This window comes from Neolamprologus multifasciatus, chromosome 17 (genome assembly GCF_963576455.1).
Source record: "Neolamprologus multifasciatus chromosome 17, fNeoMul1.2, whole genome shotgun sequence".
Taxonomy (NCBI): domain Eukaryota; kingdom Metazoa; phylum Chordata; class Actinopteri; order Cichliformes; family Cichlidae; genus Neolamprologus; species Neolamprologus multifasciatus.
In genome coordinates, this window is record NC_140455.1 from 8,534,874 (window position 1) to 8,656,769 (window position 121,896).

At 39.9% G+C, this 121,896-nt stretch overlaps 9 protein-coding genes across 16 annotated transcripts; 4 read left to right on the forward strand and 5 right to left on the reverse strand.

Moving 5' to 3' along the window:
- Positions 1–32,131: 32,131 nt before the first annotated feature.
- Positions 32,132–46,692, reverse strand: cp (ceruloplasmin). Its single transcript, XM_085137809.1, has 24 exons — positions 46,363–46,692; positions 44,503–44,747; positions 44,199–44,411; positions 43,766–43,939; positions 43,539–43,630; positions 42,264–42,426; positions 42,032–42,170; positions 41,803–41,942; positions 41,251–41,391; positions 41,120–41,164; positions 40,817–41,031; positions 40,110–40,260; positions 39,747–39,959; positions 37,788–37,992; positions 37,105–37,244; positions 36,799–36,927; positions 36,169–36,275; positions 36,030–36,085; positions 35,857–35,928; positions 34,306–34,397; positions 34,061–34,200; positions 33,921–33,977; positions 32,453–32,558; positions 32,132–32,365 (listed from the first exon to the last, which is right to left on the reverse strand). The coding sequence occupies exons 1-24, from the start codon at positions 46,521–46,523 to the stop codon at positions 32,340–32,342; spliced, it is 3,222 nt and encodes a 1,073-aa protein (XP_084993935.1). The 5' UTR covers positions 46,524–46,692; the 3' UTR covers positions 32,132–32,339.
- Positions 46,693–47,559: 867 nt separating this feature from the next.
- tm4sf1 (transmembrane 4 L six family member 1) lies at positions 47,560–54,617 on the reverse strand. The gene is made up of 4 exons (XM_085137818.1): positions 53,997–54,617; positions 51,006–51,074; positions 50,327–50,469; positions 47,560–48,712 (listed from the first exon to the last, which is right to left on the reverse strand). Exons 1-4 carry the CDS (start codon positions 54,174–54,176, stop codon positions 48,514–48,516), a joined length of 591 nt encoding a protein of 196 aa, XP_084993944.1. The 5' UTR covers positions 54,177–54,617; the 3' UTR covers positions 47,560–48,513.
- A 343-nt stretch (positions 54,618–54,960) lies between these two features.
- On the reverse strand, positions 54,961–67,318 carry LOC146498898 (uncharacterized). 4 transcript variants are annotated; one of them, XR_014870175.1, is made up of 13 exons: positions 67,101–67,318; positions 65,491–65,644; positions 65,260–65,413; positions 64,426–64,632; positions 63,018–63,170; positions 62,846–62,936; positions 61,600–61,771; positions 60,550–60,706; positions 59,786–59,968; positions 59,372–59,456; positions 59,019–59,114; positions 58,766–58,899; positions 57,775–57,879 (listed from the first exon to the last, which is right to left on the reverse strand). XR_014870175.1 is itself a non-coding variant. In XM_085137810.1 (12 exons), the coding sequence occupies exons 1-12, from the start codon at positions 67,198–67,200 to the stop codon at positions 57,734–57,736; spliced, it is 1,698 nt and encodes a 565-aa protein (XP_084993936.1). In that variant the 5' UTR covers positions 67,201–67,318; the 3' UTR covers positions 54,961–57,733. The 4 variants fall into 4 exon arrangements, 3 of the variants coding, with proteins under 3 accessions (XP_084993936.1, XP_084993937.1, XP_084993938.1); XM_085137810.1 differs by lacking the exon at positions 58,766–58,899 and having other exon boundaries at positions 54,961–57,879; XM_085137811.1 differs by lacking the exon at positions 58,766–58,899 and having other exon boundaries at positions 54,961–57,879; positions 66,843–67,308.
- Positions 67,319–68,898: 1,580 nt separating this feature from the next.
- On the forward strand, positions 68,899–74,905 carry tm4sf4 (transmembrane 4 L six family member 4). 3 transcript variants are annotated; one of them, XM_085137814.1, is made up of 6 exons: positions 68,907–69,006; positions 69,229–69,443; positions 70,450–70,539; positions 71,615–71,763; positions 72,285–72,465; positions 72,790–74,905. In XM_085137814.1, exons 2-6 carry the CDS (start codon positions 69,273–69,275, stop codon positions 72,802–72,804), a joined length of 606 nt encoding a protein of 201 aa, XP_084993940.1. In that variant the 5' UTR covers positions 68,907–69,006; positions 69,229–69,272; the 3' UTR covers positions 72,805–74,905. The 3 variants fall into 3 exon arrangements, with proteins under 3 accessions (XP_084993939.1, XP_084993940.1, XP_084993941.1); XM_085137815.1 differs by having other exon boundaries at positions 68,910–68,994; XM_085137813.1 differs by having other exon boundaries at positions 68,899–69,443.
- Positions 74,906–75,411: 506 nt separating this feature from the next.
- Positions 75,412–77,829, forward strand: LOC146498900 (uncharacterized). The gene is made up of 2 exons (XM_085137242.1): positions 75,412–76,356; positions 76,454–77,829. The coding sequence occupies exons 1-2, from the start codon at positions 76,030–76,032 to the stop codon at positions 77,561–77,563; spliced, it is 1,437 nt and encodes a 478-aa protein (XP_084993368.1). The 5' UTR covers positions 75,412–76,029; the 3' UTR covers positions 77,564–77,829.
- Positions 77,830–78,800: 971 nt separating this feature from the next.
- Positions 78,801–82,427, forward strand: LOC146498901 (transmembrane protein 69-like). Its single transcript, XM_085137803.1, has 3 exons — positions 78,801–78,943; positions 79,481–79,525; positions 79,610–82,427. The coding sequence occupies exons 2-3, from the start codon at positions 79,481–79,483 to the stop codon at positions 80,390–80,392; spliced, it is 828 nt and encodes a 275-aa protein (XP_084993929.1). The 5' UTR covers positions 78,801–78,943; the 3' UTR covers positions 80,393–82,427.
- LOC146498902 (mitochondrial adenyl nucleotide antiporter SLC25A24-like) lies at positions 79,824–94,825 on the reverse strand. 2 transcript variants are annotated; one of them, XM_085137798.1, is made up of 10 exons: positions 94,068–94,825; positions 91,955–92,081; positions 91,779–91,866; positions 90,476–90,587; positions 86,148–86,306; positions 85,133–85,285; positions 84,870–84,977; positions 84,208–84,375; positions 83,878–84,028; positions 79,824–82,682 (listed from the first exon to the last, which is right to left on the reverse strand). In XM_085137798.1, exons 1-10 carry the CDS (start codon positions 94,245–94,247, stop codon positions 82,501–82,503), a joined length of 1,428 nt encoding a protein of 475 aa, XP_084993924.1. In that variant the 5' UTR covers positions 94,248–94,825; the 3' UTR covers positions 79,824–82,500. The 2 variants fall into 2 exon arrangements, with proteins under 2 accessions (XP_084993924.1, XP_084993925.1); XM_085137799.1 differs by having other exon boundaries at positions 92,181–94,200.
- Positions 94,826–95,993: 1,168 nt separating this feature from the next.
- eeig2b (EEIG family member 2b) lies at positions 95,994–116,469 on the forward strand. 2 transcript variants are annotated; one of them, XM_085137802.1, is made up of 11 exons: positions 95,994–96,295; positions 101,603–101,723; positions 103,133–103,162; positions 103,602–103,718; positions 104,078–104,124; positions 104,752–104,846; positions 108,639–108,737; positions 109,664–109,892; positions 111,270–111,406; positions 111,969–112,038; positions 113,773–116,469. In XM_085137802.1, the coding sequence occupies exons 1-11, from the start codon at positions 96,150–96,152 to the stop codon at positions 113,813–113,815; spliced, it is 1,134 nt and encodes a 377-aa protein (XP_084993928.1). In that variant the 5' UTR covers positions 95,994–96,149; the 3' UTR covers positions 113,816–116,469. The 2 variants fall into 2 exon arrangements, with proteins under 2 accessions (XP_084993928.1, XP_084993927.1); XM_085137801.1 differs by having other exon boundaries at positions 95,995–96,295; positions 108,636–108,737.
- A 57-nt stretch (positions 116,470–116,526) lies between these two features.
- Positions 116,527–121,617, reverse strand: henmt1 (HEN methyltransferase 1). Its single transcript, XM_085137800.1, has 9 exons — positions 121,484–121,617; positions 121,119–121,231; positions 120,069–120,203; positions 119,754–119,936; positions 119,461–119,647; positions 118,489–118,651; positions 118,289–118,373; positions 118,044–118,201; positions 116,527–116,703 (listed from the first exon to the last, which is right to left on the reverse strand). Exons 1-9 carry the CDS (start codon positions 121,565–121,567, stop codon positions 116,594–116,596), a joined length of 1,218 nt encoding a protein of 405 aa, XP_084993926.1. The 5' UTR covers positions 121,568–121,617; the 3' UTR covers positions 116,527–116,593.
- Positions 121,618–121,896: the final 279 nt, after the last annotated feature.

The window sequence follows — 121,896 nt, forward strand, 5'->3', positions numbered from 1 at the left end:
GGGGATGTTACGTGCCAAGAGGTGTGGCTTTGCTTTTGTGTTCTATTTATCTTTCAGGTGTCAAGCCTCCACCTATTGGCCAGTTCGAAGTTGATTGGCATGTGTCTATTGGCTGGTCTGGGCCCAGTTGGCCAATCACACACCGAGGATCACTACAAATGAGCAGCTCCCTGGCCAGCTGGTGGCTGCTGGCTTCTGCTATGACAAACATTTGCGAACAGGCTTCTTTGTATTATGTGTGGTGGGAGGTTGGACAGGTAAGCTGGGGTACCCTATACACTGATTGCAGGCGTTAAACTGTTAGACACACTAGGGTATGCGGTTGATGCCACTTTTGTATGTTTTCACTGACCTTTTGTCAAGCAGCTAGGTAGGCCTTTTGTTTTGCATTTCTGTTTTAGTTATGCCCTGGGAGCTCTCGACCTCTTTTTGTTTTATTACTTTCTTTGATTTGGCTCAACCGCCCAGTCCTCCTCCCCCACCTTTTTTCTTATAGAGTCCAATAAATCCTGCCTGATTCTTAACTGTCCTGTTGTCCTCCTCCTTCATTGATTGTGGTTGTCCGGTGTTGCTGTCTCCTTCCTGCCTTTGCCACCACCGTGGTGGGGGGGACGTAACAGGGGATAATAGAAATGATCTGGTCCTCACAGGTTTTTAGATCAATCCAAACTGGCATATGTCTTAAAGTAAAGGGTAATATGTTATTTAATATAACATAGTATACCTTTTCATATCAAAACTTCTTTCAGGTATTTAATTGTCAATTATGATCATAATACATCAAAATATATTTTTAGCAGTGATTTTATATGTGTTTGGCATTAAATCATGACATAACATCATACATCAACATTAATATCATTTTAAAGTCAGCTATGCAGTAACATATTACATATTATTACAATTAGCACTGATAGCACACACTGCAGGAAGGCAGCTGCTGATGAGCTAGGTAGTGTATATCCTACACAAGACAAACATAACATAGCATCTGCATGGCACTCCGCACAGGTCACTCTTGAAATGGACAATTTTGATGTCAGTGACATTAACACCAGGATAAATAAATTATAATATAACGAAAAGGATACATAACTGACTTGTACCCGTGCTAATCTGACAACAGTGACCTGATTTTGTTACAATAATCATGTCATAAATATACATTCTTTTACCAAAAGTATTCACTCAGCCATTCAAATCACTGAATTCAGCCGTTCTAATCACCTCCCCGGCCACATGTGTAAAAAATTAAGATTAGGCACGGAGACTGCTTCTACAAACATTTGTGAAAGAATGGGTCACTCTCAGGTGCTCAGTGAACTTTAGGGTGGTACCGTGATAAGATGCCACCTGTGTAACCAGTCCAGTCATTGAGTTTGTGTGTACGGTGAGTGGATGCTGAGGCAACTGCAGAGTTGCTACACACCTCCAAACATCATGTGGCGTTCAGATTAGCTCAAGAACAGTGTGCAGAGAGCTTCATGGAAAGAGTTTCCATGGCTGAGCAGCTCCATCAAAGCCTTACATCACCAAGTGCAATGCAAAATGTTGGATGCAATGTGTAAAGCAAGACATTTTGGACAATTTCATACTCCCAACTTTGTGGGAACAGTTTGGGGATCGCCCCTTACTGTTCCAACATGACTGTACATCAGTGCACAAAGCACAGTCAATAAAGACCTCAACCAGAACACCTTTGTGATGAATTAGAGCAGAGACTGTGAGCCAGGCCTTCTCATCCAACATCAGTGTCTGACCTCACAAATGCACTTCTGAAAGAATGGTCCAAAATTCCCATGAACACACTCCTAAAGCTTGTGGAAAACATCCCCAGAACAGGTCAAGCTGTTACAGCTGACATCATATTAAACCCTATGAATTAAGAATAGGACGTCACTCCATTTCATATACATGTGAAGTAAATACTTTTGACAATATAATGCATGTTCTTAAAAATCTGTGTTTTTTTTTTTCTTTTTTATTTCATACCAAAGTAGCGCAAGAAACTCTACATTACATAATTTAACAATGAGTACTGCTCTGGCCTCCCATTGTCTGGTGACATGTTTTAGAAACAGCTTAAGAGCCTTGAAAAACAGTTATTGTTGTAGCAGCTTTTAGCCTGCACAGACACCACTGAGAAAAAACTCACTCTTGTGCTCTAATCCTGAAATGGTGGCAGTCCTGTGCATGTCCATAGATCAGTACATGCAGTCAGCTCTGCCTGTGTTTTAGACACAAAGAGAGGAACTAATCCCCTTTATCATGTACTTGAGTTAGATGAGGTAGAAAGATCAGTTGATGCACAGCCAAGGAAACTGGAAACATTGTTCTAAGAGCACTTAACAACTTCAGCTACCACTTAGACAGAAGGCTTTATTGTCTCACTGTCCTGTATGGTTTTAGATACAAAACAGTCCAAATTTAAAGTCTCCATTGCTGTAACATCATCTTCTTGGTTTTGCATTACCTGTTACATCAGTTGTAGCTGGTAGAGCTGTGTCACTAATTTAGATGTAACATTCAGTTTTACTGGAGATGCACTTTGAAGTAAATGATCAGCATGCTATAGCCCCATTAGGTTTGTCTGATGGTAACTGAAAACATCTTAAGGTAGTGTGGTGAGATTTATTTTTTTCCATGCTTCTCCTTCTTCTGGTATGCCAGCTTTTCTTTTTATTTCAAACCTTTTCTCTTAGATTCAGTGGCCTTGGGATCACACCTTTGCTTTTTGGTGGTGTTCACATTGATGTCATCGACTTGCATTGGAGCAGTTTGCAGCAGACAGTGAAGTGGCTGAGATGAAAATGGCCACTTCCAAGACTCTGGCCATTGTTGTTAAAGGGTGGATTGCACACTGTTTCTCTCCCCGGTTTTGTTCATAATTACACTGATGTTTGTGAGAACAGCTTCCAGATAAGGGAAGAGAATGAATGGATGGATGGATGGATGGATGGAAAGTTGGAAGTTCTACAATGAAAGCATAATCTAAAATCTACAATTTTGAATAAAATACATTTGCTATTCAAATTGTATCATTTAGGCATTAACATTTTTAAAAGGCATAAAATTCTGTCCCATGACTACTAATATCAATGTCAAATACAAACAGCAAAATGTTTTTTGGCAGCAAAACACAACACATCCTACAGATCCTGGGGACCATGACGAAAAGGTTAGTGGCATGCAGTATTAGTACATAAACACACTGGGAGTGAAACAACAGAAGTGTAGAAGAAGTGCTGGGCACATCATGGCATATCCAGTCACCCAGAAACTTAAACCTATAACTACATAACTGCAAGTTAGTAGAGTTTCTTCTTCTACTCCCAGACGTGAGATAGAAAGAGAGGGAGGGAAGAAGACATGTAGGGAGGGGGATAGGGAGAGGAAAAATAGGTGTGAAGGCGGGGGGGGGGCAAGGAGAGAGATTAAAGATGAAGATAAAGATGGAGAAGATAAGACAAGATACCTTTATTGGGAAATTTCATGTTAAGGCTGCCGACCAATTGCACGCAATGGCGGCGCCATCTTACCCTCCGACCATACATACATTGCACAAAAACATCACATGGGGAAGACAGGTCAGAGAGGTATAACGATGGAAAATGCACAACATGAGGAAGGATAAGGAGAAAAAAAAACTCCCCCCAGACTGAGCTCCAACAGGGAGATCAGTTTGAGAACAGAAAAAAAAGGAGGAAGATATTAAGAAAATCAGGTAGCAAGCAAGTGGCAGGAAAAAAGAAAGTAAAACCGGAAGCAACAGAGCAACAAATCTATTTGGGATTCTCCTTGATGAAGCAATGGCAGGTCGTCCCTGAAGCTGATGACCTGCTTACACCTTGCTGCTCTGAATTTCCATTGTTCTGAAAGAGGAGACCATCCACTTCCTCTTTCATTTCATTTTTTCTTTAAATTTTTATCATCTTTTTCTCTTTGTGCTTCATCTTTTTCATTTTTCTGTTGTGAATATAGCAGAGACATAATTGAGTCTCAATGTACTGCTCCCCATTCACCACTGTTTATTCACAAAGTATAGTGCATATCTTAATCACATAAATAAGCTTAATTCTTAAGTTAAGGGATATTAATCATTTACATGGATTTACATGGATTTTCAATTAACTATTAATAGAGCCTAAACTATTAGTTTGTACTTGATGTAGCATTTTTTAACTATTTATGTCTGTGTTCAGAAATTGCTTACTAATGTAAGTAATACAGGAGTATGTAGGAGTACATATAAATACAAGACAGACACACACATACACACATCAATCAATCAATCAATCAAGGCTTTATTCGCCACGTGCAGGACATCACAACACAGACATCACATGGGGATACAGGTCTGAGATCGGTACCGTTACAGAAAAAAAAACCCACTGAAATATACACTACAATGGGAAAGTACAAGAGGAAAAAAGAGACCTCTACTCATGCTGGGCTCCTGGGAGCAGTAGCGGTTTTAGATACGGGCAACACGGGCGGTTGCCCGGGGTGGCATCGTGGTGGGGGGCGGCATCACGGGCATCGGCAAAAAAAAAAAATACTTGTACCCATGCTGCCCCGACGTCAGCCAGCGCATATTGGGAATGGCATAGGCACCAATCTGTTTTCTATCGCCCATTTTCTGTGAGTAAGGGCACTCTTCATTTGCGAGGTGCACCTGCTGCTTGCGGTACAGGGAGGAGAGGGCGGGGTGGCGGGGGATTTTCTGACTGCCTGGAGCAGCATCTAATAACCAACTCGCAAAATAAAACAAAATAAAAACAAATCAACAAACACGAAAACACCAGACATCATGATACAGACTTATAATTTGCACCGATGTTTTTTCGAAATTCTATACATGAAAAGTGAGCGCGAGAGCCCTCAGTGCGCCTGCTTGACGAACAACAAATATAAGAAGAGTAAGAAAATAAATATACACTTTAGGACTAGGGGTAAAGGGATCAATAACATCAATAACAACAAATTTACAGTTTGATGATTTAAAGTCTCACACACAACCCGTCAAAAGGGGAGGGGGGCCCTGCTGCTTCCAAATAGAGCACATTTCATTTATAATGTTGTAAATTTAAGCCCATTATGTATTCATGATTTGAATCCTGGGTTGTGCGAAATCTCAGAAATGCACCCTAGACAAAGTGAATCTGTGAACTAAGGTGTAGGTCTATTAGATCATGTTGTGGTGATCCTCGGGTTGAGGGAATTGTGTTCATACTGGAGTGCAAAATTAAAACCAATGGAAGATGGACAAGAAAAGTTCAAAGCCATCAGGTGGGAGGGAGTGTTCGCCCAGGGCGCCAAACAGGCTAGGACCGCCACTGCCTGGGAGGACAGCATGAGAACAGGAAACAAAAAAAACTCCTCTGCACAAAAACGCACATAAATGTCCACAGCACAACATTATGTAACACGTGACAAGCCACAGGGTGGGGTGGGGGGTGAGGAGTAATCCGAAGCAAACACAGCAGCCATCCTGCACAGCACTACCATTCCAGCACGGGCTCAGACCTGCCATGTTCCCAGGAGGGAACAAGCATCGAAGGCGTTTGGAAAGGGAAGGGGGATGAGTGTGTGCATATCAGTGTATATGTATGCGTGTGCGTGTCCAGAGTTCAGCTGAGACAATTCAATTCAATTCAATTCAATTTTATTTATATAGCGCCAAATCACAACAAACGTCGCCTCAAGGCGCTTCATAGATACAGAGAAAAGTGTCCTTCACCCTGCCAGGCTAAGTAAACAGTCTTCCAGCCAACCCAGGTGGCCTTGCATGGAATGGAAAGGAACAGACTAAACGCAGTCGCTATCAGGGTGTTTTTGTTCGGCTCCAGCCTTGAGACCACAGCTTGTGCCGAAAGGGTATCCGCATGAAGTGATGGTGCTTTTAACTTTTTACTTTAGTGTGAACAACTCATATGAATGTCAAAGCTGTTCTAACAGTCCAACACTGGTCTCTCAATCTCCCGTTGGAGAGCCGTGAGCTTCTCCATGATGTTATCAAACTTGCGCTCCGTGATGTTGTCAATCTTGTGCGCAAAGAGCCGATTCTGAGAACTTACGACCACAGTGAGCCTCCCCAAGATGTAATCCAGTCTGCACTCAGAGATCTTATTCTGAGTATTCACGGCAGCCGTAAGCTTCTCCAAGATCTTATCCGTGCTGCACTCAAATGGTAAATGGACTGGTTCTTATATAGCGCTTTTCTACTCTTTCTGAGCACTCAAAGCGCTGTACACAACTTGTACATTCACCCATTCGCACAAGCACATTTTTCTAAGTGCTATCTCTACGTAACATTCACACACACATTCATACTCCGATGGATGCATCGGAGAGCAATTTGGGGTTAGTATCTTGCCCAAGGATATTTGGCATGCAGACTGGGGAAGCCAGGGATCGAACCACCAACCTTCCGATCAGTAGATGACCTGCTCTACCACCTGAGCTACAGCCACTCAATGAGCCCATTTTGAGAAACTGCCTCGTCCCATCGTTTCAATCCCAGCGGGCAGCCTTGTGGGGGTTTGAACAGCCGGTTCCGCTTCCTTAATTCTTCGATAAGTCAGGGCCAAGCCAGCTCCGATCAGGAAGAACCCTGTTAATAATAATAATAATAATAATAATGGATTGCACTTACATAGCACTTTTTGGGACCCCTCAAAGCACTTTACAATACCGCTATTCATTCTCTCTCACATTCATACACTGGTGAAGGCAAGCTGCAGTTGTAGCCACAGCTGCCCTGGGGCAGACTGACAGAGGCGAGGCTGCCATATCGCGCCATCGGCCCCTCTGGGCATCACCAGTAGGTGGTATGTGAAGCGTCTTGCCCAAGGACACAACGACCGAGACTGTCCGAGCCGGGGCTCGAACCGGCAACCTGCCGATTACAAGACGGACACCCAACTCTTGAGCCACGATCGCCCTGTTATCATGGTTCCGAATAGGTAGATATCTTCAGCACTCAGGCTCACCCGAGCCCAAAAAGGGGTGTCAATTGCCAGTGACCAGTTGATCAAATCCATAATTCCTCTTTTAGGTTTTAGAGAACAGACTGTGAGAGTGTTCCAGGGAAAAGTAATACAAAAAACACGAGACTAGACAAGGACATAAGAGGCTAAGCAGGGAAGCTAAGGGAGAGGAGGAGAGGAGAAAAGTGCGACCGCCTTCGTCAAGACCAAGAGCAAGTTTGATTTCTATTGATTTGTTATTGATTTTTACCTTTCCAATTTAGAAGCAGAAGACCAAACAAACACACGGATACCAAAACAAGCTAAATCCAGTGAATAATTTTGCATATTAGTTTTGTTTCTAATTCAGTTCCCACTATGTGGATACGATATATCTCTCTATTGAGTTTTTCCTTTCCAGTCACCTTTCTCACTCACTATGTGTTAACAGACCTCTCTGTATTGAATCATATCTGTTATTAATCTCTGTCTCTCTTCCACAGCATGTCTTTTATCCTGTCTTCCTTCTCTCACCCCAACCGGTCGCAGCAGATGGCCGCCCCTCCCTGAGCCTGGTTCTGCCGGAGGTTTCTTCCTGTTAAAAGGGAGTTTTTCCTTCCCACTGTCGCCAAAGTGCTTGCTCATAGGGGGTCATATGATTGTTGGGCTTTTCTCTGTATCTATGAAGCGCCTTGAGGCGACATTTGTTGTGATTTGGCGCTATATAAATAAAATTGAATTGAATTGAATTGAATAATCCACACTTTATTTTAATTAAAGATCTGCATGAATGTGAGTCAAGTTACCACTGACATTTGTTTTAAATCATGACCATAATTTGCTTTCACAAATCGTCATAGAGTCAAAACTATTTATTCAGCTACTAACATGCATCTCTATTAAGATAGGGGGTTGGGAAACGTATCTGTAACCGGAAGGTCGCCGGTTCGATCCCCGGGCTCTCTGTCCTGGTCGTTGTGTCCTTGGGCAAGACACTTCACCTACCGCCTACTGGTGTTGGCCAGAGGGGCCGATGGCGCGATATGGCGGCCGATGGCGCGATATGGCGGCCTCGCTTCTGTCAGTCTGCCCCAGGGCAGCTGTGGCTACAACCGTAACTTGTCTTCACCAGTGTGTGAATGTGAGAGTGAATGAATAATGGCATTGTAAAGCGCTTTGGGTGCCTTGAAAAGCGCTATATAAATCCAATCCATTATTATTATTATTGTTTGTGACTGCAAACAACTGAAGTGCAGAGCTCTGCTCTCTGCTAGTTTGATGTTGATGGGAGCTAGTGATGTGCGGATCGATCGTGAAATATTGATTCCTCCGATACCAGCCATTTATGTTCTAGAATCGATTCTCATATTAAAATATCGATATTTTAGTAATTTAGGGTAAATTTGTAGTTTATCATTAACAGGTACACAGTGGAAAGATCAGTATCGTCGATACCACCCCAAATTTTACTTGGTATCAGATCGGAAATGAAATCAGTGGTATCGCACATCACTAATGGGAGCCAATCTGAAGCAGCCTTGAAAAAGTTCAGCATCTGAATAAATTCCCAAAGAGGTGAAGCAGCTTCTTTCGACTGCTGCTCTGTTCAGCAAACGTTCTGTGCTTCATATGCTGTCTCCAGCTGTGGTCCTCATTTCTGAAATACAGAACAGCACTAAATATGTTTGCTCATTTTTATTGGTGTAGCAGGTCTTAATTAAAATGTGGATGTTAATAACACTTTAAAATCAGTTTTACAATTAGCATCTGTTTGTTTAACTCAAATACCTTGCATAAGATTGATGTTTTGTTGGTTTTAATCCAGTTTCATATTTACCAAATGGAGCCAAATCAATTTTATTGTTACTGCTTTTTTTCCTGATTAGATTGGTGTGTAAATATCAGCAGCTGAATGTTAAAGGCAGCAGCAAAAAGCAAACTGTTCAAGTTGGAGCAAGTCAAAAATTTTAAACTTTCAAACTTTTCTCCTAAATAAATCCTTATTTGGATACAAGCAGTGATTCACAGGAGGTCACATACATTATCCTCATGTAGGGAACACATCCAAAGGTGTTTTCCCAGACTGTGGGAAAAGCTAGCCCAATATGTCCAAAATATGTAGTTTGTTAAAAGTCTCTAATGCATATAAACTGCAAATAAAGAAATTAATCATTTTCTCTTGACTCCTCATCCAGTGAATCTCTTGACTGTGCAGGGAAAAGCCTCACTTATTGTAACGACACACACCTAGTTTTACCTCATGATTATTTTGTTGTTTGGCCCCCTGAAGACAGTAAAAAGAAAAAAAAATCCAAAACAAACACAAAGAAAGACATGAAAACTTTGCCAAAAGACCACTGGCACCAGCATCAGTGAGGCACTCTTCTATGAGGAGAGCCAAAACAAATGGATACCTGAGATCATTTGTTCCCTCAGCTGTTGAGTATCTAGCTGAGTGCTTCTACAACTCATTTCAGCTTTTATTGTAACAGTATCTAATTTATGTTATGTAATATATTAGCATTTCTGGGGTTGGGGGTTTATTATTAATTTAGCATGTTGTGTTGACTGCTGTTTGCAAATTAAATTGCCCCTTCATTAAAATAAAGATTATCTGGTCCAATAATCTGTAAGGGATCTTCAGATCCTTGAAATGCTTCACCTAGTGCTTCTAATAGGAGCACATGAGCTGAATAGCAATGTCACATGTTTGTATTTTCTGTTTAAAAGTTAAAAAGTTTTTGAGGTTTGAGACGGGTCGAAGCAAAACATGCAGAGAATAGTAAAGTGGTTGCTCTGCATTACAAAGAACAAAAAGTGTCTGGTCTGTAAATGTTTGATCACTTCATTTTAATTCTCTCTGCATCCAGGGCAAAGGTGCCAATTTTCCCTGATATTCTGGCTGGGTGAGTGACAGCACATGGCTGTGCTGACTTAATGACAGTGATCCAGCAGAGTCGCCATGTTTAACATCAACAAAAACCAGCATCTATAGTGTTATGTAGTGTTATAGTAATAGTTTAGCGTTAGTGTTATGTTAAAGCAGAGCTTAAAAAACAAAAAGATGTATAATCGTCGATATACTCACGACCCGTTTCAATGCAGTATATTAAATAATGTATAAAGCAACCTTTGTCAATTATGTCCAACAGCCACTGTGTTCAGCAACATTAATGTCATGGCATTAATATGTTAATATGTTAACCTGTGGTTTAAGAAGCACTGCATGAGAGAAATGTTTGTTGCAGTGTTGTGTTTCAAAATGAAACTCTAATGACTGCCCAGATAAAAAAAGAGAACAAAAGCAAATTGAGAGCTTCACGGATCAATTTAACTTCTCTATTATTCCCTGCGTTCCTCTACTATAGATTTTTTGTGACATGAGATCAGCTTTTTGTAAAAAGGATGAGAGCTTGTTAATGAAAGAAAAGCCACAAGGGCTGAACCAAGGACAGCGGGGAAGGTTGTAATTTCCAAAAGGGGAGTTTTCTCTCACAGAATTGCTGCTTACCAACAAATCACAAAGGAAAGTTGCACATTTATATGGAGTCTGGGGAAAATACAATTCTAGCTGTCTGCCTCTGTCAAAGTAATGTTTACAGCTTAAAGGGTTTAAATGAATGGTTTCAACATAAAGTAAAATTATTTGTGTCATTGTTGCATGGATTAGGATTGGGTTGGGGACATTTAAACTTGAATCAAAGCCATTTCCATTGTACAGTGAAGCTTAGGTTGCTGTTTGCCTGTTGTAAATCTTTGGATGACACCAGTCTCCATTGTATTCTCTTGGCTTCAGATGAATGAAGCAACCTGGGAGTTTTTCCTAAGAAATACTGCAGGTTTGCTCTTTGTTTGTCACAAAGAGCTGAAGATGGAAAAAATAGAAATCCCATATATTTGAGGCATTTTCTCATACATGGTTTATTTCTGTGCTTTAATTTTATCTTTTTAGAAGCAATCATCACATATTTCCACTGACTTTTACAGTTTATACCTAAGTGTACCAGCAGTGTCACTTGTATGTGCCTTTTTTATCTGAATATCTTGTGGCATTTTGCAGGGAGTGGTCAAACACCAAAATGAGAGCTGTGTGTGGCTCATGAGACAGTCTAAAGCTTTGGAAAGGTTCAGTTCAGAACAAATGGAAACTTGGTGTAAACAGCTGATAGGGAACAAGTGAGGCAGAGTAAACACAAGTGCTATTGTATCATGGCTTACTGTACCACATACACTGAAAAAAAGCCATGTTGGATTTACTTGATTCAATAGTGGACACTGGTTGCACACAAATGTTTTGCTTTGGCAGAAACTTAAACAAATGAGTTAAATCAACACAACTTTTTCATAGTCAATAAACCTGTGCATTTTGTGTTCATAAAACGTGATTGAAACATGTTCAGATGAAGTAAGTTGAGCTCTTGGAATATTTTAATCCTTCACAATTTTGTCATTTTATTTCAACACTATTCAATAACTTTTACCCCAATACAACTTGGTCACTTAAATACTACATGTTGTCTTCATATTACATATGACATGTTCAACAAAGTCTAGATCCTGGTTATCATAAAAATTGAACAGGTCTACAACCACTACCATCCTCCTATCTTTATCCTGGTTGCAGGGGGGCTGGAAAATAACCCTGAAGTGATAGGTTACGAGGCAGGGTACACCCTGGACAGCTCACCAGTCTATCACATAGAAACAAACAACCATGCGCACTTACATTCACGGGTAATTTAGAATCACCAGTTAACCCTAACTCGAATAACTGCATGACTTTTAACTATGAGAGGAAACCAGAATACCCAGAGAGAAACCACTGCAAACTAGCCATAATGTGGATTTGAACCCAGGACCTTCTTACTGTGTAGCAACAGCACCACCAATCTAGGAAACACGGGAAAGCTATGATTTCCTGTATTTGTTTTTGTCCTTGACAGGTTAATCCACAATAAACAGCAATAGCGTTCATGTGGTGTGTGTGTGTAGTTGTCTGCCTCTTATAACTCCAGTGATTTTCCTGCAGTTTGAAATCTTGTGCGATCTTGTGAATTTCATGAGTTCACTAACCACTCTTACTAGACTGTATCATGTCATCTCAACAAGAACAAATTAAGTTGTTGAATTTTGTACAGATCCTTCATGATTTAATTACGTTCATAGAAACATGAAATTATTGTGTTCAAATTACAAGTTAGACTTTTTTAATGTAACAACCACCCAATTTACTTTTTTCGGTATACCAAAAAAAGTAGAGGTGGCTGCTTGACTTGACTGAGATGGATGCCTTCCTCAAACCACGATCCAAAGAGCGCGAGACTGAAACCCGTGCAGTGTCGCGGGATTTAACATTGCTATATTATTGACTTACTTCACTTGAACATGATATGAACAATTTAATCTAGCATATCATGTAGTTTCTACACTATATAGTTACACTTAACTTTAAAGCATGAGGCACTTTCGTTAAATACATGCAAGATGCTTACGTAAAGAGCTGGCCAGTCCCTTTTTTTTCAGTGCAACAATATTAGTCATATAATCAATTTAAAAGACCTCAGAGGCACGAACAGTGCACACACAGAGAAGAGGCCCAGTTTAATGACACAAAGCGGTGGATGATGCCTAGTAGACTGTCAGTCAGTGGCCACTCTCCTTCAATTGGAAGAGTTATGAAAAAAATTTGCCCATAGAGGACAAAACTGTTCTATTCAAACCTCTAAGTTTGAAATACACAGAGTATATTGCCAAAAGTATTCACTTACCCATCCAGATCATTGATCATTTTAGGTATTCCAATCACTTTTGTGCCTACAGTTGTATAAAACAAGCCTCTAGGCATGCAGACTACCTCTACAAACATTAGGAGGAGCTCAGTGAATCATCCCATGATAGGATGTCACCTGCGCAACAAGACCATTTGTGAGATGTTCTCACTACTAAATATTCCACAGTCAGCTGTTACTGGTAATAAAACAAAGTGGAAGAAACTTGGAACGACAGAAAGTAAGCCACAAAGTGGCAGGGCACCTAAAATCACAGAGCAGGGTCAGCGGATGCTAAGGGAGAGGTCACCAACTTTCTGCAGTGTCACTGCAGACCTCCAAACTTCAAGTGGCCTTCAAGAACAGTGTGTAGAGCACAGGAGAGGAGAATATTTTATCTTACATGTGGTTGTCCTGCTGTGGCGAACCTTCCTACCGCTGTTACCAGCCAGACTAGTTCAACTACCATGTAAGCGTCACCTCCAGCAATATAAGCTCTCTGTGGTGCATTCTGCTAAACCCAGATGCTCCCAATTCATAAATAAGCCCGACTGAAATAACTCTTGCTTCTGACTCCAGGCTTGAGTCCTCATTTCTCAACATTATCACTGTATGTCATCACATCATCCACTTCTGCAGACAAATATGAAAATCTATATTCATGTACTGTATCTCATGTGAATTACAAAAAAAGGGAAAATAGTCTTATACTTAATTTGTACTGACACAGTTTAGGTTTAAGAGTAATGAAGCAGGGATTTTATGTCTACCTGAACTTAATACAATGTCGTCACTCTGCTGATATAAGGAGGTTGAGACACAAATGTACAATTTCTGATTGAAACGGGTCATTCGTGCACTCCCAAAGTCTGCCCTTCAATCCACTTGATGTTCATTTTTTAAGCTTATTATTCATTAAATCCTTCTTTTAATACTTTCCATGTCATTCACTGGTTTGAAAGAATAAAACCTTCAGCACAGCTTGAAGAAAAGACTTTGTGACTTTACGCTGCCTGCAGCAATGAGTTCATAATTACTTTGAGGGAGGCTGAAAGGTCGTCACTGAATCAGAGTGACCATTGCTCGAGACATTGTCTGAAATTATTGGAGGGCTGAATAGATACAAGGTAATGCTGAAGTTAATACCGAGATATTGAATAGGCAATTTCACGAAACTGATCGCCACAACGGAACCAAGTGTATTTAAAACTGTACGAGTGTGCTGCACACGTACTATTTAAAAGGAAAACTGAAACATGAAACAGACAGCAGTCTGACAGCAGTAGATGCTTGTATCTCCAGGGGGTCTTAATCTGTGTTTTTATTGAATGTTGTCACTGAAAAATTTGAGTCTTGAGAATCAAAGTCCTCAGATACTCCAACACATTGTTTCAAGAATTTGACAGCAGCGAACAAACCCAAGGTCGTTCAATCACAACAACACAAGGTAGGATTTTTTTCTTTTTCTTTGTCATCAAGAGGCTTGACTACAGAGAATAGACATGTCAGCACGCAAATATGTCCTTGGCTAAACTCCATTCAGACTGTCTTTTTTTTTTTTTTTTGACAGGATGGCCAGCTGGCACTAAAAACGAAAAGAAAGGAAAAAACAAGCTTTGAAATTCCAGCTGGACTTTCTTTCCCCAGACATTTCTTTGGCCCTTTCTTTTTATGCGGTGCTACTCTAACTGTGGATAACAAGGATTCAATTCTAAAGGGAAAAATGCTTTAATCAATATTTGTGTACCTTTAAGATGTGGTCTCTTGGTAACAATCTGGCACCGACTACAAAGGAAAAAAAACCCTCATCTCTCCAATGTATGTATGTGTTGTTACAAGTGCTGATCTTATCTTTATCTAAAATTAAATCTTTTAATTACCCTGTTTTGAGTATGTGTGCACCGATCTGCTTAATAATCCGAAACATTTCTTCTGGAGAGAGAAATTACAAAATAGATATTCTGCTTTCAGATAATTTTTAATCAGCTTTCAATGAATGCTCCTCAAGGCTCCACATGCACTCTACACTTTACCTGGGTTCATCACATGGCCAGAGTATTGAACGGCAACACAATACACTAAGTGTATACACTAAATGCAGAACCAAAAGACACCCAGAGAAGGTTTTGTAGTCTTTGTTGAAATGATTACAGCAGGGAACTGAGCGAAAGGTAAGTACGAGGAGGTTAGATTTGGCCTGTTACCACTTGAGAGAGGGAACTATCTGGCAGAGGCTAGATGGATCACCTGGTCCTCATTTAGTGGCGTTAATGATGACAATCAGCAACAGTGTCAGCCTGAGGAGTGGGAAAAGAACTCTGCTCACTAAAGAGGAGAATATCTGCAGGAAGTTTAATTAGAAGAAAGGAGAAACTAGACCAACCATCACCCCAATGACATAACCCTCATATCTTTATGTTCATCAAATTTATAGAAATAATTTATAAAAACGTGCAAACATACATGGAGATACAGTATATAAGACATTAACAGAGTTTCAGGGTTAGTACGGGTGCTTGAAAGCCTTGAAAATACTTGGATTTTAATATTGTCTTTTCAAGGTTTGAAAAGTTCTTGAGTTTCAGATGTGATGCTTAAAACTGCTTGAAATTGTAATTGTACTTTATTCACAACAAATTACTATCTGATACTGCTGTGGAAGTTTTCCATTTAAATAAAGCCTGCAGACGAGCGGTAGCTAACATTCTTTAATCAAAACACACAAAGAACAGAAAACCAAGCTTGTGGAGAGCCTGCATGACCGCGGGGAAGACGGTCAGCAGAGTCTCCCTGAGCCTAGCATGGCTCTCAGTTAAATACCTTCTTCAGGAACAAAAGGCAGTACACAGCTGTTTCACACCTTAAGGTTCTCACTCCCTTGCTACCGCCCAGAGTCCTCGAAGAGACAAAAGATTCTTCCTGTGGAGCTGTCTGCTTCCCCCCAACTTCCTTACTAGACCCCCACCATTTGTCTTACTGTATGAGTGTGAAACATGCTTAAAAATCCAGTGGCACCAAGGCATCATACAATAAAATAATGTGATTAATACATAAGTAAAATAAATTCCTATACAATCCAAATAAAAATCATGGATAAGACAAAGACCAAATTCATGAGTAGACACCTGAAAAGTCTGCAAAAAGGATTTGCACTTTTTCACAATGGTGGAGTTTCCACTCTTGATTCATATGATGTTACAGTTTATTATTATTTTGCTAGCTAGCAAACTTGCGGGATACATTATTGAAATGCACTGAGTGTGATGCAATACAGCAGCGCTAGTATAGCAGTTAGTTATGGCATGGTAATTTATAGAATATGCTGTGTACTTAGCTAACATTACTTAGCAGTTGCAGTAATGTGAGTTACTTCCCTTCCCTTCCCCTACATACTTAGCCAACTTCAGGCTTTCTAAGTAAAGGGTAAAATTGAAGTTGTCACCAAGTAAACAGAATACTGTTTATATTTTTGTGTATTGCTGCAGCTTTTTCGACTATTAACTTGGCGCCTTTGGCAACACCTTAGGGGTAATATGACTGATCCATATGGTCACAAAGAAAAGCTGAGACAACAGACAAATATCTATGCGTTTTTGTATACAGTGGGGCAAAAAAGTATTTAGTCAGCCACCGATTGTGCAAGTTCCCCCACTTAAAATGATGACAGAGATCAGTAATTTGCACCAGAGGTACACTTCAACTGTGAGAGACAGAATGTGAAAAAAAAATTCATGAATTCACATGGTAGGATTTGTAAAGAATTTATTCGTAAATCAGGGTGGAAAATAAGTATTTGGTCACCTCAAACAAGGAAAATCCCTGGCTCTCACAGACCTGTAACGTCTTCTGTAAGAAGCTTTTCTGTCCCCCCACTCGTTACCTGTATGAATGGCACCTGTTTGACCTCATCATCTGTATAAAAGACACCTGTCCACAGCCTCAACCAGTCAGACTCCAAACTCCGCCATGGCCAAGACCAAAGAGCTTTCGAAGGACACCAGGAAAAGAATTGTAGACCTGCACCAGACTGGGAAGAGTGAATCTACAATAGGCAAGCAGCTTGGTGTGAAAAAATCAACTGTGGGAGCAATCATCAGAAAATGGAAGACATACAAGACCACTGATAATCTCCCTCGATCTGGGGCTCCACGCAAGATCTCATCCCGTGGGGTCAAAATGATCATGAGAACGGTGAGCAAAGATCCCAGAACCACACGGGGGGACCTGGTGAATGACCTGCAGAGAGCTGGGACCAAAGTAACAAAGGTCACCATCAGTAACACACTACAACGGCAGGGAATCAAATCCCGCAGTGCCAGACGTGTTCCGCTGCTGAAGCCAGTGCATGTCCAGGCCCGTCTGAAGTTTGCCAGAGAGCACATGGATGATACAGCAGAGGATTGGGAGAATGTCATGTGGTCAGATGAAACCAAAGTAGAACTTTTTGGTATAAACTCAACTCGTCGTGTTTGGAGGAAGAAGAATACTGAGTTGCATCCCAAGAACACCATACCTACTGTGAAGCATGGGGGTGGAAACATCATGCTATGGGGCTGTTTTTCTGCCAAGGGGACAGGACGACTGATCCGTGTTAAGGACAGAATGAATGGGGCCAAGTATCGTGAGATTTTGAGCCAAAACCTCTTTCCATCAGTGAGAACTTTGAAGATGAAACGAGGCTGGGTCTTCCAACATGACAATGATCCAAAACACACCGCCCGGGCAACAAAGGAGTGGCTCCGTAAGAAGCATTTGAAAGTCCTGGAGTGGCCTAGCCAGTCTCCAGACCTCAACCCCATAGAAAATCTGTGGCGGGAGTTGAAAGTCCGTGTTGCTTGGCGACAGCCCCAAAACATCACTGCTCTTGAGAAGATCTGCATGGAGGAATGGGCCAAAATACCAGCTACTGTGTGTGCAAACCTGGTAAAGACCTATAGTAAACGTTTGACCTCTGTTATTGCCAACAAAGGTTATGTTACAAAGTATTGAGTTGTATTTTTGTTATTGACCAAATACTTATTTTCCACCCTGATTTACGAATAAATTCTTTACAAATCCTACCATGTGAATTCATGGATTTTTTTTTTCACATTCTGTCTCTCACAGTTGAAGTGTACCTCTGGTGCAAATTACTCACCTCTGTCATCATTTTAAGTGGGGGAACTTGCACAATCGGTGGCTGACTAAATACTTTTTTGCCCCACTGTATGAATGGTTCCTATTTTGAGGCTGCCTGTGTATTTAAGGGAGATAAACAATGCATTATAACTGTATATAACAATATCACAGATGATAGATTAAATAAACAGCTTTTAGACAGATGCTTTTGCATTCTTAAAGTTTTATGTGTTGAATTGAACTGGCTATGTCATCTGTTCAAAGCCTCCATTCCTCTATTCTCCATTCCTGTCTTACTGTACATGATGCATTTAGGACAAATACTTTAAAGGCCATAATTTAGGACTTAAACAATAATACAGACAGCAACACAGTTAAACATCTTACTGATGGTTTTATAGGGAATTAATTTTGCAGCATTTTGTGTCACGTTTTCTATGTTTTTAACCAAAGGTGAAAAGGTACATTTAAGTCAATCTAAGATAATTTGTTTAAAAATTTTACATTGTCTTATTGAGGTGATGCAAAGTGAAGCATATATTGTGTTTTTTGGCAATGTGCTGGAAAAGCTTGAAAATGGATCTTGAACGTGCTTAAAAAGTGCTTGAATTTGACCCTGAAAATGGTGTATGAACTGTTGAGTTTATAAAACTCTAATGAACTTGAAAGTCTATGTATGGTATTACCACATTTATCTATCAAGACAGTCTGAACGCTCTTAGTCAAGCTTTCTTGTCATTTCTTTAAGTAGTCTTCAGGAATAGTTCTCCAGGTTTCTTGAAGGACAAATCTCTTTGGATGTTTGCTGCCGTTTATTGTCTTCTCCTTCAAGTTGATCCCACGTTGCTTCAATAATGTCCACATTCTGGGGAGGCCAGTCAGTGAGTGATAGTGTCCCACTGTGTCTTTTTCTAATCAGGTATGCTTTTGTTGCAAGTATGTTTAGCACCATTAATGAACCAGTCTTAATTTCATTGACCAATAATTATCACCATAGTGTTTGATTCTGATTAAAACAAGATGAAAACACACCAGGACAGAAACTATGATGAAAAGCATTTACCCTTTCATCAGCTAATAAAACAAGATGAAAATGTTCTGGAGACAAGATCCAATCAGAACTAGTTAAGTTGTGTAGAAAGGCGGAACGAGTTTGGAAGTGATCCAATCAAAAGTAATTGCCTTCTTGAGTAAGGTTAGATGTGCACATTTGATCTGCTGCTAACAAACAGTGTGGGAGGCAGGGGAGCTTCCATGCTCCCTCTTTCTCATGAAAACATGACAAAAAGTCAGGAAGAGAAGAGCAGACATATGGACACACTCCGCATTTGATGTGAAGGAAAATAAAGTGCTTTGTAAACTCAAAACTCGGTACAAACATAAGAAGCTTTTACACTTTATATCTATGACTGCTAAATCAACTTAAGGTGTAGTCTATGATAATCTTATTTAGTCAAGTAAAGCTAAACTTAGATGCCTAAATTATGACTAAAACTAAGTGAAATATTAGGCACAAGACCATGACTGAAACTGAATCTGAATTTTCTGCCAGATTTAACACTGCAGTGAGCAGCAGATGTGTTAACTGAAGATCCAGATTCATCTCAGGTCCTGTGTCACATCTCTTTTTCCTATTTTGTAAAGATTTTCAGACTTGTCTGTTTTTTAAGCCTGCGACTTCTTCTTTTGTCCTCCACTGCACACCATGTCAAGATTTGTCAGGTTCTCATCTAATACCTCTATTTGAGTCACCTTGCTGTTGAAAAAGACTATTTTATGCCTTTTAAACTGTGTTGTGTTTGTTATTTTTTTAAAGACTGAGTGAAATAAATTGGAAGAAATATTGTGATTTTGTTAAAGGCTAATAACAAAGTCCCTTAAGTTTATTAAGGTCGTCTGTTTTGTGTAACACTGGTTCATCCTTTGAGTTGGATGCCTTTGTTGTGGTTGAATAATTCACAGGGCGGTGTTAAGTGGCTCAAGAAACAACTGTTCACTTGAGAAAATCTCAGTTTCTACTTGTGACTTTCCAATTTTCAAGTACTACACTAATGCAGTGTTTGAATTAATCTTTCTAAACCTGAAGCAGAAAGCAAAGGTCAGACTGCTTGTTGCCCAAAAAAGTATGATGATGAACTATCATGGTCTTTAGATCTGCAGTCGAAAAGTGAGTTTTACTCTCACCAATAACCAGGTTAGCCAAGTAATAAAAAGACTTGCTGTTCCTGAATGTTTCTGAACACCAAAGCAGTCTTCAATGTTGTCATGAAATACCAGCAGGAGAGGTTCTGCAGGAAAGTTACCATCCATTGTTTGGAATCTCACATCCTAGGAACACAAAAACAGAAAAAACGCCACTTTATCTGACCCATATGGTTGTTTTTGCTTTAGATAAAGTGGCATTTTTGTGTTACCTGCTATTAACAAACACTCCAGGACAAAATGTCTGGAAAACGTACACAAACTTGTATTACCAGAGCTATTTTCTTTTATTATTTTTACTATTTCATCATCAAATGTGTGTTAATTCTGCCTCTTTATTCACTTAATATGCATGTATCTCACGATGCATGAAATCTGCATTATAAATTAATCACTGTGTAGTTAACTTCATTTATTGTAGGCTCTGGCCTTTAAATCTCTGGCCCTCTTCCACAGCATGTCTTTTATCCTGTCTTCTTTCTCTCTCCCCAACCATGGGAGATGGCCCTGCCCCTCCCTGAGCCTGGTTCTGCCGGAGGTTTCTTCCCGTTAAAAGGGAGTTTTTCCTTCCCACTGTCGCCAAAGTGTTTGCTCCTAGGGGGTCATATGATTGTTGGGTTTTTCTCTGATTGTTGGATTTTTCTCTGTATTGTAGGGTCTCCCTTACAATATAATGCACCTTGAGGCGACTGTCGTTGGAATTTGGCGCTGTATAAATAAAACTGAATTGAACTGAATTGAATTTGGAAACAGTGACCAGAACCTTTACTAGTCAGTCTGAATCTGGTTTAAAATGGTGAATGGTCTTCTTTTAAAAGCCATTGTAAAACTTTCATCAATTAATTAATGTTTCCACTAGGAGCTATTTCTTCTGATTTGAGGTTTAAAATATGTCTAAACAGTCCATCAGGCATCAAGATTAATATTAGGATTGAATTGTTTGGTTCAAATTATTTTTGGTTGATTTGATTGAGACATCATTGTTTAAAATATGCACATTTGTTTTTAAAAGCTTTTAGAAGCAAATTTTGACTTACATTTTTTATTTGCTTGTGAAATGTTTGTGCTAAGACAACCACACAATTTACCCTCCAGCTACACAATCAAATCCCGACATTTAAATGTATACATTTATAAATTGAATCCAGGCAGATTGTATGATGATATACACCTACCAGCCACTTCATTAGAACCAGCTGCTCAACTGCTCATCGCTAGAAATGTCTAATTAGCCAGTCACTTTGCAGCATTTATGCACGTAGGCATAGTCAAGAAATCCCTTGTGAAATTGAGCGTCAGAATGGGAAAGAAAAGTGGTTTAAGTGACTTTGAATGTGGCATGGCTATTAATGCCAGACAGGCTGGTCTGAGTATTTCAGATACAGCAATTTTGCCACAGGACCATATCTAGGGTTTACAGAGAATGGTAAAAAATAAATAAATAAATAAATAAAAGGAAATATTTGGTGAGTGTCAGTTCTCTGGGCAAAAATGCCTTGTTAAGCCAGAGGTCAAAGGACCTGATGGGAACGGAACAGAAATAAAACAGATTCTTTGCAACCAACATTTGCAGAAGAGCATCTCTCAACACACAACGCAGCAAATTTCAAAGGAGAACTGCCACAGCAACAAAAGACCACACCAAGTGCAAATCCTGTTATTAAGAACAAGAAACTGAAACTATCTTTCAACTATACCACGATCTGTGTAGACTTGTAGTCAAGACCGCCTAAACCAAGACCAAGACAATACCAAGACCAGGGGGTATCAAGACCAAGACCAAGACAGACCGAGTCAAGACCAAGACAAAGTCGAGACGAGACCAAGACAAAAAAGTCTTTAAACTGCAGCCAGATGCTGCTTTGTTTACGGGTGTCAGGCATATTTATGTGTTTTTGCGATGCACTTTCACAGCCCTCCTCACCGCTGTCTACTGTCTCACTCACTTACTGAGAGGACAGACTCACGCTCCACTTGACTGTCGTGTCTCTCAACCTCTCTGTTTTTCACATAATGATATTATCCTGTATCCTCGCATGTGATTGGCCACAATATGGAGGGATTGGAGCATAGTTGAGCCACTGTGTGAGAGCTGAGCAGCGAAAGGAAATTAAGTGAGGAGTCGACTCTTCTGATTCACTACAAAGCACTCTCTAAGCACAGCATGACACATTATCGAACGTTACGTTGTGTGTCATGGATACTGTTCACTCCAAATCTCCCGACCACTATGTTGATCTCAGACAGCAAGACCGAGACAGCAAAACCAAGACAAGACCAAGACCAAAGTTCGTCGAGACCAAGACAAGACCAAGACCACAAAAAAGTGGTCTTGAGACCGGTCTCGAGACAGCCAAGGATGTGCCAAGAATTAAGGCAGTTCCAAAAGTAAACAAAAGATCCACGTGGTACTAGCAAAGTGCACCTAATAATGTGTCCAGTAAGTGTATGTATTAGTAGGAACTATTTAGAATGTGACCAGATTTAGACATTTAAATGTCGCTGATGTTTAAATGATCTATAAAACATTATTCAGCGACATTGTGAGAGTGTTTGAGATCATCAGCAGTGTCCTCACAACCAAAGACTGACAAAACACAAATGGAGTCAATACTGTGTGATTGCAGTTTGCTGGAGAGGTCACAATTAGTCATTGGAACTCTGCATACTGGGATCGATTCTCCACAAACTTGTTTTTGGTGGCGCGGGCATTACAAAATAAAACAGTAACCAGACAGCACTTAAAAAAGAGAAATGACATTTATTATATTATAGAAATAAAACTTCTGGAAGTGGAAAATATATGCAATGGAGAAATTCTAGAAGCATCTCAAAATGAATAGAGTTATTGAGTAAATCTTACTCAAGGAGTATTATTTCCGCATACGTTTGGATGAATAGCGTAAATCTGTTTTAAAAAGAAGAGGCACTCTGTCTGAGGTTATTTGATTTTATACACATTTTAATGATGAACTTAATGTCAAGTGAAGGGGAGCACTGAACATGTTTGTTCAGAGCTTCATACTGACGAAGACGCCACATAATGCCCAACAACAAACGCATTTACACAAACAGAGCAGAGGCTCAGACACAGAGGAATGGCTAAGTGGAAGGACAGATTCAGGCCAAATCTCGAGCCTCTAGACAGATACATGTGGGATTAGGGCGATTATGCTTTTGAATGGTGGAGGGATTTTACTGCTGACTGCTGGTGTGTGGTTTTACTTTTGGACTATCCAGATTTATACCTGTCCTGGGGGGGATTTTCTTTCGCTGACAGCTGGCTTGTTTGGTGTTTTGCCTCCTCATGGCAAAGCAAAGAATTAATGTGATGTGTTTCATTGGTTTTGTTCAATGAGAGAGCCACAAAGATGTTGTCCCCCTGATATCTGCCATGCTCTGTTTCAGCAGAAGTGATGCAAGTGCCAAGCTTCTTCCAGTCTGGCTGCAGAATGCGATACATTGTCATGCTCTATGACTCAAACAAAAACTCTCTTTCTTCTACAGCAAGAAGATTTGTACATAAATGATCATCATTCTTTCATTGTTTAAATGCTCAGTCTGTGGTACATTTAATATGTGTTCAGAGCCGCACTGTAATACTACCACACCTGCCCTCTGGTAAATCTCTCGGCTTCAAGCTTATTGGAGTTTTTGGTGATTTATTTTTACTTTAAATCATTAATATTCATGACTAAAATGGCAATAAATAAATACAAGAAGCACTCTGCAACCTCTGCAAAGGCAGCTGACTCTCTGAATATTTAGTTTCAAGGGAATTATAATGTATTTCATATATATTTATTTTGGTTTCTTCATTTTTAACATATATTATGAAGTTTGTACTGCAGTTAAAATCAGATAAGGATAGTATGACATGTTTATTTTAGAAGTACATAATGAATAATAGCTACTGAATTAAGAACATCTGGACATGAATAACCTGATCTTATCATTTCTAACTAACCTTAGCTCATTGTCTTTCTCTTTCACTTTGTTTATAACACATTTTGGGGTCAACTTCAAAGAAAGACAGATGTGAAATGTAAAAGTGAGGTCAGGCAAACTGTGATGTGATTTTTGAATCTCCATATACCAGTATCATGTCCTAAACGTGTCCAATACAAACAAAGGTAGAAGAATTTTAAGATAAAACAATGTTTATGAAAATTTGACCTTTTCTGACTATATATCATTCCCTGTATGCGCGTTTGTTGTCAGTACAAACAACGGCATTAAGAACCAGCATTTCAAACTCCTCTATATAACATTATTATCACATTGACATTCAGATCAATCTACTGACCTTGAAGAAGAGGTCAGAGGTGACATCTGACTTGATATTTTAAAATCTTAATACAGTGCTTTCTATATGTTGACAATACACACCATACTTGTAAGAATCATAGTTTAAGTTTTAAGGCTTTTTTGTCAATTTTCAACCAGTTAAGCAGACCTTCAACAGATGGAAGCCAAATTTGATAACGTTTTATCAGAATATATTTAAAACTTTTCAAGCTATTGTATTTTCAGACACAACAACATATTAATAAAGCACATGCAAATACTTTTATGATCCAGACGAAGGCCACAAACTGAAACTGGTCAAGCTAATTGGTTATAAAGCCGTCATTTATACTTTGAGTGTCACAGCAGCTTCAGCAGTTTTAGATGCATGTAAATGCTACCAAAGACATTACCTGTTTGCCGGAGGTAATAAAAAATACATATGCAAATAAAAAACTGTGATCATTGTCCTCTGGTTGGTACCAAAAACTCATAGCAATGTATTTCATGCAAAAGTTTTTACAACAAAAATATATTCTCTCAAGTGAAATAACCAAACTTCATCCATCCGCATCTGCTCATTTTGTGGTCTCCTTCATAGCAGGTGAAGCTCAGTAGATTCCTTGACCACTTGTGCAAATTGAAGCTTTTCAGAAATCCACCTATGGTGTTTTGAACTACCAGTCACAACCCTACAGCGCCCAATCCTCCCACCTTTATTCATCCAAACTGACTTGCATATCTTACAGATGACATCTCCATCTAGATTTAATAACTACCCGCTGCTCCCTGCAGTGTGAAGGTTCACACTGATACACCCTTCCATAAACATCTGCTTTCTTTAGTTCTTACTTCGGTCTTACTCTCAGCATGCTGGTGAGCTCACACTGAGCCAATCAGAATAAGCGTGAGCATGTAAGAAGCCTCCTCACCACACATCACTAACCAGTTTAGCTCTTTTATATGGGATTAATGCTCGTCTCCATGCTCCTTTTAACGCCTCTGCAGTTATCAAATCATTAATTAAGCTCATGTTGAATCTGCTCAGAGAGCCTGGTGAGGGAGAGATATGACTGCAGGCAACACCAGCCTTCTGCTTCTAACATGCTGATGTCGCAGGTGATTAGTCCTGATAGGTCCTCTGTCCAGCTGTAGCCAGAACAACCATTTAGTATCCATCTTTAGTAGTGAGAAGCTAGAAGCTGGCAGAAGAAAACATTTTGTTTCATTCAGTTTTTATTTGGATTATTTTTTTATGGATCTCTTTACTATAGTGAAGAACAATCATAAGCATTTCATATGTTTCAAAGAATTTTATTGATAGTTAAATCAAAGTTATGAAAAGAATATTTACAGTGTTGATCCTTCTTCTTCTTCTTACATTCTGCAGTTCTCTGTGACATGATGGATATCAGAACTTTGGGCCAAATCCAGACTAATGAGGATCCATTCTTGCATTATTAGTTCTCCAAGCTGATCAAAATTCACAGGATCCCATTTTATCTTTTTTATCTAGTTATCTAGTGAGACAAGGGGCTCCATCAAACTGGAAAACTAGCACCAAATTCTTTGTTTTGCATGAGATGCAACTCTGCAGAGAGACCAGGGAAGCTCCACTGTTGGCTCAACGTTTTGCATATTGTCCCAAATGGTCAAAAGGAGGCATCAACAGAGAAAGTCATTTTGATTCAGTCTTCTGCTGTCCGGTCCTTGTACAGAATTTCAGTCTGTTGTTTCTTTGGTGCCCTTTTTTTTCACCTCATCATACATGTTGATGCACTCACAATTACTGTGAATGTTGCCCAACTTCCGCAACACTGATAACACTTCCAATGACTATTTACATTGTAGTTTCTCACTGAAGGCATCAAAACTAAGACTGAACACATATGGAATTATTTAGTATACAGAAAAATGTGAAATAACTCAAAACATGTTTCATATTTTAGGTTCTTCAAAATAGCCACTCTTTGCTTTGATTACTGCTTTGCACACTCTTGGCATTCTCTCAATAAGCTTCATGAGGTTGTCACCTGAAATGGTTTTCCAACAGTCTTGAAGGAGTTCCCAGAGATGCTGAGCACTTGTTGGTCCTTTGGCCTTCACTCTGCGGTCCATCTCATCCCAGACCATCTCGATTGGGGTTAGGTCAGGTGACTGTGGAGGCCAGGCCATCTGACGCAGCACTCCATCACCCTCCTTCTTGGTCAAATAGCGCTTATATAGCCTGGAGGCTAAATGCAAACTGGACGGGATGCATGTCGCTGCAGGATGCTTTTGGAGCCATGCTGGTTCAATGTGCCTTCAACTTTGAATAAATCCCCAACAGTGACACCAGCAAAGCACCCCCACACCATCACACCTCCTCCTCCATGCTTCATGGTGGGAACCAGGCATGTAGAGACCATCTGTTCACCTTTTCTGCATCACACAAAGACACAGCGGGTGGACCAAAAATCTCAGATTTGGACTCATCAGACCAAAGTACAGATTTCCACTGGTCTAATGTCCATTCCTTGTGTTTCTTGGCCCAAACAAATCTCTTCTGCTTGTTCCTTTTCCTTAGTCTTGGTTTCTTAGCAGCTATTTGACCATAAAGGCCTGATCCGGACAGTCTCCTCTGAACAGTTGATGTAGAGATATGTCTGCTACTGGAACACTGTGTGGCATTAATCTAGGCTCTAATGTGAGGTGCTGTTAAATTGTGATTTCTGAGGCTGGTGAATTAGCAGCAGAGGTGATCCAGTGTTGTCCTAGCAGTTGATCATTCTTGCAACTGCACTTGGGGACACATTCAAAGACTGACTCACCTTCAGTTCCTAAAGTAATGATGGACTGTTGTTTGTTTTTACTTGGCTGGTTCTTGCCATAATATGAATTCTAACAACTGTCAAATAGGACTGTCAGCTGTGTACACAACTGATGGTTCCAACCCCATTAAGAAGGCAAGAAATTCCACAAATGAACCCTGACAAGGCACACCTGTGAAGTGAAAACCATTTCAGGTGACTACGTCATGAAGCTCACTGAGAGAAGGCCAAGGGTTTGCAGCGCGGTCAAAAAAGCAAAGGTCAGCATCATTGAGGAATCTAAAATATAAGACACACTTAGAGTTATTTATCAATATTTTCTTTGCTACATAATTCCATATATCTTGCTTCATATGTAGAAAGTAATAAAAATAACAAAAAAAACTTTGGGGTTTAATACTGTTTGCCTGTAGGTGAACTGAAAGCATTTGTAACCCTAATTTGAATGTTTGCAGTATGAAAGTTTATTGTTATTGCAAAATCTCTCTGCAAATTCTCCTGTTCACAGAATGAATTAATTACTGACATGCATCTGAGCCTAGGCAATCTGCTTTGCAAGCTGTTTTTTTTTTTCTTTTTTGTTTTTTAATTTTGTCTTCACCTCTTGCTACCTTTAAATATTTTTTAGTCAAACAAAGAACTTGTTAACTGATGGGAACTGGTTTGAACTTTAACTACTGCTACTACAATTTTGCAGCCTTTTTACTATTATGTTGGTTCTGACCAAGAAGTATTAAAAGCATATTAAAAATGACTGGAGTTTTTTTGAGTAGGTGCTAAAAATGCTGCGATAAGCACAACCAGATAGGTCTGGTGTGTCCTGAAATGATCACTGAACAGAAACTTTACGCAAACAAAACGCAAACAAAAATACATCTAATGGAAATTAATGACAAACAAAAAAGTCCAGCAAACACTGGAAGAATCCATCCAAACACAATCCAAAAATAACTGCAAGGAGGAGTTAGATGGCGAGGAATGGGAGTAAAATCAGGTGGGTAACGAGACAATCTATTAAAGACAGAGGGACACAATACTGAGGTTGTGGTTGAACCGTCTATATTGCTAGGAATGATCTGAATCAAGTGAAGAGACCCATAAATGCCTGCTTGGCTGGTCAAATTCTTTAAAAAACTAAGCAAAAGTGCTTCTGTGATTCATTTTAACTACTTCCTTCAGAAGAGGATCCACTGAATCATCCTTCATGAGAGGACAGGAGGTGATGCCCTCCCACAGTTGAAAGTGGTGCACGTTTACAAAACCAAGTGACCAATGCACCTGTCGAGTGATGCAGATCACCATGTAAAATTAACGCTGCGTTTTCCGTTTCAGGCCGTAGCTCAATAATATGCAGATACATTTTGGGCATTCAACAATTTGTCAAACAGGCGATCCGTGAACGTTGCGCTACTTCATTAAAATCTGCTTGTCATGAACTTGGTAAAGTGGGTAACAAAGTGCCCTACAATGAAGTTAATTATCCATATTAAGCCAGTCAAAGTGAAGAGTAGACTGTAGTGTAACTTAGCTCGCCACATTTAGGATTTTAGGAATAGTGATCAGTTTTACTTAATTTTTGAATTCCCTAACCAGTTTACTTCACTCTCATGACTGGTAAGCTATAATCTTTTTCAAACTTTGCTAATGAAACAATATATTTGAGAGGTCCGTATTTATATAGCCACTATAAACAAACTAGATCAGAATACACCGGTGTCTTAAGGACACTGTTGAGTCAACATTTCATAACACACCTGCACATCAAGGCAATGTGTCAAACACGCTCAAAGGGAAACACAATCTCTACTAATACTTAATAAAAACCCAACACCATGATGCCAAGGATGAAGCTGCTGCTGCGACATTAACACGTCTGATTTTGTTGGTTTGCCGTCTGATGCTCAGCATTAAATTAGCCGCATCAGTGAGGACAGCTGTGACAGCTTCAGCCAGCTTCGGCAGCAGGGACAGATCCATAGCTTAGAGTGATGTGTGTCAGGTAAGGTTTCACAAGCTGAATGTGTCAGTGCTTTTACTACATCATTGAGATTCAGTACAGGTTTAGATCAGAGCTGGCATTATTGGCCACATTTCATGGTCTGAATCTTTTCAATTCCATTTCCTTCCCAGCTAATGGGGGACTGCAGGTGGCTGCTTAGACACTGATCTGCACTCAGTAAGGCAGCGTCTGCGTGTGTGTGTCTGTGTGTCTTTGTGTGTGAGCATGCTTGCGTGTGTGGCATATACATTTCTGGTTTGTGCCAGTTGTGTGAATGTGATAGGTAATCTTCACAATCTCAGATCCCCTCAACAATAAAAGTGCAAAATCAGAGAACAATTGGCCCCTCACATGCCTGTCAAAACATATATTTACTTTTAAAATGTGTTTGAGGGTCCTACAGGAGTTTGGGATACTGAAAGCAACTCATCTCATTTTGTGTTTAAAGAATACCGAGCTGTATTCTCAAGCACATTTTTTTTCTTTGCACCATATGGTCTCCAAGAATTCTGGAGAAATTTTATAGGAGCTGTTGGATCCCTTCTGTGTGGTGTGTTTCAGATGAGCAGCGATTGAAGCTTTGAATTTCTCATCAGTACCTGTGGATTTACTGCTGCTAGCGGAGCCAGCCACCCTAAAGGTGCCACTGTGGGACACTGCCAGGCTCAAAAGGTCGCGTTTCCATCACAGAATCCCCGTGAGCTGCAGCAGTGACATCAGCTGGAAGAAAAGTGGAACCTGGGTTTCAGAAGAAGAAATTTGAACTATAATACTATACAGCACAGTGACATCTGCATTAAACAGCCTACATTTCCCATGGTTCTCATGTAAATTTAATGCAGGAAATAAGAAGAGATGTATATTAAATGTACAAGTTTACAGAAAACGAGACCTCACACTAGGTAAAACAGACAAACGCGTCTGGGACGTCTGAGTTGCTTTACACTAATTTGTGTCTTCAGCTCTGCAGGAATTCCTACATTCATTAAAGTGGCAATCCTGCCACCTAATGGTGGCCCAGACTGAGCCCTCACTGAAGTATTGCAATGGACTGGCATTTATGTAGTGCTTTCCAGTCTTACTGGTTACTCCAAATGCTTTCTAGTACAACCACATGACTGGCTGTGACACATGTCACAAATGACTGGCTGTGTTTCACAGCAAGAAATTTAAATAAGTTTTTAAAAAGTTATTTATTCTATGTGCTTTAAGAACTTTATCTCAATTGCACACCTATGCCCACAGACATAACCCTTAAGACCCGTTTTTGTTTGTTTTTATTGTTTGTTTGTTTTCATTCACTGCTGACATGCTTACAGCTGACATTCATTGTACTTTATCACATAAAGTATGATAAAGAGAATACAGTGCCTAATTAAAAAGCGTAACCGGGAGAGAACAGTGCAAAAGTTGCAAACGTTGTTTATATTTTAAGATTATTTAGAGATCTTAGATTGTGAAATTCACTTTCCCACTAATGTTTTTGCTTTATTTGCTAAAAAATAAACTGTAGCATAAATGAACCACATGAATGAGATGTGACATCTTAGACAATTACTTAACCAATTTTTGGATCATAATCATTAATAAAGCATGATTGTATGACACATGAACATACATGTAAAACTCCCAGTATGTCTACTTAGACTGATGTTTAAATGTGGATGTTTGCATGAGTCTAACTTAAGAAGTTTTAACGGTTAACGATTTTTAACATCTGTAGAAGAAATTAGCTTCTAGAAATTTTAACCTGAAAATTGGATAAAAAACCAGACCTGGGCACCGGTTTAGCTCAGCGTGCCGAGTGGGTACCCACATGCCATATAGCTGAGTCCGACCCACAGTCCTTTGCTGCATGTCTTCTCTCTCTGCGCCTGCTTTTCTGTCATTTCTTTACTAAATGTATCTAATAAAGCTGAAAAAGACCACATAAAAAGAAAAACCAGACCTATGGTCAGTAATTAGTAAGTAATGATTGTTGTAAAACAAAAAAGTTCCTGCAGTTTCTTTGAAACATTAACTTTTCAGAGAAGGAAACCCAGTGACCTATAATCTACACAGAGGTTTACCACAAAGACTGAATAACTGTGATGGCTCACCACTGAGCGTATACTGTGGGTTTTGCAGCACGGCCTTGCTGAGCTGTTTAATATACCGCTTGGTGAGTCCCTCCATTGTCTAGTCTGGGTGACCCATTCCTTCTGCACAGGAGCATTTTGTAGCCGGTTGCCTCAGTCTGCCACAACTGCATAGCCTCAGAACCAAAATCAAACCACTTGTTCATTGTTTTCTAATATGAGAGTTTATTTCCTTCTTCAAAGTATTTGATTGTGTCAAAACTGTCTGATTGTTCACTGTTTCTTGAGAAAACTTAAATGAAGACACATTTAATATCAGATGTTCTGCACACAAACATGCACAGTCACTCAAAACATAATAATATGCAAGGACTAAAATCTGGACATTTTCAATTCTTTTTAAAAATAGATTTTTGTTGATTATTTCATAGGATCATATAGTATATTTACTGCCCTCAAAATGCATGCAAATAATAGGTCTGATTTCAGCACACAATTTACACGGATCGCTCCGCATTTTCTTAACTTATAAATACCAGCAGCACCACACAGCATGCAGGGAAACAAATCATTTACTCATGTGGCACAGCACCATAACTGAACCTGACCCTCCGCCTCCTCAGCTTTTTTTTCTACATCCCTTTAATCCAAGTTTCCTCTTTTGTGAATTTCATGAATTAATATTTACTGTGTGATAATCTCATCAAATCAGAAAGTTTTTTTTGTCAAACACAATTACCAAATCATATACTTAAAAAGGAAAGACTCCACACACACACACACACACAAACAGACAATCTTGACAACTGTGACTGATGGCTCCATAAATGTGAACTGTAAGGCCACAGTGTCCCCTGCTACTGATACTGAAACCCAAACACAGTAACTTTGATTTTAAATTAATTTTTTAATTATTATTTATTTCACTACAGTCTGGCAGTCTTTAGAAAAGTTACTGAGCAAAAATGATTATAAAAAAGACATTTTATTATACAATAACTGTTGGTAATGTTTGATTCCATGTTAAGTTTCTGCTATGCATCATTAACGGAGACATTTAGTAAACTAAGGCACTGACATCGTCCTTTTACTCGTCTCTCGCTTTTCCTTCAGCCAAAGATTCCACTCTTCTTTGCTGTCAAAGATAAACAAACAAGTTATCACCAACACAGCATCCTCATTTTTATTTGCCTGAATTTTTCTTCTCAGACTGGTTCCTTACGTTTTTCAATAACAGTGTACATGGCTTCCATGCCAGCTTTAATGTGGTCTGTGACGTGACAGTGGAGCAGCCAGGTACCAGGATACTGAGGACGCATCTTTACTGTCTGAAAAGAAAGTAGATAGAAAATCACATGACTCAATAGCTGCACAATTAAAGTTCAATTTCCTAATTCTGTTGGATAAATTGCTTAGACTTTGTGTTTTAAGGTGGTTGTCATGGTTCTGGGTGCTTTTGACCCAGTTTTTTGTGTCTCTTGTGTTTTTATGACTTGTTGTGTGATGGTTTATTATTCTCAGAATAACCTCAGGATTACCACCATGTTTACCGTTGTACATTTAGGCTCCCCTCATGTCTTTGCCCCCTATCTGTGTTTGTGCTTATGTGTGTTGTGTCTTGTTTCTCCTCCTTGTGGTTTATCCATGTTTCCCCGGTCCAACATGTCTCTCGTCTGCCTATTCTTCACTCCTGTGTCATGTTCCCCCAGTTTCCTGTTTTATTGTGTAGGTCTTGTGTTTCCATGTTTCACATATCTGGTTTTGCTTCCCCGTTGCCTTGTCTAATTAGCTTCAGCTGTGTTTCCATCCTGTGTGCCATTTCCTTGTTACCTTGTGTGTATATTTAGTGCATGGTTTGCTCTGTGTCTGCATATCAAACCTGTTTGTCATTCCCAGTGTTTCATCTGCCATGTTCCCTGTTGTTAGGTTCTGTTCCCTGTGTTATTATTTGTAGCTTCACCCGGTTTAGGTTTAGTTTGCTTCTCTCGGTTTCCCTGAGCTTTTGTTTCTTTAGTGGTTCATCAGCCAAAATAAAGGCTCGTTTTCTGTTTAATTATTCCCCTGCATCTGTGTCTGCATTTGGGTCCACACCTCTCATCTTCCACGTGACAGTGGTCAAATTAAAGGAATGCTAATTATATACAAATGTACCATAAATGAAGTTTCACGACTATTTTATGAATGTCTCTCCTGCCACCTGTACTTTTCAAACACTGTGAAAAAATTCAAAAGTTTATTAAATTATTTCTGTAAATCTTACAATTTATTCACAATCACATTTCTTTTCATTTTTATTTCATAATGTTAGAAGACTAAATTTAATGGTAAGGTGCATAATGATTGTGATTTTGAGTTTACATTACTCGTGTAATTGTTTATTTTTTCTTCTTCTTCTTTCAGCTTTGACAGAGTGCATCATCTGCCTTCATCTCATGAACTTCTTCTTTTCCTCCTGCTCTGCAAGTGTCCGAAACATTTCAGTCGTGTCTCTCTAACTTTCACTCATCTCCGCCCACTCCTCCCTGCTTGCACTCTCTTCATAACCTCTCTTCTCTCTTCCTTTGGATGGTTGACCACATGCAATTAAAGTCATCCACCTTCATGCTAGTGTTAAAGTGAATCACACCAGACCTTAACGTCAAAGAGGAAAGACTCAGCTCTTAAAAGAAGCCATTCCTTTGAAATCTCACCTGAAAGGTGGCTGGAAACAGCTCATACACATCAGCACGGTGAGCACCTCCACCCAGCTGCAGAGAAAAGAGCATTTGTGAACTGAGTTTATATACTGTGTGATTGTGTGAGAAGGTATTTTTGAATCATTTCTATATACCTTATATTCCACACTATGGCCATGCCAGTGTGCTGTGTGTATGTCCACTTCATTGCCCATTCCCATTAGGTACCAGTACACCTTATCACCCACCTCCATGTTCAGACCATTCAGGTTAGCATACACATATCCATTGATGGCTGCACACAAACATGCACACATTTTAAGAAATTTATTTTTTTTTATGTGTAGATGAAAAAACAAAAAAGTTCAAAAATCCTTTTGTACGTGTCTGCTTGTCTCACCGTGCATTTTGTTGCTCTCTATAAAGTCTTCCTGATCCTTTAAGTTTGGGCGAGGGTTCCTGATCTGCGCTCTGATGTTTTCATCCAGATACCTGTAGTTTAAGCAGCAGTCATAAATATACAGCCCTTCCTGTTTCAGGCGGCGCTGCAGGAAAATTCAGCTAAGCATCATATCCTGCTGTCCTGGTCCTCAGAGTGGATCTCTGCTTCTGTTTTAGAATTCTGTTTGCGTATTTAGTGTTGGATCGCTGTTTTTATTTGCTCTTTTGTGACTGAGGCTCTGGTTTTTCTTTAATAATGGATTGCATTTATATGGGCACCCAAAGTGCTTTACAATTCCACTATTCATTCACTCTCACATTCACACACTAGTGCAGGAAAACCACAGTTGTAGCCACGGCTGCTCTAGGGCAGACTGACAGAAGCGAGGCTGTCATATCGCGCCATCGGCCCCTCTGGCCAACACCAGTAGGCGGTAAGGTACAGTGTCTTGCTCAGGGACACAACGACCAGGACAGAGAGAGCTGGGGGTTTGAACCGGCAACCTTCCAGTTACAGATGAGCTTCCCAACCACATGAACTATGGTCGCCCCATTACCTTGTGATTTTCTAGGAGTGGATTTCATTCTTTTTGTTTTTTGGGGTTTGGTTCATGAATTTGCAGTTGTAGTCACTGTCCTCCTGAGGACTGTCCTACAAAGTGAGATTAATGGCTTAGTGAGTGTTGAGTTTAAAGTTCTGTTTCATAAAAAATAAATAACTAATAATTACTTATCATACTGATATACTTCTTATGATTACTTATTAACAAACAAACAGAGGCTCAATCGGTGATAAAATAGTTAACTTGAATTAAAATGTTTATTTTACAGCTCTGTGCAGGTTAAAGTTTTTTTTTCTTTAAAGGTTGATGTTTTTTCTGCACAATCAATCTCCATAAATTTGTGATTTATTGTAATGTTATTTTTTTGTTCAGCATTTTATCACCTGATAACATCTCTAGTTATCAGAAGGGGACACTCATGGGAATCGTTTTGTGTGGACTCCTTTGAGAAGTCACATGACTTGTGAAACGCCCCTTTAAATGTGAGTGCATACAGAGCCTGAAGTGGAAATCACTGCTTAACAGGGTAAGCTGATGACCACCATCATAATACTTGTTATCTCTTAGTGGAATTTTAGGTTTTGTCGAGCCAGCTAAGGCAAAAAAAAAAAGGCTGTATTAACCTTTGTTCTGTTGATTCATGTGTCAGTCTTCACGTGTTTCAGTTATGGTGTTCATGTCCCATTCTACTTTTGTAGTTACCTTGCTTTGTGTTTTACTTTGAAGTGTCTTCTCCTGATTGATGTCACCTGTCTCTCATAACTCAGCTGCGTCCATTCCATCTGATTTACCCTCAGTGAGTTTGCAAGCATGTGAATTTAAGGAGGATTATGTAATTTTGAATTGGAATTAAGAAATTGGGTTGGATCCTTTTACTTCAAATTTGTGTCATTTTAGCATGTATTGCCTGCTGAATAGAGAAAGCAGAAGTTTCAAAGGCTACTTACCAACTCTCATTCTCGTCAAAAACCAGGAAAAGCAGTGCAAACTCTTCCACTTCCTTCTTCAGTCCTAAAGTCCTGGAAGACGCAAAGATTTTATCATACTTTATTATGTGGTACTGCATAAACAGAATGTGTGCTGTGCTGTACATCAAGCAGGTGAACATGTAGATACTCACCTGCCCCAACTACGGCGGCAGACGACTAATGGACCAATCAGTCCGCTGTAAAGGTCCTGGAGGGGCAGGGGACAACATGTAAGTCTGTGGGTACTTGTTATTGCCTGTGCTGTGTTTGATCTTGCCTACATCATCGTACCTTTGCAACATCAACAGTAGAGTAGTACGCTGACACAGAGCACTCCTCTTGCTCTGTTGTTGGTCCAGTGTTCTTGTTGACATACCAGTAGTAGGTGTGAATTTCACCTGAGAAACACATTGTAGTTTTTAGTGTTTTGGACACCATTTATACATTAAGAACGTGGCATAATCCATTAGAGAAAAGAAGAGTAGATGGAATATGGTAAATGGACTGGTTCTTATATAGCGCTTTTCTACTCTTCTGAGCACTCAAAGCGCTTTACACAACTTGTGCATTCACCCATTCACACAAGCACATTTCTCTAGGTGCTTTCTAGATAACATTCACACACATTCATACTCCGATGGATGCATCGGAGAGCAATTTGGGGTTAGTATCTTGCCCAAGGATATTTGGCATGCAGACTAGGGGAAGCCAGGAATCGAACCACCAACCTTCCGATCAGTAGATGACCTGCTCTACCACCTGAGCTACAGCCACCCCAGAATACTGTATGCCCTTTCTGTGTTCTCAAAAAAACACATTTATTCTGCTGAAGTCATAAAAAAGTTCCACAGTGACTGAAATTGTTTATTGATTGTGTCCTTTTGTTCCATCCGCTTCTATTATTTCTAGTCATTTCTGTACCTGGTTGGGTTTGGTGGACGCTGGGGTTTTCTGTTTTGACTCCGTGTGCATGAATAGAATATGGTCTGGTTGCCATGTTCTTGAAAACCACCTTAACTTTGTCTCCAACATTAGCGTGAATCATTGGACCTAAAGAGAAGGCAAATGTTTTAAGTACCAACTGGAGCTTAAGATGTTACATCATGTGTTATTTACAATCAGTGGTTTTTACTGCACCAACAATGTATTCTCGTCAGAGCTTCAAAAACTTTATGGCAAAATATGAATTTGTACAGTATGTGTCAGTGGTCTCTTCGATGTACTCACCCATAATGCCGAGGTGCTCCATATCAGCGGTTCTTTCGACCTGTTTGGTAAACTTGTCACTGGTGAACTGTCGGTAGACGACCTTCTTGTAACGAGAGCCTATGAATCCACCCTGCTTGTCCAGAAAGATGGGGGCAGGACTGCAGCGAGAGAGTCACCAACACATTTTGATTTACTAAAACAGCTGCAGTTCCACTATAACAAGTTTTCACTGTTATATAAGAGGCAACCAAAGGCAACTCGATTTGCCAGCATTACTATTTAATTCTTTCTCAGCACTCCTACCACAATCTACGACAGTTTCATATCCTAAAAATAGTATAGTGCTCTGCTATACACAGAATAAACTTTATAATATAATACTGACATCTGTTTGGTTGGTCACTGTTATTTTTGTGTTCCTATTGTAATGTCCAAAAACAGTTTATTACCATAAAAGGCATTAAGAAACTCAGTCTGCATGTTTAGAATAATGAGCATTCTCATGTAACAATGGGACACTTTTTTCCCTAAACTTTACTAAATTTGTTATATTGGTTTCTGTGATGTTTCATAAACTTCATAATGTAAATACATAATGTATACTGTATAAAGGTATACGCACAAGAGTTACATATATGTGCTGCTGGTATACTGTATTTGTTTCTACGGCTGCTCGCAGGCTCGTGCCCTACAGCTGATACCTCTCCATGCCGCGGAACATCTCGACCTCCCAGGTGCGGTTTGGAGCGTAGTCCCAGTCTATTTCCATGGCAGCGATGTAGTAGGTTTTTGAATGTAACATCATCTCACTCTGACGATGAAGTATGCTGCACTTCTCTACCGTGTAGTTGGCCCTCATCCCATTACGGTAATGGTTGACTGTAGCAGACACCACCTCAAACTGACCTAAAACACATACACGCACGCAGATACAGTAACACACAATGTGACTGTTGGATTTACATTGAACACAAATGTGCTCTTTTGACTATATTCTCTGGTTTTGTTGTTTTGTCCAAATGTTGTTGTTTTTTAACACTTAAACCACTTTTTTTTTACCTTCCTAGCTCAGTCTGCAATGCACCAAATCATGACACTTGTCCTTTTTTTGGAATTAGCTCTCAAGTCTTCTCACTCAACACTTCTTGAAGATTTAATGGCCAAGGTCATAGTAAGGGTAATTGTATTTCATGTTTACTTTTCCATTCTGAAATCATTCCCATTTACTGAACTATCCAACAAAACAAATGATGAACAGTCTGCGATGCCTTAAAAATATGTAACATTTCAACAGTACCTTTTTAGCTTTTGTGCACTGAGTCAGTCTAAGAACTGCAACCTACTGTCACAAATCAATGTGTGCATGTTTGTGTGCAGCCATCAATGTGTATGCTAATCTGTCACAAATCAAAGAAATGCACCAGCATAGCTCCCTGACTTAAGCACATTTCCTCAGGGTAATGTCTTTGAGTAAGAAGGCTGTAAATGTAAATTCAGCAATGATTCAGACTTCTGTATCAGAGTGACTCATGCTGATGGATGTTAAGATTCCTAATCATGCTTCGGTAGGAAACCTACTTATATTCATGGCATGATGCACACATAGTAATATGTTACGTTGTAAACTGTTTGCATTTGCTTGGGAAAAGAGAGAACCTCAGTAGAACTGGGGGTTAAATTGCATGAAGGTCATTCGACTGATTTTTAGTTTTAGTCTTGTTTTCCAAATTAATGTAAGACTATTAGCAACAGCCAACTAGACCAACCCAGTGATGTCACATTCTTTACTCGGACAAAACGGCGCTACACATGCTCTAGAAACTGTAACTTCAAGCACTTATTTATTAAACCCAGCTTCACAGACATGGCACTACTCCATGGGATAAATTAACCTTAATACATTTAGTGTTTCATGTCCACTTCAATGGTTCTTACAACCGCTGTCATGGCAACTTCAATTCAGTTTTATTTATATAGCGCCAAATCACAACAACCATCCCCTCAAGGTGCTTTATATTGTAAGGCAGACCCTACAATAATGCGTACAGAGAAAAACCCAACAATCAGATGGCCTCGTATGAGCAAGAACTTTGGCAACAGTGGGAAAGAAAAACTCCCTTTTAACAGGAAGAACGCTCCAGCAGAACCAGGCTCACTGAGGGGCGGCCATCTGCCACAACGCGTTGGGGTGAGAGAAGGAAGACAGACAAACAGTTCTTTAAGGTGACATTAAGGTAAAAGTACAAATTTCTTCTGCACTGTTGTGGAGTTTCCACATCTTTCAAAAAGTATCCAGTGAATCTTTGATTGGACCAGTTCTGGCCCACAGGGTGCATCTTTGACATCACCCATCTAGGTAAATCCATGCGTCTGCTAGGTCAGACCAGCAGATAGTCGGACATTTTTAATTAAGTTTAATCTGTTTTGTTGTGATGCCATTCTGTTTAAAATAAAAGAGAGAATAGTGTCAATCATTTTCAAATGATTAATGTAAGTTTCCTATTGGCAGCTGCTGTAGCTGCCAATAAATCAATTCAACCCATTTACCTCTATATTTCATTTGAACTTGAACTTTGGGCTTTTAATGTTTTTGTATGCATGGGCCACACCTAAAGTGTAACTAAACAGAACAACATAAATAAGGGTTCAAAGCTCCATACCCATGCTGTCCGGCTCCATAGTGACAGTGTGTGAGATGTGAGGGAATACGCTGATGGTGTCCCGTCTGTTCTGCTCATAGATGAAACGGTTGCCCTGGAAGTAAAGACTGATGATGTCTGTCTCTGACCCCAGTCCTGACAGGTGCCATGATACTTTATCGCCCTTACACATGGTCAGCCCTGGGAGATTGTTATACACGAACCCATTGATGGCTAAAAAGAAATACACAGAAATATTACTCACAGAGATTAGGTAAGTTACGGTGAATTGCTGAGCCAGTAAAGGACATTAGTTGATAATAGTAACTGTCCCCAATTTAACTATTACATGGTGACTAAAATGAAACTTCACACTGTACCCACCATGCATTTTGTTGCTCTCGATGAAGCCCTCATCCTCCTTGTTGACAGTGTTGGGAGCAGTAGTGAAAGTCCTAATGTTGTCATCGAGATACCAGCTCAGGTTCTCATCAAATACAGTGGCCATGAGGTGAAACTCTTTATTATAGTTTTTCTGCATGAAAAGAGAGAGAGGTGAAGAGGTGATGTGTCAGATTTTGGTTCATTAATCCAGGAAGGCCACAAAACATTGGGGTTTTTTTTTTCTTTTCTGTGATGTTAGAGTGGGACTGAACACTCAGGTTAGGAAGAGATTTTCCAGCCTGGAGACAGGAGCTGTGGATATTAGATGACTAAAACCAAAAGCACATTTTATTGATCTTAAGGCGATCCACCTCTTGGATGCCACTGTCAGGAATATCAGAATGTCAGGAAGATTCATTCTGTTTGTTATGAGAAACTGCAACATTTTTTCAGTCTAACACAAGACACTTGTTTCAGGCCAGCAGAACAAGTCCTGTTTCATCAATATTTTCTGTATAATTTACTGATAATTCTATTTGAATTTTTTTTTAAAAATTTACATGTCCACTGCACAGCCTGGTGTGAATCATTTTATTCCAAATATATCTACCTTCATAATACCAAATTCAGGAGGATGTAACTTGCTCTGTAACCTGAACCACACAATATGTTGACTTGCTGGGGTTTTTTTTTGACTTTCCTCTCACCTGTACTCCCTTCTTCAGCGATTTAGGTCGACAAATGAGAAGTGGCCCCGCCAGTCCAGAGCTGGTATCTTTAACAGGGTCCACAGCAGAGTAGTACAGATAGGTCAGACAGTCAGCCTCCCCTTCTACGGGTCCAGCACCTACAGGCACCATCCACTCATAGATGTGCACCATCCCAGGTCTGACCAGAGCAGCAGGGGGAGGAGTCACCACCCCTACGCACGCAAATGGAGAATTCTCATTAGCAATAATAACAGCATCAACAAAATGCTAAATGATACCCAACTGCAGACTTCCACTTACTTGGCAGCTTCTTCAGCTCCCGCAGTTTCTTATCTGTATAAGACTCTGAAGAGAGGAAAAGAAGAAGAGTTCAGATGGATGAAACAGATATTAACACTGATAGCATTACTTATGAATGTACATGCATTAACCTTCCAACTCATTGTGATACAGTGTGCCATCCTGTTCCACGCTGTACTGTACACCATGAGGTTGTATTGTGTAAGGCCGACTGGCTTTGTTCTTGAACACCACCCTGATAGTGTCTTTCTCTTCAGCCTTCAACACAGGACCTGGAAACATTAACGTGCAACGTGCATAAGATGCTGTTAGGGTGCAATATAGTTTTTAATAATAACAGCTCATAAAATTAGAGGGATTATCAACATGGTTTAAGACACTAAACCAAATGAGTTTGTTCAAATAGGAGTCATGGCAGTTTTTGGAAATGTTCCACAACTTTGCTGTGCTTTTGAATTGCAATAACTATATTTCTGACAAGCAATTCATTCAAAAAACCTGTAATTAACTGAGGCAGTTATGGTTTTGTTAGCGTTTGTGCGCTTGTGTCATTCTGTCTGCAAACGCAATAGATTGAAAGGTATTGTAACGATGGTTAAATGTTATTTTACAGTGACAGGTTGACACTGTTGTTATTTCTTTAATAACATCAAACTTTCCAAAACCTCTCAAGCTTGAATTACCCAGAATTCCAAGGTGCTGTTCCTCTGGGCTGCGGAGCATCTTTGTCATGAAGGTGTTGTCAGTGTACTCCACATAGCGAACCTTCTTATAGCGGCTTCCAATGCGGTTTCGACCTCGGGTTACAAACGTTTCTGCCGCACTGCTCACACAAAAGCAAAGTTCAAATTAAGAAAGATCTCTACAGACCAGCGGTCCTCTACATTCCTGACAGTTTGTACAGTAACTAACCCATCTGTAGGCACTGTAGGAGCATAGTCCCAAACTTCTTCTTCAGCGGCAATGAAGTACTGTCGCTGCTCTCCATGAGGCCGGGGCTTGTGGACATTGGGGAAACACTTCTTTATCTCAAACAAAGCTTGCATCCCAGCTAGACAAAAGCACAAAAAAAAACAATGCTGAATACATTATTAATCTGTGTGCAGAAATGTATCCTTCCCTGAATTGTAATTCATAATCTCACCCATCAGATGGTCATTGACACTACATGCCAGCAGCCAGTGTCCCGGGTTGTCAGCTACCATTTCAGCTGTGGTGCTCAAAGCAGGAAAAAGACTGATTGTGTCTGTATGATGGTTCATAGTGGTCAGGATCTGACCGTGGAAATGAACTGAATGCATGTCCACCTGTAGATAAATAATAATTAAATAATGTTACACAAGGAGGTGAATGTACTAGAAATCCTTTTTGCAATTCTGAAACTTATAATAATAATAATGAAAGCAATCTGTAACACAGAAAGTAACACATGCTCACATTTTTATTAAACTTGAACCTTATCTGATTAAAGACTATCAGTAGAAAACTTCTGCAACAGTCTCAGCAACGCAAACTTAAATCCTTAAAAAAGCTGAACCTTTGAAAGCACTCGGTTGGAACAACCGCTGTGAGACTGACTGTGTCTCATGGTTTAGTTAGCAACAATTAGGATAATGCCCACAGCCCCTTCTGTCTTTGAAAAACTGTCTCCTGAGAGTTGAAAGTAGGTGGAAGAGAGCCTGGAGAGGTGGCGAGAAGAGGAATGTCAGCAGAAACATGTGTGTTAATGAGAGTGAGGCAGGTGGAAAGGTGAGCATGCAAGGAGTAGAGGGAGGGAAGATGGACAAGTTTAATTAAATACCTTGAGCCAACCATCCAAAACAACAGACAGCACACAAGAAAGGTGAAGAAGAGAGTGTAGACAGGGTGGAGTGTGCTTGGAGATGAGTGTCAGGGTGATTTGTGACAGAAGGATAGCAGCAAGAGTGAAAGGGAAGGTTTCCAAGATAGTAGTGAGACCTGCTGTGATGGATGGTTTGGAGACTGTGGCACTAATGAAAAGACAGGAGGCCAAGCTGGAGGTGTTGAGATTTTTGTTGGGAGTGGCCAGAATGGACCGTATTAGAAATGAGTTCATCAGAAGGACAGCTCAGGTTAAGCTGTTTGGAGGCAAAGTTCAAGAGACAAGATGGAGATATTATGGACATGTGCAGAGGAAGGAAAGGCAGGAGAGAAAGAGGAAGACAACAGAGAAGATTCATGTATAAAGTGAAAGAGGAGGGTCAGTGTGAACAGGGTGAGATAGAGGCAAATGATCCACTTTGGAACCCCCTAAAAGAACCAACCTGTTCTTCTAAATGTTTGTAAACATTACAAATTGAACTAATTGTTTGGATTAAATGCTCAGTTGAATATTTTGAAAATATTCTCTGTAACAGTAATATTAAGAATAGAGATGTGATAATATAACATAGATTACCTCATTGCCTAATGCAAACAAATGCCACTGGATCTTGTTGCCTTGGCACATGCTCAGTCCACGAAGATTACCATACAGCAAACCATTAATACCTGTAATACATAGCGAGGGTAAAATGGTGCAGGGATGCAAATGCAAGCTTGCTGGTGATATGCTAATTGTTAGCATGATATGTTAATTGGGATAAATAAAGTCTTTCTGATTCTGATTCTGATGCTTCCTCTCACCATGCATCTTGTTGCTCTCAATGAAGTCCTCGTCCTCCTTCAGGTTTCTGGCAGGATTTGTGATGTATGTCCTGATGTTTTCATCCAGGTACCAGCTGAAGTTCTCATCTGACACCATGAACAGCAGAGCATACTGGTAGTCTGCTGAACTATCGCCGTGTAAGTCCAGAGTTCCTGCAGAGGAGAGGACATTTAGAAAGACAGGCAGTGCTTTCCAAAACAAAAGAAAATGGGGATGAAAAATAGATATAAATATAAAAATAAACAAGTTTTTAAAAACTGTCTATTGTGTTCTATTATGAATCTATAATGTAAACATAGTTACATAATGTTAACAAGAGAAAAAGGTAGAATGTTTGGCTCTGAAAGACACTGGACTATAAATAAAATATATTAAAGTTGTACTTAAGTAAATTTAGTGGAGTAAATGTACCTCTCTTACAGACGATGAGGGGCCCTATCAGCCCTGAGTTGATGTCTTTTGGCGGGCGGACGTGGGAATGGTAGAATCTGGTCATGCAGTTGCTGTCATGTGATGTTGGGCTGTGGGATTCTGCGAGGGTCCACTCATAGGTCACTGTTTGACCAGGAGCTACCGAATCATCTCGCTTCAGCTCTGGACCCGTGCCATCAGGATAGAGGGCTCCTGAGGAGTGAACCCACAAACACAGTCACATATTGCATGTGTTAACCTTTCTTCTCCACTCTAGTAGTACATCCGTTTGCGCATTTCTCACCCTCGTTGCCTTTAGTATAGTTCAGACCATGTGGGTGGGCGCTGTAAGGTCTGGACGCTGTGTTCTTCAGGTGGACAATCAGTGTGTCACCCTCCTCAGCCATCAACAGAGGTCCGAGGTAACCCAGCCATTCCGCCTTTGTCAACTCCGTCCTGTAGGTGGCGTCGCTGTACTGCTTATAAACAGCCTTCTTGTAGGTTGAGCCGATACGCTGCGGACCGCTCTTTAAAAAGACGGAGGCTTCTCTGTTGAGGGATTCAGGCAGAGATGCATGAGAGTGGTTTTGTGTATGTGTCCTTATGTAAGTTAAAACACGTAAAGCTTCTAGAGAGACTGAGTGTCTCTAACACTTTTTTTTTCCACAAATGACATCATGGGTCAGATTTACTAAAAGGTTGAGGTCCCAATGGCAAAAACGCGCAGCGTCTTTCTTCCTGAAATAGCACAGCAAATGAGATAAGAGAGGGGAAGCTGGAAAAGAATCTATATGTTTGATATATGCTTATGCTTTGATATATATGAATAAAATAAAATATATGATGTAACCGGCAGGTTGAGACTGGAGCGCGATTTATCCAAGAGAAAGGCTGCACTTTGGCGAAACCTTCCCAAATACACCGAAATCTGTAATAAGATATATGATGTGTAGAAGAACATAAAACATAAAACACAGCTGAGTGCTAATGATGATACTGTTACTAAGTGCTCAACTGCGTAACTGTGCGCATCGAGTAACGAGACCGTTCTCACTCCCACAGCGTAACGTACCAACGTGTCGGGAATGAGAACGCGTAACACCGTTACGCGCGCTGTGTGAGGCTGTGCGTAGAGATGCATATGAAAAGCCTGCTATGTAGGCTATTGCAAGATGTAGACATTAATCCAACACACTTATACATTCCCCGACAGACATTTCAATATGTGATATAACAGCGGTGACATAGAGAAGTAAAGAAAGACAGAAAAAAATACAGAGTGACTGTCGAGGAAAGGCATGCAGAGACCTTGTATTGGGTAAAAATGTCAGACTTCAAACTTATCTGCTCACTATAAAAAGTAACTTGGCTACCAGTAAAACAACGGATACATCTCTTTTGTATACGTGTGAAGTTCAGATCAGCTCGATTCTCATCATTTCGTAACAAGCCCAGTAGGTTTTCATAGAGGAGCACAACTGAGATTCTGCTACAGGAATAAGAAAGGGTTACAGGACAGAATAAAAATTTTCACACTGCTCTAACAGCTCCGAGCCTTCCTCTCGCGCCAAACGAGTAACACTTAATGAATCAAGTTTGCATGATTCGTTTAAATATTAAATAAAGAAAAACTCCTACAAATACACGTGCAAAAGGCCAGCTGCAAAAGCACCGGGCAAAGTTTACGCTCCACCTCAATAATAAATAATAAGTATTTTTTTATCACCAAAAACTGATTTTATGCTGATAAGTCTGGTCCTGTGACTACAAGATGAAGCACGTGTACGAACACTGTGATGGTACACGTGTAAATAACCAATAACCCATGACAGTGATTCAGCATGAGCAACACCAGGATACCAAATTATCCAAGAAGTACATTTATAAATATATAGTTGCCATTTTTTCATCACAGTGTCTTCATATTAACTTATATATTTGTCATATGCAGTGCAATACGTTCAGTAGGCTATAACGGTGCTCTTATATTAGTATCTGCAGCCCATAAGTGATCATATCATTCCTGTTTGTCAATTGCTGTTGAAGCAAATATTAACATGTCGTGTTGGGGAGGGGGGGGGGGTAATTGTACCCATTTTGATTCTTTATTTCATATTGATTTATGACTCTGTGATAAAATGGAAAATGTATCGTGCGCACTTACTCATCGTCCTGGATTGAGCGGTTTTGGATGATGTTCATCCCAGTTGGAGCATAGTTCCACGACACCTCCTCTATCTTTAGAAAGTACTCTCGTCTCATCCCAGAAACACATGTTACCACACAAAACAACAGCAAAACAGCCCTTAAATCCAGCCTCAGCATTTTTGTCCAAAATAAAAGCTGACAGTGGTGATGATGATAATGATGACTCTTAGTTTTATTTGAATTATTATTAATACTCTCGCAGAACTTGAAGATAAAGACCCACGGCGCAGAGAATCAAAAGTCTTGGATGTTTGTCAACCAGTGTGTCTCAGCGACGTTTAAAGCTCTGTGTCTTTATACTGCGTCAGATGACTCGAAGGCTGAGGTCAGCCAAGCAGGACAGAGAGGTCACTGACCATCAGACTGCCAGGTGTTCGATCAGCAGGCGAGACTTGCATAAGAACACAAACAGTTTTGTTCTCGTAAATCCAAACACCAAGAGATTAGGCTTAACCTTCATCATTTGCTCCCCTGTAGAGTTTCGCTACAGCTCAAAATAAAGTTTTTAAAAATCAACATCGTTCGTTTAAGAATCTAAAGATTCTTATCTGTGTTATCAGTGTTTTTCTGTTCAGCAAAAAAAAATCCAGCGGCGTTATATTTGGCCAATTACGTAAAAGTGGACTTTTGAGTAAATGTTTGATTTTAAATGCAAGAGGTTAAATGTTGAAAACGACCTTGTGTCACAACCAGATTCATTTCACTGAGCCAATAAAAATGTCTCTGTGTTTGGATTCATTACTTGTGCGTTTACTTTGCTAAAAGTCAGTTTATGATAATTAATTAATACTATTCCTAATTTATCTTGGTGTAAAGGTTCTCGGAACAAGGAGAAAACGGTCGCTGTGCACACAGTTTAGGGAGGGGACACTGCTAAAAAATGAGCACCAATTTGCATGGCTCTCAGGGTTAAAGGCAACAATTACTCAATCTGATAAATATCAGTATCAGTCAACTCTGGAAACTGTAGTACTCAGTACTCACTAGTATTGATTACAACACACAACAGGAGCTGCACACAAAAAAATCCATATTTTGACCTCAAAGACATGATTGCATTTGCGTCTGGGATATTTCCCCTCTACAGAAGCAACAGTTTGATTTTTTGTTTTGTTTTTGTTTGTAAAATAATAAAACTCTGGATGCATACATATAAAACAGAAATTGTTCGTTTTTATTCAAGGCAGCACAAACAAACCATACATTATAAAAATATGCCACTAAAATATATATGTGTGTGTGTGTGTGTATATATATATATATAATGTTTGTTAACACTGGACTAGCATCTGAGAAACATTAAAACAACAATTTACAACAAAGTATACTGAAAATTAAAATAGATGCAAAAACATACACGCACGCACACACACTCATGCACAAAAAGAAAATCGGCTTGTGTTGCATGTGTGATCCAACACACTGCAAGTCCTGGGACCACAAAAATAAAACTAGACATAAAGGGCACATCACTGTGCTTCATTTTAGCCAAGACGGCACATTCAAAGACTAAAATCATGGCAACACGCACTGTTTCTTGCAAAAACACCATTAACCAGGGAAAGGAAATACCCAAAAGAAGGTAATGTTCACATTATCAAACAATATCAGGCAGTTGATTTGATACTGATTGCTCTGTTATTAACGTAGTTCTCTTCAGGCCTTAAAAATGTTAACACAGCTGTGTAGCATACAACATAAAATAACAGTGAAGAAACTGAGCACGCCTGTGCACCACGTTTGACAGACTTTACTTCAGCAAACCTAATACTCCCATCCTCTCTTACTATCTGTACATGTTGGCTTGCTATGCCTGCTTTTAAAGTAAGTTACAATGTCCTACTTATGGAATAAAAAAAAGTCATACAGAGCTACATTGTTGCAGACACATATCTTGGCACCACTGGTGACTTTGACTGAACTTGAAAATAAACTTGATTACAAATCTAACCTGGCTGACTGGAGATGTGGTGCTGTAATCAAACACACACACGCACACACACGTTGCAGTGAGGTTATGTGTGGAGACTTCCTTTTGTGCTTGTGTCCATTACTGTAATGTACATGTACGCTATGGTTGTATCTGCATGCATCTGTGCAGGTGAATCTAAGCATTAAGACTGTACTCCTGCTTGTAGCAGCAGGGCCGGCAGACAGCGTTGACTAGGCCATTTCCCAGCTGTAGGAGACAGATGATGAACTCCAGCACTGCCAGGCCCAGTAAGACACACAGCAGAGTGATGTTCCACTCTATGATGTTAACCGGCTGAAGGCACCGTGTCCACGTTTCTGGCTGCAGAAGATACCTGGGACAGAGAGTAAGTGAGATTATCAAAGAGCAAGTCACAAACTGGTGAAGGCATAACTGATCCAGAAAATTAGAGCAAGTGCTGTTGCGCTACATTCTCTCCAGAAAGGCAGCAAAGACTCAAATGCAGAAATCACCCCAACCTGATCATGGCAGATGGCTGCCCCTCCCTGAGCCTGGTTCTGCCTGACTTTTTCCTTCCTACTGTTGCGTATTTTTCTTAGGTGCCGTATCTTCCGCACTATAAGGCACACTTAAAATCCTTTAATTTAATTCTAGTTTTCACCTAAACACAATATACCATGTTCTGACTGAAATTTAAACGACCAGTGAGCAGCAGGCTATAGTATGGAGTGACATATCAGTGTCCAATGTAGGGGTTTATGTGCAAGTAAACCATCAACACTAACACAAATACAAGAAAACTGCCTCTGAATAGCTGTCCATTATGGATGACAGGGTTAAGCACTTTAAGGAGACTATTGTTGTGATTTGGTGCTACATAAATAAAACTGAAGCGAACTGATAGATGGAGCAGACAAAATGTGATGAGTTGATTCAAAGTGTTAAATTAAAAGCTTTCCTACTCTAATTTTAAAGATGAGGCCTTAAGGGAGGACAGTGCAAGTGAGGGAGGTCACTTGTAGACTGAAGAATCATAATAAACTAGCAAAAGCTTTAAGAGTGGTCAACTCAACAATCTGGTGCTTTTTTTAGAATAAATGAATGCACAAATCATTTCAGCCTGAAAGGCCACAGACAATAACTAAAGTGTATGTTACAATTATTGACAACATTATTTATACTCCAGAAAAACATAAACTTTGCAACATCTAACCAATATCTTAATATATAGAAATATAGGGTTTACAGCCATGTGCAATCCGCTGGTTATAGAGCAAATATGCCAGACTATACCAGTAAATGGCTATACTCTCTGCTCAGCTTCAGCTAAATGCTGCAAAACTAATCGAACAGCACAAATGCACAGTGCAAATTTTCTCAAGATAATCAAACAGGATATTCTTCAACGGTCAAGTTAACTGATCTCATCCCAGCATGCTTTTCAGTTAATGGAGAAAAACGTGAAGGCAGAGACCCACAACTGAAGGTGACTGATCTTCTGTATTTTAATTACCTGATAATACATAGTAATAATGCGTAAATAATAATGCATGTGATATAATCTCTTTTCACAGTTTCTGTGTAAAAGCATGCTTTTAATAATCGTTCTTTTATTAATCTGTGTTGCAGCATTATAAGTTAGAGTTACAACTTTTTCAGCTGTACTAGAAAGCTCAGTAAAAATACAGTTGGTTTTCTGTTTGTTTTGTTTTTATACAGGTATTTATATTAAAAATTACCTTTGTATTCAAAATACTGATAATCTTTCAGAAGACGTAAGAGAGCTGAAATAATAAACTGAATACGAAAGTGAAAAGCACGAAAGACTGCACAAGTCATTTCAAAATCTTACCTGAATTCTTACTTTATGACATTTTATAGACAACATTAACTGATAACGAAACGATTGTTACACAACAGCGCACAAAACACGCACCTATGCAGGCATCTACATCTTCATACACAAAGCGCTAGGATGTATCCTTACCTGCCCTTTTGGTCTGCAAAGGGGTACGACCATCCATACGAGGTGAAGCATTGGGGGCCCTGCAGGAGTGCATACCCTGATACGATGAAACAGTAGGCAGACCCCACCAGACCGACCACAGCTGCCAACACTGACCCACACATCTACAGAGGAACAGCAGCACACAAAGGGATTTTTAAACACGTGCTTTCGTGTTTTTGTGCAGCTTTATTTCTGTCTGAATGAAAGCTGCTTCACTTATGCATTTCATAAATGAGATACGGAGGCAGCTGCTACACACACACACACACACACACACACACACACACACACACACACACACACACACACACACACACACACACGTAGCTGCAGCTGTGCCTGTGGCCTGAAGGGTGTGAGCCAAGCTTACTTTGTTGAGTGTTACCTAACAATGGGGGCCTTGTTGAGTTATCATAGCTGGCTTAGAATTAGCATTCAGTTCATAAGGACACAGTGTTTGGCAGCTTAAAAACTTTACCCTTGTAATCAAACAAGTAGTGAGGAAAAAAAAGGGAAAACATTTAGATGTAAGAAAATGAAAATGGCAGCCGGCAGTTTGGAAATAACAGCCTGCATGTTGTGAACACAATTTTCTGTGCAGCACAGCGTCTCCTTTGTAGATTTTTAAGCATTATTTACACCTTAACATGTTTCTTACCATTAAACTCTCATTCCAGCAGCAACTACATTTCCCCAGCGTGGTGAAGGCAACAGCTGGAACCAGCATCTAAAAGTACAGAAAGTATTTGTTATTTGTTTTACTGATCATTAATAGCACCCAATGACAGCAATCTTTGCATTTTTTAGGAGCTGCCAGAGTAATTCAGTGCTCTGTACCAGCATCTCTACTGCCACCTACTGTTGATCACCGCTTACAACTTAAATCCTGTGTTTCATTCATACAGCATATACCACAACGTTTTCTCAAAGAGCTTTGCAATCTAGCCAACATGAGGCACACTCTATCCTCAAATGTCATGTTGCCGCACTAAATACTGTACAAATGTCACCTAACAACGAATCACATATATTCAACACAATCAGCGTGAAGCTGTAATGTTCATTCAGCTGTAAGTTTTTTAATGGGACTAAGTCTTAAAACTGTTTTTGGCTTCATGTAGGTGGTGAAAAATGTGATTATTCTCCCTGAGATCCAAATTCAAAGTGACTTTAATGATACATATTGTACACTATTTGACTCTGGTCCAAAACAAAATGGCCAACCTCCACATGAATAAGCCTGCTTTCTCTTCAATGCCCTAACAGAGAGAAACAGTTTGCTCTAGTTGGAGTTAATTAATAGTGCACATCAAACATAACTTTATGACAGACCCTTCTGCGTCCCAATGGTACGAGTAATTTGAGATGGGCAAACATGAGCACAGGCCATATAAAGTGCAGTGTGAACTGCGGCAGCTGCCACATAGTGTACTTGTGTGTCCAACTCAAGAACTAAAGGCAATCCAACATCTGTTTGTTTCAGGAATTGACTTTTTATCTTCTTCATCCCTTATTTTCTGTCCTCCTCTTCCCTGTGTCGGTATCTTTTGCTCTCCTACTACATCGTAAAAGAGGAAAGGCGGTTCCCTTGGTTTAACACATTAACGTATGAACAGAAACAAAGAGAGGGATCAGAGTGTTGTTCCACATCCTGGACATCCCTCTTAAAGCCCCATCCTATAACAGAGGCAGCAGGGGAGGCTGACGACAAGCAGCGGTGGGAGGTGCACAGTGAGAAAGGAAGAGAAGGAAAAAGGAAGCCAGAAGAGCAAGGGAGAGGAAGGGAGTAACCCAAAAATAGATTATGCCCTGATTGGTTCGGTTTGCTCTTTGACTCTCAGCATTTGGTCATTTCCACAGAGAAAGATAAAGCCCAGAGAGGGAAAGACTAACACAAACTCAAACTAAAAATCATTCCTTTCTCAGACAAAGAGGCCCAAGATGGATTTTAGTCAGACTGCCCTTTATAAGTATTTTATCAGGCTTGTTTAAAAGTAATTACACTGAGAACCTTTTAGCAGTTAAAGACGTGACATATTACAGAGAAAGAGCAGGAAAGTGAGAATTTACAGTGTAAGTCAGTATGGTTTTCAGGCTTCTTTCCTTTATCCTATGCAGGATTTAAAGGTTTAAAGTTCTCTCTCTCATAACTTCACAGACCTTCATACCACCAGCTATCAATGCCGCCGTACAGACTCACTCAGAAAGGTTTTTTTTTTAAAAAAAAGGTTCAAAACCTGCCATAAGTGGTGCCTGCTTTTGAAAGCTTGAACATTTCAATTAAGACCAAACTGAAAAATCAGAAACATAGGCAAGGGCGATAGTGGAATGCACAACATCCAGTCTTTATCATGTTGTTCTTCACAAAGTCTTGATGCTACAACTTGTTCAAACCCTGAGCACTTTCACAGACACTCTGAGCATATTTTTTTTTACTCAAAATGTGCACGTGCTCTGCTGATTAACACACTTGGTCTTGTCTGGGGGGGTGGGGGGGGGATTACAGTCTCTCCTCTGTTCCTCCACAAAACCAAATTAAAAGAACAGCTCCTTTCTGCTCAGTCTGAGCATAAACCCATCAGATCAGCGGCATGCAGAGCAGACGGATTAACTGTGGATGCACACAAAACTCCATTGTTCTCACTGAGCAACTGCAAACACTCTGTCTGAAAGGTGCTGATGGGAAAACGACCAGAATTTAACAAACTTTTGACGTAAAATCAAAACTCAACCAAAATGCTCTCAACTACAACTAAACTAATTTAGTAGAAGTTAAAAGCAAGTTGAAAGCATAAATGAGTATTGACTAGTATCAACTTATCAACAAAAGCGAGGCTTTCTTACACATAGTGGCACTGCCACTGACTACATGTGCCAGCACCTGCTACACTTACTGCTGAATGAGGGAGGCAGGAAGGTGACATAAGCATCCAGAAATTGTAATCGCGCTTTTAAAGGATTTCATCTGCTAACTGGGTAGTGTTTCAGAGTCACATGGTCACGGGTGAGAGAATGCTTCTTACACACGGCAGTGAAAATGACTCATGATAAACAATGGCTGGCTACAAATGAAAAGGAAATCTCACTACACTGAGAATCACTGAATTTCACCCTTTCACCTCATCTAAAGGAGATAGATACACCACTGGCATCTGTCCCAAATCACATTGCTGCCACATATTTTAAATTTTCCACAGTACGAAAAAAAATGCTTATTATATAGCATCCAAGCTGAACTTTTAGTAAAAGGACATTGAACTCTATACCATGTGATGTCACGTTTTCAGTAACAGCTCATCAAATGGAACACAAATAAACCTTCAGACGCACAAGCTTCTAGTTTCTTCTTCTTCTCCACTACAGCTGCCAACCGTTCAAACAGCAAAAAATGAAAAAACAATATATTTAATAATAATTTAATAATATATTTTCTCTTCACTACTCCACTGTGTTTATTCTCCATGTAATACAAAGTATTAAATAAATGAATCTTTGAGCACAGTCACCATCATGACCGGAAGTTAAAAACAGATTCAACCTCCAGATATCTGATGATCCAATCAGACTTAAACCCTAAACTATAATGTTACAAATTAAAAATGACAGAAGATGATCAAAGAGGGTTTTTTGTTTTTATTTTTGTACTCACCAACAGCCCCCCACCTCCTAGGCCACCAAAGTACCAGATGTAGCTGGCCAGGCGGTCCTGCTTAATGTAGGTGATTTCTCCCATGGGAAACAGCAGCAGCAGGTTTGCCACAATACAGCAAAGGGCCAGAGGCAACAGAGCCAGGCCCAAAGACCTGGCAAAACCCACCGAACAACACATCGCTCACCCCCCAGAAAATCCACGCTCACAACCACAGGGTGGAGAGGAGAGAGCTAGAATGGGCTGAGGAAGGCAGAGACCGAGTGAAAGAGGGGAGGGAAGGGTCCGAGCAGCTGGGGAGGCAGGAAACGAAAATAAGTGACAAGACCCTGGTGTTTGTGTGTGTGTGTGTGTGTGTGCTTGTGCGTGTGTGTAACTGCTAGTGTGTTAGATTTTCCTTCCTTTGCTGAGAAGGTTCTGCCATGACACGTGTATGAGGAAGTACACACTCACAGGAAGCTGGAGGGTGACCCAATAGAACTCTGGCACAAATATAATGAAGAAACCCACAAATGTGTGTGTGTGTGTGTGTGTGTGTTTCCCACAGCCTCTTAGATAGCAGGGTCTTTTAGAGCACTCTTATACTTACACAGCAAGGAGCCACTTTCCCTCACAGTGACTTAATCATAAGAGCAGATCCATAATCTGGGATAGTCTATAATATTTGGCTGTAGCTCAGGAGGTAGAGCAGGTCACCTACTGATCGGAAGGTTGGAGGTTCGATCCCAGGCTCCTCCAGTCTGCATGTCAAGTATCCTAGGGCAAGATACTAACACCAAGTTGCTCTCCGATGCGTCCATCGGAGTATGAATGTGTGTGAATGTAGTTAGATAGCACTAAGTATAGATAAAGTGCTTGTGAGAATGGGTGTGACTGGGTGAATGTGGCGTGTTGTATAGAGCGCTTTGAGTACTCCGGGAGAGTAGAAAAGCGCTATATAAGAATCAGTCCATTTACCATTTTATTTAGTTTTAGTGGGAAGTGGGAAGTTTTAGTGGGAATCCAGATCGCTTTCTAAAAACCCGCAGGACTGCAAAGCACCAGCCTTAGCTGAGAATGGACTTTTAGAGTTTCCTACCACATCTATTTTGGTATTAGTTGGTATGTAAGGTGCTGCTCGAATTATTTTATTTATTGGTTAAAACTGCACGGTGGTGTCGATTTTTAGTATATCAGGGGAGTGGAAATTCCAGTGTTCCCATAATGAGAAAAAAAATCCAGTTGAAAGTCTAAAAGAGGTGAAAACATATTCAAATCTGTGAACAAGTAAACTAGTTTTGTCATCGAACAACAACAGCAGTGTTTGTGTGATCGGTGGATGCAAAATGTGTATTAAAGGTTTCCACACTATAGAGTAGGCAGTCATGGCTTTAAAGGGTTTGATACAATTTACCTGTTTGTTTCAGGTAATGATGCCGTAGGTCAGCAGGTGTATGTAGGTAAATAAAGCATAATGTGACCTCTGTATGGATACGTGTGTGTTTCAGATGCCCTCAACACTGTGAGCTGTTTTATAATCCAGCTGGAATTCAGCACATCCAGATCAACTGCAGGGTAAGCTGGTACTGACCGCTAACAACCTGGACTAAAGAGCTGCGTCGATTCAGGCAGATTTTGTAAGACCAGAGCGTATGTTTGAGAGCAAACGCGTGGTACCAGGGTGGCTCCAAGGGCTCTAAGGAGATCAACACTGAAACAAAGTCCAACATCGTTATTCTACAAACAGAAATCTGTGCGGTGGATATGTGTGAACTGGCAGCTAAGTGGTTCTCAAGCTGTTTACCAACTTGCTGAGAGTTTTTCACGGATTTGAAGCCACAGCATGCACTGTAATTTATTCTGTCACTGTGCCTCTGTGTTCTGTTTGTGTGTTAGACTGGGAGGCAGCAGGGCGTTTCCCAGGGGCTAAAAATTCACTAAAAGATAAAGCTCATACACAAATGAAAATCCTTCCTGCTTGAAACCAGGCACTGCAAACATGCAGAAATCGCTCACACTCTGAAATGCCTTTGAGATTCTGATAATTACGTTTATATATTTTGTTGCCTCGCACCAAAAAGGTCAGGCAATAAGCAAGTTCAGCTTCCAGGCAGGAAGATTTGTTGTGGATTTTGTGCCAAGTAACAACGTCTTACAAGAACAATGATTAAGAATCACCCCGAGCATCTCTACATCCAAGCCCTTTTTGAAACGTTTTCTTCTAGTTTAGTCCACTTGATTAAAATCAAGATAAGATCTCTATTAAGCTCTGCAGCTTCATGTTTTTACTCTCAAGCTCTACAAAAGTAGGTTTGAAAATAAGCTAATATATTGATTAAGCATAACATTATGACCACCTGACTAATAAACGAGTTGGTCCCTCTTTTCCTGCCAAAACAGCCCTAAATCATTGAGGCGTGGACTCTACTAAACCCCTGAAGGTGTGCTGCGGTATCTGGCACCAAGATGTTAGCTGGAGATCTTTGCAGTCCTCTAAGTTGTGATGCGTGGCCTCCATGGATCTGAGTTGTTTGTCCAGCACATCCCACAGATGCTCGATTGGACTGAGATCTCGGGTACTGGGAATTTCAGCAATTTGAACTACAGCAGGTCGTCTTTTGGATCGAACCACACAGGCCAGCCTTCGTACGTCACGTGCATCAATGAGCGTTGGCCACTGATGACTCTGCTGCCGATTCACCACTCATCCTTCCTTGGACCACTTTTGATAGATACTGACCACTGCAGACCAGGAGCAGCCCACAATCACAGTTAGTCAAACTGGCTCAAATCCTTATACTTGCCCATTTTTCTGGTTCTAACACATTAATTTCAAGCACAAAATATTCACTTTCTTCCTAATATGTCCCACTCACTCACAGATGCCATGATGAAGAGATAATCAGTGTTATGTACGTCACCTCTCAGTGCTCATGATGTTATGCCTGATCGGTGTACTTCTACTCTAACAGTGTAAAATATGTTTTGTACTGCTGTTTGATTCTGACATCAGGGGCTAAAGCTGCAAGCAACTTTAAAATTAGAATCAAAGATTCAAACAGCAACTTAAAATAAATGCACACCTATATGTATTTGGCAGATTTAAGTTAATGCAAACTACTGAAGCATATTTCACTGACAGAAAATCTGAAGTACTGATGTTTTAATTGATGAGATGTTAGCAATAACAGAAAATGATTCACAGAAAAAAAGGAACAGCAACATTATGCAAAATATAATTTTTAACGATGACACTATAATACTGATGTACATAATTCAGAGCAGAGTAAAAATGGAATAATAACTTATTGTGGACGGAGGTTTGTGTATGGAACAACACTGCATTTCTAGCAAACAAATCAGCACCAGCTAATTAAAGAGACTGAAACAGATAATTATCTCTGCCAAAACACAGAGTTGAGGAAGGACGTCTTTGGCATCAATGCAGCAAAGATAAAGATCTTCCTGTTTGTCACTTTTCACATTATAAATAATCTGAGGTTGTGCTGATTTATACTAAACTCTACATCCAGCAAATGTGCTTTAACTCAACATCTAATGAACACAGGCATAAAAACATGATTCCATAAGGCACTTCTTGAAGGTACAATGGTTTTTGAAAGAGTTATGAAGCTCACTGTCAAATATCAGCTGACAAATAACAACCTGTGTACTACACAACATTTGTAGGCATTTCTTTTCAAGTAGTTCTAAGATGAAATCTTCTGATTACAACATTAACAAGGCAAGAGCATTTTCTAGTACCCCTGAGCACATCCATCTGCTCTGGGATCCGATCCTGCCCAAAGCACCCTGGAAGGACGATCCCCTTGGGTGACAGACGGATTCCACCAATCCCCCACTGCGATGATCTGCCCCCGCCCAAACTGAGACCTCTTGTGGCCTGTGTGTGTGAATGAAAAGGAAGATGCAAAAACCCGCTGAGCTGTGTGGACTGTAGGTACAACAAATGAAAATACATTCTAAGTCTAATTAGCATGCTAGCATCATGAAATCAAGGTTTTTGGAGTGTTAGTCAGAGTCTGAAAATAGAGGATATGAAGATGAGCAGTAGGAAGAGGCGTGCACTGTTCTTTTCTTCACTGACAAGTTTTGAACAGTTAGATATTTTAGATTTGTAAATCATTAATCACAAAAACTTAAACTGAAAAGTTCAAAGGTTAAAACCCGCTTCACTGGTTAGCATTTTGTAGAAAATACAGTAAAACACAAGGACAGTGGGGAGGATTGTTTTTATTTGACTTTTTATTCCTCTAGCTAAAACCTGTTATTATCAAATAATACTTCATTAAAATTATTCTGAACTGAATCTTTTATAATTAATTTTGTTAATGGTTTTAAATTAACATTAAACCACAACATGGAATTTGATACAAAATTAACTTCAAAATGCAGAAATGTGAACTCTTCAGTATATTTTATATTCTGTGCTGCTAGGTTGTACAAGAAGCTGATCGCACTATGATCCGACTATCACAGTGGGAAAATCTTGGATAGGCAAAAGTTGATGCACACATCATATTCACACAAACCAGAGAGCCATCATAAGCAGCACGTAAGAGGAACAAGTACAAACATCCTGTTAACAACAGGAAGCAAAAGGGTTTATGAGAACTGCGGTCTAATGCCGCTGATTTGAACCTCATGGTTATTCTAAGAAATGGTCTCATTCGTTTACTGCCGTTAGTGTATTGCACATCAATATAATAATTAATGTCACACATTAACTTTTAATGACATAACATGACTAAAGAACTGAAACGTATTACCTTGAGTTACGACTGAGAGCAAAGGCCTTCGAAAGTAACTGTTTTGGTGACATTTTGCTCTACAAAGGTGTTTTTCCTGCTTTTCTTCAATCACTTTCATTAATGAGCAAGAGAATGATCCCAAAAAGTTGATTCTGTTCATCGGGATGTAGCGTTTTCAAGAGAATGATCAGTTTTTTAGAAGTATGAAATAAATCACACCGAAAAATTGAATGGAGCTATTAATAGTGAGCAAACAGTTAATTATGTGTACCTGACACTGGCCAGTTGACACGGTGTCCTCGTCTTTTCAGTTCCTCAGCTACCTTCTGGTCGATCCCCTCCTCCAGGTTAACTAACCACTGACCAGCTGGGAAAAAATGTGACCACATACAACATAATTTAGAGGAGTTTTCTTCTCAAGTGTTTCCAAAAGTAAATGCAAGTAAAAAAGTAAAAGCATAAATGAATATCCAAATGACTTATCTAATCAATATTTTGACTAAACACACAATGTTACTGATCATTAATCAAGACATAATGTTCTTCTGCTCTTTAAGCATTCAAATGATTCTAACATTTGCTATAACGGCGCGTGTTTGTGTGTGTGTTTTTGTGTAGGCCTACTTTTGTGGTCATACTCTGCATAGACTCTAGGTGCATCCAGGGCTTGCTGAGGATTCATCCCAAACTCCATCATGTTTAACAGCACCTAACGCAAGAGCAGCATTGGTCACAAGATTGAACGACATATATCTGATGACACTGAAGTCAAGTTGGATATAAGTGTAGTGACATTAAATTAACACTAGCTCGGACAATGACAAAATATTCGTGTTAAAAATCAAACCTTCTGCTCTCTCTTTTAATATATATGTAGATATATGTGTCTATTATTAGAATAAAAATATTCAGGGAGGTCTTGGATGTGATTCTGGTTAGTTAAAGGCAATACTCTGGCAGGAAAAAGTGTTAAGAAACAAATGTCTTCTGCACTTTATGCCCCACATTGTTGCTCTGTGACGCTTGCTGACTCTGTACCTGTACGTGTCCTTGCGGTTGCATAAAAGCTCCCATCACGCCGAGAGCAGCAAGGAGCCGGGGTTTTTGTGATGTGGTTGTTGAATCGGTGAGGAGTGCAGGTATAAGGGTGTGATACACCCGCTTCCTCCCAGCGACGCAGTTTATGTGATTACGGCACAGGGAAAAGTTAGCGCCACGATTCTGCAGAGATAGAACAAAGAAATCAGAATTCAGCCCTTTTAGCTTAAACACTTGTGTTTTACGCTTCAGTCTTTGTGGTTCCAGTTTAGGAGGCTAAAATGGCTTCATGGCTTCATCAATACATTTACATGCACAACAAAAATAGCTTGTAAGGTAATGTGAGCATGCAAATTAAGGTAATGAAATATGAAAATCTACAACTTTTTCCACCCAGGCTTCATTTTATATGTCTTTTTTCCCTTAGCTTCACACAGCAGCATTCATGTTCATGTAAAATTCTCTTACATATGTGCTGCTGTGTTACTGGGAAGTTTATTGTAATTATAAAAACCTATAGAGCTTTATTAATGCAGTATATAAGAGGCAAGCTGAGAAATCAGCTGAAAGTGGTAAAGCAGGATCTTGTTTTATGCTGATCACTTAAACAATTACCTTAATTATTTGAAGCATAATCTCATATTACACTAAATTCTTAGCATTTTTCCATGATTTAGAAGAATTACTAGTCTTTCAGTAAATAAAATAGATAAACGCCATTGCTACCTTACACGCGCACAAATTCTCTTTCTGACACTTCAGACCTGTAGTGAGAATCCACAGTCTTTAGGGACCAGCCCCGTCCCAAAGCCCATATAGTTGCTGTTGACAAAGGAGCATGCATTCCTCTCACTGTCTATCACGCAGAAATACACCGTGTCACTTCCTGTCATCAGGCCGGGCTCCACTCGCTCCATGGCCCTGCAGAGTCACACAAACATACAACAACAATCATATTCTTCACCTGACAGGTCTGTTTTTTTACTATTTATTTATTAAAATATTTGGAAAATGAAAGAAAAATTAAGACTCTAGTAGACTGAGAAGAAAACATGTGTTGGTTTAAGAACAAAACCAAATTACCAAGTCTCAAAGATAATTGAAAGGTTTCATACTTATGCAATAAATGTTGCCATAAACACAATATTACAGGTATGAACGAGGGGTGAGGAGTTTTCCTGCCTTAAAGTACCTTTATCTGTAGATTTCTATTTCTTTTACAATAACCAGATTATTGCAGTGCAGTAAAAAATATTTATAATTTCCTGTTTTTATATGACTTCCCATTATTGCCTAGTTTATTAGAAGCATCTAAACATTAAAACTGTGAAGAGGTTGTGAGGATAACAGGACATCAGAATCGAATTGATGCCTCGTTTGGACCTGGTTGACTCATTTAGGTTAAGTTGACAACCAATGGAAGCGAGACGTAGAATTAGTGTGTGGATTTGTGTGTGTTGGATGGTGCAGTGACACCGAAATGAACTCGGCAATTTCAAAAAAGCAGGATTTAATACCCGGTATACATCAATATATGTTAATACAATTATTGTGTTGTTGTTAACTTTTATAGTCTGTTTGTCTTTCCCATGATAAAGACCAGATCAAGTTCAAAGTCCTCAACAATATAACACATTGTTTCTAAAATATACACTCGCACAACGACACACGCCCTGGGTGAATGTGAGGGAAGAGACGTGAAGGGATGGGCGCTCAGGTCAGGGGAAGTATGAGTCTACAGACCTATCTAAAGTCAACAGAGGACGACTGGTACACACTGGTACTAACAGATATACACACGCAGAAACACACACCTGTCCGTGCTGATGAGCTGTGCTCGCTGGTGACTGTAGCCCTTGTCCAGCAAGGTTTCCAAAGGGATAGTCACATGACTTGAGTCACCCAGGTAACGCAGAGCATCTGTTAGAGCCAATCGCACAGCCTCAACCAGTACATGGATATAGTCAGAGCTGTTATGGCCTTTAGCTACACACACACACACACACACACACACACACACACACACACACACACACACACACATAGAAATGTGTTGAAAAGCCAAGTATGCAGGTTCATGAACTCTGACTGCACAAAAATGAAAACGGTTACTTATTTTACAATTTACTTTCTGTCAGTGTAAAGAAGTAGTACATATTTAATCCATAAGATAACATAAGTTACGTGATAAAGAAGTGGTGCTGTAGTGAAAGAAAGGAATTAATTAGGACTCTTTGGACTTAAATTAGAAGAAATTAATGTGTAAAACTGTAGAAAAAAGTTCCTATAGCTCATTGTCCAGTCTCTCCTGTAAATATAAAATGGAATAATTTTCTTAATTCACAAAACAAATCCCTTTTTATAAATGTGGAGCCAATGGGGGAAAAAATTTGTAGTAAATAGCGTAAAAAAGAGAAAGATTTCTAGCATTTCATTGTATATCTATCACATAATTACTTTGGTGCAGTATAAATGGACATGGGGAAGGTCCTTATCAGTTACAGTTACAGATAAAGCTTTCTTCATATTTTCCAAAGCGGTCCAGGGGGCCGGTTTAGAGTCTTTGCTGGACAGATTCTGGCCCCCGGGACCTCATGTTTGGCATCCCTGCTATTTGGAAAAAAAATTAAGGTCACGGAGGTTAGTTTTTGTGGACAAGCATATCCTTTTCCCTTTTTGGTCAGAGGTAGATCAGAGCACACTGCGATGTGTTCCAGCACAGGGATGGCAGGTCGGGCCAGTGAAATCACCAGCGAGCTGACTTCCACAATGCAGGAAAATCCATTTTAATTTTCCTGTTTTATTTATATTCTGAATGTCTCATTAGTTTTTCTGTTGAGCAGCTTTTTATTTCCCCCGCGCTGGGCTGGGACAAACAGGCAGAACACTGTAACTAACTGGGTTGGGTTATAAAATGTTATTTATGGAAATGTAGGAGATATATGGTTTTTATTTTTATGACTCAGCCACTTCTCCAGACTCATATTTACTGTATACTTAAGATTTTACAACAGGCAATAATGCACCTGGCAGGGACTTCTTCACTGTCCCTATGGTTACCTTTGAGTTGAGGAAAGTTCTCCAGGATGTTGAGCATGAGCAGGGCAGCCAGTCCCTGACTGTTAGGAGGAAGCTCCCACAGACGTACACCCTAAACACACAATGAAGTCAAGTTCATTCTGCTGACCGTGTTATTAAAATACACACATGACCGGCATCTTTGGTTTCTGACCTTGTACTCTGTGCTTATGGGGGTGATGACCTCGCTGTCATGGCTGCTCAGGTCACCCAAGGTCATGACTCCCCCATTTTGGTTGATGACGTCAACAATGGCGTGGGCCACTCTGCCCTGGTAGAAAGCTGGCTTGCCACGCTCACCGAGCTCCTGTCGATACATGAGCTCATGTACTGCTCACTCAGCCACAGTACAAAACGTTTTACAGATGGTGATTAACATGATATCGAGGAACACTTGTCCAGCGTTTAAAAGTTCACTCCAGTCAATGTGTGTGTGTGACTTTGCCCCACAGTGAAGTCACGCACAACTGTCGAAGAACAATCGAAGAATCTAATCATCAATGAGGCTGAGGTCATCGCTGTTCTTTCCACTGCCTCATGGTCATGAGTGTAGGTGTGTGCGTGTGTCTGTGGGTGTTGAGATAGGGCACATTTGGCCATCTTCCTGCATTATGGTATTATAAACGCTTGATTGTTTGAATTGATTTCAATCATTGCATATTTTAGTGGTGACTCACAAGCAGGCAACCACACGCTCAGATAAACGCACAATGACATAAGCCATAGTTTTCTTTAGTCTGACTGACTCCGGAATCTATGAAATGACAATAGTTGTATAAATGTGCCATTACATATACAAAATTAGACACAGAGTCATGGCTGGACATTCACATGAAGGTGGAGTACTTACAGTACTGACACATGGCACTAAAAACAGCAGCATTCGCATTTCAGTAGCTGAATAAAGCTTAAGTCCAGCTTTATTGGCTTCAGGTCATAACAAATTACTCACAGTAACTTTTAAAACTACACTTAAAACATAATCACCATTTTATTTGTCAGAGCAATACATCACACAAATCCTTTCTTCCCTCTACTGACTATCTTGTTACACACTGTACCCTGTCGAATTTTGCCAGGTCTTGCCAAGCTGTACAGCCAGAATGCTGACACCACATGAGCCATTTTGCTGCCCTTATATCCTCAGATGGGGCTTTTCTGCCTGTTCCAAGCTAAACAACCTGTTTTGTCATTTTTATTAAATTTCCCTTCTGGCTATGCTGCTTTAGCTTTTTCTGCCCAACGACAAGCTTTTAAAAGTATCACATACGTCCATCCATTTCTATCTAATCCCCTTTATCTATTGTTGTTCTGCTTTCACTACTTCCTCTCCACTGTTCCATTACTCTTCTCTTAGAGATTTAACTTCCTATGATACCTCTGGGTTTATCCAAGGCCTTGCAGTATAAAAGGCTAAGTTAAATTTAGAAAAATCCTATAATGACACAGAACAAACAGGGGTTTCTCACAACTTCTACATTGTTGTGTTTCCTTCTTGTGTGAATAACACAAGTTATTAGAAATAAATGACCTTCTGTTCCTCAAGTGACCTGTGGATTTACCTTCAAAGTTCGAGCCAGGCCAGTGTTTTGGAATACTTGTCCACATTTGGGCGCATGACCGTCAATCATCAATTCTACACCCAGTTCCTTTCCAGCATCCCTCAAAGCAGACACCCATTTCGCCCAGTGGTGAGCTGTTAACTCGGCCACAGGAAACCCCACCTCTGCTAGTTCCACAGCCCCACTCAGGACCTCCTGTAAGGACAGCTAGCAAAGTAGGCAGAGGAAACACATGCATGTAACAGGAAACTGAACTGAACAGGAAGAGTGAGATACTGCTCCGTGACAAAATAAGCAAAGGATATAACTAATTTACAATGTTCTGAGGGAATTCCACTAATTTGAATGTCAGTCATCAAGCAATGTGTTTGATTTTCCTTCACCGCCATTATATTGTGGTATTTACATTGCATGTCATTTAACCTACATATAAGGTGAGAAGTAATGAACAAGTCATATTGATCTCTATTGCTTCCAATATAATGGGAGTCTTTGAATATAATGGGAGTCTCTTGATTCAAAGCTTTTTTGTTTGTTTTTTTAGATAGACTTTGTCTCCACTTTCATGACCTGCATCAATTTTAACCTTAGATGGACAAGTTATTGCAGCTGTGACCAAATAAAGGACATCTCTACAGAAGCAATGATAAGCTTTTCTATTCTTTGTTGATGTCTCTTTGGTTCAAAGTCAAGTCCAATTTCCAGGCATGTTTGTGCATGCTGGTCACTTCTGCAGGGTTTATAGGTATTTACCTCAGTCAAATGACTTATCTTAGATGGGTGTTCTATAAAACACTCCCATTTTACAGATATAGAAGACAAACATAAGTAAACCTTGTGACTTCCTAGCAGCTGCACAGTATCACACCAACATGCTGGTGCCCCAGGCACTGTAACATTCAGAGCATCAAACACTGAAGGAGGCCTCTCTGCGGTGTAACCTTGTCCTTCCAGGAAGTCCAGGGTCAGTGCTCGGGGAGAATGACCACTGAGGACACAGAGAGAGGTTCGGTTTATTTTTGCACACATAGGGAAAAACAAGGAAAGCACCAAAGGATTCTCCACCTGCCGTTAATCCCTCTGATCTCTCCAGTGTTTCCGTTGTAGAACAAGCAGAAGGCGTCTCCACCAGGGCCGGTGCTGCACGGCTCTGTTACTGCCAGGGCTGCTGCTATGGCAACTGCAGCATCTGCCGCATTGCCACCACGCTTCAGGACATCTGGAGACAAATGTGTACCCATGACTGATGGATGTGACTGGTTTGTGCAACATATTAGATCACAACAGCATTCCCAACCCCAAATCACATCTTGTGTCAGGTGTTGTCAATAGGTCACATGACAGGGTGAGGCAAAGTTTTACAATGGTTTCACCCGAAACCTCTGCTGATAATGACCTATGCCTTTTTTCATACCTTGGCTCATGTGATGAGGCACATGATCAATAGTGGCTCAAAAGATCCACGATCCATATCCAATGGCTGAGGACTCCACAGATATTGTCAGTTTTGGGGCTCTGCAAACTATATTCCACTTATATTTGTATCTCAGAAGCACCAGAATATATTAAACAGAAATGAAAGCATAGATAGAACCAGCTCCGCGAGGGGATCATATACATGCAAATAAGAATACTACTCTAACTGGAATACTAATCAATATTGTGAGATGTATTGATTTCTTTAAACAAATCAGCCAATCACAATCAAGTTTTGGCAGAAAAGGATGTCACATTACATAAAAGAGCAAATAACTGTATTAGGTGAAACAAGACATTACGAGAAATGATCGACACAATAACAATTTTATACCTATAATCGGGATTCTGACCTATATGCTCTGTTGTATCTATTTTAACTAATGCATTGTCAAGTCCCACAAGGAAGCCTGACATAAGGTTCTGGTATTCAGCTGCAAGGGTTTACAAAGTGATCCATCGGTGAACTGAATATCTTTCAGTCTTAAATTGCTGGTTGGACCAAACCAGTATCTAAGACTTTCTAACATCTTATAGACAAAACATAAACACTGAGGTGGCTTCAAACATATAGCTTATAGGTGGAGAAGGATTTTGACTGGAATACAGGTGCATGCAATTTTAGTTGCCAATATAAATATATATAAATATATTTTCACCTGTGTTTTCATCTAGCTTAAGGTCAAATTATTTTTCTTCTTTTAAGTATTCACAGCACATAGAGATAGATATATATAATATATACGATTAAGAAATTGTCTGTTTTACAAGTATCTTTATCACTCTTTTTGACCAATACTATAATAAATCCAGTCTTATTTGTGGCTCAAAATTACTTGATATCTTTCATGAGAGATACGTTTGACATATGTTTAACCGATTATTGGCAAGTAAGTCATTTATAACGGTCTAAATACGGGCAATGATGTTTTGGCACATACCGGAAATCCCTTTTTGGCTCAGCACAGTCTTCATAGCAGTTGCATGAGATTTAATGGTTTAATAGCATCAGATTAGCGCTTACGATACCAACTGAATCTTTACTGTCACCCTTTATTTTTTTGTCTTTTGGGTTACAAACATGTTGGTAAATTTTGCGTCACGCAGTCAGATTCTTTGTGCTCATATTTCGAAATAAGAATATAAAAGTTTTTGGCTGTCTTTTCGTTTCAATTCTCCACGGCACTCCGCCCACTTACCCAGTCCTATACTGGAAGCTAAAGGTTGGCTGGAGGCCACACAGCCGTGTAAACACACAACAGGGGACCGACGAGAGGAAAAAGTCAAGTCGGTTCCCATTCTGGTTTCAAATATCAGCGACTGAGGCAGAAACTACGTGAAAATGACGGACGAGTAAAAAAGAGAACTGGACTTTACTCCTCTGATCGATTGCTCTGATGTCGACAAGGCAGACAAGATAAGCGTATCGCAGACAACATCGATCATGCCGTTGATAATCAGTGCGGCGGGATAATCAGTGTTATTGTTGTTTTTGTTGTTACTGCTGCGTTTATGTGCCACTTTATGAATTGCTTTAAGGTTAAGTTTTCACTCGGAAAACTGAGAACTGGCACAATCTCAACACTAACAGAAAAAACTACAACGAAATCTCATAATGGAATATCTAATGGAAATTGTTTTTCCATTAGATATGTGGGTTCTTTAAAAGGTGGAACAAAGATTGAATCGGACTATTAAAACAATAAATAAATAACAAAATTCACTTTTGTACTTGAATGGAATTTTAATAATTTAATTTAATTTAATTTAATAATTCACTAAATACAAAATAACAGCCAGAAAATACAATTCACAATCCAAGTGTTTAAAGTTTTATAGTTATCTTACAGCTACTCACATTTGTTAGCCTTTTATTGGGAGTTCACTTAAAGCTTACAGAAATGGATAATTGTCTCTATCAATAGTAACAGGTATATTTAAAAATGTGTAAAGAGACAAGCCAAGAGACTGACCAAATACTATAGATCCACCTGAGGAAGCCAAATATAGTTTACTGTATTTGTTTACTTCTGCCAAACAAGGAAGGATTTTTATGTGATACTAGATGTCTTTTGTCAACATGTTTTCTTCTTATTCACTATATTAAAAGCCAGAAGCATTCCAGAAGCAAGTCTGATTGCTCAGCAGTCATCTTGAAACATCTCCAGGAATTTAATTTCACTGGTTGTCTTGACGTGAAAACTGGAAGTTATAGTGTGGTATCCACAATCATATGATGTTGTGAAAGGGTTTTTTAGGCCAGCTTAAGATCCAATAGTTGATGCTTCTCTGTAATGTCTCTATCATAACTAAAATCACAGGGACAGGTTCACACAAAAATAGATATCAGAGACCAATGTCTAATCCAGATCCTTGTTGTTAAGTAGTTCACCCAGGTTACCTTGAAAAGACCAAATTAAATTTAACCAATCAACATCAATAGATGCCTTCATTTACAATGAGAGTTGATTAAAGACAGAATTCACATGTTATTCACCCGACAAGCTTTCGTATTTAATCGATAGATAATTTATTACGAGAAAGGCTGTGGTCCACTGTACTTCTACTGGGTGTTTCTGACACTTCTACAGTGATTAATGATGAACATTGCTCATAATAATGTTCCACTCCAAGATTACTCACTGTGTCAGGTGACTAACAGCTAAGAGGGCCTCACTGTATAGACCAACTGTCTGTCACTTCCTCTTCTGCCTCCATGTGAACTCAATGTAGAACATTAACTAGTGTGACCGCTGTGTCTTCACTGCTGTGTCTTCACTGCTGTGTCTGTGTGCACACACAGGTATGTAATTCAGCATTAATGGCTCTCGGTGTGTTTGCATGCAGCCATGAGCATGTGCATGTGTGTTTGCACATTGCGTGCACAAATGGGAGAAATCCTGCCATTTTACAGCTGCCTAATGTAAAATTGAAGCAATGAGATCACACAGAGACAGGCGGGGATGGGGTGAAGGGAGGGTGAGGGGAAGGCGTGGGTGGGGAGAGGGGAGAGGGGGGTTCTATAAAGGCTCATTCAATTATTAACTATTCTCACATATCTGGGACAGGTGAAGCAGACGCATCATTCAAAAGGTCTGAGATTTGGTGAGAAACTTTTAGGGTGTGTTGGGGACACTGCACTTAATACAGGTCAAATGTAATAGGTGCAGTGATATTCTTCAGTGCCACAATCTCAACATTTTATCGTTTGAGCCCCTTGAAGTGGATAAAGACTGGGCTTAATTTAAGTCTAAATCATTTCGCTGAGATAATTCAACGGAAACAGCATCCCAGCGGGAGTTTTAAAGTTCGCTTCTCTCACTTCAGGTGTTGTTGGTGTCGTCGGGAGCTGTCGAAACATCAGCGTCAGAATGTGTTCGGGTGGCTTTGCTAGATGTCTGGGGTTCACTCTGATACCCTTGTGCATTGTGTGTGTGCTCTGCAACATCCTGCTCTTCTTTCCCGGAGGAAAGTCGGTGGACAGTAAAAACATCACAGACCAGGTCTGGTACTTTGGAGGCATTCTGGGATCTGGAGTGCTGGTGAGTGCATTAGTGAACAATACAATGAAATTATGTTTTTAAAATATGAATTAAATATTCATCTTCAGCTCATGATGTCATGATTGTTAGCCATGAATGTTGTAATTATCAGTAATTATTGGTCTAGCTAAACTTATTCTCAGTAAATAATCTAACAGTAAGTTTGGAATTAAATGGTTAATACCTGCAGAATATCAGAAAGTTGCAAAGTATGTGTTATACTGCACTTAACCAGTTAATTAGACCAGCGCTCAATAAAAAGTTTATGTCACAACTGCCCTAAATTAACAGTATTAGTAACTACCAAAATAATTTTCATGCTTCTGTGATAGTGAATCCATCTATACATGCAAACTCATTAATCAGTACTTTTTCATGTTAAAATATAATTATTGTTGTTATCCATGAATTCTCTAATTTATTGTTTTACAAAAAAGAGAGAAATTACAAAAGTATAGAATTACACCTAATTATGGTGAACCGAAAAATATGTTTTACTGATTGAATGTTATGCCAGTCCAAATTTAGTTTTGAACAAGTTTTTGGCACAGTTCTAAAATATTTGTGTTTTCTTGTTTTTTATACATTTGTTAAGCACTGCATGTCAAACGGTGTTGTGAATAAATTGTATGCTTCTTTTTTTGTTATTGTCATTATTATTATGTGTATATGAAAACTAACTGCACAAACGAAAGTTTATCATTAGATACTGTAAATCCCAAACGTAAATGACATGAAAAAAATGAATAAGAGGAATTAGTTGCAGATCTTAAAATATATATATATATATATATATATATATATATATATATATATATATATATTTAGCATCAAGTCATGTTTTTCAAATGACTTGATGCTAAATTTGCCCCCAAAAGATTAATATATTAATATTATATATGTAATTGTTAATATAAATATTTTATTAACAATTTTGTTACAGCTTTAATGAATGACCGGTTCATTAATGATCTGTGTGTGAACTGTGTGTGTTTTTGGGTGGCAGATGATCTTCCCTGCTCTGGTCTTCCTGGGTCTGAAGAACAATGACTGCTGCGGTTGCTGTGGCAATGAAAGCTGTGGTCGGAGATTCGCGGTGAGAAGATTTTTCACGTTCAATTTTGATCTGTTTTTCTGAGACAGGTCTCTCCTTTAAATGAGATGTTGAGTTTCAATTGGACTACACATAAACAGCAAGTGTAACTAGTGACATCAACAATGGCGCTAATCAACTGGCCCTTTAAACAACAAAAGTGCAAAAAGATGCTTAAAAGGAGGCAGCTACATGGAATAAAGTGAATATGCGGTGCGTTTAAAAAAAGGTGTGACCATTAGGCCAAACCTGGCCTTTTTGCTTGGACAAGTAAAGCTCAGTGATGTTCCGTGGAGGCAAAAACACACACACATTTAACAAGACTGAAAAGGCACTCAAATATATATACAGCATACAGCTGCATTAGATAATTGCTACCTAGAGGATGACCCAGTGCACAAATGTGATCGGAAATGTCTTCAAATATTACTGTAAGTTGATGCAATTAATTGGGCATTAATCTAAATTAAAAGGAATGTGAAAATTAGATTTTTAAAAATTCCAGTCTAGGTAGAAATGTTAGACCTCTGTTCTCTGAGGACAAGGGTCTTCAGGGAATCTTCAGAAAATCTAAGTTTTCTTTGTCATTTGGTTTTTTTTTCCTCCTAACAGTTTTAAAACTATTAAAAACAACATTTATATTAGAGGTATTATGCTTGAGGGTCTACCAGTCACCTGTTAACTTCAGCGTTGAGATACGTTGAGCGTGTAATGGAAAACAAACACAGATGAACTATGTACACACATCCCCTCATGATTTACACAGCAATAAATTGGGAAAACGCGCACCCACACCTTCCCATAAAGTACTACAAATTTGATCATGGTAACACACCCCGCACAGCTGTGTAGCACAGAGCCTGCGTTGTACAGTTAGGGTCACGCAATTGATCGATACTTCAGGAATGCGTGCAAGTGTTACTTTGTGCACCTGGCCTTGAGCACGGCCTCTGGATACTAACACAATAACTTCATTGATGTCTTATTTTAAGAAGCTTAAAGGGGCATTGTTAAATGTTTTGATTCTCAGTATGAGTAACTGACCATGCTTCTCCCCACTCTCTCTCTCTCTCTGCAGATGTTGAGTTCGATGCTGTTTGCAGGTATTGGTGTTGTTGGTGCCGGTTACTCAGTTATAGTCTCAGCGGTGGCCATCAACCGTGGACCTAAGTGTTCCTTTTTTTTAAACAGCACCACACTCGACTGGGGCTATCCCTTCTCCAATGGGTGAGACATAGAGAATAATCAAGTGTTAAAATGCGTTCAGTAGTTTGTTTTTTTTATCACTCTGTCCATAGCAACGGAATGATCAGCATGTCCTTTCTTTCAGCTGGGTACACATGAAAGCATTTGGAATACATACAGGCTAAATTTGTAGCACCTCCAATTCTCAGTGCTCAGTGAAGACTTCGTTTCAGATAGTGTGGGGCCTGTTTGGGGATTCTGTTTGCAGTACAGATGCATGACACAAACAGAGAGACATACAAATACTGTCTTGTAAAAGGGCTTCACTCTAAATCTGGCAACTGATTTGCTAAGAGCCAAACACTAAGAATTCTGTGCCAATGACAGTGTAGGGACTGCTGTTTATTTTAAGCACAACTAAATGTAAACTTAAATTGAACATTTAAGAGTCGAAGTGTATTAGTGCTACCTTTGCTGCACTTGTCTCTTGTATCTTAAGGTAAACTGTGGCTCACGACACATCTCACATATTTGCTCTTTTCTTTTTAACCCTTCCTCTACAGAGACTACCTAAGCAACGCAACTTTGAGGGATAGTGTGTGTCAAGAGCCAGCGGGTGTGGTGCCCTGGCATCTGTCTCTCTTCTCTGTGCTGCTGGTCATGGGTCTGATCCAGGTGGCGCTGTGTGCTTTTCAGGTGATAAACGGCCTGCTGGGAGCTCTGTGCGGGGACTGCTGTGGAGGGGTCAGTATCTACTCTGCTATGAGTTTCTCCTTAGTTGAGCACAGTTTTCTATTTTCTTTTATGACAAGAATAAAGATCTTACTTTCAGTTACATTTTTACTTGCTTAAGGATTAAAAAAATAACAAAATCCTCACTTGGCCTCTAAAGCTCCTGGAGCCTCTTTTGCAGTTTTAATTACAGGCTTCATGCTTTATTGTTCTTACATTAGCTTCGTAGAGCTGGAGGATATCATGTAATTGCTTATAGGTTGAGGATAAGTGTTAATAAACAGAGATTTAAAAACACACACACACACAAAAATAATAATAATTTTTGTCTTTCAGGGTGATGAGCACTGAGCACTTCGTGTGGCTGAAGGTTGCTGACTTTCCTGTATTTATTCTGGTTCCAGATGATCCGACTCTTGCTTAAGACTAAGTAATATAGCAGTGATATTTTTTCAAATAGCTCATTGATTCTAATGTGGGATTTATCAGAAAACACTGGAAACACGAGCTCTTTAAGAGTTTCCTATTTCTTTTTTAATGAACACAGATGAGACTGTCTTCGTAATATGAAATCTGAATCTGCTATGCTGCAAATAATTTCCAACACTAGCTACTGTAGTCCCTGATTTCCTGCTATGTAGGTTAGTTTTGTAGAATTAAACTTGCTTTAATTCAATAAGAAAATATATTCAATGTAATATTTTATGTAATATTTTATTTTTTTCAATTTTCTTTCTTGTGTAGTCAAACAAATGTAACTCCTAAACGTTGCTTCTTTTATAGAGGAGTTTTATCTGTTGCTTGACTGCCTCCTGCTGGGGAAGATGTAAATTTACCTACACCATTAAAAATAGAAAAAGAAAAAATAATAACTTCTTACAGAGAGTGGTCTTATTAAAAGACTGGTTCATTTCTTAAATCAGTCTATTTTTTTATGTGTATTACATTTACTGCTTTCAATCCAAACTAATCACTGCGGATATTTTCCCCTTTCTCATAAAACGTTTAATTCTATGGCATGTTAATAAAGTTTATCTTTCACTGGTTCACTAGACAATAAGTGGTTTATATTGATATCATCCAGCATCAGTTTCAGTATCACAAACTTAAAGTTACACATCTCCAGAAAAATGCTATTATAATGAACTAAAACTAGAATAAAATCTAAAGGTAGGTGTGGGGGAAAAACATTTTAGTTAAATAAAATTAAAAAACAACAACAACAACAACAACAACTAGATTTTCAAAAATTAAAACAAAAACTACCTGAAATGATATTGTGAGCTTTGAAAACTAACTAAACTAAATATGTGGAGTAAATGTCCTTAGCTTTTGGATTTGTTAGTTTGGTAAAAGCTTTATTACAGATTACCTGATGAGGTACTGATCAATGTGCTTATTGAGACATGTGAAACTCGAAAAGGTTCTGTATTTTTATTTTATTTTTATGTTTTTTTGTAATGCCAGTGCTGATTTTCCTAACTCTTGGCTCTGATATTTTAATAATAATTAAAACTGTAATGCCAAGTGTATTGTATTTGATACACGAGTATTTGTGAGTGTTTAAAACCTTTACATCATCTTTTTTTTTTTTTACTGAAAAAACAGAATAAATTGCACAAGAAATTTTAACCAATAAATTGTAGTAAAAGTTATTTTTTAATGATAACTTGAACTACTATATTCATCCTCCTATATTCACCCATCCATTCTCTTCCACTTATCTTGATCAAGGTTGTGGGAGGGCTCGGGCTTACCACAGGGTGAGATCTCTTATATGCCAATTCATTCTTATTTCTTTATTCGTATTTGTTTTAATTATTAGAAGGTTCAACAAACATTCCAGCTGCAAAAAATTTGAATGTTCTCGCAATTATTTCATGGTTCATGCTTCACACAAATAAAAAGACTAAAACTAATGCAGAAACTAAAAAAAACTAAACTAAACCTTTTTAAACAAGTCAAACTTTTTTTGAAAGAAGAAAATCCACTCTGGAAATTATAATAATAATTAGCTCCTCATTGTTTAGGTCAGAGAGGAACTCATAGAGACAAATCTTTATTTTACTTTTGATGCCAAATTATTTTTTAAAAATGCAATTCTTTACCTTTACATTGTGATATTATCAATTTTAACTTAATGGTCTAAACATCTAAATATTTCCTCCACCAAAAATATTTGTGCCAAAAGTGAAAATGTGCAGAGTGGCTTCTTTTTAGGAGGTTTTTGAGAAAGATTATTTTTTTGACTGCATGTTTATCACTAATGTAACAAAATGGTAAATGCAATTTAACACTAGAATTACTGACCCCTTTTTTTCCTGGTGCAAGTCCCTACTACTAGATTTACTGACCCTGCGCAAATTTGTGTAAATTCCCCTGAACCTAACACCTCCTAGCACCCCGCTGAGAGGCCTTCGGCTCCATTGTTCTCCTGCTTTTGTTGTGCAAACATACCCTCCCCCAACCCCCAACCAGGAGAGATTCAGGAGAGAACCAGGAGAAGGTCTGTCCTTCCAATCGTTGTCAGACTCAACAACAAAGTACCTGCAGCCTACAATACACCATATTAGTAGTAGCTTTTATGTGCACTATTATGCAATATTAGTTCTTGTCAATCCTTGTCACTACATTGCATGCCTGTCCATAAACATATATACACAGAGTTGTACATATATTTATATATCCACACCTTACATAATATACATAAAGTCTAGTTATATATATATATATATATATATATATATATATATATATATATATATATATATATATATATATATATATATATATATATATATATATGTGTGTGTGTGTGTGTGTGTGTGTGTGTATGTATATATATATGTATGTATGTATATATATGTATATGTATATATATGTATATATACATATATATACATATATATATGTATATATATATATATGTATATATATGTATATATATGTATATGAGCCTTTTTTTTCCTGGTGCAAGTCCCTACTACTAGATCTATTAACCCTGCGCAAATTTGCATAAATCCCCTGAACCTACCGGTAAGACCTCCTAGAATTACTGACTTTTTTATTTTCTGGTGGAAGTCCCGAGGTGTTAATCACCCCTGCTGAAATTTTCACACTTGATTATCTTCCTGTTTTTGTTGTGCAAACCACCCATTATCTTTGAGGCCTGGAACATTTGCATTTGTTCACTCAGAGTAGCTCAGATCCAAGGCAAGAGAAAAATCTGTGTTACAACCCTACAATGGAGCTGAAGGCCTCTCAGCAGGGTACTAGGAGGTGTTAGGTTCAGGGAATTTACGCAAATTTGCGCAGGGTTAGTAAATGTAGTAGTAGGGACAGCAGAAAAAAAAAGGCTCAATAATTCTAGTGCTAGCACCCCGCTGAGATTTTCACAGGCCTTCAGCTCCATTGTTCTCCTGCTTTTGTTGTGCAAAACACCCTCCCCCAACCAGGAGAGATTTGTGTATGTGTAGGAGTGGCATTGCTTGACTACAGCACAGTGCTGTGCATAAAAGCAGACCGACCAGGAGGGAGAATCATTTCTTCTTCGCATTTCTGAGAACGCACATCAGGATGGCCTCCGTATCACTGCCACCCAGGAAGAACCTATCCGCGCAACAGGCTTGGGCCTTGCTTCAGGAAATGGACGAAGCGGATTCTGATGGAGGAGAGGTTTTGTTTGTCCAGCGGGCCACTGACACCTCATCAGAAGAATCTGAAAAGGAGACGGAAGAACCCAACATGCCTCCTCGGAAGAGGCCCCGTGGTACTGGGAAGCCCTGTCTGAGCCAGACGGCAAAAGAAGGCACTGCGTGGGTAGAGGAGGACAATGGAATGCCCAGTGCAGGAGCAAATCGCTCGTGCTTCACTGCGCAAGCTGGACCCACAGAGTCTGCTGAGGTTTGTCATTGCCATGTTACATAAAATATTTATATAAACCCATTTAAAGTGAGGTTCATGTAAATTTACCATTCTCTATTTGTTTATCTTCCAACAGCGTAAAATTACAAGTGTGCTCCAAAGCTTCCTTTGCCTGTTAGACGTGGGAATGCTGCACACCATCAGAGACTGTACGGTACATCAAGCCCACAGAACAGAGCCGGATTGGAATTTGTCAGTTCATGAACTGATGGCATTCATTTCCATCCTGTTTGTAAGAGCAATCATGTGTCCCGTTGGTGCCATTGTGGATTGCTGGTCAGAAAGATTTCTGGTGCCAGTAATCAAAGAGACAATGCCCCGAGATAGATTCATTTCAATTATGCAACACCTTCGATTTGATGACAAGGACACGCGGGCAGAACGGGTGAAAACAGACAAATTTGCGGCGATCTCTGACATCTGGACACGCTTCAACGAGAACTGTGCTAAGAGTTTCACTCCAGGAGAACACATGACCATAGATGAACAACTGTTCCCTACCAAGGTTCGTTGTCCATTCACACAGTATATCGCAACCAAGCCAGACAAATTTGGGATCAAGTTCTGGATGGCCACAGACTTGGACACCAAATATGTCTGCAGTGCATCTCCTGACTTGGGAAAAGACCCCAGTCGTCAGAAGGGAGAGAGGCTGGCAGAGAACGTGGTCATGAAACTGATGGAGCCGTTTTTGGATGATGGGAGAAACGTCACAACGGACAATGTCTTTACTTCACTGTCACTGTCGCACAGACTGCTGCAGCGCAAAACAACGTTACTGGGCACAGTGAATAAAGTCCGGCGTGAACTTCCTCAACTTGCGCGGATGTATTCCGTAAGAGCAGCAACACGCAGGTGGCCAGTAGCAGTTTTCTACAATATGCTGGACCTGGCAGCGGGGAATGCCTACATTTTGTACAGGGCATGTACAGGGTGGGCAGGCAAAAGAAGATTGTTTCTGAGTATTCTAGCTCAGGAACTTCGTTGCCGATTCATGCAGCACAAGGAAATATTAGCACAGCCTGCTGAAGCTGCTGTGCCAGGGACTGGAAAGACAACGCAGTGCCAGGTGCAAGAGAGCTGCAACAGGAATCGCAGCAGGTTTACCTGTGCAACATGTAAGAAATTCACCTGTGCCAAATGCAGGGATGATGAACACTGGGTCTGCAAATGCTGTAAAGTTTGAAACACTTACAAAACAAATAAAACAGACTTGTGTACCCATATATTGTGAATGTGTGTCTTTTGTATCAATATGCCAGGAATTTCTGAAGGTTGTAACACAGAGGTTTGGCCTGGCTTGGATCTGTGATCTGTGAGCGAGCAAATGCAAATGTGCCAGGCCTCAAGGATAATGGGTGGTTTGCACAACAAAAGCTGAAGGAGAAACGAGCTGACGACCTGTGAAAATCTCAGCAGGGGTGATTAACACCTCGGCACTTGCACCAGAAAATAAAAGGTTTAGGGAAGTTACGCAAATTAGCGCAGGTTTAGTAAATCTAGTGTTAAATGCTGTTTTCAGTCAACGTAAAGTTCACTAAATTAAAATAAAATTTACACAAACTGTACCTAAGTGCAATACTTTTTCTTTCTGAGTTTACTTTTTTCCACTTTTTAATCACATTTATACCTAAAAGATATTCACACAGATTCAGACATATTCATTGAGCTCTGCACAGTTATCCATAAGGAGGAAACAAAACTCGGACTTGAAGAAAATGCACGCTGGTAAGAGCTTTACTCGGTTCCATTTTTATTTTGAATTCGGTTATTAATAAGTTGTTTGTTTGTTTGTTTGTTTTTTTTTTAAGTTGAATTATTAAAGAGTTTAAACGCCACAAAATTACAGACTATGCCCAAATGAAATAAATTCAAACCACAAAATCTACCAATGATGGCTGGAAGTTCACAAAGGAATCCTGTGTATCTTCTAAACAGCCGAAGGGCCAGTTTTCATGTTCACACTGAAGAATAATCACGTGCATATCAAGGACACGAAACCATCTGCTCTTTGAAAAGTCCACTGCCGTCCAGCTGCAGATCTTAATGACTGTGTGCACAAGAATGCTGACTTAACTGTGTTGGAAATAAGACCAACATTCTTAGATTTAAAGATGCATGAGGATGGAAAGCACTGTATCAAGCACAAGAGCTGTGTTTCATTTTCATAGTATAGTTTAGACTGTTTTGCTTTGTAGTTTATAGTTCATGTCAGGTGGCCAGGTTGGGTTTTTTTTATGTGCTAAAGTTCCTACAAACTACAGTGCAGGACTGATCAACTATTGCCACACAATGCAGTCACGCCAAATTCTTTTTCACAAATGTGAAATAATTTCATATTTAGCAACATCATTATGTAAATAACCAAGTCTAATATTTAAGAGACAAATGCAAATTGAACGACAACTCGTTTCTGTCAACACCACTGTAGCGGAACTGAAATTGCAGAAGCCAAGGTTCAAACACGGAAGTAAATAGCTGTGTACCAGAGCTGGGTAAGCTGGGTGCTCGCTGACCCTGGGGAAAAACAGCTTTAAAAGTATGAAGTTTACTTGCTGAAATAAAGGTAATGTTGTCATCTCCCTGAACCGCAGATGTTGGCGTAGCCGTGTAACGTTTGTTTGACGTATCAGCCGGTGTTATCAACACGTAGGTCCTTCTAGGAGGACTCCGCTACAAAGCGACAGGGGTGCCAAATCCTCGAATTTACGTCTAATTATTCATTTATGTGATATAATGTATTATTATGTGTAACTGAACTGTATAAGTGTCGTTAACTACCGGAGACACTTCACCTAGCAGCGTAAGCGAGAGGCAAAGGAAAAGACTGATCAGTTTGACAACTCACACCACCTGTACCCTTGAACAGACGATTTTCTCTGTCCTCAGTCTGAAGTTATTGCTACAATTTATACATTTATTATTATCATTCCTTTATTTATTATGATTCATATTCCTTTAAAAACGCTTGATAGACAAGGTTGAAATTTACAGATGTTTTAAAATCAAAAGATTTGTCAACATTAAAAATTCCTCCCTGTGTTTTTATGTGACCTTTATTGTGTGCTCATCTTAACCATTCCTTTGTCCCATTTTTCATTAGATGCTTTCTGTTATATTCAGAAAAGGCAGCTTTGCAGCCCAGAAGGTAACATACACATGATTTTACCTTTTCATTGCTTTTTGTAGTTTTATAACTTAAAAAAAAACTTTATCGTGAATATCTTTCCAGGTATTACACTGGGCAGGTCCTATGCAAAAATGCTGGCCATCAGCTGGGCCTGGGGCTTCTGTTTGTGGATCTGTATCTTCCAGCTGGGCTTCACCAGCTAGTCTCTGGTTTGCAGGAAGAGGAACAGGACAAGCAAAAGCTCTTGCTGTGTTTAGTTTTAATAAGACTGACCTCTTCCAGAGAAACCAGAATCATGATGTTTCTTTTTGGATGAGGAGCCAACACTTCCACACTTCTGTTGCGAGGTTGAAAAAGCGAGCACTGCCTGAACCTCCTCCTAGAGAACTCGATCTGTTGCGCTATGACATGAAGGACTTGTTGAAAAGTCCCAGACCTGCCCTCTACCTGGGGTTTGCGGGGCTTGTCCCCTTCGTCTCACCCACCTTGTTTATGGCTGTGACTGAGAGCTACTACCCAGAGTTGGCGTATGCCCAGCTAGCCTATACTGCCTCCATCGTTTCTTTCCTTGGTGGAGCGAGATGGGGATTCGCTCTTCCCGAGAGCAGCCCAGCAAAACCTGACTGGATAAACCTGGCCAACAGCGTCATCCCCTCCCTCTTGGCCTGGGTGGCCATGCTGATGAGTGACAGCATTGTTCCTGCTGCCACCATGGTCATCATGGGACTCGGAATCTCACTCCATTATGATCTGTCTCTCCTTCCCACTTACCCCAGTTGGTTCAAAGCCCTGCGCGCCATCCTAACCATTGTTGCGTTTTTTTCTCTCTTAGGCACCCTTATAATGAACGGTTCATACCCAGAGAAGAGCATTTTCAGAGATTGATGACATTTGGCTGGACGGGGCATCCCTGGGTTGTGCTAAATCTTTATTTGGGTGATCTGACTTCAAAGTTTTTCTTGATATTGATGATCTCTGAACCTGTTGGGTTGATCTCTGTTTCTAGAAGTTGCCTGTGTTAAATATCATGTTACAAACTGAACTCTGTTAAAGCAAACCAGAGATAAAAATAAATAAATAAAATTTAAGTCTGTCTGTCCACCTTTTAGTAACATGTGTTCCACTTGTTCATGGTAATGTGGACAAAATTTGTTCCATACTGTTTTGTCTTCCACATAAAGCCATTACATTAAACTTGAACCTAGTCTTTCATATTATAGAGAAGAAGCATGTGTCAGTGATTTTTAAAACCACTAGGAGACGCCAAAGTCAACGATGTTCATATTGTATGAAGCAAGAAGGAAAATAAAAGACATTGAAATTATAATCTTCTTACTGAGTTAATATTTAACACACACTGGGGAAGATAATTGTTCTATCTCCTACAAAATTTGTAAGTTTGCTCACTTTGAAAATATTAAAAAAGAAACAAACAGTTGCCCTGAACCCCATAGCAGAAAAACATGCCTGACTGTTGTGATGCTGGTGTTTGGGTCATACTCAGCATTTCTTTTCTTCATTTGATGCCAAAGAGCTCCGATTATGGTTTCATTTGGTCACAACACTTTCTCCCAATTCATCGCAGAATCGTTTAGATTCTCACTGGCAAACTTAAGACTGGCCTGAACATGTGTTGTGAGATCTCAGCCTATTACAGTGTGTTGTGTTGAATGAATGATGTCCTTGATGCCTGTGGTCCTAACTGCCTTTAGGTCATTAACAGGCTCCTCCTGTGCGGTTTGAGCTGATCTACCACTTATCTCATGATCATTCTCATCCAGTGAGGTAAGATCTTGCATGGATCTCCAGACTGGGGGCGATTGATGGTCATTTTATATTTCTTCTATTTCCGAATAATTGGATTCCTGCTGATAGTCTTATAGCCCATTTTCCTTACCTGGTTCAAAGAATTTGCCCATATTATGTTTTGAGTTGTTAAATGAAAATTGCATATTTTTTAGGCAACATTTGCACTTCAAATTAGCAGCTCCACTGTTACACTGTAGTATTGACATCACCAGGGAAAGCAGTTATTACATAAGCCCTGAAGTGGAGTAATCTCTACTTAAAGCCTCAGCGATCGAGTGTCACACGAGACCAGAGACGTGAACACAGTGTAGAATAAAAACCTGAGCTCACTGTACACTAATTGTCTCAGCCGGACAACAAATAATTTTATTATTGTTTGAAAAGAAATGCACGCACATCTTTTAACATTTGTATCCAGATTTATTCACATAAACACCAGCGCCTAATAAAGACATATTTGAAAGAAAGGCAAGAGAAAACAGGGGTGTTGAAGTCCACAGATATCTGAGAATAAAAAAACATATAAGGCACAGTTCTCCTTTTCTGTCCCATATAAAAAGACCCTTTTAATGAACCAATGACCCTCAGATGAAACCCCTTATTAAAAAGTCAAACCTCTCTCAGATGTCACACAATGTGTAAATACAGTATTGCACTTGTTTGTTTGTTTTAGTTTCTGCAGATTTCTTTGTGAAACAGTTTCCCCACCACACGTGGGTCTTGGTCAGATTATTTTTGATGATAAGAAGATAAACAAAAAACAGAAAATTGCAGCAGGTGACTTCTTGGACTTTTTGATTAAATATTAGAGTAACGTTTCTATTCAAAAATTAAACCAAAAAGAAATTACCCTGATAAGTGTTCTTGGTTTTCAAAGCCAGAGATGAACTCATCTGAAGTAGATCATGAGGCTTGTTGGAGTACATAAAGCTAGGAGTGCACAATAAACGCAACCAACATTTGGAAACTTTGTAGAGATTTTCCTACTCACTGTCAGCCCTGAGTTAGCGCTTCAGGATTTTCTTTATATGAGCAAAGGCCTGCGGTCTCAGTGGACTGCAGGTAAACAAGGGCAAACAACATATGTAAAAAAGGAGGGAGTGTTTTGAAATTTAAAAAGAAAAAAGTTGGGTGCACCTTTTCTTACACTCGTAAACACATGCGGTCACTGAGAACTCTGCTGCCTACTTCTGAATACCCAGACCAGACCGCATGTACTCGTACACCACGTAGCTAATGCTGACGGCTGGTATGACCTTCATGAAATTGGGCAGGATGCCGCGGTAAAGTCCAAAGAAGCCCTCCTTTTTCATAATCTTCTTCACCATCAGATTCATCGGCAGCTGCTCTGAGCCCTCAACAGAAGCTGAGAAAAGAAAGGTAAAGCCAGATGAGTGAAGAAAAAGATCTCCTCATGTTTGAAATCTCTAAATTTTAGAGGTTTTGGTTGCTTATAAGCAACATATGTTTGAAATTAGCTGATTAAAGAACTGAAAATTGTTTTCCAAGTGTAAATGTTGATGACTTCAGAATAAAGCACAAAGTCCTCAGTTAAACCTCATAACCACGGTTTTAAGGTTATTTAACCCCCTCTGTGGACAGTTTTGAAGTATTTCTTTTATTTGAATGATACCTCATTGAAGTTAAGAGACAAATGCAAAATAAAACCTATTCCAGTATATTTATGTGGATACTTTTTGGTGGCCCACCATGTTTCAGGTGTTTTATATATCATCATTTGGAAGTCTTAAATTATTTAAACACAACTTCTAAAGAAACAATAATACTGGACATATTTTACTGTGCTACTTTTTTAAATTTTAAAATGCAGAACCAGTTGGTAAAAAAACCAAAGTAGCCGATACTGCTAATCAAATGCACTTGATTACTAATCATCAGCCAGTAAGAGCACCTGTATTAAAGCAGAAGTTTTGGCAGTTAACACAACACCAAGGAGGAAAAACATCAGCAATGGTCTTAGAGATGCAACTGTTGCGGCTCATCAGTCTGAGAAGGGTTATAATCATCCTGCAGTGAAAAGGATTATCGACAGAATGTATGATGCTCAGAGAAAAACCTTACGAGAGCTGTGCACGAATGCAGCAAAGCTTAATGACGAGAGACTAATGAAATCAAATGGAAAACCTCAAGCACTTAAGACCTGTTAAGAATCAGGTGATGTTTTTTAAATCATGTTTTTAAATTATGTCCTATAAAAACTTGGGGCTTTTTTCACATTACTGCAAGTAAAATTTAGATAAAGGGCTTGTTTATTATATTTTGTACTCTTGTAGTTTTACTTTAAATGGTTTCAGCACTCATTCAGGTCCTTTACCGTTTCCTCTCTTGAATACTGAAGCACATGCATGGCTCAAATGTCTAATAAACAGAGTAGTTATAAAGAACTCACATAGATTTATTAATTTTCCATTTAAGCAAAGATTTCATGAAAAAATCTTGAATTTCCTCGTAAAACACTTGAACAACTCAGTGGCATTATGGTACTACAAGTTAAATGCAAGCATTAATAAGGGGGGCTATTTCTTTAAGGTTCACCGTACCTTGTGCTTGCATGCGGGTTCGGATCAGAGCCAGGGGATAGCTGGCCAGCTGGCCGCAGGTGCTGGAAATGGTACCACAGCCCAGCAGCACCAGAACCCCTGGATTGGCTGTGTCTTTGGCATAGTGGGACAACCAGAAGTTCTTCAAGCTCTGGTATGGAATACACAGGAATGACAGGTGAGAGTGAGGGTTGATGCATCATATTTTGCAAAATCAGCACACAAGTGATGCTTAAACAGATTAAAATGGAGTTTTCTATGGAAGGTGTTGTAGGTGATTCTGAACCTTCCGAACATTTTTCCAGACAGGAATGATTCATCAGGATTTACCTCATACACTGCCAGATCTATCCCAGCGTAGGGGATAATGCCCAGAATATTGGGAATGTAGCCCTTGTAAAACGCCTTCACTCCCTCTTTCTTCAGGACTTTCTTGGCACAGTCAAACATTCCCGAGTACTGTCCGGTTTTCCTCAAGGTCATACGGGTTTTCATCACCTGAAGAGACAAAGATGATTAGTGTGGCTGTTTTACATCAGGCTGCACATTTGACTTAACGTGTTACTGCATCTTTTATGCTACTGGATTGGTTAAGACATCTAAAATTTGTTTGGACACTAAGATATGATCAAACAAGACACATGAGGTAATTAACAAACCAATAAAACTGCACACACCATGTATAATGTGGGTGTATGTGTTAGTCCCCGTAGAGAAATTACTCCTCTGCATTCACTCAGTGAAGAAGTGGGCAGCGTGTAGGGACGGTAACTTGCTCAGGGGTACCTCAGTGTAGCCTAGCCGTTCAGTGGATTCGAACCCCCGACCTTCCGATCACGAGGCAACCACTTTACCTACTGAGCTATTCCTGCCCCTTACTGATAATGGATATGGAAACTTTCTTGCCCCTCCTGTGGTGTCTCCTCCTGTTACTATCATCCACACGTGCACTCTTCATGCATCTGTGCTGTAAAGACTACACTTCCACTCACCTCCATGGGGTAGATGGCAGTTTGTGCGGTGGCTCCAGCCAACGATCCTGCCATGAACCTCTCGTGGGACTTCACCTTACCCGGTTCACTGGACAGCAGCTTCTTATACTGGTGACACGGGAACATGAAAACCAAACGGCTCAGCAGGATCACACATCGGTGACAAAAGTGACTGCTAGTGTTAGAAGTTCTCAACATGTAACATTTAACGTGACCATAAGCTGCGATTTATACTGGAGTCTGTAAAGAGGAAGAGAACTTACCTGTTCATAAGCCATGAATTTAATGGCTGTCTCGGGGGCGATCTTCATGACATTGATACCATTTCCTCTCCACAAAGAAGTCACCCCTCCTTCTTTTAGCATTTGCTTGAAGCCGCTGACCAGGCTGATTTTGTTGGTTGTAGATGCGTGCACCTGGGGGGGAAAAGCACTTTTAAGTTATAACTAAGCAGCAAGGGCTCGAAATTCAATTGCTGAAATTCAAAGTGAGCATCAGAATGGAGAAGAAGGGTGATTTAAATGAGTTTGAATATAGTACAGTGGTTAGCATATAAGCATGGATCCACCCTGCCATGAATCATTGGGTCAGGCTGGTGGTGATGGTGTAATGGTGTGGGCGATATTTACTTTGGTACACTTTGGACCCATTGCTACCAATAGAGCTTACCTGAGTGCTAATGGTGGCCATTTTCATCCCTTTATAACCACTGTGTACCCCCCCTTCTGATAGCTGCTTCCAGTATCATAATGCATCATGTCACTAAGCTTAAATCAACTGGTTTCTTGAACATGATAGCAAGTGTACTGTACTGATCACAATCCAATAGAGAGCCTTTTGGGATGTGGTGGAACAGGAGATTTGTATCATGATGTGCAGCCGACAAATCTGCAGCAACTATGTGATGACGTCATGTCAATATGGAGCAAAATCTCTGAGGAATGTTTCCAACACCGTGCTGAATCTGTTCCATGAAGAATGAAAGCAGTTCTGAAGGGAAAAGTGAATCCAACCCAGTACTAGTAAGATGTACCTAATAAAGTGTCTGCTGATTGTTTATGTGATATTTTCTAAAAACAGGATAACCCAAACTAACACAAGACCATTCTTCTAAGCTAATTCTGCACCATTTTTTGCAACCATGCCACGGCATTTTGAAGCACACTTATCACCACATGGACCAATGAGCACATTTAGTAAAAATCCAATTCCTGGAGAAAAGGACCGATGAACAACCCAACAGGCATTTTATAAAATCTAAAAGAAATCTTGACCCACCTGCATGAAGACCTTCATTCTGTCCAGAGGGGCGGTTCCTGTACGGGACACAGCACCCGCCACTGCTCCTGCAGTCAGCTGCTTCCACCACAGACCTGTGGTCTTCTCCTCCTCTGTGAACTCATCTGGGATGGTGAGGCTGTCACCAATGTCCAAAACCTACACCCAATACAGTACAATCAAGTCACAGTCAAAGAGACTGACTGCTGACAATAGACTGTCTATATAAGATGCACATAGCCTCTGGGACAGTCTTAATCCTGTAACCTCTGTAATTATTAGTAGAAATATTTATTATTTACAAAAATAAATAAAACATCCACTCTATAAAAACTAGAATAAATTTATCAAATAATAAATCCAACATATATTTATTAATAATAATAATAATAAAAAAATATATACCCCCATTGCAGTTCCACCTTTAAGGTCCAGTAAGACGATAAGTTGCTCCTGCACTTTTCTTTTCCCAAGCTAACTACTCAGTTATAAGGGTTTTGTTTTGTTTTGTTTTTTCACAGAGAACAAGTACCGGTAATGCTATTTGATAATTGGGCTCGCTTGCTAGCACTGGCTAATTAGCGCTATTAGCTATATTCTGATTTTGTCTCTTACACTACCATTTTGAATCCTTTTAAATGCAGCTTAAAAGGAAGGAAGGACCCTTAAAGGCCCTTTCTGAACTGAGCGGTTTCTGTCACACTTCAAGCCTTATTAGAACAAAATGGTTTGCATCAGAAGTTAGTGAGGGTGGTTTCTGCCTATGCAGCCACCCTTTGGAAAACCCAGGAACTATTTTAGCAATCATTAAACCACGTCTTTATTAATAAATGTAAAGGTGTCAAAACTCACCGTTAAAACCCACTAGACCGCTCTGCAGATGAACTTTTAGCTAAGCTGGGCAGCCTCATAACCACACATTCCCAGCTTCACCTTAAACGTAATGCCTAGAAGGATGGGACACATGCCATATCCTTATCCAAAACTTGCATAACTACAGGTCGATGCTGCGAGATCACTTACATCACCGCACGTCACTGACGTAAAGCTGCCGTTTTGAGATCACAGGTGCAGCAGGGGGGTTGTTTTTTTTTTTTTTTTACTTTTACCACTGCAGTAATTGTATCAACCTTCTTTTTAAACAAACCACAAATAACAAATCTGCCCCCTTAAGACATTTTTAAGGCAGGAGTTGACGGCTAACATTAGTTTTAGTTTTATCTGCAAATAGAACACTGTGTTATAAAATTATAGGTGATGATTTGGCTAGAAATTTGCCTTGGCACCCTTGAAGCTTAGATTACCTGTGCATTACGTCAGGTATGATGTGGTTTTAAAGAATGCTAGTCAGCGGATGGACCTCTTCATACCTGACATGATGTAAAGGTGAAAATATTAACTTGTGTTCTCCAGTGGACATAATTGCTACACTATTTCTAAACTAGCTCAACCATGCCTCAGCTAAAGATAATAAAACTTTTACCCATGACCAGATGACAACCAAAACTCAACATCTGAATACAAGAACCTACCATGTCCACATCCACCTCATACAGCCAATCATCTTCCAAGTCGAGGAAAAACCAGCTTTCCTGATGTTGCTGTTGCTGCTGGTGAGGCTGCAGCAGAACCAAGGCCATCTCAAGCCTTTGATAAGGCTGCTAGCTCTAGCAGTTCTAACAAAGGACAAGGTCCCTCCTATAAACACCAGTTCTCAGACCCGTCAGGATCCTTCACACGATTCTGATCAAGGGCCCAGACAGAGGTCGACAGTCCGCAGAGCAACGCACTAAATCCAAAGAGTTTCGGCTTGAACGCTGGAAATAACGAGACCTTTTCATTGCCATAGATGCTCCCAACAAGTCTTCTCTCCTGTTCCTTTCTAGACTAATTAGTCTTCCTCTCACCTCCTCCAGTCCTCCTAAATGATACACTAATCCACCCACAGCTCAGGCTGAAATTAGCTCATCTCTGCCAAGGTTAGAAATCATTAGACTTCCGAGTTTATGCCAGTGAATGAACTCAGCGAACGCTAGAGATTAACCACTGACTGAAAGTGGACTCTAGCACGCAACTGTACTTAAATAGAGGGAGCAGCCCTTCAGGGTTTGATTATTCCCTGATAATCTAATAAAATGTTTGAGTTTCATGTTTGCTCCATTCAAGAAGATTTCTTTTACCATTCAGAGTTAATTTCATTCACAAGTGACAAATTCTTCAGACTCCTCCCCCCTTTCATCTGCTCTGGTCATGAATGAATCACACTACTCATCTGTTGCCAAAAGTCCCCCAAATCCGTTATTGCATGTCACCTCTCTGTGGCAGAAGCCTGCACTGCAACTAAAATATTAACAGTATGCAGAGTTTAAACTTCAATATATATATATATATATACAGTGGGGCAAAAAAGTATTTAGTCAGCCACCGATTGTGCAAGTTCCCCCACTTAAAATGATGACAGAGGTCAGTAATTTGCACCAGAGGTACACTTCAACTGTGAGAGACAGAATGTGAAAAAAAAAAATCCATGAATTCACATGGTAGGATTTGTAAAGAATTTATTCGTAAATCAGGGTGGAAAATAAGTATTTGGTTAATAACAAAAATACAACTCAATACTTTGTAACATAACCTTTGTTGGCAATAACAGAGGTCAAACGTTTACTATAGGTCTTTACCAGGTTTGCACACACAGTAGCTGGTATTTTGGCCCATTCCTCCATGCAGATCTTCTCAAGAGCAGTGATGTTTTGGGGCTGTCGCCGAGCAACACGGACTTTCAACTCCCGCCACAGATTTTCTATGGGGTTGAGGTCTGGAGACTGGCTAGGCCACTCCAGGACTTTCAAATGCTTCTTACGGAGCCACTCCTTTGTTGCCCAGGCGGTGTGTTTTGGATCATTGTCATGTTGGAAGACCCAGCCTCGTTTCATTTTCAAAGTTCTCACTGATGGAAGGAGGTTTTGGCTCAAAATCTCACGATACTTGGCCCCATTCATTCTGTCCTTAACACGGATCAGTCGTCCTGTCCCCTTGGCAGAAAAACAGCCCCATAGCATGATGTTTCCACCCCCATGCTTCACAGTAGGTATGGTGTTCTTGGAATGCAACTCAGTATTCTTCTTCCTCCAAACACAACGAGTTGAGTTTATACCAAAAAGTTCTACTTTGGTTTCATCTGACCACATGACATTCTTCCAATCCTCTGCTGTATCATCCATGTGCTCTCTGGCAAACTTCAGACGGGCCTGGACATGCACTGGCTTCAGCAGCGGAACACGTCTGGCACTGCGGGATTTGATTCCCTGCCGTTGTAGTGTGTTACTGATGGTGACCTTTGTTACTTTGGTCCCAGCTCTCTGCAGGTCATTCACCAGGTCCCCCCGTGTGGTTCTGGGATCTTTGCTCACCGTTCTCATGATCATTTTGACCCCACGGGATGAGATCTTGCGTGGAGCCCCAGATCGAGGGAGATTATCAGTGGTCTTGTATGTCTTCCATTTTCTGATTATTGCTCCCACAGTTGATTTTTTCACACCAAGCTGCTTGCCTATTGTAGATTCACTCTTCCCAGTCTGGTGCAGGTCTACAATTCTTTTCCTGGTGTCCTTCGAAAGCTCTTTGGTCTTGGCCATGGCGGAGTTTGGAGTCTGACTGGTTGAGGCTGTGGACAGGTGTCTTTTATACAGATGATGAGGTCAAACTGGTGCCATTCATACAGGTAACGAGTGGGGGACAGAAAAGCTTCTTACAGAAGACGTTACAGGTCTGTGAGAGCCAGGGATTTTCCTTGTTTGAGGTGACCAAATACTTATTTTCCACCCTGATTTACGAATAAATTCTTTACAAATCCTACCATGTGAATTCATGGATTTTTTTTTCACATTCTGTCTCTCACAGTTGAAGTGTACCTCTGGTGCAAATTACTGACCTCTGTCATCATTTTAAGTGGGGGAACTTGCACAATCGGTGGCTGACTAAATACTTTTTTGCCCCACTGTATATATATATATATATATATATATATATATATATATATATATATATATATTTTTTTTTTTTTTTTTTTTTTTACCTAAAACACACACCAACCCATGTCCAATAATAATAATAAATATGGCATCTTCTGCAACAAAACCAGCCATTGAAGTAGTGCAAAACAACACCTGGAATTGTCTGCACTGGCCACTGCAATCACACCAACTACTCAAACATCAGCAACAACTGCAACCATCTGAAACTAATGCCACCTACTGCAAACGAAGCAAACGTTAAAACAACAGCGACACATACAGCATAATGTAGAGATAGTGAGTAGCGCTCCTCACCGTGGTGTGCTTCCAGTAGCGGACGATCTCCTGCAGGTTGGTGGCTGGGTTAAACAGGAAGTGCTCTCGCCATTCATTCCAGTCCACAGTCATGGTGCCATCCACATCAATACTGTAGGTTAGATGATTTTTTATTTTATTTAAAAACTAAACCATTAAGGCTGTATACTTAATATGCCACTGCTCTACTTTCATGTTCTGCTACTGTCCTCACTGGCCCCTCCAGCCCCACTTCCCTCATCAGTTACTGCATTTTGTGTTTACTCTAGTTCCACTGTTATGTGTACTCCCGCACATGTGCAGCTTCAAGCTTTGTTTATGCAAATCCTGTGCATTACAGTTCAGTGCTGCAGCATGAACCACAACTGACAACTGACTGTATTTATATGTATTTACTGTTCTTTGTGTGTGTATGTGTGTGTTGATATTTTGAATATAAAATAACGATAAGATAAATATAATTAAGATTAAAAAAATAACATGATATATTAACGCACATGCTATAATACATGAGTGAAGTGAGCAAGCATGTTGGCCTGGCCAAAACCACCAGTAATGTGGTTTATTTCCTAGTTTCTGCAAATAATGAAGGATTTATGGAACAAACTGTAAATCTGATAAACACACAGGAGTTTTCAGAGTTGTAACGTTGGTTGTAACGATGGGCGTAGCTGTGGGAAGCTTATTGTTTTTTGTTGATGAGTGAGTATAGGGGTGGGATTTAATAAGTTTTCTTCGTCCCACTCCTTTTCAGGTAATTTTTGTTTTTTGTTTTGTGCACTTTATATTCAATATATGTATTTTTGTTGTGCCTGAAATGAACAAATAAATGAAATGAAAATGAAATGAAAATGTAATCAATACCAGTAGTTCTTTCATTCTCACTAAACTGCTAGTGTGTTAAAACCATGTGTTACTCTTTCTTTACATCCAAATGTGTAGTGAGTTTGAGTATCAGCATGACATTAAACACACCAATAAACATATTCTGACTGACAAGACGTGGCTTGGTCCAAAGTCTGCGACCAGTCGTGCACTTGCGATTTGAAAATATTATTCTCTGGTGTCGATGCGCCGCGTCGGGAGTGTAAAATATCTTGCCAGCTCTTTATCATGTGCACTCACTCCTCTTTTCAGCCAAACCACACACTGAGCCAGTTATCAGTCGCTCACACGGGTTCCCACCTTTAACTTGCGGCGCGTCAGGCTGCTTTCTTTCTCGTCTCGCTCGGGACACTGCTGTAAGTTCACAGTTTGCTTGTGGAGTAACAGTTATAAAAAATAAATAAATAAGCTGAAATACCTTTGAAGGATTTTCTCTGCATGCTCTTTGCTGATTTCCAGCCCCAGATCAGCAAGTGACTGCCTTATCTCCGTAATGTCTATACGACCTGTAGAAAGTAAGCATTTATTTGTACTTTTTCTCTTTTTGTGCATTTTTAATATTAAAATGTGCTACATAATAAAATGGCACCGTACCATCTTTATTTTTGTCCAAGCTCTTGAAGGTCAGTTGTAATTTCTTCTCATGTTCTTTCAGGTACTTGGAGAACTCGCTGAAGTCGAGCCCCTCATCTTTGTTTCTGTCTCCAGAAGAAATTATTTTCTAAAGGGGAAGAAAAAAAACACACACACACAGAACATTAGCAATCATTCTGCTTCGTGTTGCCGTACCTCATTTGTTTGCTGCAGCCGGGTGTTTGACCTCCTCATAAGGCGGAGGGAGAGGTCTGGGTTCTGCTGAGCCATAAGGGGAGTCTTCCATCTCCTGCTCAAACGGCAGCTGGCTGATTGTGGCGGTGGGTGGCAGAATAACGCAGCAAAATGCTCCTTTACTTTATCTCAACTCACTCTCTGTGTCTCTGTCTGCCCGAGTTACTGCCATTGCTTTCACAAGTGTTAATGATGTCCCAAGATCAAGACAAAAAAAAATCCATTGTTTCTCCAGGCTGAAGCGAATTAATGGAAACAAAAATATCGCCTGGTACCAAATCTGTTATGAGCATTGGCTCTTTGTTAAGAAGTAAACCAGCAACTGAGAACTGTCAGTATGTTTGCATGAGAGCACAAAGGAGGAGAGCATTATAGTTTTGACAGATTAATTTTTGCTCTGAATTAGGGCACTGACCAAATTAGGTTATCTGCCTTACTACCCATTTATTACACAGTTATGATAATAGTGCACACATAAAACTGTTTTATAGCACCTGGTTACACACAGCAGCGGCCTCTCCTTACCTTACCCGCCTCAAACTTTTAAAGCCATCTGACAGACTTATGAGTGCGGGGAATGTGCAGTTGTTTGATGAGTAAAGGTGGGACCTTCCACTTACAGTCTTAACCCATAGTAAAAGTTCACCTTTGAGATAGCTTTAAAAATTCTAGAGCAGTTTTTTTTCCCAATCCCTTCAGCTCTTTACAGACGCCTGGTTGTCCTGAGTGCAATTCCAGAGAATTCAGAGTTTGTCTTCACTACTCAATCTGTTTTCAAGAAACTGAAGAAAAGACTTTTAAGCCATGACAACAAAGCATGCACATGGAAATAACCTCTCACAGATACTGCACTTTCAGAGTAAGGGCATTTTCAGCAGCTACACAAAAGTGACTGTTTGTGACTGTGGAGGAGAGGTTTAGTGTTAGTTTAAGGACAAGACTGCTGTCAGATCTTTTGGAGCCTGTTGTGCAGGTATATGGACTTAATTGCCTTGCTCAAAGATGCATAACCAAAGAAAGGAAGGGCGTGCAACAATATTTAGAATCTAGATGGCTTAAGAAATGCTTTTAACCCCAACTAGGCATAGATAAACTTGAAAAACAAGTACTTAATAGTATGTCTGTGAAGGTTCTCAGTCATCCAGGTCATCGTATTCTAAGGAGATTGGAAAGAAAAGCGTCTGGACTTTTTTAAGTTTCTTGAAGATGTTTCACCTCTCATCTGAGAAGCTTCTTCAGTTCTAAGAGCAAGAGCAAGTCCTTAAAAGCTCCTAAAGCTTCCTGGGAATTTGAACTTCTGCTGATGAGGTGCCGAGAGAACTTTTACTTTTTCCAACTTGTGAAAATATTACTGAGGCTGCACTACACAGCTCTCGCTTTTATCTCTGGCTGAACTGCAAATCTTAGTTCAGTTTCAGTTGTATTTGTCATATGCAAATTAGCACAGGGTCAACATTGCAATGTGTTTGACGAGCAGCAGTCACTCAGCAGCATGATACAGTAGGTGTCTAGAGGTCCAAAATAACCTGGGGTGTAACAATCAGCTGATGAGACGATTATGTTATAATTGCACTATTTTGTCAGTCAAAAAATTGGTACCACGTGCATCCTCTCAAAGACAGACCTTTGCCTGAAAATCGGACATTTGGTTAAAAGTCAGTGTAATGCGCACAAAAAATAAGAACCCAGTCATCATAAAGATCAGTAACGAAAACAAATAAATAACCTTCTAAAAGTAAATCTGACTGCACTTGGCTGCTCTGGCGGCTGTAATTTCACTTCTTTTAAGGTTAACGCTGCCGCTACAAGAAATATTTGTTGTGGTTTTCTCTCCGTGTTTGGGATTTCTGCGCACTCCTGTTTGGAGCCGTTACTCTACCTGAGCTGCCCCTTTCTCAGCCTTGATGCCCATAGCATCCAGGCCTGCCTTCAGCTCGGACACATCCACTTTTCCATCCTTGTTCGTGTCCAGCTTGGCGAACAGCTCTTCGTATGCTTTCGACGCATTGTCAGCACATCGACAGTCCGTAAAAAAGAGCTTCCTCGCCACCTGATACATCTTAAAACTATAAATGAAAACGTCGCAGGCCTTTAGAGCTACACACACACTAACAGAAACTGGGTAAGCAATCTGATGTGGCAACTGATTCCTGTGGCTTGCGCTTCTGGTTTTAGGACTTCCGCGGTGTAGCCTGGGGAAGTGATAGAAAAGTCCTTATGGGTCGGCGTCGGCGTAAAGTCCAGCGGGCACACGATAATGTGCAGATTTGGCCAACAGAGAGCTTTTTGCGGATGAGGTAGGAGCGCTGTACAGATCGGTGGAGGGACTCGGTTGACTTCGCCTTGGGAGACCTCCTCTTTTTAGTGGCCACACGCACACGCTCACGGAGACACACCCTTCAACAACAACACACGCGCACTGCTCTGTTACTATTACTCGTGGGCGGCATTTCAACATTTCCTCACAAGTCAACTATAGCTTTTTCTCATCCTCTCAAGTCTTGTCCACCTTTAGGCGTTTTTACTTGGTTTGCTGTGGTGGAAACGTCCCCACGCGAACGCACGCACGCGTTCAGACTGTACAGTAGCCTAGTGTGCAAGGATCATCATCCTGTACCCATCGGTCTGCAGTACAAAGTCGGTATAACTTATCTTTGTCTATCCGGTGAGTCATACTCAAAAGAATCCGGCAGCTGCTCTGGGCAAAATTAACCCCATAAGCTTGTAATTGCCTCAAAGCACGGGAGGGGTGCTCTTCAAGGCCACTTTGACATATTTTGTTTAAAATCTTTCAGAGAAATTGTACATCTTCATGTTTAATTGGACCTGCTTGGGAACAGCTTTTTAACCGCTACTAGGGATGGGAAAAGTTTCTAAAATAACACATACGCTGTTAAATTGTGCAAGTTGTGCAACAGAGTTTATTGGCTGTACAGTTCCTACGCTGTACCACCAGATGGAGACAAACGTCAAATAACTAAACAGCAGCTGGTTTTGCTTTCTTGTAGTAATATGTCCAATCAGTGCTGCCGAGAGAGGAGGCGGGCTTCGGTTTGCAACAAAAATAAAGCTGTCATCCTTTCACATCCGGTTAAGTCATCAATCGCTTCAAAGTAAAATAACCAAGAAACAAAACGGCAACAGAGAAAAGGCTGACATATTTAAAAAGGCAAATGTTTGTGTGCTCCTGGGAATGAGAAAAGAGGATTGCTTAAATAAAGTGTTAGCTCTTAAAAACAAAAACAGGTCTTGGAATTGAAGCAACACATTTATTTGAATTTTAAAATCCCCGCAGATCATCAGAATCAAAATCAGAATCGCACACACACACACACATCCACATATAAGCTACAAGATCTACAAAGCACTGTTTTACTGTTTTACTTATTATTGCTTTCTTTTAGTCGTGTGAAGGGAACCTGCAAAGTAAGAATGCCATTGCTCTACTTAACGATTTGTGTTTTGCGGTGTACATGACAATAAACTTCTTGAATCTTGAATCTTATTTATTTATATTTTTGTTTCCAATGACCCAAAATCTGATAAACAAATACGTTTTACAAAGTTTTAAAAAGGTAAACTTTATAAAAGCACTACCCGTCATGGATTGGCCTCCTCAAAGCCCAGGCCTCAACATTATTGAATCAGCGTGGGATCATTTTTATCTGAGAACAAAACAAAAGGTAGCCAACATCCAAAGAAGACCTTTGAACTTTTTCACGCCACTTCCTTCTTTCAGGACAAGCCATGGTGCACATGAAACGCGCGCTTTTATTTTGAAAGATCAAGATAGGATATAGCTCTGCCAGTACTCTGAGCCGATGACGGACTTTTGTCACCAGTAGCTTCACCATCCTCCCACAAACACCAAGCTGGTTCTGTCTGTGCTTCACAACAATGGGGCAGTAATGTCAGCGACGGGCGACACCGGAGCATCTTTTCAAAGGCACTGAAGCGGTGTATGGATTTAATGATGATGAAAAAGAAGAAATTCAAGTTCAAGGTGGATTTTGACCTGGACGAGCTGTCGTCGGTTCCCTTTGTCAACGGTGTCCTCTTCTGTAAAGTCAGGCTGCTGGACGGCGGCTTCACCGAGGAGTCTTCTCGGTGAGGGTGCTTGGCTTTGATTCAGCCACTCAAACGTTGACTGACGGCGTGCTGTTCAGTCCGCAGGGTGAACTAACTCATGCCTTTAGGAAATGTTAACAGCTAACTAAGCTAATGGGCTACAAGAACATAGTTAACGTCCATTAGTTGTGTGCCAATGTAACGTTAATGGTGTAGGGCTAATTAGTTTCTTCTGGTCGGTGCTAGTTTGCAGCATCGCGTTGCTTAGTTTAGTAGCTTTGGGTGTTTGGTGGTACCGTTCATTTAAACAAGTGTCCATTTGGATTTCCCTGGTTAAATTTTAGGCCCACTTCCTCGCTTAGTTGTGGAATTAAGTACTGAGGGCAGCTTACTCGTCACATAGCTGTCACAAAGCTGAATATTACTCCTTAAGCTTTTCGGTGCTGACTCAATGGTGTCAGTTCCATATTTTGTCATGATGTATTCACTGAAGTAGTGGGATATGTTTCAGTGTGTTTAATCAACCTCCCGTTAATCAACACATGAACCCGAGTCCTAATGCAAGGACTGTGTATATTGTCATATCCCCATTTCGTCAGAAAATTGTTTCACTTCTTGTATATAGTTGTATGTATAGCTGACCAGTCTTCACCTACCAGGCCAGCAACTTAAACTTTAAGTGTGAAGTTTTCTTCCTAAACTTTATAAGATCATGTCAATGTAGTTAACAGCAGTGTTATTAAGACAGGGTTGTCAAATTGAGACGAGCAAAGTTAATCATCTCATCTGATTATCTTTATTTTCATTAACTCTCAGATTGAGTAATCAGACGATTACTGGCTTATACACTGTTACATTTCAGTTTTTGTATACTCAGACTGTTAAACGCCTTTCCTGCAATACATACATACTAGAGCTGGGAGAAAAATTAAGGATAGTGTTGCGATGTTGTATGGATACAGGGGCATCAAATCTCGATATTTTATTATCTCTGGAAATACTCTGAACAAGAGGGCTCATTTTATGGACCGCCATCATGAGGTAATGTTATCCGAGCAAACTTACATTATATCCACTCAACCGAAAAACCATCCAACACTGGACACACTTAGCTTGGCAATGCTGCTTGATGGTTGTATTGAATTTTTTGCAACTTGTGGTGACTAAATGGTTGTCCAGAGCACTCAGGACCACTTTTGATTGCAAGATGATTTTACAGGTCGCATGATAGGAATCAGCTTTTCTGCAAACAGTCGCAGCTTTGGTAATCTGAGAGCCGCACTATGGCTTCATGCTGAGCGCTGTCAATATGGTTGTTCAGTGTTCATGGAGAAGTATAGAGAAGGTCACTGTGTCCTTTTGGGTTTAGAGACAGGATCTGATAGTGTGCCAAGAGAGAGGAACTGTGGCACTGCATGAGGAAGTCAGGAGTGCCAGAGAGGTATGTGAGGGTGGTATAGGAAAGTGAGACAGTGGTGAGGTGTGCGTTAGGACTGACTGGTGGAAGTGGGATTCGATCAGACATCAGCTCTGAGTCTTCTCTTGTGTGCAGTGGTGATGGACAGGCTGACAGATGTGGTCAGGCAGGAGTCTCTGTGGAATATGATGTTTGTAGATGACATTGTGATCTGCAGCGAGAGACGAAAACCTGGAGAGGGGGAGGTATGCACTGGAGAGAAGAGCAATGAAAGTTATAAAGAAACAAAAGAGAATACATGTGTTACTGAGAGGAGACAGGTATGGCTGTGAACATGCAAGGAGAAGGGACAGTGAAGGTAGATGAGTTTAAATACCTGGGGTCAACCAGGTATTTAAACTCATCAAAAACAAACAGACACTGCACAAGAGAGGTGAAGAAGTGAGTGCAGACAGGGTGAGGAAGAGTGTCAGGGTAATTTGTGACAGAGGGATAGTAACACGAGTGAAACAGAGATGGTAGTGAGACCTGCTACGATGGAAGGTTTGGACACTGTGACACTAACAGAAAGACAAAAGGCTAAGTTGAAGATGTTAAGATTTTCAATGGGAGTGACCAGAGTGGACAAGATTAGAGTTGGGGTTAGATGGAGGCCAATGAGCCGCTCTGGTGACCCTAAAAGGGAAAGAAGTATCAATAAGAGCCTGAAATTTATATTTCACAGTTAGCTATGTCGCTGTTTGTTATTTTGCTGTCAGTAAGCAGTACCAGTTAACTTAAGTATGTGCTTGGATTTGAGTTATAAAAAAACACAGAGCTGCCCAGTGTTGCTCAGATATATGTGAAGCTTCCCATAACATTAAGACAGTGATGGACAGCAGCGCTAAGGAGAAGAGACTCTGAGCCAAATGACTCATTTGCAGTTCTCGTGTCAATTCAGAGTGACAGGACAAGTTGTTCAAGTGATGGAGTAATACCTTTACTTTCTGCATTTTACAGCAGAGCTTCAGAATTGAAATATTAATTTTAAGCGTTATATTGTAGCATTGGGCTACAATATACGTAAGATGCACATTTTTCATTTTTAAAAAAAATAAATAATCGAAGGCTCCTGCAACATAAACTCATTTGCAGCATCACTCTAAAAACCAAACCACGGGAAAATCAATTGAAAATTCAGAGTTCTAAGTATGCACATTAAAAGGCCCACCTACTCCTGAGCGTGTGTTGGCCACATTGATACAGCTTTCCCATAAAAGGAATCGACATGTGCAGTATCTCTGTTTGTACATCTACAATTAACATCCAGGAAATGACAACCCAGCTGCACAGGGTTTGTGTCTCTTTCTTATTGGCTAATAGGTGGTCTTGTGACACATGAGCTTTGCAGCTTACCTCAGCCAGTTGTAGTGGTTTGTGTGGAAACGAAACGATTTGCAAGCCAAAAAAGTCATTTAAAACTAACAAATAACAGAGGCTGAGAAAAAGCTGCTTGGACAGCTTAAAAGGGGTTGCTTAAATCTCAGACTTGAATAAACCTAAACATGCACATCTCTGAGAGAAATGCTTCATACTCAAACAGCACCCTGTGACAGCTCCGCTTGTCTAAAATAAATTCAGGTTGCCACATTTCAAACAGAAGAAAGAATGTAAAGGAGGAGTTACTGCTCATAAGGTGGCAGCACACATGGTGTGACATATATAAACTGGTAAACTCTGCAAACCAAAAGTGTCAAAATATTTGACCACATACACATTAAAATAGTTGTTATAAGGAACCGCATCATGAAGTACCAGCTTTTGGCCATGACAAGAAGTGACCTTTTGCAGAGTTGTCCTCCTAAGTATGTTAACTGTGTTAACTTAAAGCTGTTCCTACAGACATGCCCATTAATGCCTTTCACTCATAAATTAGACGGGTCTTTAACACTGGATAAAAGCAGCAGCTCACATTGTTTTGTAGTTTTTGTAGGCTTTAGGGATTACATGGGCTTCACTCTGATTATATAACAGGCTTCTGTTAGCTAAAAAGGTCCAGTCTGTGCTTGACAGTGCAAATTAGGATGTTTTCAGATGTCATGTCAATGTCGTCCTTTTATTATTTTTATGAAATCTGCGGTCTTTTCCACGTGTAAGTAACCACTTTAAGAAAAGAAGGAAAATAAAGATGAAGCCAAACAACAAAGTTCTGTCCCTAATTAATCCCTAATTGGCTCAACAGTGTTTTATACTCAACCCATTGCTGATTTAATAGGATTTTTCTTTCTTTCTTTCTTTTTTTAACATCAGTTTGGTTTATGTTAGACCGCCCCAAAAACTAGATTTCCTCTCAGACTCTTTTAATCTTCCAAACTGGAAGTGGAAGGGAAGTTTTCCTTTGGTCTAGCTTTTCATCTGATCTGCACGGCCATTTCTGGAAAAAACAGTTTGTTCTATTTCTATAAAAATGCATCTTTGAAAACATGACAGTGAAAACATCCAGAGTGATCTAATCGAGGTCTGAAAGCTTTGCATCCAAACAGTTGAAAAGATTTGTATTTGTGGAAGCATTCCCGTATGAAGTCTGCCTGCCGTCGCCTTTTAAAGAGCATGTGACATTTAACAAGAGACCCGAGCCGTGTAGAGGGATGACAGAGATGACCTCTGCTTGTGCTTAAAACCAGACTTAGTCATAACGCACGCTAATAGGATTTTAATGCGCTGAGAAGTGCAGTGAACCACAGCGCATGAACTCGAGTCAGAATTCCCGAAGCACACGGTGTGTCCAGCTGGCTGGGAGTTCCCTCTCGACTCGGGGAGTTCGCTGTCTGAGATTTATCAACCTCAGGATGGAGTCAGCGTTTGTGAAACATTAGTCACGCATCTGCTGCTTTTTATTTATAGTAATGCAGGGATACAGGGCAAAATGCAGCCCTGTATGTTCATTCGGTTTTGCCCATCTGTGTGCAAAAGGATCTGCACACCCTGCTAATTGTTGTAGTCTTAACGCTCCTTTCCGATTTCAGACTTGTTACATCATTTTTATTTATACTGTATTAAAAAGTCTTTGTGTGTGTTGAAATCCAGCCGAAGCCAAACCAAATGAATGGTGTGTAAGCTACCAGATGGAAGCTGGTTAGGTGAGTGGGAGAGGAGAAGATGCCAGTGAAAGTGAGGCCATCTGCGGTATCGTAATTCTGCCCACGCTCAGTCTTTCTCTTTCACGTCGACTCATCCTTTCACTGACAGCAGGCTGCACCACACAGTCGTTTTAACCTCTAGACGGTGGAGGATTTGCCGCTCTCTTTTTACTTTCGTGCCAGTAAACACCACACCTGCTACCAAAGCCCCTGGATTTGTCAATTAAATGAATCAATAGGAGAAATTAAGGCTGTAATTAAATAGCTTGCTTATTAGGTGCTGAGAATGAGCACATGGGCTCGTATTGGCAGCTTGAATGGATGCCCTTAAGCAGGGAAGAGATGCGGGAAATGTTTATCCAGCAGTCTTTCAGCTGAAGTCACTTCATTTGTTATGTAACAGAGATTGAAATTTATGAAATGAAGTTTCTGAGGGCAGGTTGCGTGGCTGTATACATGATTTGGGCTGGCTTTCACTTAAGATGTCGCGATACATTTGCGTGTTTGTTTTGGTAGCAAATCAAATAATTACAATAGATTAGAACTGATGTTTGTTGGTTTGTTTGCTCTTTAGAATACAAATATTTATTTCCCAAATCCCTTCTGTATACAGCGTACAATGCAAGTAGAGTCTAAAACAATAAAAAATACTCCAATGATTTTATCAATCATGCCAGTGTTTGCGCCAGCCTCTACTCGTTTAAATCTAGAGGCCAAGTTGTGAATGAGCTTTTCAGGCTCCAGCATACGAATCAAACAAACATGTGACCTTACTGGGTGCTTAAAGCTGGTGTCTGTGTGTCCATACAGGGAACCTGTGCAGGCAAACTGTGTCCGATGGAAGAAACGGTTCTCTTTCCCGTGCAAGATGAGCGCCAACGCAGGCACAGGTGTTCTGGACCCCTGTGTGTGTCGTGTGTCTGTCAGAAAGGTAAAGTATTATGATTTAGCCGTTTTCCCACCAGTCCCATCTCACCCCAACCAGTCACGGTAGATAGCTGCCCAGCCTAAGCCTGGTCAGTCCTTCTGGACAAAGTCTCCCTGTCTTAAGTTGATGCCTCCTGGCGTTGTGATAATGAACAGAAACTTAGCCATTACTTGAGTCATAGTGGAAATCAGGACATAAAAAACTGGATGTATAAATCACCTGTTATGTCTGAAAAAAGCTGCTTCAGGAGTTTGGTTTGGTTTTTTTTTTTTTTTTTGCCTTTTCCTCAAAATGAGCTATTTTTCTGGCCCCACACAAGTTACACTGTCTACACTAAGTTTGTGCAACGTTACAAGGCACTACAGCTTCATTAACAACCCAATGTCTCTGGCTCTTTGGCTCAGAGTACTACACAAAAGTTGTGCAAACTCCTGTAACGGACACAGTAAGCTAAGGAAAATAATTTACTTTAGCTTTACTAGAGTAACTAGTACATGTACCTATACTCCCTATCACACAGTGTACACTGTCAGTGATCTCTACTCTAGTTTGTTTATTATTATGTATATCTGCCCAAAGACTGCAGATAGAAATCAGCTAGTATCTAAATCTGGTCAAAATCCAATTTTTTTTTCTTAGGAGATCAGTATTTCTGTGCATTGTCCCTGACAAATAAAGAATAAAACACAAAAAAAAAAGTGTTTTCCCCAGTTCAGCTGGTGAATGGCTGTTTTCTTGCAGGACAATCACAATCTCCTAGATAACCATCTCCATTAGATCTAGTCTCTGGCTGTGAGCATGCATGTTTTCATGCTCACTATTGCACAAAGAGGAATTGTTGGCTTTGTTTCTATATTTGTAATATTTTGAGTTTAACATGTGACGTTCCCTGAGGTGACATATGATCTCATGCAATATAAACTAAAATCCGATTAAACTGAATCTGAAAGCTATTTCTGATGTGTGTCTCCCTTTGTTTTAGGAGACTCACAATGTTAAGTAGTCAGATAATCCCTATGTTTCCTACATGGGTGCTTCCTTTTTACCAATGTAATTTTTTTTCTTTTCATGTTGTTGAAAATTTCCCATCACAGCTATTTGGATGCAACTTTGGAAGTTTTCTGGTGATAAGAACATTGTGTTTAACAACTGTAAAGTTTTACCTTACCTTACCTTCATCCCCTCAGCCTTTTACTTTAGCTTTTAATTATTATGCCTTTTTAAAATTACAGTATCAGGAATGTAGAGAATAAACTGATGTTTTTAATTTAGTGTTTCCCCCCCAAAAAATTCAAGGATCAGTTCAATATAAAACATTAGCATGCCAGCTGGAGATAACTTATGGAACCTTTTCTAACAGTAGCAAATCTTTTTATTAATGTTATGTTTTTGTTTCTGCTTGTCTTATGCAGGAGCTGAAGGGTGGAAAGGCGTACGCAAAGGTAACTCATTACAGGCTTACAATGCGCTACCCCTGTCCTCTGAGCTGAACCTCCAGGTCACCCAGATTTTACAGTAATCAGCCATATTGAAGTAGCTAGCCTTGTGAGCATGTAGCAAACAGATGGCCTTCACTGCCTGCAGGTTGGCTCATTATGTTATGCCTTTTCTATTTAGTTGAAAGTAATTATTTAATGAGCAAACTAAACCCTATTATTCTACATACTCAAGTAGGTATCCCTTTCCTAGCTTATCATTTGAAGAAAAAGTGAACTGTAAGATCTGCTGATATTGTTTTATTCAAGTTTGTCTCCTGTCCTTCTTGATGTCATTTTCCATCCAGAGTTTGTCATATTGCTGACTGGGAAAAAGATCCGTCTCCTCAGGGGCAAATAACAAAACACAAAGGTTACCCCGTGTCATTCTTTCTTTCTCCTTCAGCTTGGTTTTGCAGATCTGAATTTAGCAGAGTTTGCCGGCTCAGGGAATACAACCCGCAGATGTCTGCTGGAAGGCTACGATACCAAAAATACTCGTCAGGATAACTCCATTCTCAAGGTAACACAGTCGCACCCGCAGCAGTCTGATGCGACTTCAGTGACACAAGTGCGGTGTTTTTCCTCAACTCAGAGAATCACACTGGAAAGGTTTTTGCATAAATGTTGCTAGCAAAGATGAGTCGTTCAGTGGAGCCAGAAATAATCCATGGCCATAGATGAGAGGTGTCACCTGTGGGAAATAAAAAGGATCGTGCAGATTCATGCAGGCCCACAGTCGTTATTTGCCGTTTTTCATGACCCCTCAATCAGCGAGCACATTTTTGCTGACTCCAAAGCAAAAGTGGGCAACTTTTCTGAAGTTGGCCAAGTTGAATGGAAGTAAAACCTAAGCTAACTTTTTTTTCTTTCTCTCCACAGGTTATCATCAGTACACAGCTCATGTCAGGGGATCCCTGTTTTAAAACGTGAGTTAAGGCAATTTTCTGTACGTCTCTGCAGAGTCTGTGAGCAGAGATTGTTGGCTGAAAAATGTTTAAACTGGAAAGTCATTTAAATCCAATCGTTTTCGGACTAAAACACTAATCATGCTCTTTTGTGAGCTGTGCTCATTTGGATTTGTGGATAATACAGCTGGACAACAAAACCGACCCAATGACCTTTCCTGCACCGTAACTTAAAACCTCTTTGTTCTCTCAAAACGGCTACATTTGATGCACCGGCGCTGTAGCTTGTGCTCTGTCTTTATTATTTCCTCAGTTATTCAGTGTCATATGACTAAATTATTACCACAGATATGTTGCTATAATTTGCCGCTTGCTGTTCCAAGAGCTCTAGCTGTGTGTGTACTACTTACAGGTTTAAACATTGAGACTTAAAGGTTTCTCTGGATACAGGATTTTGCTACTCTGAAGTGACTGTGAGCTTAAGCTGTCATTATTTAAAGCATTGAGTAATAGCTTGTACATAATGTGTTATATTGTATTTTCTAATCCTTTAGCAGTTTTGTCTTTTTGTCTTTGCTTAGGGTTTAGTTGATGCATTTAAGTATAGGAGTAGAAAATAAAGGCCAGTTGTTTTGCCTCTGTCATCAGGCCTCCCTGCACAGCAACAATGATCGCGATCCAGGGTGATACAGAGAGCCTCCTGGAAGAGAGGAAAGGAGGGGATTCACAGAAAGGCTGTTCCGGTGAGGCCAATCACGCCACATTACACTCCTCTTCTCTGCTTCATCTTCTCATTGGCTTTTCCAAACATTTGCCGGCACCTGACAGATCGTACTTCATCACAAGCTGAGAATTTCTTCTTTCAGAGTTTAGCTCCACTTCTATGTTTCAGTTGTTATTATTATCTAAGATTGTGCAGCCACTCCTGTCTGCTGTGTCAGCAGGGATTTAAGTTCTCAGTTAGTCCAACCGATTTCCATCAGTTGGAGTCGTGAACGATTACTCGTGAGATTAGCATTGATCTGGAGGAGGAGGAAAAGTTGTTATCAACAGACTGACAAAAATGAGCATTGACAACCTGGTTTTCTCAGCAAAAACAAAACTAAGAATGAATGTATGAATAAATAAATCTAATATTTAATCAACTAAAGTAAACGACTAATACAAATAAAAGAAGAGTATTAGAGATGGACAAATGAAAGTGTTTTAAAGCAAAGTGATGAAAGTTTTATTCAGTAAAGGTTTTCCTCCACTGCTCAGAATTTATTTTCTTCAGCAGATTTATCTGTTTGGCTTGATGTACCACCATTAAAGGCTCCTTTTATTTGATTTTCACCCATTCTGGGTTCAAACTGATCAAAACGTAATACAGTGCGCTACAAATAATAGTCTCCATGCCAGCAGAAGCAAACGTTTCTGAAGATATTGAATCACTTCCAGGATAAATAATTTTGCTTCATTTAGATGTATTCCTGGGAAATTGTGTCAAATTAATATATTAATGTTTTTCAGTAATTTAGTGTCGTCTCTCGAGCTGAACCCAGACAGGAAACATGATTATGAAGGAATGAATAGGTGACAAATTCATGTTCTGATTGAGTCGCTGCTTCATAGTAGAGAAAACAGGAAGCTATGCAAATGATAAAACCAGGTCAGGAGTAGAGACGGAGCAGCTCTGTTTGATCTAATGAAAATGTAAAACAGAGTTACTGTAGAGAGCCCATCTGTGTTACCACAGAGCAGAACAACCTGCAGACCCAGCTTTCTTTTATAAACCACCATAGAAGGACACCTGTAACAAAAGTAACACACAAACCTTTACTAGCTTTGACCTGTGAGTTACCTGTGATCTAGTGAAGTGTTTGATAACTTAATTCACTTTAATAGGATTTTGTCTGGCTCTTTGTCTTTTAATGCTGCTGTCACACCAACGGAAACAGTAACACAAGCAAAACGATTGTGACTGTCTGCAGTATACTTGCAATCGTGTTGCCTTTAGAATAGCTGCTGTGAAGATGAAGGTTGGGTCACTTGCCAGTTGTTGTTGTTTTTTTTCTCTTCAAAGCAACTTTGGTACATCAATCTGCAATCGGTCTGCTATAAGTTTGCAATAGAATCGGGTCAATTTGTCAATTATGTGGAACCTGTTTGTGATAATATAGCAAATAACTGTGATAATATCGTGTCATATTACAAATCTGTTGCTGTCTACATACACAGTCCAGCCAGAACCTCATAGGTCTAAAACAGAAATTCCTTTGCAACTGCTGACTTTGCTGCAGAACAGCAATTAGCCTGCAGAATCACATTTGTTTTATAGAAAACAACCAGTTGACGGTACAGACGAGTTGCTCTGATCAGTGCAGACAGACTCGGATTGATTGCAACGTGTTGGAAATCTGTCTGCATTTATAAATAAGACTATGATTATTTGCAAACATTTGACAGGCTGTCTGAGCATGATGGCAGTCAGTTCAAGTCAAACTGTAGTTGTTGGCTCCCACCAAATGACCTAGTCGAAAATGGATGCCCTGACCGCTTGCAATCAGTTGTCAAAAAGTAAAAGAATCCAGTGCACTCACAAGGCAACGGTGGATTCTAGTCACAAGAAGGTTGCTGTCCTATTTTTGGTCTTTTTATTTATTTATTAAAAATATAACCTTTTATTTAACGAGGAAGTCTCTTGAGATTAAAGTCTTTTTCTCAGGGGAGACCTGGCAGAGCAGGCACTCAGCGCTAGTGTGACACAGCCTGAAGTGTAAAATAACATTATTTCTATTGAGATTTCTTATCTTTCAACTAACATTAATCTACATTTGAATGCTACAGATTTTTTTTTTTTAAAAGAGAGACCTTCATCTGTGATGAGTTTTCATCCCTTGTAGATGGTGAATGTGACCGGGCCTTTTGGAGGGGGCTGTAATTGATGTGTCAAGTTCCTGCTAATCTGGTTTAGATTTATACAGGAAGATCGTGGAGAGCTTCCAGGAGCTTCCCAGCATTGTAGCTTGTAAGATAAAGGCAGAAGCTTAAATTTATTTCAGTTAGGGGCAATCTGTAGCCCACGCTATACTGTTCTGTGTAGCTGACAAAGCTAAAAGATAATAAAAACAAAGTGTTCATGAGTAGGTCATCATAATCTTAACAGTTATGTTTTTAGCTGTCATTAGTGTCACGCGTCGCTGCTGATATTCATTTGTCAAACTGCAGACTTTCCTGTCTGATTTTTCCTGTATTATAGACGCCATAACTCCTACTGTACTTTGCTCCCATCCCCTACTACAAAAACCATTTCTCTCGAAGATTTCTCTTTCAGCGCCTTCTTCACTCTCGTATTCAGCATGTGTGTTCATGTGTGAACGCATTGCTGTGTTTAATGCTTGTTCTTCCTGGAAGCTTCAGAGAGTAGCAGAGCTCTTTCATGTATAATTTAAACTAGCTTTCTTTTAGATGAACCCCAATCTGCTCTAACCCAGGGGGCTTTTACGTGCTTAAAAATAGGACTTTTGTGCTAGTCTTTCTGGTACGGGTTGTGTGTTTGCATGTGCAATGCACTTGGTGTCATTCCCAACATGGCTTAGCGGTACATGCCCATGTTTCGTATATGTGCAAGACGCGCCAGTTCAAGTCCTGTATGAGAGTCTTTGCTCATGTTCTGTTGGTGGATATTTGTCCAGCAGAGATAATCTACACAAACCTGTTGTTGTGTCATTTAAAAGAATTTAGGAGAGGTGTAAGAAGTCTGTATGTTTTGGACAAGCTGCTGTTTCTGGCTGTGATCGCTGTGGATTGGTGCAGTGCAAAAGGGAATTCTTTCTCTAAATTAGAGGAATGCCTGGAGTTTAAAAAAAAATAATAAACAAAAACTAGCTGTGAGGTCATTGTGACCACCCCCACTTATGTGTCTCTGGTTGTTATCCCCCTCTATGTAGTCTATTTTCTGCTGTGATGCTGAGGCTGCTGAGACCTTCCCACAGACATTTGAACTCTGAAATGTTATTGCTTTTTGGCAGCTCCCACTTTTTGCCCATTTGACATTAAAACTGTGGCACGTGTTTTTCTTTCTTTTTTTTCTTTAAAGGCTTAAATTCAAAGAATTGTTATCCAAGCTGTCAACTAGCATCCAGCTTTGCCCTTCTGATGATATATTTTCACAGAGATTTTATGCATTGCAGACCATCTTTTTGGTCGCAGAACTAACTTGAGCTCTTTTCAGATGGAAATATGTTTGTTTTCGTCTGAGCAGAAGTGACTCTGTCCCTGCACATGCCAACTGTGGCCACTGGCTCATTAACTCAGAGATAGTGAATTATTTCACTCTATATACGCATGAATATTTTTCCAGCTTTCACTACCTACTTTCACTTTGAGTACTATACATAAATGTTAGTGATGATGTTAAATTAGTCCACAGCATGGGCTTATCTGAAGGCAGTTTCTATATATATATTTTTTTACAGGATGCTTCATAGAAAAATGTTTTTTACTCAAATCCACATCCAACATCTGGGTCTGTCCTTTTTTTAATCCAGCAGAGAATCGGGAAGGGAAGTGTCCTGTTGTGTCAGATGACCCCGGTGGCTGCTGCCACTCCCGAACTTCCAGCTACGCCAGCCAACAGTCAAAACTCTCAGGTAAGGCTATAAAATGTAAACCGTTTTTGTCGTTATCATCTACTGTTGTTCATATTTTGCTTTCCAAACATAGAGATAGTCCATGTATGTATCCAAGCTAGCAGCGAGTAGAAGAAATAAAACATAATGCTAATTTTTTTTGTTCGCCTGCAATCAGTTGTACTTTAAATAATATGAGTGTAAGGTCAAAATGAGAGAACAAGGTCTTTGGATTGAGGAGGAGGGAAAGAATAAAATCATATTCCAGTGACACTCCAGCAGCGCAGTTCAGAGCCTGGGCTCGAGTTTCCATTGCAGGCAGATCGGATAACAGTAATAAAAGATCAGAGGAAGTGAAGAGATGCACTGAGCTCAGCTCGAATGACCCGCTCATATAGAATATAAAAATGTATTTCCTTCCACGTGAAATGGTTGATAGATTTATTCAAACCTCTCATTAGTGTGTAGGAAGTGACCTGATGCCCGAGATCTCTTCTTGCTTTAGCTGGCTTCCCGCAGACATGAACAGCATGAGTGTGGGTGTCACGTGAACGGCTAAATCATTTAGTACAGAGCAAGTTACAAATCTGCTGCACAGTGCATTAAAAAGAACAAAAACTCTGTATGCACTTGATACGGATTGATTCATTTATGAGCTTAAATAAGTCATTTGTCTCCAATGACTAATGCAGATATTGGACTTGTGTGGGTACGTATCAATTGATCTTTATTAATGTTACAATGCAGATTTAACCCATGTGCTATATTAGGAATATATATCTGCAGCAGGTCTTTGCAGTGCTACAAAACACTGGTGCAGGATTTGTATCCATATGATGCATTTAAGGGGAATTGTAAACAGAAAATTGCATCTGTTACAATCTCTGAGCTTATCAAGTAAAATACTGGTGCTGTATGTTAATACAGTCACTGCCCATGTCTTTCAGGCTATAGCACCGGTCACTCCCGCTCCTCCAGCATGTCAGAGTTCAGCCACCGGAGAAATCATTCAGTAGGCAGCGCTTCAACAGGTATTGGTAGCATCCCGGAGCCCAGTGAAGACAGAGAATCCAGAACCTGTCCAGCTTTGCCTGAGCACCCAACCTCCTCAGCAGCTTCCGGCAATGCTCCGGGCACACCAGTGCGGAGTGCATCCTCCTGTGAACGGCTCAACAGGTAAACCGGTTAAAGCTACAGACTGAAATTATTTATTTATGCAGTGTGTACTAAAAGTATACACAAATGTTTCTTTATCATATTTGATGAGAGAATCCAGTTAGCATGCCAAACGTGGTAGGCTTTTATAGTAGGAGTTACACTTAATACCCCTGAGACCAGTGTCACGTTTCAGGAAGCAGCTGTCAGAGTAGAAGAGCTTTGGAGGAAGTGTATTTGTGGTTTCATTATGTGAGCTTTTATTCTTTGAAAGACTCTCATTGTGTTTATGGGATCTAAAAATGTCCAACCATGAGCAGAGGAGTATTCCTGGGGGCTAGTTTTACATGCAGCTTAAGATGCATTTTGTAGGAATAGTTAAGCATTTATGGGAATTTACTTATCAGTTTTCTTGCAGAGACTTGATAAGGAGAATATCATATCTGCACCTCTAAATAAACTACCATTCTGCCCTGTTGCTAAGATACCTCACTGTGACAAGAAAAAGACAGGAAGTATTGTCATGCTTCTGTCCTCTGCAAAATGGCACGCTTAGTCTTTTTTTTTTTTTTGCAAGGATGAAATGAATAATTAATGTGTGAATTGTTGTTAACAAAGAGTGCTCCAAGTGCATGTGGTGACAGGATAGCTTTTTCCTGTTACGTTGTTGCTAACCTAACCACATATTTACTTTTCTGACATGCAGCTGTAAGTAAATTTATCAAACTCAGGAAGCAGGAAATGATTGAGCTTCCTACACTTACGAATCGAGTGATTAAAAACTCAAACCTTTTGCCAGAAAACAGTCAATACAGATAAGATGTCCACAAAATTACAATGCATACGTGACTACCATGCTAACCTTGATAATAATCTTAATAAGCAGTGCCCACCTAGTTGATCACAGATGTTTTCAGTGTTAACCACATTGCCAGCAAGTTACATTAACAGATGAGCAGAGAGGGGTAGTCAGAAGGCACACTGCACTAGCAGCAGCAGTTCTAGTGCTCTTCACTATACGTTCAGACACAGTCATGACCTTTTAGATCAGTTGAGTTCTAAATGATTTGCCTCCGCACTGTATTTACAGGTAATATTTTAAAACCTTTTATTATAATGCATAAAAAATGTACTTCACTTTACATTTATGGTGATTAAAACACACACCACTAGTGTTGAAAACTGGATTAATTACAATGGACGTAATGTAAGTGATTGAAACAGTAGTTGAAACACTGTATAGTTTTGACTGGGTAAGCAGAAGTAAGCAGGTTGATCACTCCACTTCATTAGCACAAAATGAAATGTGAAGTACAGGAAGCAAAGCTTCAGTTTGACTCTGCAGTAAAAGCAGCTGTCCTCAAACACTCCAGACGCTCTTGTGTATTCTCCCTTCAGACACCCAGTGAAACAGGACTCCATGGAGTCTCAGCTGAAGAGAATGGACGACACTCGGGTGGATGCTGACGATGTTGTGGAAAAGATTCTCCAGAGTCAGGACTTTACACCCGGCCTACTGGACTCAAGTGCTGAGGGTATGACATGTCCACTTTTTTGTTTTTTGTTTGCAGTTGTTGTTTTTCTTTTCTTATCCTTAGACTAAAATGACATAAACATGAGCTATGGGACCTTTCCTTTTAAACTGGTCTCTTAGATAAAGAATAAATTGTCAGTTTCAAAACTTGCATCTCTGTGAAATATATAAATGAAGAAAATCTTCACAGGCAGAAGCAGGTAGTATCTGATGGATCTACAGAGATTTCAGCTTAATGAATAACTAAAATAGATGAATCAATACAAAACAAAACAATGGGATTCATCCCAATTCTAGGTTACTACTGCATGTGTTTAATGCACGGCACATTTGCATATTCATTTCCCATGAGTCAGTGTGTGTGTGTGTGTGTGTACTTTAAGGAGTGAGGCATTGTTTTCCCTTCCAAGGTCTCATCCAGCTCAAAGCTACAAATGGAAAGCTGCTGTCAATAGATGATTATTTTTAGGTTGCCTAGCAACTGCCTGCTCGTCATGACAAGAATTATACAGGAGGATGTGGGTTCTCCGTGTACTGACCAAATGTTATGAACACCGTTTCAGAGGAAGGCCTGCGTCTGTTTGTTGGACCCGGGGGAAGTACAGCGCTTGGAAGTCATCACCTTCCCACCAGGTGAGTATCACAAGCCTGGGGATAATTAATCACCTGAAGAAAGCAAGCAAACTAGTGTAGAGATTTCTGAGGGTATGATTCCAGAGAGATGAGTGTACACCGCGTTCCAAATTATTATGCAAATAAGATTTTAGTGTCGTAAACATTCAATGTTTTGTTTTCAGTTAAACTCATGGATGGTATTGTGTCTCTGGGCTCTTTGGATCACTGATATCAATCTCAGACAGCTGTCATAATTAGTTTGCCAGGATGAGCCCAATAAAATGAAAACTACTTAAGATGTTCCACATCATTGAGCATGCCACAGGTTTCAAGCAATATGGGAAAGTAAAAGGATTTCTGCTGTGGAAATGTGTTGGTGCAATACCTTACACAAGGTCTGAAAACATTAGATGTAATATGAAAACCTAAGTGTAACCATTGTACTGTGAAGAAACCTGTAGCTGAGTCAGAGCACAGATGGGTTCGTGCAGACTAAGGCATAGAGATGAAGGTTTCTGCCAGACAAATTCATCAGATTCACAGAACAGCTGCTAAAATGCCATTACAAAGCAGCAAGCAGGTATTTGAAGCTGCTGGTAGTCCCGAAAACCTCAAGCTGTAGGATCCTCCAGAGGCTTGCAGTTGTGCGTAAACCTACCATTTTTGCCACCACCTAACCAATACTCACAAGCAGGAATGGTTACAGTAGGCCCAGAAATACATCAAGAGTAATTTTCAAGCAGTCTTACTGAGGGGTGCAGTCCCACTCTCTGGCATTGGCAGCTATGGGAATAAAAGAAGAGAAACACATGGTGTGTGGCCCGCATCCTCCCCTGACATCAACCCTGAAGAGAACCTTTGGAACATCCTCAAGCAAAAGATCTGAGGGTGACGAGGCAGTTCACATCAAAACAGCAGCTGTGGGAGGTTATTCTGACATCTTACAAAGAAATTCAGGCAGAAACTCTCCAAAAACTTGGAAGTTCAATGGATGCAAGAATGTGAAACTTATATCAAAGAAGGGTTCCTGAGTTAACATGGAGTTTGGCCTGTTGTGGTTTCAGTAAATATGACCTTCTCATGCTGCAAATTGATCAATTTTCAGTTGTTTACAACCAATAAAATGTTTTGAAACTGTTGTGCATAATGTCAAAGGAGCTTGCAAAGACCTGGATGACTGAGAACCTTCACAGACATGTTGTGCATAATAATTTGGATCAGTGCATTTTGAGGGTTTGTTTGTTTGTTTGTTTGTTTGTTTTAAATTTGCAAAAGCACAGCTGTCATTGGGAGGTTTGTTCAATAAAATCTGAGTTGTGCCCTGACGGTCATTGAATCGACTATGAAGTAAAGTAAGCGACAAATATCATTTGCATAATAATTTGGAATGCAGTGTAGTGACTTCAAAACAGCAGTTGTCTCACTGTTAATACAGACAAAAAGCTGATAGTGGTTCTTCCTAAAGTTTACAGGTTTGGTGCAGAGCAAAGGAAAGTTCTGATGACCGTAGACTTTACAATGAAGCACTACCTGAGAGATAGAGGGGGACTGTTTTGTTTTCAATTAAACTCAATGTAACAAAACTTCTAACAACTGTTTACCAGACCAGCCTTGGAGCTCAGATGATGTTTTGTACCTCCCACCCCATCTTGGTTTTATATAACACGATTTCAGTTTGGTACCTTTTGTGATAACTAATGAAGATTTAAACAAGTGTGTGATTGCCAATTCTGCCTCCTCATGTCCTCTTAGGGTTGGTGGTGGAGCGTACGAGCAGGTGGTGATTAAGCGTTAGACGTGCAGCATCTCTGATTACACCTGAAACAACTGGAAATGAGACCGTTTCCATTTCAACCTTCATTCCCACTCGATCAGCATGTGTCTAAGCTGATCACTCAGTGATCCGTCGACATTACACCAGTGCCCTTCCTGTGTTTATATCGATTAAGATATCATTAGGAGAAAGAAGTGGACGGGTTTTATCTTAAAGAATCAATGAAAAGGGGAAACACAGTGACCAGATTGTTCTAAAACACTTGTACATGTAAATTCTGGCTCCCTGCTATCCAAACTCCAAACATCCAAAGTCAAACCAACTGAAACTTTTATGAAGTGAAAAATCTACCTTTCCTCTCCAAACGGCACAAGGATGGGAAGATCAGAACGGACTGAAAACACATCACATCCTATCAGGACATTCCTTTGGTGTTTGTTTTGGACTTCCTTTATCAAATAGGATTTAATCTCTGCTGATAAGCTGCTCAAAAAGTAGTCGTTGGCACTCCGGTGAGAATATTTTACTATGAAAAATTGAGCTATTTGATGTGTGAATGTGTGTGAGTGTATGTGGTTATTCCTTTGTTGTGCTGGTACACCGGCCACTTTTATTAGCAGTAACAGTAACGCTGTTATCTCAGTGAAGGGACACATAATCTCTTGTGAGGAATGCCACATTGGTACCCACACAGAGAAAAGAAGACAATTTCCCCAAATGTAATCACAGAGGCCCCCGTTGTCTAAATGCAGAGCTGTCAAAAATATTTAGTCAATGGTGACTTGGCTATTTAATATTTGTTTTGCTATATAAACACTGTAGAGAATTAAGACTGTGCTTTTTAACAGCTTTAACCATGTTACAATTAGGAGCTGGAAACTAAACCAAAAATCACAGCATCATCAATACTACAGCTAAATAGAAGCTGAAGCAAAAGAGCATCAAGAAAACCCCTGAAGTGAAGCTAAAACTACATTAAAATCGGATCATTTCCCTAATTGGCAACTTCATTCTCTAGTTTCTTCCTCTGTATAACAAAATAAGACTAAATAGTTCTTAGGGTGGAGAACTCCTAATGGTAACTGGCTACAAGCAACAATCGCAAACTAAATTTCACAGTTGTTTTTGTTAAGTGTCTCCACACAAAAATAGAGTGAGTCATATCTTCAATATCGTCAATAAAATATCAAACGTATCTGTTTTTCTGGATCCAGGTGTATTGATCATAATAGTGTGGCAGAAGTATGTAGTCCCAGACTGCCCTCTTTTATCTCGTTACTGCTCTTTGCATTTACATGGCAGTGAATGCGAAAAATAACAGTGGCCTCTGATGAATACTGACATGGAAAGGTATATATATATTAAAATATTCACTGTTGCAGATGTATATCTATTTGTAGCTATATCACTATGAACTGTCTTGTGGATCAGGATGCTTGCACAAGAAAGATCCTGTGACACATTAACTGTTTGACTGGTGCAGCTGTTGTACACTATGGTTTTTTTCTTTCGTTTTAAAATATAGGACAGAAAAGGACTAGTTAAGTAATTCACTGCCATGAAGGAAATCCTCAATAGCACCTGTACTTCAAAGAAAAGACCCAGAGTATTACAGTAATTAGGTGTAACGTGTATATCTGCTAGCTTCATATCAGGAGACGGTCTTGAGCACTCAGATGCACCAGAGTTTTAAAATCGTTAGTGCCATGCATGTAGACTTTCCATCTCTAGCCTCTTAGGAGAGTGAGTGCACAGTTTAGTTGAGCAAGTTAGCCAAAGTACACAACAACCGTTATTACCTGGGAGCCTGTAGGTCTATGCACATTGAGAGCATTAGACACATTATAATCGGTGACAACAGACTGTACAGCATCTAATCTTCTGTCTCCTGTCGTAAGCCATAGTAGAAGTAGGATCAATGCCTCTTCTAGATTAACTCTTATACATCTTGTATCAATATCTGCACAAAGTGTCATCAGTGTATGGTGTTTTAACTATACGTCAGTGTTCTGTCTTTACGTTCCCGTGCTCTGCATGACTATGGTGTCGTTTTTAGCTGTGACAAGCTTTGCAGAGCCTGACACATTGTAATGTTTTCTCCTCATTTGAGCTGTACCATCTTCTAATCCATTTCCACGCTGAAGGAGGGATGTTGCTTGCCATTTACTATGTAGGACTTAATTTCCTTTGTTCGAAGAGGAGATGTCTGCATAAGCATCAGTGTATATGATATAAATGTAAATCAGTGTTATTTTGGTTTGATGTTGATCACATGTAATGAACGTGGCTGTTTTTGAATCTTTCATTGCTGATATCGTGCCATATTTTTGTTAAGATTTTTGTTTCTAAAAGTCTTTCACTACATATGACTGTTATGTGTATGATTTATGGTGACCGGTTGTTTTGTTTTGTAAAGTAAAAATCCCTTGTTTTACCTGTGTAAAACAGGTATGTTCATCTCGGTACCTAACATGTTGTTACAAACATGGTTGCTTCTTCTCTTCTGTGAAGCTGTTGTCTACAAAACTAAGGTGTATTCTTCTGTATAGTGATGTTCCGACACTGTCCAGTGTGTTCCCTGTTAAAGACTTGTTCTTTTGACCAACATTTGCTTCTTTAACAAGTGTACTGGATGCTTAAAATGTCTACAGTAGAATAAAATGATTTAATGTTCACTAGCCTGTGCTTTTGTCCTTTTGATGTGTGTAGACGGTGCAGTAATGACAATCTGAAGTTTTTCTCATATTTATTATGAACTCAGTAATCACACTGACATATACCTGGAAAACATCCTCCACATCAATCATTTTCCTCCCAGTCTTCCTCTTGCTCAACACTGTGGCTGTGCAGACTGGCCTCTGGATACCCACTGTCATCCAAATTGTAGTCATCCTCCTTTTCTTCCTGGTCTGAGAATCCCAATGAAGCGTCACAATTACAGAATCATTCAGTTAAACATTCATGCAACGAACACAAGAACTGCAATGACAAGCTGCATGGTTAGCTGACGATGCATGTGAGCTGTGAAGGGAAGTGAGCAAAGCACTCTGTGGTCAATGTGGCTAAAATGATTCTTGTGAGCAGTGGATACAAGTTGATGATCTCTGCTGCGCAACCTCTTAGTACTGTATTTGTGTGGAAGTCTGTAATACCCTTCCACACAAATACACTTAATACTGTCACTGCTGACACTTGAAGTTTTAGTCAGTATGAGTTATGCAAAGGGGTGGAGAACAGTTTCTGGCCCTCCATAGGATTATTTCATCGAGGCTTGACGTGTGTTCTGACTTAATCGCGTAAGTGCAAAAGTTTTGAGCCACGCTCCTTTCTCTATATTATGCTAGGAAGATGGGAAATATGTAGAAACATACATGGAAATACATACAGTTTGTGGACTTCTAATGAGCTTTAAAATCAATATTTGGCATGACCACCTTTATTCTTCAACTTGTGTTATCTTTGGCATTTTTCATAGATTTAACTACAGAAAATGAGAGGAGGGCATGTTTTTGTGACCGACTGCTAATAATAAAGTGCCTAGAGATACAAATTAATAACAATTTTTGTAATTAAATTTATTAACTTAAGTTTCTTTACCAAGCTGTCTTGTTATGCCTTTTTATTAGACAACACTGGCTCATCCCTTGAGTTAGGTGCCTTTTTGATGCTTGAATGATTCACAGTTCAGAACTTTCCTCTGAAAATGGTCAGGTACAAGGACTGGACTGAAAATGAGTGGGGGGAAAAAGAAGCCAATGTCCAAAGAATAACTTTGAAAGACGTTCAGAAAGCTTGGAGAACTATTCTTCAAGACCACTTTAAAAATGTAAAAGAAAGTCTGGCTCCTCGGAAGTAAAATATAAAGAAATAAGGTGTGGCTCTGGATTTTTACACAGTACAGTACATAACACGCATTTGCTTGAGACAGCAGATTCATTTACAGAGGGTTGTTTGTCAGCACAAGACCTGAGGCTCTATTTGTGCCACATCAACTTGAGCCTCCATTAGCCTTGCTAATTGTCTGCTATGCACCAGTGCATATGAGACAGGTCAATGATGAAAAACATCAGATTTTAATTTGGGGCTTAAGCCAGACTGTTTTACATTCATTATTATGCAGCATGAGATGATTAGAGTCAAACTTGCATCAACGAATGAAGAAAATATTCATATTCACAGAAAAATTAACACAATCTAAAAACCACTTCAAACATTTAGTGAAGCACAAAGAAAATGAATCAAACAATACCTTGTTCCCAGTGATTTACTAGCACAGCAGAGCTATCCTGGCTCAGTTTAATGTTCGGCTCATCCATCAGCAGATGTTTGAGATTACCAAGGCTTCCACTTAGCACACTGACTTTAGGACAGCAGGACCACAGCACATCCAGTGGTACAGCCACAATCCTATTAGTACACACAAAAAGGTCAATAAAGAAAAAGATGCTGCCTCTCCTTAATACCACATACTGGCATCCTCCTGAGGAAGCTCACCTGCATGATGTACAGGAGCCCTGTTTTTCAGCACTGTCTGATGCACCACTCCATTCCATTAAATCTTTCATCTCCTCTGCACATGCTGTAGGTATACAGTTGGGTGCATTTTAAACAGACGTGTATTCTACTTGTGTTTAAATAAGATGATAAAACAATGCTTTTCACCCTGTCTGCTTCATCTGACAGGAATTCCTCACCTGCTCCCTCAGTTTGACACAGTGCAACTGCATCACATATCCCGCCGGCCTGTTCCTCCATCCATCTATTCTTTAGTTTTTCTGCCCCGTACAGCACTTCACTCACCAGAACCCTGCGCAAGATGTTGTTGTCACACAGGCTGGGGTAGTTTACTCTGTAAAGCTGACAGAGCAGAGGAAAAAGCACAGGTCAAAAGTCAAAGGAGACAGGCAGCATCACAGAAACCGGGGGAAGCATATATTCAGGATAAAAGCTCTAATGCTGTTGATTAATACCACAAAGTTATTATTAGAGAGGTGTAGAAATGTAATTTTTGCTTAATCACTATTAATCACGCTGGTGTTACAGGTATGTCCAACTCTGTTTGCAATTTTAAGCAGCCACCAGCAGAGGGCGGTAAATACTGTCATTTCATACCAGTTTAAAAGCAATCTACTGCACTCAAATGTTGCTGCTACTGCATCATCAAATATTCCTTTTACCTCTGGTTTGCTAGGTGTATTCAAATCACTGGAACGACCAATTAATAAAAACTGATGAGGAAGTAACTAATGTGCATTCATCAAATATTTTAATATGTACATTTTCATCGAAAATGCAAATAAAAAAAAGATCTATATATCTATCCATCCCTCCCTCCCTTCTGGCATGACCCAGAAAACACAGAGGATGTTTCAGTAGACAAATAAGTTAGAGGACAAAGGGAGACGAGGTTTAAAAGACTTGTCAGGACTGAAGAGATGGGTTACAGCTGTTTCCTGTTTACCAGATGGCAGTGTGAATCGATGATCACATAAAACAAAAAGACCAGCTGCAGCAGCTAATAATATTAATAGTGCATAATTCCAATAGTAGCAGCTCAGGAAATGCTAGTGAAAACACAAATACCACAGCACTAACACTAATGCTTTTTGTTTGTACTACAGAAATAATTAGCTTTTTCATTTGTACTAATATTGAAATATACTTACCAGTGTATATGAAAACAAGTCCTCTGCATCATTGACAAGCAACGTCTTGCAGCAATCTCTCCCCCCGAGCTGGTAAAACACACCGATCTGGGTACAGAACCCAACTGCCTCCTGTTGGCCCTGTGGGGCTTTTCCAACACCAGTGAACTCCACCTCATAGCCGTAATCCAAACACACCTTCATAGCCCTGAGAAGGGACGCAGTTTAAATGTGTCTTGTATGCTCAGCAGGGGATAGGTTCCTAGAGTGTTTCAGGATTAATTTATTTGCATGACTAAAAAAAGTTAATGTACCAGGATCTGAACTCTGCTCTGGTCCATTCAAATTTGTGGTCGCTGTGCCTGTAACAGGACACTCCAGGCATGAAGATGTTGAACTCAGAGTTTGGGGTGCTGATGATGACCATCTTTGGGGTCATGTAACCAAATACCACCTCAGAGAAGAGCTCCACATCAGCAGGAGTGAGGTGCTCAATGCTGCGCACACAGCCAGATAGAAAACACAGTTACAAGAAGCAGCACAGAGTGACGAACATAAAAGCAAAGAAAGAAAAAACATTTGTAATGATGAACAGAACGCAAAAGAGTGAGGAGAATGCAGCAGCTTACAGCTCTATACTGGTGACCAGATCAAATCCTTTGAGGCGGGCATCTTTTTGGGTGACTGAGCCCTGGTACAGCTCAACGCACAGCTGATCGTAACTTGGCTCCAGGTAGTCAGTTGATATAGGAGCTAATCCATGCCTAAAGAAACATTCAAGCAGAGCCTGCACATTACTGTGCTGCCTGGTGCTTTCATCTTTATTGAAGACAATAATCACAGCAAGACTTTAAGATCATTTTAAATCACTAAATTTCAACCAGTTTTTAAAGTTAAACTTAACTGGTCTCAGAGGCGTTTTTTTTGCTGTTTTTTAATCATTCCAATCTTTATGACCGTCACTTGATTTGTTCTCACTGATGTCACACTGTTTTCCATTTCTGCTTTAATTTGTGTTTTTTAAATGTTCTGAGGTCCCAGAGGACTCAGTCAAAAGGAAGCAGACAATGTCAGCGAATGCTGAATGTTGACTGGCCAGAATAGAGAAGATTGTCTTATACGAGTCGAGTTTTTATCATTTAAAAATGTTTAGCTTTTGTTTGGTTTTTATTAGTTTCAGTGTTAGTTTTACACTATGTACTTATCATTTTATTTAAGATAAATGCCAGAGGTGAGGAGAGGAGAGCAGCTGACTCACAGGCCTGAAGACATCGAAAGCCTCAAAAACGTCGATCAAACCTTCATCTTGTAGTTTGTGATAACAAATTTTACCAAATTAAATACCCACTCTAAGAATATTTACTCTATAGAAATATTTTAGTTATCTCATAAAGTCTTTTCAGTCCATTTTTTTCCCAAAGGTCTAGTTTTTAATTTTCTGTTCGTTTTTTGCATGTCGTCTTAGTTTTTAGTTTAGTTTTAGCTCACTATAATACCCGTGGCAGGATGGGGCTTAGACAGACCTGTTGTCTCCGTTAACATGTTAAGAGAAATATATGTTGGTGCACTGATGCACAAGATTCGCCAAAGAATACACTTTAAATTACTTTAACCCCGCGGTCTAATCTTAACTCTCACCATTTGCGTGAACAGACATACATACATACATACATACATACATCCTTTTCTTGACTTTGGCACCGTTCACGTCCACTCCAACCAGAAGTTCAATTTCGTGGTGAAACTTGAGCATTTTGAGGAGGGTACACTCACCGCAGCCCAAGTCCACCACCTGGACAAAGGCACAGCGCAGACTCTCGGTGAAAGAAATTTAATAAGAAATTGTAAATACAGTGAGCCCAAAGGGGTTAAGAAAAGCCAAGGCAACGTAGTTCATTATGCGCTATTTAATTTAACTTAATTGGTTTGGTGAAAATGTTTGCTAACATAATTAGCTTTGGTGTGGTCAAACGTCGCTAAAACAAACTCTTGCTTTTAAGCTAAAGTTTTGAAACAATGTATTTTTCACGAAGACATAAGCGACCTTTTTAGGTTTGTTCCTCTTGACAAAATCGACGACAAATTGACGTCTCTGCTTGTGAAGCGGTGGACTGAACGTCAGATCCATCTTTGGCTCGTCTTAGCGTCCTGTAACCCCGCCCGCCGGCCACCAGAGGGCGCTGTTGTTATAGAGTCTGGAGTCTGGCCCGTTTTTGGGGGGAGGGGAGGGTGAGCAAAGATGGTTCTGTTCTTACATTATTTAAAATATATCGGTCAAAATTTATTTTTTATATTAAATTAATAATTGTTGGCTTTGGAAAAATCCCTTAAAACTTAATCGAGGCTTCAGCAGGCTTGAGCATGTCTTTGAAATTAAAATATATGACTTATTTTTAAATATTTTTGCTTCTACTCCACATAATATAAGCAAAGCAATTATGTAGTAATACAAATGTC

Bases quoted from the DNA above. Each gene is read 5' to 3' on its own strand.
- LOC146498901 (XM_085137803.1), top strand. From the start codon at position 79,481: ATGCTTTCTGTTATATTCAGAAAAGGCAGCTTTGCAGCCCAGAAG. The intron at 79,526-79,609 runs GTAACATACACA...ATATCTTTCCAG, and splicing joins GCAGCTTTGCAGCCCAGAAG to GTATTACACTGGGCAGGTCC.
- henmt1 (XM_085137800.1), bottom strand. From the start codon at position 121,567: ATGGATCTGACGTTCAGTCCACCGCTTCACAAGCAGAGACGTCAATTT. The intron at 121,232-121,483 runs GTCGCTTATGTC...GCCTTTGTCCAG, and splicing joins AGAGGAACAAACCTAAAAAG to GTGGTGGACTTGGGCTGCGG. The intron at 116,704-118,043 runs GTATTGTTTGAT...TGGGATTCTCAG, and splicing joins AGTAAATCACTGGGAACAAG to ACCAGGAAGAAAAGGAGGAT.
- LOC146498900 (XM_085137242.1), top strand. From the start codon at position 76,030: ATGGCCTCCGTATCACTGCCACCCAGGAAGAACCTATCCGCGCAACAG. The intron at 76,357-76,453 runs GTTTGTCATTGC...ATCTTCCAACAG, and splicing joins GACCCACAGAGTCTGCTGAG to CGTAAAATTACAAGTGTGCT.
- eeig2b (XM_085137801.1), top strand. From the start codon at position 96,150: ATGGATTTAATGATGATGAAAAAGAAGAAATTCAAGTTCAAGGTGGAT. The intron at 109,893-111,269 runs GTAAACCGGTTA...TTCTCCCTTCAG, and splicing joins TCCTGTGAACGGCTCAACAG to ACACCCAGTGAAACAGGACT. The intron at 111,407-111,968 runs GTATGACATGTC...ACACCGTTTCAG, and splicing joins ACTGGACTCAAGTGCTGAGG to AGGAAGGCCTGCGTCTGTTT.
- cp (XM_085137809.1), bottom strand. From the start codon at position 46,523: ATGCTGAGGCTGGATTTAAGGGCTGTTTTGCTGTTGTTTTGTGTGGTA. The intron at 43,631-43,765 runs GTGAGAGGAAGC...TATGTATTACAG, and splicing joins TGAGAGCAACAAGATGCATG to GTATTAATGGTTTGCTGTAT. The intron at 32,366-32,452 runs GTAAGGAACCAG...TATCTTTGACAG, and splicing joins GTACACTGTTATTGAAAAAC to CAAAGAAGAGTGGAATCTTT.
- tm4sf4 (XM_085137813.1), top strand. From the start codon at position 69,273: ATGTGTTCGGGTGGCTTTGCTAGATGTCTGGGGTTCACTCTGATACCC. The intron at 69,444-70,449 runs GTGAGTGCATTA...TTTGGGTGGCAG, and splicing joins TTCTGGGATCTGGAGTGCTG to ATGATCTTCCCTGCTCTGGT. The intron at 71,764-72,284 runs GTGAGACATAGA...CTTCCTCTACAG, and splicing joins GGCTATCCCTTCTCCAATGG to AGACTACCTAAGCAACGCAA.
- LOC146498898 (XM_085137810.1), bottom strand. From the start codon at position 67,200: ATGGGAACCGACTTGACTTTTTCCTCTCGTCGGTCCCCTGTTGTGTGT. The intron at 59,457-59,785 runs GTACAGAGTCAG...CTCTTGCGTTAG, and splicing joins AACCGCAAGGACACGTACAG to GTGCTGTTAAACATGATGGA. The intron at 59,115-59,371 runs GTAGGCCTACAC...ATTTTTTCCCAG, and splicing joins TGCAGAGTATGACCACAAAA to CTGGTCAGTGGTTAGTTAAC.
- LOC146498902 (XM_085137798.1), bottom strand. From the start codon at position 94,247: ATGTATCAGGTGGCGAGGAAGCTCTTTTTTACGGACTGTCGATGTGCT. The intron at 86,307-90,475 runs GTGAGGAGCGCT...TATTGGGTGTAG, and splicing joins GCTACTGGAAGCACACCACG to GTTTTGGACATTGGTGACAG. The intron at 84,376-84,869 runs GTGAGTGGAAGT...TTGTCTCTTCAG, and splicing joins CTGCCATCTACCCCATGGAG to GTGATGAAAACCCGTATGAC.
- tm4sf1 (XM_085137818.1), bottom strand. From the start codon at position 54,176: ATGTGTTGTTCGGTGGGTTTTGCCAGGTCTTTGGGCCTGGCTCTGTTG. The intron at 51,075-53,996 runs GTGAGTACAAAA...CTGTACTTTTAG, and splicing joins TAGGAGGTGGGGGGCTGTTG to ATGCTGGTTCCAGCTGTTGC. The intron at 48,713-50,326 runs GTAAGGATACAT...TCTCTGTCCCAG, and splicing joins TTTGCAGACCAAAAGGGCAG to GTATCTTCTGCAGCCAGAAA.